Source organism: Zeugodacus cucurbitae, chromosome 5, assembly GCF_028554725.1.
Source record: "Zeugodacus cucurbitae isolate PBARC_wt_2022May chromosome 5, idZeuCucr1.2, whole genome shotgun sequence".
Taxonomy (NCBI): domain Eukaryota; kingdom Metazoa; phylum Arthropoda; class Insecta; order Diptera; family Tephritidae; genus Zeugodacus; species Zeugodacus cucurbitae.
The window spans coordinates 13966264-14105322 of record NC_071670.1 but is presented as its reverse complement, the minus strand read 5'-3'; the positions used below and the strand labels follow the sequence as shown (position 1 = coordinate 14105322).

The 139059-nt window shown below is 31.9% G+C and overlaps 5 protein-coding genes across 14 annotated transcripts; 4 read left to right on the top strand and 1 right to left on the bottom strand.

Moving 5' to 3' along the window:
• Positions 1 to 17067: 17067 nt before the first annotated feature.
• On the top strand, positions 17068 to 18284 carry LOC105219493 (protein transport protein Sec61 gamma-2 subunit). Of its 2 annotated transcripts, none has more exons than XR_008471216.1 (2): positions 17068 to 17337; positions 17742 to 18120. XR_008471216.1 is itself a non-coding variant. In XM_029045099.2 (2 exons), exon 2 carries the CDS (start codon positions 17787 to 17789, stop codon positions 17991 to 17993), a length of 207 nt encoding a protein of 68 aa, XP_028900932.1. In that variant the 5' UTR covers positions 17403 to 17537; positions 17742 to 17786; the 3' UTR covers positions 17994 to 18284. The 2 variants fall into 2 exon arrangements, 1 of the variants encoding a protein (XP_028900932.1); XM_029045099.2 differs by lacking the exon at positions 17068 to 17337 and adding an exon at positions 17403 to 17537 and having other exon boundaries at positions 17742 to 18284.
• Positions 18285 to 18580: 296 nt separating this feature from the next.
• LOC105219494 (zinc finger matrin-type protein CG9776) lies at positions 18581 to 28302 on the top strand. 2 transcript variants are annotated; one of them, XM_011195667.3, is made up of 11 exons: positions 18581 to 18990; positions 19059 to 19700; positions 19814 to 19990; positions 20541 to 20731; positions 22339 to 22760; positions 23084 to 23258; positions 25078 to 25245; positions 25320 to 25504; positions 25619 to 26491; positions 26560 to 27353; positions 27424 to 28302. In XM_011195667.3, exons 1-11 carry the CDS (start codon positions 18885 to 18887, stop codon positions 28062 to 28064), a joined length of 4374 nt encoding a protein of 1457 aa, XP_011193969.2. In that variant the 5' UTR covers positions 18581 to 18884; the 3' UTR covers positions 28065 to 28302. The 2 variants fall into 2 exon arrangements, with proteins under 2 accessions (XP_011193969.2, XP_011193968.2); XM_011195666.3 differs by having other exon boundaries at positions 20538 to 20731.
• A 7594-nt stretch (positions 28303 to 35896) lies between these two features.
• LOC105219495 (protein suppressor of sable) lies at positions 35897 to 56134 on the bottom strand. 6 transcript variants are annotated; one of them, XM_011195671.3, is made up of 8 exons: positions 55965 to 56134; positions 42478 to 43084; positions 42170 to 42384; positions 41684 to 42043; positions 40768 to 41609; positions 39973 to 40145; positions 39133 to 39242; positions 35897 to 39038 (listed from the first exon to the last, which is right to left on the bottom strand). In XM_011195671.3, exons 2-8 carry the CDS (start codon positions 42887 to 42889, stop codon positions 37371 to 37373), a joined length of 3780 nt encoding a protein of 1259 aa, XP_011193973.2. In that variant the 5' UTR covers positions 42890 to 43084; positions 55965 to 56134; the 3' UTR covers positions 35897 to 37370. The 6 variants fall into 6 exon arrangements, with proteins under 6 accessions (XP_011193973.2, XP_011193970.2, XP_028900933.2 ...); XM_011195668.3 differs by having other exon boundaries at positions 39973 to 40184; positions 55965 to 56133; XM_029045100.2 differs by lacking the exon at positions 55965 to 56134 and adding an exon at positions 54117 to 54388 and having other exon boundaries at positions 39973 to 40184.
• LOC105219498 (uncharacterized) lies at positions 43740 to 47108 on the top strand. Of its 2 annotated transcripts, none has more exons than XM_054232229.1 (2): positions 43740 to 44599; positions 44996 to 47108. In XM_054232229.1, the coding sequence occupies exon 2, from the start codon at positions 45007 to 45009 to the stop codon at positions 47008 to 47010; it is 2004 nt and encodes a 667-aa protein (XP_054088204.1). In that variant the 5' UTR covers positions 43740 to 44599; positions 44996 to 45006; the 3' UTR covers positions 47011 to 47108. The 2 variants fall into 2 exon arrangements, with proteins under 2 accessions (XP_054088204.1, XP_011193975.2); XM_011195673.3 differs by lacking the exon at positions 43740 to 44599 and adding an exon at positions 44606 to 44735 and having other exon boundaries at positions 44996 to 47106.
• A 398-nt stretch (positions 56135 to 56532) lies between the features above and the next one.
• Positions 56533 to 136754, top strand: LOC105219497 (serine/threonine-protein phosphatase beta isoform). 2 transcript variants are annotated; one of them, XM_029045102.2, is made up of 6 exons: positions 56533 to 57751; positions 77536 to 77817; positions 133857 to 134204; positions 134290 to 134633; positions 135489 to 135623; positions 135697 to 136754. In XM_029045102.2, the coding sequence occupies exons 1-6, from the start codon at positions 57700 to 57702 to the stop codon at positions 135811 to 135813; spliced, it is 1278 nt and encodes a 425-aa protein (XP_028900935.1). In that variant the 5' UTR covers positions 56533 to 57699; the 3' UTR covers positions 135814 to 136754. The 2 variants fall into 2 exon arrangements, with proteins under 2 accessions (XP_028900935.1, XP_011193974.1); XM_011195672.3 differs by lacking the exon at positions 77536 to 77817 and having other exon boundaries at positions 56541 to 57751.
• The last annotated feature ends 2305 nt before the right edge of the window (positions 136755 to 139059 follow it).

The window sequence follows — 139059 nt, the reverse complement described above, 5'->3', positions numbered from 1 at the left end:
ACTGGTATAAGTATTATGTACTGGTATAATACGATTGAAACAAAAAAAAAACCGCTCGACTTTTTAAAACTAGTAGAATGATGAATCGAATAACTAACTAATATAAATCGCATAGATTGGCATAATTAAATTGAAACGAAACTTGGTTCGTAAGTGGTATAGATTATATAGACATGTTCTTCTTCTTCTTGACTGGCGTTGACACCGCTTACGCGGTTATAGCCGAGTCCAAAACAGCGCGCCACGTATCCCTCCTTCTGGCAGTTTGGCGCCAATTGGTTATACCAAGCGAAGACAGGTCCCTCTCCACCTGGTCCTTCCATCGGAGTGGAGGTCTCCCTCTTCCTCGGCTTCCATCAGCGGGTACTACATCGAATACTTTCAGAGCTGGAGCACTTTCATCCATTCGAACAACATGACCTAGCCAGCGTAGCCGCTGTTTTTTAATTCGCTGGACTATGTCTTTGTCGTCGAATCATACATACAGCTCATCGTTCCATCGTCTGGGGTATTCGCCGTTGCCAATGTTTAAGGGACCATACATCTTCCGCAATACCTTTCTCTCGAAAACTCCTAGTGCCGTCTCATCGGATGTTGACATCGTCCACGCTTCTGCACCGTAAAGTAGGACGGGAATGATGAGAGACTTGTAGAGTTTGGTTTTTATTCGTCGAGAGAGGACTTTACTTTTCAATTGCCTACTTAGTCCATAGTAGCACCTGTGGCAAGAGTGATTCTGCGTTGGATAAATGCTGGTTCCCAGGTAGACGAAATTATCTACAACTTCAAAGTTATGACTGTCAACAGTGACGTGGGAGCCGAGACGCGAATGCGCTGACTGTTTGTTTGACGACAGGAGTTATTTCGTCTTGTCCTCGTATATATAGACATGTAGGTGGTATAAATTATTTAGACTAGCATTATCAAATAAAAACATAGCCTATCTTCAACTGGTCAAACGAATAAACAACTGGAATAAATTACACATCCCGTCATTAGAAATCGAAATAGACTCTGTCTCTGGCTTACCAAAACTAGAAACATGTTGAATCGAATAAATAAGTGGTATAAATCGCATAAAGTGGTCGAATACTTTCAAAATTAATTCGGTTTTCGGTTTACCAAAACTTGGAGAGTGTTTAATCGAGTCTAATCAAACAGAGATACAATGACAAACGAGCATACCACTAAAGGTATGTGGTATACGTATACCTCGATAACTTTTTTGTGCCTTAACAAATGAATTTACTACTGGGTATAATATTATGTACAATACATAGTATTTATGTATACTTTGTTAGTTATTATTTATGTCCACTCAATTGGATCAGTTAAATGAATATTTCAATTTACGTGGGCGCATGTTCCATTTCTCATGTGTACTATTGACATTAGCTAAAGCCTGTCTTACCTAGCATATGCTGAGTGTTCTTTAATTTAATAAAGCGTGATATTTTCTTTGTAAACAGCCAAAACAGCAGATGGGTAACTAAGACTGTCGTCTGTGACTGCTGTTTTCTACTTACATTGCATAATACAGTGCAAGTGTAAGCAGGCGGTTTCTTTGTTTAATTTTCTTCAATGCATTTTTTATTGTTTTTTTTTTTACAGACTGTGCACGGGGCGTATAAAACAACTGTTCTATACTTCTGCTTGTTCACAGATTCTCGAAAATGATAGTAATCCTAAATTGCAATCGATCTGTTATCAGCACATTGCATTATCTAACGGTACTTCAAAAATTTGACTGAGCTATACTCTGTAGTAAACTTTGCTATTATCATTAGACACAAATTTTTTCCCAGATTGTCACGATTTTTTTGTTAGATCCGTTAGTCTTTTGAAATCAAAAACACGATTTCAAGCTCGTGAGTTTTGAAATAAAAACTTAATTGCAGTGACTCAGGGTTCCTATAAAACTAGCTGTTGCATGACACAAACTCTGGCTAGTTAATCTTCGGAAAACTATTGGAACACCTGCCTAGCGTCGATGTATGCCATATACCAGTTCCACCTTCCTTGCGAAGGGGTAATAAGAAGAACATTTCTTTTGTCAAACGAAACTACTCCAGGTCTAAAGCAATAATTGTAAACAAATGATACAACTCATATTGTGTAGGTTTATATCTATAAAGGTTTGTATATTTATTTTAAAAATTAGTCATTCTGAAAGTGTATTTATAAAATAACAGTAGTTAAGCTTCGAATTTCACACCTGAACGTGAGCTTATAAAACTCATAAAATATATGTATATGTGTCTTTGTAGCAAAATACTTTTTATTTATATTGTATTATTTACAAAAAAAAGAGAGCTTTAGAAAGCATTTATTTATACTAGAGGCAGAAACTGCACATATACAGTACTTATACACGATTTATGAGGTATGTACAGAGCTACACGGAGTGAAATCCAACGCAGAATCACTCTTGCCAACAGGTGCTACTATGGACTAAGTAGGCAATTGAAAAGTAAAGTCCTCTCTCGACGAACAAAAACCAAACTCTACAAGTCCCTCATCATTCCCGTCCAACTTTACGGTGCTGGCTAGGTCATGTTGTTCGAATGGATGAAAGTGCTCCCGCTCTGAAAGTATTCGATGCAGTACCCGCTGGTGGAAGCCGAGGAAGAGGGAGACCTCCACTCCGATGGAAGGACCAGGTGGAGAGGGACCTCGCTTCGCTTGGTATAACCAATTGGCGCCAAACTGCCAGAAGGAGGGATACGTGGCGCGCTGTTTTGGACTCGGCTATAACCGCGTAAGCGGTGTCTACGCCAGTCAAGAAGAAGAAGAAGAAAGCTATTGAAATGTTTCTCGAAATTAGTTTATCAGTTCATGGTGAATTATAAATCCGAGTTCTTTCCGATAACGTAGTTCTGGCAGTCTGACGTGAGAACGGTAAAGACATAAGTTCTCTCAAATGATCACAGAATCCTTAGTTTTAACTGCAACAGCATCGTTCGTCTACAATATATTACATATCTACTCGAAAGTTGTCTCATACCTTGAATGCTCATAAAAGATCTGTAAGTCACATTTTTTAATGAGAAATTCTGGAAAGAATATAATAAGTTTTTATATTTTTTTTATTCTGTAAAATCCCTTGGTTCTTGGAAATATGAAAATCGAAATCCGTTCCTGTCAAGTATACCCGACTGTGTTGGGAACGGTCAATGGTCTTAATCGACGAATGCGGGTCAGATTAATTTAAATTTATAAGAAATAATATTAAAAGTCGCTTTATTTTCAGTAGAGCTTAGAGGCCTAAAAAGTTTATGAGAAAGATAAGAAAAGCTAAAAACAATGTACTCGTGCCATTCTGATCACTTCACTCTTTTCCGGGAATAATGGTTGGCTGGAACCATTTTGATGCGCGTAATGTTTCCGATTAAAAGGAAAGTAGCTATTCAATATCGTGGAGAACAGTATATAAAAGACTGAAATGATACGCTTCAACAGATGTTGAAGTGGATTCGATAGCCGGTTGCCAACAAATACAAACGCATGAATGTGCAAGTCTTATGTAATAGCTATTACATTTCTTTACCATGTATGTATATACTTAATTTGTCTCTTAACAGTACTTTCGAAAGTTAAATTTGTTTAACATTTCTTCTATAGCAAAATTATCACTAGATTTTAAATTCTAATTTTCTCGAATTCACTTTGTCTGTAGTAAATATGTACAAGGTAAAATCTCCCTTCCACCTTTTTGTCTTTTAAATTTCGCGGCTATGTATAAAGCGCAAGAGAGCTCGTATCTGGCAATACTATACATCTTTGAAAGGTCTTGACATAACCTACAAAACGACGCTATGCATGATTAGTTTGGATATTGCGTTCAACAGTTATAGACGTGTAAACATGGAGTTCACTAACGCCGAAATTCGCGCTATTTTAAAGTTTTCTTTCGTTAAAGCCAAATCCGCAAGAGAAACGTTCCGTGAGATTAATGGTGTTTTGGGGGATGGTACTCTATCACTTCTGCTGCTGAGGAATGGTTTCAACGATTCAGAGCGGGTAAAAACGACACCATGGATAAGCCAGTCGGCGGAAGACTTGTGACGATCAAATCATGGAAAACATCAAGTTAGACCAGCATGTGGCATCTCGTGTCATCGCCCAGGAGATGCAGATAACTTACAACTAAGTTCTCTAGAGATGGGAGTTAGTCACCAAACCATTTTAAACCATCTACAGAAGGATGGATACACAAAACAGTTTGATTTTTGGGTGCCTCCTGATTTGACGCAAAAAACCTTGTGGACCGAATCGACGCCTGCGATATGCTGCTGAAACGGAACGAACTCGACCCATTTTTTATGCAGCTGATAACTGACAACGAAAAATGGATCACATACGACAATATCGAGTGAAAACGGTCGTGGTTGAAGGCCGGTGAATCGTCCAAAACAGTGTCCAAGCCGGAATTGACGGCCAGGAGGGTTTTGCTGTGTGTTTGGTGGGATTGGAAGGGAATAATCCACTAAGAGCTGATACCATATGGCCAGACGCTTAAGTCTACCATCTACTGCGAACAACTGGACCGCTTGAAGCAGGCGATCGACCAGAAGCGTCCAGAATTGGCCAACAGGAAGGTGTAGTATTCCACCAGGCCAACGCCAGACCACACACTTCGTTGATGACTTGTCAGAAGCTACGGGGCACGGGTGGGAGGTTCTATCGCATCCATCATATAGCCCAGACATAGCGCCAAGTGATTAGCACCTGTTCCGATCCATGTCGAACGCCCTTGGTGGTATAAAGTTGAACTCCAAAAAGCCTTGTGAAAAGTGGCTTTCCGAGTTCTTCGCAAATAAGGAGGGGGTCTTCTACGAGGGGGTATTATGAAGTTGCCGTCTATATGGAAACATATTATCGAACGAAACGGCACTTATTTGAACTAAATCCGATCACTGTAACACTTTTTATAAAGCATTGAATAAAGAGCAAAAAAATCGGATATTTGACAATCTAATATAAATGGATTATGTATACATTGGTATTATGTTTCTTATCAATAAGTCATATTTTTTTTGCAAATAGTTCGGCTTATAAATATATACATATGTATGTAAATTTTCTTTTTTAATTGTCTGAAAACAACTACATATTTTTTATTAAATAAATGTAGAAAAAATGGCTTTTTGCGTGAATAAAACGATTTTTAACACATTTTTGGTGTTGTCTGCTCGTAAAATTATTAAATTATATGTATGTATGTATGTATGTGCCGCACTCACTCATACAAATCAAGAGTGCTGATTGTGACATTATTATCGCAACAGTCCAGATTTTTGACAATACTCACTTGTACGGGATGCATACATACATACATGCAAACATACATACATACATACCCCCATACATACACCCATACATATGTATATACTTGCTTACAATTGTTAATTGGAAAAACATGCACGAGGATGTGTTCATTGAAGCAGTTTCCTTGAATGAATCACCATCAACCATCCATTCATGTACATTTAATAAATATACATATACGCTTATGTACGTGTAAATACATATCTTAAACCATACTCGTATATTAGATTAATGTAATGTAATGTAAAAGAAGTGCGCGATGCACTGCACGTGAATGCCATTGAATTTAATTTACTTCCACACTTATAACAATGGCAAATTAAGTTCAAAAAAATATAAATGTGTAAATTAATATATACAATATGTGTACTTACGTTTGTATGTCTATTGTGTTTGATACCAAAGGAAGGTGTCTTAGTAGTATTTTATTTAATAGCTGCTAAATCGTATACTCTTTCATATTGAATATTATCCAAATACATATCACTCGTCATGTTACATAAGTACATATATAAAATTTATATTATAAATACATACATATGTATATGTACGTTATTCCGAGAATACATCTGGCAGGAAATGCAAGAGTATATTTTCTTCTTCTTGACCGACGCAGACACCGTGGAACAGAGAACTTACAACATAGAGAAGGTGCAGGTTCGACAGCGAAATAAATTCAAGTCTGAAAACTTTCAACGGGGGAATTTACCACACTAGCGGGGAATTCACCTTCTGAAAAGTTAACAGCAATTTCAGTTTTAGCAGCAGGGAATCTGTAAAACGAGAAATTGCTGGCACATGAAATAATCATGTGATATTTTTCAATTTTAATTAAATTTTTATTTCTTTTTATTTTTAATTTTTTTATACTACTTTCCAAATTAATATATTTACTAATTAAAATTTTATTTTTACCCAATAATTAATAAAATTAATAAAAATAGTCTTTATGATGAGCGTCGAACCTGTTGCCATTTCTCAACTAGGGAATTCGATGGCTAGGCAAAATAGGAAAATATGTGTGAATAAAATATGCGAGAATTTATCAATTGATGGTAAACAATTCTGAAAGTCATGTTTTACTAAATTTATATATTCAATAATATTTTTATTTCATTTAATTTTCTATCTTTTTTTCATTTAATTTTTATTAGATATTTTTTATTTATTTTAAGTTAATTTTTATTTATATCTGATTAAAAAGTTCGTCTTATTCTTTAATTATTTAAATAAATTATATAATAATCAATAATATCATTAAGAACTCGAACAATCATTGATTTGCCGTCGGCAAATTTCATAATAATGTGAATGTTATACGTTCTCTGCATACGCGTGCAGAAATATATATATACATATATACATATAAATGTGAACATACAAATCTACATTCCTCACATTTGTTACAACAACATTTTTCTTCATAAGCGCAAGCGTCGCGCACATCTCCGCGCATGCCTTGCCCAAAAGCGGTTTGTCTGGAATTCAAATTCAAACAATTTCTGATATTTCCTTCAAAAGAGAAAACTGGCAGTGGCCGAGAATCATATTCATATTTCTATTAGAACTAGCATCTTGTCCTATGGATTATGAAATATCAATTAAGCTAATTGACTATCAATAGCTATGATGGTGCTGGTGGTACGCACGCACCCGCTTTTTAGACGGTGCTCGGGTTCAAATCCTGGCCAAAGTCTTATTTTTCGCATATTTTTTATATTTCTGCCACAATTGATGGCAAATATGAAAATTTATTCTTTTATGAATTTTGTCAAGCCGATTGGCACTGTTGCCAATTTTCGCTTTGACTTCAGCATCAACATCGAAATATGATTTCTAATTTTTGTCATCGTCGCGAGGAAGCAGTTTGTAGACACCGACAGCTGCAGGGGGGAAAAGGGTTGACATATTATTGTTTCTGCTTCTTGATGTTCAGAGTTTTTTGTAGTTTGTATTTGCGTTGGTTTTTTTTTTTGACGGTCATTCACATATTCTAATTGGTGCGTTTGCTTTTGCGCATATGAAGGAAGGTTGTTGTTGTTCCTATGACTCTTTGCAATTCGTAATATTCTACATACATATGTACGTACACTTGTAAGTTTGTTAGTCATTCGCGCATATTTGTGCGTTTGTTATTGTGCATATGAAGGGATTCCCTGGTTATGCTTACATACAAATATACTTATGTATGTAAGAATGTAAGAACTATTTTGCGCATATGATACAAGAGATAGTTTTATTGATGTGGTCAAACACATATATGAATGCAGACACATATGACATGAAATGATGTTCTTTTGTTTTTTCCAATTATGTACCTTATGCAGAGAACTTACAACATAGAGAAGGTGCATCAGAGAATGTAAAATATAGAGAAGGTCCAATTGCGGACCAGCGTGTGAATTGTCAAAAACTAACAAAATCCTATAAGCGAGTTTCACCACTGCTGGCTCGGAAGGAGAAATATTAACAGTGCCTCGTAACAGAGCTGAGTATTAACTGAAAAATATGCTCAGAGGTTTACATTTCTATTATAGACGCATGTTAGGCTCTTTGTTTATATGTTGATGCATTTATATGCTTACTATATACAACTGATATGAAATTCTTTTTGCGGATATTTATGAATGCATCCACAATTGAAAATATTTCAAATAAATTATGCGATTTCAGAGGTATATTTGTAAAAAAAAATTCAAACGGACGCACATATTTATGTAATGTTCTATAATAATATACATATGTATGTACATACTTTCATAAAAATATGTTTATATTTTTATACTAAATACATTTCCTATAACACTATAATGAACTACATATTTCGTAACTTAAACTTGCATAAACTGAAACTTACGTATGTACATATATATGTACATATACAGGTACATATGTCTTCAAAAATTCGAATTGTCTCATTATCACTTATCAGTGAAGGACATTTCAAATGTGCGCGCATTGCTCTGTATGCATATACATACATATGTTTGTATGTACTGAACAAACACACAAACTTACAATTGCATATGCGTGCACGTAAATCTGCCAACCATCACAAAAAATCAAAAGCATTGTTCTACAAAAACAACAAGCGCCTCAAACGCATAAGCAGCATCACAAGTCAATATGGCAGCCAATCGACGTAGCCAAATATTGTAGTAAACACAACAAAAACATTTTCATTCATGAACGCAGGCGCACATTCACTTAGCAAAGTTGCTTCGTTCATAAAAGCAGAGCCATACACATCTCCCCGCGCATGCCATGCCAACAAACGCCTTTTCGCGACGATGACAAAAATCATAAATTGAAGATTTTTCTAATGTTTCTTCCAGAAGGAAAAGTTGCAACGCCGCAAAAACATAGGGTTGAGTCGATTTAAAATATTTTTCAGCAAAAATTCTGTGGCTCACAAAAATTTATGTCGATATGTTTGCTTGCTCATACATATGCATACATATTTACGACAAGCCGATTTTCTACCAACAACACAATGATGCGTTGCTTTGGCATTGCGCAGGCGGCCATCAATTTTTCGACACATCGAGCTTTACAGGGCCGTTTCAAGTGACCCCGCCGTAATAATATTTGCGCTTCATATGTATTGTCAAATATTGAAGTATTAATTGGTTATCTATATAATTAAATGAATTTTAATATCTACCAACATATTAAGGTACATAATTGGAAAAAACAAAAGAACATCATTTCATGTCATATGTGTCTGCATTCATATATGTGTTTGACCACATCAATAAAACTATCTCTTGTATCATATGCGCAAAATAGTTCTTACATTCTTACATACATAAGTATATTTGTATGTAAGCATAACCAGGGAATCCCTTCATATGCACAATAACAAACGCACAAATATGCGCGAATGACTAACAAACTTACAAGTGTACGTACATATGTATGTAGAATATTACGAATTGCAAAGAGTCATAGGAACAACAACAACCTTCCTTCATATGCGCAAAAGCAAACGCACCAATTAGAATATGTGAATGACCGTCAAAAAAAAAAACCAACGCAAATACAAACTACAAAAAACTCTGAACATCAAGAAGCAGAAACAATAATATGTCAACCCTTTTCCCCCCTGCAGCTGTCGGTGTCTACAAACTGCTTCCTCGCGACGATGACAAAAATTAGAAATCATATTTCGATGTTGATGCTGAAGTCAAAGCGAAAATTGGCAACAGTGCCAATCGGCTTGACAAAATTCATAAAAGAATAAATTTTCATATTTGCCATCAATTGTGGCAGAAATATAAAAAATATGCGAAAAATAAGACTTTGGCCAGGATTTGAACCCGAGCACCGTCTAAAAAGCGGGTGCGTGCGTACCACCAGCACCATCATAGCTATTGATAGTCAATTAGCTTAATTGATATTTCATAATCCATAGGACAAGATGCTAGTTCTAATAGAAATATGAATATGATTCTCGGCCACTGCCAGTTTTCTCTTTTGAAGGAAATATCAGAAATTGTTTGAATTTGAATTCCAGACAAACCGCTTTTGGGCAAGGCATGCGCGGAGATGTGCGCGACGCTTGCGCTTATGAAGAAAAATGTTGTTGTAACAAATGTGAGGAATGTAGATTTGTATGTTCACATTTATATGTATATATGTATATATATATTTCTGCACGCGTATGCAGAGAACGTATAACATTCACATTATTATGAAATTTGCCGACGGCAAATCAATGATTGTTCGAGTTCTTAATGATATTATTGATTATTATATAATTTATTTAAATAATTAAAGAATAAGACGAACTTTTTAATCAGATATAAATAAAAATTAACTTAAAATAAATAAAAAATATCTAATAAAAATTAAATGAAAAAAAGATAGAAAATTAAATGAAATAAAAATATTATTGAATATATAAATTTAGTAAAACATGACTTTCAGAATTGTTTACCATCAATTGATAAATTCTCGCATATTTTATTCACACATATTTTCCTATTTTGCCTAGCCATCGAATTCCCTAGTTGAGAAATGGCAACAGGTTCGACGCTCATCATAAAGACTATTTTTATTAATTTTATTAATTATTGGGTAAAAATAAAATTTTAATTAGTAAATATATTAATTTGGAAAGTAGTATAAAAAAATTAAAAATAAAAAGAAATAAAAATTTAATTAAATTTGAAAAATATCACATGATTATTTCATGTGCCAGCAATTTCTCGTTTTACAGATTCCCTGCTGCTAAAACTGAAATTGCTGTTAACTTTTCAGAAGGTGAATTCCCCGCTAGTGTGGTAAATTCCCCCGTTGAAAGTTTTCAGACTTGAATTTATTTCGCTGTCGAACCTGCACCTTCTCTATCAGAGAACTTACAACATAGAGAAGGTGCATTTTGATTTTTGTATGATGCTCGATTGGCTCGTGTACAGAGCTGAAAACCGACGAGTAGGGAATTCACCAATTGCTGTTATACTCGTTATTATTTTACAGAATTGCCTGTCGGGGGAATGAAAATATGTGACGATTGGCCTTTTGATGTGATATGCCCATGCTTTGAAATGATATACATTTTTGACTTCTTATGGCTTTTTATTAATTGTATATAATTAATATGATTTTTTAACTCATAAATAGGATTTTAAAGAATTTTTAGATAATATAAAAAAAAAATTATTTATAAAATATTGCAAATGTGGAGAAGTGAACCCGAAAAATGTAAAAAGTTGTAAATAATCAAAAATTAAATAATGATTTTGATTAAATATTAGGAAAAATTTAATCGAAAAAACTGAAATGAAAAAAGAAAAAAATTATTAAAATAAAATAAAAAATATTTCTGAATAAAATATATATTTAATAATACACGATTTTAAGAATTCCCTTCCAACATATGGCAAATTCTCGCACAACCTAATCATTGAAGAGAAGGTCTTTTTTCTTTTTTACCAGTTTTATAAAATTCGATTTAACATAATTAAATCTAACTTTATAAAAACTTGGCTCGTGTTTTCTAATCAAAAACTACAAACTATAACTATACTAATATACTGCAAACTAAAACTAAGACTAAAATTTACATCTAAATATATTCAATTCATAAAATTCTTGTAATTTTGGCGCAATTATCACCTCATATCATAATTGAGACTTGCCCAGAGAACTTACAACATAGAGAAGGTGCAGGTTCGACAGCGAAATAAATTCAAGTCTGAAAACTTTCAACGGGGGAATTTACCACACTAGCGGGGAATTCACCTTCTGAAAAGTTAACAGCAATTTCAGTTTTAGCAGCAGGGAATCTGTAAAACGAGAAATTGCTGGCACATGAAATAATCATGTGATATTTTTCAATTTTAATTAAATTTTTATTTCTTTTTATTTTTAATTTTTTTATACTACTTTCCAAATTAATATATTTACTAATTAAAATTTTATTTTTACCCAATAATTAATAAAATTAATAAAAATAGTCTTTATGATGAGCGTCGAACCTGTTGCCATTTCTCAACTAGGGAATTCGATGGCTAGGCAAAATAGGAAAATATGTGTGAATAAAATATGCGAGAATTTATCAATTGATGGTAAACAATTCTGAAAGTCATGTTTTACTAAATTTATATATTCAATAATATTTTTATTTCATTTAATTTTCTATCTTTTTTTCATTTAATTTTTATTAGATATTTTTTATTTATTTTAAGTTAATTTTTATTTATATCTGATTAAAAAGTTCGTCTTATTCTTTAATTATTTAAATAAATTATATAATAATCAATAATATCATTAAGAACTCGAACAATCATTGATTTGCCGTCGGCAAATTTCATAATAATGTGAATGTTATACGTTCTCTGCATACGCGTGCAGAAATATATATATACATATATACATATAAATGTGAACATACAAATCTACATTCCTCACATTTGTTACAACAACATTTTTCTTCATAAGCGCAAGCGTCGCGCACATCTCCGCGCATGCCTTGCCCAAAAGCGGTTTGTCTGGAATTCAAATTCAAACAATTTCTGATATTTCCTTCAAAAGAGAAAACTGGCAGTGGCCGAGAATCATATTCATATTTCTATTAGAACTAGCATCTTGTCCTATGGATTATGAAATATCAATTAAGCTAATTGACTATCAATAGCTATGATGGTGCTGGTGGTACGCACGCACCCGCTTTTTAGACGGTGCTCGGGTTCAAATCCTGGCCAAAGTCTTATTTTTCGCATATTTTTTATATTTCTGCCACAATTGATGGCAAATATGAAAATTTATTCTTTTATGAATTTTGTCAAGCCGATTGGCACTGTTGCCAATTTTCGCTTTGACTTCAGCATCAACATCGAAATATGATTTCTAATTTTTGTCATCGTCGCGAGGAAGCAGTTTGTAGACACCGACAGCTGCAGGGGGGAAAAGGGTTGACATATTATTGTTTCTGCTTCTTGATGTTCAGAGTTTTTTGTAGTTTGTATTTGCGTTGGTTTTTTTTTTTGACGGTCATTCACATATTCTAATTGGTGCGTTTGCTTTTGCGCATATGAAGGAAGGTTGTTGTTGTTCCTATGACTCTTTGCAATTCGTAATATTCTACATACATATGTACGTACACTTGTAAGTTTGTTAGTCATTCGCGCATATTTGTGCGTTTGTTATTGTGCATATGAAGGGATTCCCTGGTTATGCTTACATACAAATATACTTATGTATGTAAGAATGTAAGAACTATTTTGCGCATATGATACAAGAGATAGTTTTATTGATGTGGTCAAACACATATATGAATGCAGACACATATGACATGAAATGATGTTCTTTTGTTTTTTCCAATTATGTACCTTATGCAGAGAACTTACAACATAGAGAAGGTGCATCAGAGAATGTAAAATATAGAGAAGGTCCAATTGCGGACCAGCGTGTGAATTGTCAAAAACTAACAAAATCCTATAAGCGAGTTTCACCACTGCTGGCTCGGAAGGAGAAATATTAACAGTGCCTCGTAACAGAGCTGAGTATTAACTGAAAAATATGCTCAGAGGTTTACATTTCTATTATAGACGCATGTTAGGCTCTTTGTTTATATGTTGATGCATTTATATGCTTACTATATACAACTGATATGAAATTCTTTTTGCGGATATTTATGAATGCATCCACAATTGAAAATATTTCAAATAAATTATGCGATTTCAGAGGTATATTTGTAAAAAAAAATTCAAACGGACGCACATATTTATGTAATGTTCTATAATAATATACATATGTATGTACATACTTTCATAAAAATATGTTTATATTTTTATACTAAATACATTTCCTATAACACTATAATGAACTACATATTTCGTAACTTAAACTTGCATAAACTGAAACTTACGTATGTACATATATATGTACATATACAGGTACATATGTCTTCAAAAATTCGAATTGTCTCATTATCACTTATCAGTGAAGGACATTTCAAATGTGCGCGCATTGCTCTGTATGCATATACATACATATGTTTGTATGTACTGAACAAACACACAAACTTACAATTGCATATGCGTGCACGTAAATCTGCCAACCATCACAAAAAATCAAAAGCATTGTTCTACAAAAACAACAAGCGCCTCAAACGCATAAGCAGCATCACAAGTCAATATGGCAGCCAATCGACGTAGCCAAATATTGTAGTAAACACAACAAAAACATTTTCATTCATGAACGCAGGCGCACATTCACTTGGCAAAGTTGCTTCGTTCATAAAAGCAGAGCCATACACATCTCCCCGCGCATGCCATGCCAACAAACGCCTTTTCGCGACGATGACAAAAATCATAAATTGAAGATTTTTCTAATGTTTCTTCCAGAAGGAAAAGTTGCAACGCCGCAAAAACATAGGGTTGAGTCGATTTAAAATATTTTTCAGCAAAAATTCTGTGGCTCACAAAAATTTATGTCGATATGTTTGCTTGCTCATACATATGCATACATATTTACGACAAGCCGATTTTCTACCAACAACACAATGATGCGTTGCTTTGGTATTGCGCAGGCGGCCATCAATTTTTCGACACATCGAGCTTTACAGGGCCGTTTCAAGTGACCCCGCCGTAATAATATTTGCGCTTCATATGTATTGTCAAATATTGAAGTATTAATTGGTTATCTATATAATTAAATGAATTTTAATATCTACCAACATATTAAGGTACATAATTGGAAAAAACAAAAGAACATCATTTCATGTCATATGTGTCTGCATTCATATATGTGTTTGACCACATCAATAAAACTATCTCTTGTATCATATGCGCAAAATAGTTCTTACATTCTTACATACATAAGTATATTTGTATGTAAGCATAACCAGGGAATCCCTTCATATGCACAATAACAAACGCACAAATATGCGCGAATGACTAACAAACTTACAAGTGTACGTACATATGTATGTAGAATATTACGAATTGCAAAGAGTCATAGGAACAACAACAACCTTCCTTCATATGCGCAAAAGCAAACGCACCAATTAGAATATGTGAATGACCGTCAAAAAAAAAAACCAACGCAAATACAAACTACAAAAAACTCTGAACATCAAGAAGCAGAAACAATAATATGTCAACCCTTTTCCCCCCTGCAGCTGTCGGTGTCTACAAACTGCTTCCTCGCGACGATGACAAAAATTAGAAATCATATTTCGATGTTGATGCTGAAGTCAAAGCGAAAATTGGCAACAGTGCCAATCGGCTTGACAAAATTCATAAAAGAATAAATTTTCATATTTGCCATCAATTGTGGCAGAAATATAAAAAATATGCGAAAAATAAGACTTTGGCCAGGATTTGAACCCGAGCACCGTCTAAAAAGCGGGTGCGTGCGTACCACCAGCACCATCATAGCTATTGATAGTCAATTAGCTTAATTGATATTTCATAATCCATAGGACAAGATGCTAGTTCTAATAGAAATATGAATATGATTCTCGGCCACTGCCAGTTTTCTCTTTTGAAGGAAATATCAGAAATTGTTTGAATTTGAATTCCAGACAAACCGCTTTTGGGCAAGGCATGCGCGGAGATGTGCGCGACGCTTGCGCTTATGAAGAAAAATGTTGTTGTAACAAATGTGAGGAATGTAGATTTGTATGTTCACATTTATATGTATATATGTATATATATATTTCTGCACGCGTATGCAGAGAACGTATAACATTCACATTATTATGAAATTTGCCGACGGCAAATCAATGATTGTTCGAGTTCTTAATGATATTATTGATTATTATATAATTTATTTAAATAATTAAAGAATAAGACGAACTTTTTAATCAGATATAAATAAAAATTAACTTAAAATAAATAAAAAATATCTAATAAAAATTAAATGAAAAAAAGATAGAAAATTAAATGAAATAAAAATATTATTGAATATATAAATTTAGTAAAACATGACTTTCAGAATTGTTTACCATCAATTGATAAATTCTCGCATATTTTATTCACACATATTTTCCTATTTTGCCTAGCCATCGAATTCCCTAGTTGAGAAATGGCAACAGGTTCGACGCTCATCATAAAGACTATTTTTATTAATTTTATTAATTATTGGGTAAAAATAAAATTTTAATTAGTAAATATATTAATTTGGAAAGTAGTATAAAAAAATTAAAAATAAAAAGAAATAAAAATTTAATTAAAATTGAAAAATATCACATGATTATTTCATGTGCCAGCAATTTCTCGTTTTACAGATTCCCTGCTGCTAAAACTGAAATTGCTGTTAACTTTTCAGAAGGTGAATTCCCCGCTAGTGTGGTAAATTCCCCCGTTGAAAGTTTTCAGACTTGAATTTATTTCGCTGTCGAACCTGCACCTTCTCTATGTTGTAAGTTCTCTGCTTATGATGGCAAGTCTCAATTATGATATGAGGTGATAATTGCGCCAAAATTACAAGAATTTTATGAATTGAATATATTTAGATGTAAATTTTAGTCTTAGTTTTAGTTTGCAGTATATTAGTATAGTTATAGTTTGTAGTTTTTGATTAGAAAACACGAGCCAAGTTTTTATAAAGTTAGATTTAATTATGTTAAATCGAATTTTATAAAACTGGTAAAAAAGAAAAAAGACCTTCTCTTCAATGATTAGGTTGTGCGAGAATTTGCCATATGTTGGAAGGGAATTCTTAAAATCGTGTATTATTAAATATATATTTTATTCAGAAATATTTTTTATTTTATTTTAATAATTTTTTTCTTTTTTCATTTCAGTTTTTTCGATTAAATTTTTCCTAATATTTAATCAAAATCATTATTTAATTTTTGATTATTTACAACTTTTTACATTTTTCGGGTTCACTTCTCCACATTTGCAATATTTTATAAATAATTTTTTTTTTATATTATCTAAAAATTCTTTAAAATCCTATTTATGAGTTAAAAAATCATATTAATTATATACAATTAATAAAAAGCCATAAGAAGTCAAAAATGTATATCATTTCAAAGCATGGGCATATCACATCAAAAGGCCAATCGTCACATATTTTCATTCCCCCGACAGGCAATTCTGTAAAATAATAACGAGTATAACAGCAATTGGTGAATTCCCTACTCGTCGGTTTTCAGCTCTGTACACGAGCCAATCGAGCATCATACAAAAATCAAAATGCACCTTCTCTATGTTGTAAGTTCTCTGGTGGAAGTCTTGCTCTTCCTCAGCTTCCACCGGCGGATAGTGCGTCGAACACTTTCAGAGCAAGAGTACATACGTCACTTTATTTTAGACTCCACTGTTGTAGTATTATTAAATCGACAATGCAGTTCTTAACTTTTGACAAAAATGGCACCGCCTTATCGACTTTGAAATGTCAACGCCTGTGCGTTTTGACACCGGATTGACACGTCGAATTCGGCATGCAGCTTCGTGCCACACGATGAACAGTTGGTAGCATTGTTCGAATAGCAAAACTGAATTATCAACTTATTCGTGTCAAACTTTCTACAGCGATTGAAGCAATACGGTGCGTTAAACTTATTGTTTAGAAATTTATACATTATTCCAATAAGAAAAATCATACAAGTTAATTAAAATTAATTTTCTAAGCGACAATATAAATTGAAAGTTATTTAAATGATTTTAGTTAATGTTTAAAATAAATTTTGTGGATAAATAACCCAGTTTTTGGTGACATTTGCCACGTCGAGTTTGTGCAGCATAAATGCAAGTGAAAGGAGAAAGCTGAAGTTTATTAAAATTACACTTTTATTGGTGTAAATGTTTAACTTAGCATAGTCTTCTTTGTATAAATATTGGAATTTAATATAAAAGAATTCGTCATTTAAAAATTGCTCCTTTGTCTGCATTATTTGCTTGCAAGAAGATTTGATGTTATTTTTGCTATAACCATGTTTTCTTTCATTTCAGTAATTCGTAACCCGCCTTAAAAAAAAAAACAATTTATTGGTTATCATGGATAAAGTAGTTAAATTTTGTGAACCCGGCCGTGCCTTCGCCAAGGACTCAATTCGTTTAGTGAAACGTTGCACAAAGCCTGATCGCAAGGAATTCCAGAAGATTGCCATTGCCACCGCTATTGGATTCTGTATTATGGGCTTTATTGGTTTCTTCGTGAAACTAATCCATATTCCCATCAACAATATCATTGTGGGCTCATAAATTGTGCAGCGGCTGCATCAGCTGTATTATTTCATACATTCATATTTACCTAACGATAGTTAATTTACACGTACTCAAATTTTGTTTGTATAAAACATTGAATTGAGTTAATTTTTTCATTTAGAAATAAGAGATTAAATATTTGCTTATGCAGAGATTATTAGAAATGTTACATTCAATAACTGAAATCTATCAAAATCTGTAATTTATCACAAATGAGGAATCAACAGTTTATTAATGTCTGGAAGAACATGGATTTCATTCAACAATTTTAATAAAATATAAAAAGTATGTTTGGAGTTTTCTTGTCATTTGGATCATTTAACTCAACTCTATATCTCTGTTGTATTAGAATTGAGAATATGCCTTGTTCCAATTATTAATACATAAAAACAAACTGAAAATATTTGTTTTAATAAAATAATAAATAAATGTTTGTGCAATTAAATAACTAAATTTGATTATTTTTTTATTGTTTAAGCTTGGTGGGTTTTTGAATTGTAATACTAAACTGAACATACCCTAAAAATGATTGAACGTTTAGTGATACCACAAAAAGCTGGTGCTTCTTAAAACTATTCTTATGAATGATTGTCAATTTTGCGGAAAAATCTTACACGCTTCACTTGCATAAATTTAATTCCTATCAAAAGTTGTTCCAGTGTGGTAATTAAAGTTGAGGACTTAACCATTAAGTGTTTTAAACTCTTTTAGAATTGATTTAGATCAGTGAACAATAATTTTGTGCTTGTATATTTTCTTAAAAGTTGTTTTAAACTGTGTCTATCCGCCACGCTCAAGGCCGAATTTTACGAATATCATTATCGTATTCCACTAACACTTTGTGTGTACATGCAAATTGTTTGACATTCTGTATAGTGGGTGTGCGAAATGGATGAAGAATTGATATTACAACAGCCGGCAGACCGTCGACTGGGCACTGGAAATACCTTACCGCCTGGCCCACCAGGTGCAGAAAACGATGTTGTAGACTATGGTGAGTGCTTTGTTAATAACAAAAATTTGTTACTAGCTATAAAATATAAATTTTAAATTTAATTGCAGAAACTAATAAACCAAAAATTGAAAAAGAATCAAATAGAAGTTCAACGAGCCGTTCAAGTCGTCGTCGTTCGCCGTCTGGCAGTCCACCGCGGTCGAGACGTAAATCTCCTTCCCGTGGTAGACGATCACCATCACCTTTAGATGGTGGTAGCCGTCGACGACGACGTTCACCATCGCCACCACCACGTCGAAATCGTTTTCGTGACTATTCGCCAGATCGACGCCGTTTTGATGGTGGTGGACGTAATATACGCCGCTCGCCTGATAGGCGACGCGGTGGTGGTCGTGACTTTCGCTATCGAGGTCGTAGTAATAGCCGTTCGCGTAGTCGTAGTGTATCGCCACGTAGGGGTGGAGGTAGCCGTTGGTCACCCAAAAAGAAGCCAAGTTCGCCCTTACCAATTAATGCGCCCCCACCACCACAAGTATCCCAACCACAAACCCAATATAACGCTATGCCCCCTCAATTATATGCAAACGATACATATGCACCAACAGCATATAATCAATATGCAGTACCGCCACCACAACAAGCAGGTGGTTTCCCACCACAAACAGCTGCTGATGCTTATGGTATGCAAGCACCGGCACCGCCCGTATTTAACACAGCTTATCCACCACCACCAGTTTGGACAGCAAATGGTAAGTAGTAAGATCAATATGCAATATATGTTAATATTTTGATTAATTTATTTATAAATACAATTATTATTTGAATAAAATACGCATACAATTTTTTTTATTCTTTTAAACAGACGCTTATGCACAACAGCCTTGGATACCAACACCAGATCCCAGTCAACTACCACAAATCGCTCAACAGCCACCACCAGTAGCTGCACCGACTACTATACCACCTCCACAAATTGTGCAACAACCAACAGTAATCGAAACTGCACCAGTTGCAATTGAATCAAGTTCAAAACACGATGGTATGTATCCAATACGTTATTTCATATTTCTATACTAAATTTTATAATATTTCGTGTTATGTATTTTCTCAAAACTCGTATACTTAAAATTTACGAATTGATGTCAATTCATTACTTTTACAAAATATCAAATGGCACACTCGGCTAGTAATATTAAGTGTATCACATAAGTACCAGCACAGGCTCATTATATCCCACACTAAAACACATACACTAGCCCTGCTGTAAAGATTATATAAAAATATGTTTTAAAAAACAAGATTCTAAATAATCGATGGAAAACTATGACCACTAGCAGTACGACGTATGTAATGCAACACATTTTCGTCGTGCGCACTGAGCTCGGAATCAGGAGGGATGCAACGATCGAAACAAACTGCCGTTTCATTTATGCATTGTGACTACACGAGCGATCAATGCTTTGCATTGTCCAAAGCGTAAATAAAAAGAAAATGCATAGTATGCATTTGAAAATAAACTTTTAAATATGCTTTTGTGGAATTAAAGCGACTAATTCCATTTTATTTTTATTTTCATATGCTTATAGCAGCTGTAGCACAAGAAGCGGAAAATCAACGTGACGAATTAAAACGTCAACGAAGCAGTTATCTTAAAAAGACATCATTGCTGCGCAAAGAATTGAAAATGCTGAAAGATCAACGCAAGGATCTACATAGTGGTGGGGCTGCACCACCATCGCCAACAACAAAGGGATTCATCGATGAAAACGAAAAGCTGCAGGTATGTCAAACTACAAAAAATGCATTATGTTATTACTTTTTTTTATTTTAATATTATTTTTGGTGAGTAAATGCTGTGTAACGAATGCTGGAACGAATATGCACTTGTAGTTACGTCGGTTGTAAAAATTATTTCAACAAAAGTGTTAAAAGCTGTAGAAAATATGTAAAAATTGTGGTGTGGTGAAGTGTAATTTCGATTTGTCGCAGATCAGTCAAGTGTCAAGTTTGTGTTTATACAAAATAACAAAACGTCTCTTTGTTGCTTAGTAATAATAGTAAAGTACTTAGAAAAATCTACTAACCGGTAAAAATTGTTAGAAAAAAGAATTTAAAACTATTGTATATGTGCCTGAATTATATATGTAGGGCAAAAGTAATACATTAAAATCGATTGTAATGAAAATAACCAAAGTTTTAGTGATACAATCTAATATAATGCATTAATAAAAGTTTACTCAAATAAAATAAAATTATAAACAACAAGCCCCTCTGCCCGTGGTTTAGCAATGATGGAAGTGTTAGTTTATCGGAGCACAATAACCGTTTTAGAGCTGTTATTAGTAAAGATTTTCCATTTCACTATATAAAATCGCTTTCGGCAATCAGCAACGCATACAATTCATGCACTACTTGTGTCTTAATTAACCGCGCTCTGCGTTAGAATGCTGCTCGCCACAAACTTAATGTGCTGCATTCTAATCAAACAAATTGTGACAAGTGGTATGCAAGTGTAACGTTAAATTCTATTTAATATAGTAAAAAAAATCAAATTTATTTTAAATTTAGTGAATATATTTAGTATGTGTGTTTCATTTCCTATAAAAGTGCATATTCGTTCGTTGCATTTTTGTACACAGCATTGAGTATGTGAATGCAATGTAATAAATTTTTAAATACCGTTAGTGTGTAAGCAAAGTATTTAGTCGATTATGCGAGTAAATGACAAATTTTTCACAGCTTATGTACCTGTTGATTTGTATATGCATATACGCGTGTGTATATGCAAACGTAGTTGTGCAGCAATTACTTTCGTACAATTTAGATGTGTGTGCAAACAGTCGTTTCTTTCTCGTTCATCATTGGTTGAAAAGCGCAAATTTTGCAGGAAAAACATGGAATATGGATTTTAATAAGTTAGTGTTAATATAAATATGTATTTAATTGCTGTGCACACATTTTTTCAGAAAATATTAATAATTTTAAGCGAATATGTATAGGTGTTATGTTTTCTAAAAACTGTAGTTTATTGCTAAAACTATTGTATATGCAGCAACTTTGTAATTATACGAAAATATTATATTGTATTATGCACATTGTGATATGAAAGTAAAGCACAAATATTGTAAAACATAACCAAAACAATGGATATGCCGTGAGGCGCAAGCCACTGTGGACTGACTACCTCTGAGAGCGAATTTTGGACTGCTGTCACTGGAAATATTTATGACATCTGTTGCCGCCTAATTGCTGACGTTTTCAACTTTGTACCCTAGTTAACAATTGCGAAACGAAAAAAATAAGAGAAATGCATTATATTTTAAATTTATTTTTAAAACTGAATTAGTATATGCTAATTTATTTATTTCTTCTTTCCCCACCTTTTAGAATCAAATACAAAAGAAACTCAACACCATTGAAAATGTCATTGATATGCTGACGGGCATTATTGGCGAGGAGAATTTGGAAAGAGACGACGAACTATACGGCAGTGATAAAAGCGAAAAGGAGGAACCAGCAGCTAAGAAACACGCGAAAGAACCAACATTGTCGCTGCAGCCAGCTAGTGTTGGTGCTAACAACGAACGCAGTCGCAAGAAGAAACGTAAAAATTCGAGTACTTCATCGACCAGTAGCACGGGTAGCTCCAGCAGCAGTACCAGCACTTCGTCCAGTTCATCTTCATCCGAAAACGAAGTGGAGGAGGAGGACGACGATAGTTCGCCTGAGCGTTTAAAGAACAAAGCAATGGAGTCAATGAAAGCAAAAGCAAAGGAGGGTGTGAAACGCGAACTGAAGGAAGAGAAATTGTAAGTACACAGACGTGTAGTTATAAAAATGAAATTCAATTATATACGTATGTATAAAATGCAAAGAAAATAACATTTTAGCTTAGTTCCTCGATGATGGTCAGTAATAATGAGACGTTTTATTAGAAAAAAGTTAAATATTGCACTAAAGGAAATAGAAATTCATATTTCCCAAAAGAAAAACACATAAAAGCTATAAAAACACGAAGCTGCCCGCGCATGCGTAATGCGATATTTGTGCAACTGTTGTCAGAGGATTTGTTAATTAAATATTAAATTCCTTTCGCGTTTGCAAAATAATTTAAACACACTTTTCATTACAGATTCGATGAGAAGAAACGTTTCAATTATGTCTTTTATGATCCGGAAATGCATTGGTGTCAGACATGTGATGTTTTCCCAAAAACGGCTAAGGATTACTTAAACCACTTGCACTCGAAAGAGCATATGGATCGTGAATGCATCGAAACACCATGGCATACTGATGCAGCAACTGATGTAAGTGTTCAATTGAAAAAAAGAGTAAAATATACATACATACAGTAATGGACAGTGATATCCGAACAACCGGTGGGTTTATATGAATAGCTTCACAGTTCAGTTCACGTTTTATGTCAACTATAAGTTTCTTCTCAAGAGTTTCATAGTTTATTTTGAGTTCGTACTTCGTAAAAGCTTAAATATGCCGAATTAAAAAAATATAATTCTGAAATGCAAATAAGTAATATCTTGATTCTACGAAAAGCAAATCTGTTCACTCTAAAAATTAGTGATAGAGTTGGGTTGCTGAACCCTACATCGAAAAATTTCTAAAAGATACGATAGTACCAGGTCTCTTAAGAAAAAAACTGGCTCTGAAGCAAAGAAAAAGACAATTTAATGGGAAGATGGGGTGATAGACCATGTCAGCTTGTGAGACCGCAACATAACAGCTGAGGACATTAAAGTGGAGTTATCTGAAGATGTCGATACCGAATTTTGCACAAGAACCCTTCGTCGAAGTCTTCATGACATTGTTTTGAACAATCGTCGGGCCGCCAAAAATCAACTTTTAATCACAAAAATCCGTCAAAACCGTTTATGATGGTATGATGGTAAAGCGCACCACCACCACCATAGCACTTAGTGCCATAAACAGTCAGATAACTCATGGTCTGAATAAAAACCATCACTGCAGGACGACGGCTCTAGTAGAGCTGGACTTGTCAAAAGCTTTTAACACAGTCAATCACCAGGGTTGAATAGGTGGAACCTAAATTATCTGAGCGGTCGTCAATCATGTGTAATGTTTTGAGCTCAATCATCCAAACAAAGAAGAGTTAAACAAGGGGCTTTACATGGTGGGGTCATATCCCGTCTATTATTTAATTTATTTATTTCGAAGCTCACTAACCAGGAGAAGTCTCAGTCACATGTTACGCCGATGATTGTACGATAATGACATTGAGCAATTGAATTGATGACATGTGTTCGAAAATAAACGGCTGCCTCCTCGACCTTTCTCGCTTCTTCACTGCTAGGAGCCCAACACTCTCCCCTACCAAAACCACAGCGCTCTTATTCAATAATTGGTTGAAAGAGTACAGTCTAGACCTGTACATTGCTTTTGGGATGCTTTCGTAGTCACCTCTGGAAGCCAAACCGCCTCCCAGAGCCATCAAGAGTACTTTCCTGAAATACGTCGACAACATACAGGACTTTACCGACCGGACTTCGGATGCGACAGACTTTCGACAAGCACTGAACTCCATTCACAGAAGAGTCATTAACACCTTCACCGACTCTCTTCTCGGGAATGGCGGTCTTGGAGATAAAGCACCACTCATCGCAGACACACGACTCGAGTTGCTCTCAAAACTAGAGTGACCCTTATGCAACTTCGTTCTGCTATTGTAGCAGGTTAAATTGCTACTTATCCAGACTAGACCCTGACATACTCAGCATATGTCCTGCATGCAAAGAGTCCCCGCATAACACTAACCACCACTTTGCATGTGCCCCGAACCTCGCTCATCAAACACCCCTTTCCCTCTGGTCCGACCCTTTCGAAACAGCTCGTTTCCTGGGCCTCCCGTTAGATGACTTCGATAACATTTAACCTCGGCTTGCCGGTTCAGGCAGGTTCGGGTAACCGTTACAACAGCAACAACAACAATTAAGTATCTGGAGATGCTTGAGACAAATTTTATACGCTCTAAAATAATAAAAAAAAAAACAATTTTTTTGTTGTCCGTATTTCATTGTATATATTTTACATTACTGTTTTACAAAAACAATAATTTGTTGCATTTATAATTTTCCTCTCTTCACTTAATAGCAATTTCCAAATTATGAAAATGCGCCAACGAAACGCACGCCGATTCGTGGCCTCACGTTCTTTGTACCAGCTTCGGCATGGTTTTGTAAATTGTGCAACAATTGGATGGGCGATTTGCATTGCGCCTCAACACATTTGAAATCACAAATACACGCTAGCAAATACAATGTAAGTTTTCTCTTTTATATTTGATAATTTTACACATTTTTTGAGTTGTTTTTTCATTCGAACCACACTTATAGGCCTTTTTGGAGAAAAATCCACATTTTGAAGTCAATTGGTTGGCAGATCGTCAACGTGTGCTGAATGAACGTAAAACATTGCCACCACCACAGCAAATAACGTCGGTCTCGACGACCGCGGCAGAGAGCACACCCAATAAGAAATCGAAGAAGGAGGAGAAAGTCAAGAAACGAAAGAAGAAGGGGTGAGTTTTCGTCAAAATTATGCCTGCTAATATTAATAGATAATCATTAGTATCTAGGCTACTGAACTCAACACATTTTTTACTCACATATATATATGTCATAATTGCTTTCAGATCGGATAAAAAGGATAAGAAGAAAAAGCGTAAGCGCTCCAAGAAGCGCAAGAAGAATGCAGCGACCACATCGACTTCCAGTGACTCATCGTCTTCGGACAGTGAGAAACCCAACAAAACCAAGAGTAAATCACCAATAGTCATACAAGGCTTGGATAATCCAAATCCTGCACTCTCAATACGTGTAGCCATGCGTAAACAAGATTTGGGTAAGGCAGAAGATGATACACCACCACCACCAGCGCCACGTTTGCGCATCGACACTGCACCACATCCAGTGCCACCGCCCACAGTTACCGTAGCGAATAGCAGCACTGCCGATAAGGTCGATCCAGCAGCCCTATTGGCCAACAGCGGGCGGTTGAGTAAATGGACTGAGGCGCAAGATAACAGCGCTAAAGTAGCCGCCGGTGCACCACAACGCACGGGTGCACAGGATGACAAAAATGATGACACAATCTTGCAGCAATGGAATAATGTGCAGCCGGTTATAAGCGAGAGTGAAAAGAAGCTACTGGAGCAGTTGAAGGGCAAATTAAAAAATAAACCACACGAGAGTGCAACAACACCGGCCGGCGCGTCGATACGCAGCAACAATGATGGCAACTCGGATCGACGCGTACGTGACCGCGACCGCGATCGTGAACGTGAGCGTGATCGTGAACGCGACCGTGATCGTGATCGTGACCGCGATCGCAATGACAGAGATCGTAGTGATCGTAGACGGCGTTCGCGCAGTCCTGTCTTTGGCGGTGGCGGTGGACGTGGGCGCATGCGTCGCACACGTAGTCGCACGCGCAGTCGCAGTCGCGGACGCGCCGCTTCGCCATATGGACGCAGAAGGCGCACACGTTCACGTTCGCGTGGACGCAGGTAAATATCAGATTGGCCTCCAATACGTAAGCGTTCAATTACATTTAATATTTCATTTATTTTTGTAGAAGCCGTTCCTTCGAGCGCCGACGCCGCTACAGCCGTTCACGTACTCGTTCGCGCACACGTTCCAGCAGTCGCAGTCGCATTGAGAAGCCAATTGTACGGCATCCCGAATTTAGACCACGTGTGCCCGAAAAGGACAAGGAGCGGGAGAAGCGTTCAACTACCGAGATGAAGGACAAAAAGAATGCCGACAAGAAGAGCAAAAGCATCAGCACTTCGTCGACTGCAACGAGCGGCAAGAAATTACCGTTCATCGGTAAAATGCCTGTATTCAAAAAACAAACGGCCGGTCAAGCAGATGGCAATGGCGCCGAAAACACTATGACTTACGCCGGCGACAATAGTCAGCATGCTAATCCGACCGCATACGTGCCGCAACGTCCACCTGCGCCTACCGCAGCACAAATACAAATGGCCATGATGGAGGACGTGTACGGCAATGCGCCGCCATTCCATCCGGATGCCGGCATGATGATGGACTACGAGGAGTTGATGCCCGATCCCATACAGTTTGTGAATTTGATGGGCCAAGCGCCGCCGCCGCCACCACCACCAGCTGCCGATGGTGGTGCAAAATCCACAAATGCCACGGACGATGAAGCCGAGGATATACTGCCACCAGGTATCGATGTGGCCGAGAGTGATGACTGTGTGCCCCGACCGATTTCCGACGGACCATTGCCGCGTAAAGGACCGCTGCCGAAGGATCTCGAAGAGGCGCTGAATATAATATTCCCGGGCGAAAAGAAGTCGGACGATGAGGATGCCGATGACGTTAAGAAAGCCAAATCCACAGGTAAATGCGTAAAGAAAGCAATTAAATGTTAATTATTAATAAATTGTACAATCTCTTACCAAACTTCCAGGCGAAACACAAATAATTACCGAAGAACCGATTATGCAACCGGAGGATCTGGTTAAGGAAGGCATACATATGGTTACTATTGAGGAAACATCAATGGTCGGCATGGATGAGGCTTCACAGATGAGCATGAACGAACCTTTAGTGTTCAATAAGCCCGCAAGTTCGATGCCAACTGAAGTGGTCACAACGAACGCCAACAATATTACGACAAATGTACCGCAAATAGTTGACATTACGTCACAAGATGCGGCGGACATTGATTTGAACGCCATACAACCGCCGCCCCCACCAACCACAACCGCTGCCACAGCAGCAGCGGATGTGCCAGCTGGCAGTGAGTTACCAGCATCTACAGCTGCTGCATTCAATGGCGTTGCTAACACGCCAGCAGTTGAGGAGTCCAGCAGCGATAGCAAGAATTCCACTGAAGAGCCGGATTTGGCGCCCGTACCCGATGACATACCGATGCCGACATCGAAGACATCCATCGAAGACGTTGCCAATATCGTTTACGACTTAGATGATATACCACAGCCGCCGCCGTCGCCCACAGAGAGCGAGAAGAATCGCCGACAGGAGGAGCTCAATGATTTGGCTATGTTGGGCATTGACGCGGACGACATGGCAGCCCAGTGCATATAAGCACTGATGGCGTTTAGCTTATATTTTATTTTAAAAGTAATCAAAACATTTCATTCTACAACTAGAGAGTTGTAACCGTCTGTATTTAATCCGTTACAAAATAGTTTGTAGTAGAAATGACGATGTGTAATCAAGTGGAAGGACAAAAATGCTTAAATATATTTTTAAAAGAGCCGCGTGAAGCTGTCGGCGACATGAAAATAAAAAATGCAAATTGCTGAGAATAATAATATGTGAATACCATGTAGTTATTGTAAAGTTTTGATGGTAATAAGGGTGTCAGCGCTTACGAAAGATGAAGTTCTGCTATTGATCACTTTCAAGGTGTTCTGAAAACTATTTATAAGCTAGGCTTTTGCTCTTATTGTTGATGTTGTGCAAATCATTATGAAGAATTCTACCTATTTGACAGTCCTGGACCTAAAAAAATCGGGTATTTGACAGTCCTGGACCTAAAAAAATCGGGTTCCTTTCCGGTTACGTAGAACCGATGCGTTAACGGGAACTATATAACTTATGCTATATCGATATGACTACCGAGCATGAGTAGAATGCAGATAAAGCAGCTGCGCTTGAAACAGACCTGTATACCAGAAACTTTTGTTCTTATTTCTCTTAAAATAAACTACCAATAGGCCTATATACTTATATCTAGCTCTGGGTAGTGTTTTGTCTCCATTTACGGCATTCACGGGGAGGAATTTGATGCAGCTGTTAATGACTCTTCTGTGAATGGAGTTCAGGGTTTTGTCGAAAGTCTCTCGCATCCGGAGTTCGGTCGGTATAGTATTGTTTTCTACGAAAACAATTCCAACAGAAACTGTTTCAGGACCATTTCGTTATGCTCCTTCACAGGCAGCATAGAGATCACATTATGTAGGTGCTCTACTGGAGACAGCAAGAGGCAACTTGTGAGCGGTATTCTGACAAGTCTGAAGCTTCTCCAGCTGCGTCCTAATGCATCCAGGTGACCATATAGGGGCTGCGTAGTTTATGACCGGCCGGCCGATAGCTTGGTAAGTTGTTAACAACGTTTCTTTGTCTTCACTCCTTTTGCTATCGGCTAGAAACTTGAGGATTTTGTTGTGACCCGTCGTAACAATCGCGGTCGTATGGATAATGAAAGAGTACACGCCATACAGAGTAACACCAAAAATTATGGGGTTTCATCCAGTTGGTGAATATGGTCCATGTAGAATTATAGGGAAGAGTATTAGGCGCCTAGCAGTGAAAAAGCGAGAAAGGTGAGTGTTCACTTTCGAACACATCGATTCCATTGCCGGACGTCATTGTAGTACAACAATACATATGAGTAAGAGGTGACTAAAATATTGTATTAATTCTCTCGCTGTAGTTTCTGCGGTTTATAGTTTAAATTCGCTCACTTCTAGAGCATTGAAGTCTAAAAAAAAAAATTTAGAGACCGTTTCATGAAGACGGAACCCAAAGTGTATTCAACAAAGTGAACCAGGTATATGACATATCACAATTTTTTACCCGAATGTGACATGTTTGTTGCCATTGATTTAACCCATACATTTATTCAAAAATTCAAATTTTGAAATTCAAAAGTAAACAAATTTCAAACCAAAAAAAAAAAATATTTTTTAAATGAATAAAAGAAAATGCCGAATACTTTCTGCTTAGGCAAAACAACTCATGGAAACAATTTACTAAGGTTTTGTGCTCCAACTGACAAATTGCAAACAATTTTATCAATATATATTATATTGTTAAAGTTAAAAAAGACGGGTTAATGTAAACAAATACATGAATTGTTTACTATTTTATTGTCAAAAGCGGGTATGTCAAATACTTAGTTCACTTTGTTGAATACACTTTGACGGAACCTACAAGATGACAGGAAAGGTAATGACAATAGATTCGAAATCCGTTGTCTTGGATGAAAGGTTTGTGTCGGCTAAATTACCGAAACACATCTGTTAACACTATATACAATTTTCGGAAACATTGAAATCCGGGGTCCCCTCACTTTAACCCGTTAAAAATTGTATCACCACAAACGCGATCTGGATCTGGAAATGCTAAGGCCTGAATAGGCAATTGAAAAGTAAAGTCGTCTCTTCGTCTTTCAAAAACGAAACTCTACAAGTCCTTCATCATCCCCGTACTGCTTTACATCCGATGAGACGTCAGTAGGAGTATTCGAGAGAATCGTTTTACCGCATATTTATGGTCCTTTGAACATTGGCAACGATGAATATGGCAGATGATGGAACGATGAGCTATATGAGTTATGCGACGACATTGACATAGTTTCAGAGAACAAATAGACAGCGGCTACACTGGCTAGGACATGTTATCCGAATGGACGAAAGCACTCCAGATTTGAAAGTGTTCGATGCAGTACCCGCTGATGGAAGCAGAGGAAAAGGAAGACCACCACTCCGTCGGAAATATCAGGTGGCGAAATATCAGCGACATGGTTTCGCTTGGAATCACCAATTAGCGCCAAACAGAGAATTGGAAGAAACGGAGCGCTGTCGTTAACACGGCTATAATCAAGTAAGCAGTGTTAACGCCAGTAAAGAAGAAGAAGGACATATAGGTGCGTAAGTCCTTATGGCGGTTTTGACGGACAAGTACAATGTACCTTTGTTCATTATAGCCAAAATAACTTTTGCCACTACCTAATCTCAAATTGTTTTATAAATTTTGGTGTGTATTAAGGGGTTAGGTGAGTTTCAGAGGCTAAAAACAAGTTTTGGCTTTTATTTCATATCATATAGTTATTTCATTAAAACAAGTAGCATATCATATTTAAATAATATTTTGTGAAAGTTGTATACAAAAATTCCAAAAACTTAGTTGGCAGTTCAAATCAAAAAACTCAACTTTATGGTCAAATTTTACTAAAGTGATATCCCCACTGACTTAAGTTATGTGACAGCGACATTTGCGGATGACACAGCACAGTTAGCAGCAGGAGAGTCGACCTCAGTATCTACCCTTAGAGTGCAGACAGCAGTCAATGCAATTACTAAATGGGCTTCCAAGTGGCGCATTGAATTAAACGATTCCAAATCAATGCACGTAGACTTGGTTGGTTGGTTGGTTGGTTGAAAAGGGAGGAGAAGAGAGCCTGACCGCAAGCGGCCGCACATAGGCCATTATTAGGCCCATTGTGCTCCCCGAAGGTACCGTGATAAGCGTCACCTGAACAACTCGGTCAATTTAACGAAGTTTCTGAGTTTATTCCATCCCTGCTGCCCAATTTCTCTTAGATTAGAGTAATGGGAGCCTTGGAAGGTATCTCTTCTTAAACGACAGAAGGTCGGGCATTCGCAGAGATAATGCTCTAGTGTCTCATCATCTTCCGCACACGCCCTGCATTTCGCCGATTCTACTATGCCAAGTCTCCGCAGGTGGCCTCTTTGAGGCAGGTGCCCCGTGATGACCCCTGTGATACAGCTTAGTTCTCTTTTGCTTAAAGCAAGAAGTTTTTTGGTCTGTCCAGTGTCAACACTACCCCGTAGTAGCTTTGTGGTGCGACTCGTGTTGCACATGTTCCAGGACCTGAGCTGTTCCCCGAATTGTAGTCGTTTAGCTTTAAGCTTCTTTCTGTGTGTGGGTATTTACAGAAGAAGCCTGCTCCCGTTCTTGTTTCACCTTTTGATCCGTCGGTGAATATATAGATTTCACCGTTGGTACTATCTATGATTGTTTCATTGGTCCAATCTTCTCTGCTGGGAAAGGAGAATGTTGCTTTAATTTCCTCAACAGTCTCGGTTTCCCGGTCACAGGACCAATCCAAACCGAGTTCAGTGACAAGATTTGTTATGATCCCATGTCCCCATTGGTGCAATGTTTGGGTCCAGTGGCCTTAGATCTTTAGCCTACACGCTGTAAGCGCTGCAACATACTTCACTTGGATATGTATTGGCCGGATATCAAGGATAACCTCCAAGGACTTTGTTGAAGTTGTTTTCATAGCACCGGTTATCCCTATCAAGCAAGTCCTTTGAACCTGTTCCAATGGTTTAATCCGGAACTTTTTCGTTAGCGCTTTCCACCAAACTAACGCACCATATGTTAGCGTCGGTCGAATCACACTTGTATACGGCCAATATACCCCACTTCGAGGCAATGGCTCTTCTGCAGGATTTCCATATACGGAGAGCTTTGGAAGCCCTACACTCAATGTGTTCTCTCCAGCTTAATTTTTTATCTAGGATGACCCCAATATATTTGACGGAGCTACTGATTTTAATGCTTTTACCCCTTATAGATGGGGGATTGAATTGTGGAATTTTCGTCCTTCTTGTAAAAAGACAGATTTCTGTTTTTTCCGGATTTACCGAGAGCCCATATCTCTCCGCACAAATAGAGGAGGTTTCCAGGGCTTTCTCTAACAGACGACATTAAAATTCTCCCCGTCAAGTAGGAGTATCAGTTTGTTGATCAAAGTGACCCACAGCAAGGGGCACGTAGACTTACTTAAAAAAAAACATCATACCATCCCATTTATATGAATGGTACTCCTATACCACATCACAATAATGCTAAGTACTTAGGAATCACCCTGTAACTTGGTGTTAAATCACCCACTAAACTCAGAGAAAAATATATGTTTGTTGATATGGGTTTGGAATGAGGTTATTGATAAAAAAAAATCACATCAAATTATAAGCAATTATAATAAGTTACAAGATTTTTGTTGTTATTCATATAATTCGAACTTTCTCTACATTTATACAAGCAGTATCACTGAAGCTCAGTGATTAATTGAGGATTACACGGGATCTCACATTCCATGTTATATTTTCCTTGGTTTTTGAAAGAATTCTTCTAGTATTTCATCAACTGACAGATCAATATCCCTATGAATACTCATTGATGCTAGACCATTAAGCCTATCTTGACCTGTCCTATTTCGTAAATATGTTTTTATTCTCTTTAAACTTGAAAAACTTCTTTCCGGTGATGCTAATGAAACAGGCAATAATGCCAATATGCGTAAAATCTTGAAAACATTTCCAAAAGACTTTTTTATCACTGCTTCTAAAGCTTCGAGAGCATTCCGTAAATGCTTGCCTGAAGTTCGCTGTTTCCACATTTTCAATTTTTCACTCCGCAAGAGTGTTCTGTTCTGAAAACAGTTCCTAAAACCCCCACCAAAAAATTTTTCTGGATTCGCCTCTGCTGTAAATGTATTGCTTGTATTCAGCGTTTCCAAAATAAACTACTAAGAAGTATAGTTAATGCTCCTTGGTATGTTAGATCTGCTGACCTTGGTGTGAATTCAGTTGTAAACGAAATAACCAAACTTGCAGAGACTCACGAAATGAGGCTTATACAGCATTTAAATGAAGAGGCATTCAGACACATCGAGTAAATCGACTGAAACGTAAGAGGCAACTGTAGCAGCAAATGAATTTCGCTAACATTTAGCTTTTAATTATTTTTTTAACTTATAAGAATTGAATTGTTGTTAGTATTTAATCATTGTAAACTAGGTACAATTGTAAAAAAAATGACAAATTTTTGGCATATATTTGCTCGAAAAAACGTTATAATACAAATTTAAATAAATTTAAATTTCCTTCTACTAGATAATGTTATTCGTAAATTTTCAAGAAATTGTATACACCGAGTTGAAAAACTGAGTTTTGAGATAAACGCGTTTAAAGTTTAACATTCATACGGATGTGGCCTGATGGGCAGAACTTCCAAAGGGTATATCTTTTAGAATGTTACTCGAATTCGTTAGATATTTCGTTAGATATTTTTTTATAACATTTTGAACATATTGCACTATTTAATCTAATATATAAAATTCTCGTGTCACGGTGTACGTTATTGAACTCCTCTGAAACCGCTCGACCGATTTTCGTGAATCTTAGCGTGCATATCGGCTAGGGTGGAGAATCGGACAACATCAATTTTTCATCCTCCTAAATGTTAAGGGTGGTCCACCCCTAAATTGCCGAACAAATTAAACATTTTCTAAAATCGGGAAGTTATTGGTTGTTGAAGTTCAAACCGATCTGGCTAATTTTAGTCTTGAAATATTCGTGGAAGGCCAGAAAAAGATTAGAAAGTGAGTAAATATGAAAAAATTGCGAGGAAGATATCAATAAGAGAATTTTATTCGAGTTGACAAGAAAAATATAAAAAGAGAAAACAAAAAAATAATATTTTGAAGGTTGTCATTGTTGCTTTGTTAAAATATTTTTGTTATTGTTCAATTGTATAAGGTTGTGTCGATGGACCAAAACAATTTGTAAAAAATAAGGAAAGGCTAAGTTCACGTCCAACCGAATATTTTAAACTCTCGCAATTTATTGATGTAATTTTTTTAAGATAACACACAATTTGACCTATATATTCGGCATAAAGTCCAATGAAAATCATCATATATAGTATATGAGGGCTGATGTAAATCCAGAACCAATTTCACTCATTTTCACCACCAAGGTTAACGGGAATAGGGGCAACTTGGCACCTGTTAGTAGGCAAACAAACGGCACATTCGGCCTTGAAATTACTCCTATATTGCAAATGAACGAAACACCAGTTGGCAAAATCGCCAAAAATACCGCTATAACGAAGATTTTCCAAATAGTCAAGAAGTCGCTGGAGGTACTGCACAGGACTTTAAAAGATCTTGATTGTCGATGAACGTTTTTGGTGGAGCCAGGATTCTGTTAGCAGGTGATTTACGCCAGACTCTTCCAATTACTCCTGGATCAACTGTTACTGACGGGCTAATCGCATGCCTAAAATCATTTAATTTGTGGCGACACATAAAGAATCGCCAATTAACAACTAACATATGAGTATTTTTTCAACAATATCATACTGCGATTGTAGAAATAGTTGAAAATGGTAGCGACGCAGTCGACACCTCGATGGATTAATAACATTTTTAACGGGTTTCTGTCCCTTCATGGCCTCGAAAGAGGAGCTTATTCATCGTGTTTTCCCTGACATGAAACCATAATATAATAAACATAAATGGCTGATTGAATGACCTATATTGGTGGTAAAAAACAAGGATGATCTTAATGCGACAATTTAGAATTTCGTTAAAGGAGAGTTGACACAGCTACAAACCAGGATGACGTATTCAATTATCCCACAGACTATTTTAAATTGCTGGACTATCCCCACTCACTTGCAATTAAAAGTAGTGTGAGTTGTCATCATGCTGCGTAACATAAATCAACATCAAACTTTGCAAAAGAACAAGACTGGCTGTGAAGAAGGTAATCAATATCGTCACCAAAGCCAAGATAAAGCCAACTATGAAATTTGGTCATTTGTTTGGTCAAAAATAACCTAAATCGTGGTGTTTTCATAAGAAATAATAATGGTTACTTGAAATAAATTGCTACATTTATTGTTTTATGATATTACAACGTATTTGATATTATTATTTATTTAAACTATTTCAAGTTGTTTAAATAACTATGATTTTTTAATTTTATGATAAATATGTATGTATGATATTTACATATAAACGATGTCACTGGTAATATACATATGTAAATGTATACTCGTATATGTACTTATGTAGGTCTGTAGTATAATTCATGTGATTTGTTTTTTAACAAAATGTTTAGCTTAACTTACACATAATATGTATATGTCTACATACATACATAAGCATACTGTTATGTGAATTACATACAAAAATCTTAAGTGTAGTTAATTAAAAATAAATAATAGCATGTCGTTATTCATTACACCCACACGCAACGCCGTTAGACATTTTCAAAAATCAATGCTAAACCTTAATTAAAATATGTATATATATAATATATTCGCTGTAAATACTGAAAAATTTTAAATTCTGCGCACGCACAGTGTCGCAAGTTAACTCACGAAAAAAATTAAATATTTGAAATTAATACAAAACATATTCTTTCACATTTTATTTTTTACAAAATAATTTATGCATGTATTTACATTAAAAACATAAATTTTTGTTATGTTTAATTATTTTACAACTAATCGAAATAATTTTCAAATAAATTTTTTTAAATTTTATAAAAAAAATAATAATACTAATTTTATAACATAGCTTCCAGGGACTGTAGTCTTGTCGAGAGAGTATTTAAGTTATTTTTATTTCTATTTCTTTATTTTTTTGCACACAAAGTTAAAAAAAAAAATCTTTTCTTTGCGTTTTATATTTTTTTTTATAATTTTATATTTTTTGTTATTCTTTATTTTTTTTTTTTAATTGTTGTTAAATTTTGTAAACTCAATAAACATGAAAAATTGTTTTAAACAATTCAATAATTAGAATTTGAAATATTTAAAAAAATAGCTTTCGTTTTTCTTAAACTCGCTTGTTCGAATTTTTTTTTATTTTTTGTTTTCTATTAATTTTTTTTTTAATTTTTCGAAAAAATATAGTTTAGTTTTATATATTCATAAATGTTGAAAAGAGAAACAAAACGAAATTAAAAAAATAATTTTTCAAAATAGTTCTTATAAAAATTTTAGCGTTACCAGACAGTAAAAATTGTAATGCGAAAAAAACATCAAATAATATTTTGATTACTAGTTCTTAAGTAAAATTGGCTTGCAAAATTTATGTAAATAAATAATTTTGTGTTTGAATTTTAAATAATTTTCTTATTTCTACTGGTAAGAGAAAATATTGTGAAACAACTTTTTAGGTTATCTGCGCTTTTGTTTAATATTTTTTTATTTTTCTATTAATTTATTGTTTATTTTATTTTTAAATTTTTTTTTTTTGTATATTAATTTATTTTTAATTTATTTATATATTGTTTATTTTACTTTTATAATTGTTTTATTAATTAAATTATTTATTATAATTTGTTTATTTTATTTTTATGATGTTTTATTATTTTGTATTTAATTTATTTTTTTTGTATGAACTTTAAAAAACAATGGAAGTCTGCATATAAATTTATGTGGCAACACTAAACTAGCTTTTTAATTTAAATTTGTAATTTTTTTATTAATTTTGAAATCCACGGCCTGCTTTTATTTATTTTTCTTTTCAATTTAAGTTTGTGGAACACTGCTCTCAGCAAAACAAACAAATGTACACATAATTTTTGTTTTTATATACGCATTTATGTACTAATACTTGTACTTATTTATTTATAAAAAATATTTATTTATTAAAAAATAATAAAATGTTAATTGCTAGCTACACAAATCCATTTTTTATGAAAAATTCTTATGTAATTATTGTTTGCTTATCATTAAAATCATATATATATATATATGTATATATATTTAGATTTATATAATATATCAACTAAGTTAATTATTTAAGTCTTGCATTAAGTTGCATTGTTGTTAAATAAAATTGCGACGATTGTGCGGATTTCGGCGATTATGTCCGCCGCCCATATTGAAATTACCGGGACCGTTACCGCCGCCCATTTGTTGTTGTTGCTGGAAGTTTAAGAAACCAAATGGCAATTGTGGTGGTCCACCCGCTTGGAAATTTCCCCCATTCGAGACGAACGGATTGAATGGCCTCGGTGGAGGTCCCAGTAAACTACTACTAACCAGGAGTGGTGATATGCCCGAAGCGCTAGCGCTAATTGGCATCTGTGGCATCACCAGATTACCGGGATAATTCGGCGGTGGCTCGCGAAAATCATTGAGGAAGCCAAATCCGGCATTCGGGAAATTCCGCTGTGGATGTGCGTAGTCCAATTGTTGCATAAAATCGACACGTGCCTCGGCATTCGCACTCATGTCAGCTTCTTCCTGTTTATCGGATTCGATTTTATTTACCTCGCCATTTTCATCTATGAAAATGCCCAACTGTATTAGTATGTCGTCGATGATCTTCTTATTGCAATTGATGAAATTAAAGTTTTTGTCGGGCGATGTGTCTTGATGGAAGCGCCGCAATTCGGTGATAAGACGCGCCAATTCTTGATTATACTGTATCTTCATGTTCGAGTTCAATTTGCGATACCAATCGGAACTTTGCATTTTCTCACGCATTTCCTTACCCAAGCCCGCAATTTCCGCATTTATGCCATCGCCCGCGGCATTGCCGATGCCACCGGCAGCACTGCTACCAACAGACTTCTCTGCTTCATTCGCTTTGGCAGCAGCCGCCGTTGACGCTGAATTCGCCGCACATCTGGGATCTAAACGCGGATCCGTACGTGATGTCGCTGTTGTTGTTGTCGGCGCTGACTTGCTAACGCTGATGCGCTCTTTCGTATGCCGTTCACTGTTCGTCGGTGTGACGGTGAGTGAGCTGGGCGGTGTATAGTATTTGGGCGACTCGTCAGCTTCGGGTGAGGCGATGGTGTTGCTGAGTTTGCGTCCGGAACGCTTCAACGCCACTGTGGTGGCAAGCGTTTCGGGTAAGCCGAGTATGCGGCGTACTCGCGGATCTGCCGTATGTGTGGTGGCGCGCAAACTGCGCCGTAAATCCGCATAATTTGCTGGTGGCAAGGCGAACTCAAATACCTTATATGTACGCGGCAGATGTGACGAGATGGAGCCGTCGATTTCGGTGGCCGGTGTGTAATTCATCACACCATCGAGTGGTAATATACTACCACTGCCGCTCAAATAACGCATATCCTTATCATTTTTCATGCTGCGCTCCGACAGCTGACGCTCATCCTCTTCGGCTTGTACTGCACTGAAGTCGTACATGGTTTTGCGCTCGTAAACTGGTTCTTTGCTTTTGCTTGGTCCATCATCATTGTCAGCCGAGTCGGAGGCTTCGGGTGTGGTGGATTGTGTGCGTGTTGGTGTTTGCGAGCGGGAACGTGAGCGCGAACGTGACCGCGAACGCGAACGCGTGCGACGACGTGCACGTGACGTTGCGTTTGTGTGTTCGTTAGGCTGATAACCAATATAAGCGCTCGTGCTGTTCGAATGTGGTTTATCGTCGTTCTTTTTGAAATCGAGCGGATTCGTTCGGAAGGGATTGTAGGGATTCAAATTGATGCCCAACCGATATGCCAGATCGCTGCTAGTCTTCGGCGGCTGTAATAAAGATAAAAGGAAATCACGTATGAGTATGCATGTAAAACTGTTAAGAGAAATAAGAAAAGTCAAGACAAATTAGTTTCAAACGTACCTCATCGTGCATATTGTCACTTTCATTAATTGATGTTGTTCGCGCATTCTCTTCATTATCGAGATTGCCGTCATCGATGACCAATTGCTCTTCATCACGTTCATCCTCAACTAAAAGAGAAAAAAATTGTGAATTTGTTAAATGTGGTGCAGTTGAGAATTGAGGTTAGGTTAGATTGTAAGCATCAGCGCAGCGCTTAAAAATCGTCATAAATAGTTTTATACTTTCGTAACAAAGTAGTAATAGTTTTTTTCACATAACGGTTGTTCGTAAGTCATACAACTAGACGAGTTAGATATAAGGTTATATATATCAAAATGATCAGGATGGCGAGACGAGTTGAAAACCGGAACCCACATAACTTAATATTGAATCCCATCTGATTCCTTCATTTTATAAAATATACATTAGGATCCAATGAAGACAGTGGAATAAAACTTTACACAAATACTGTATTTGAGCTGTGGCACCACTTGTGGAAAAATTGTCGAAATTGGACTATAACTTGTCAATGCCCCAGATATCGTACATTGAAGATAACTCGGCGCCTAAGGAAGATAACTCGACGCCTAATTTTCATCAAAAATGTTGGTAAATCTGTCAGATATTTCAATTTAATTCAGAAGGAATATTTTTCTTTTAATAGTGTGTCTCAGTCCCAAAAATGGTCCAAATTGGGTCATAACTTCCCCTTGCATCAAATTATCAAACTTCCGGTGGGCTTTATACCGCATATATCGGTTAATATGTGAGATATCGGAGCAAAATTTAGTGAAGTGGTGACACCCAAAAACGCCAAAGTTCATACATAACCTAGAATATTATTTTGATTATACTTACATGCATCATTGCGATCGTAAGCTAAATTCGAATCCTTTAAATATTGTGAATATTCGAAACGCTTTACGCCGCCGCTGTTGTTACTATTCGAGTCCAAATCCATATTAAGATTCATACGTGTTGAAGCAGGGCCTGCTGATAAAGTTTCCATGGCTGCTGTAGTTGTTGTAGCACTAGGAATAGAACGCATATCAACATCGCGTGTTGTAGGACTATATGTAGTGGATGGCATAATACAATTACGTTGAATGAAAAGAATTAAAAATAAAAACAATCAAATCAATACAAATACATACACAAATTATTCAAGTAAAATGGGTTGGGTAAAATATACAAATAACGGTTAATAATGCAAATGTAAAGTAATTAAAGCGCAATTAGAGACATAAGGCAGTATTTTGAAAAAAAAAAATGTTAAGTCGTATACTAAGAGCTTTATATTATTTAACGCTGTACATGCAAATTTAATCAAAATTGATATAAACCAAGAAAACTAGCAACAATTAGGCACATATGCCTGTTTTGCATTTTTTTTTGAGGTTATGGTGTATGGGATCAGGAATTTATAATTTCTAATTGACACGAAAATTATTCATAAAGCAAAACAAAAAAAGTAATGAAACTAATGTTATGCGGTTAATTATGTGTAGATAAGGCATACAATTTAAATAAATATTTCTTTAGAAATAAAATAACACGAATAATTAAAAAAAAAAAAACGAAAAAGAAAATATATTACTACAACTAACATATAAGGACATACATGTGCGCTATTTATAATACTTGATTACTTACGCTGTGTCCTCATCCTCCTTGGCTGCATTGTTTTCCATTTTACTTTGCACTTTCTTCTGTACTTCACTGATTTCTACGAAGTCAATGCCGATCTCTTGCAGTTGACCGAATGTGAACCGATTGATCTCCTGCAAATTGGTTATACCCAATTGTGTTAGCTTTTGTATGTGTTCCGTTTTCATGATGCCGTCGAGATTTTTCAAATCCAAATAGCTGGGCAACTGTGCGCTGTTGGCGTTATGCTCTGGCGCTGGCGCTGGCGGTGGCGGTGATGCTTCACGTGTACTTGAATCTGTCCAACGTGATTTACGATGTTTGTCCACACTTAGCAGTGACACTGGCGGCTTCACAACAATATCAAATAGTGAGGGTATATTACTGTGTGATTGTTGTTGCTGATGTTGTTGTTGGCTTTGATGTTGATGATGATCATTCGTTGAATTACTACCACCACCACCTTGATTGCCACGCCTATTATTACCCGTTGATATATTAACTATGGTTGACCAAGTATTCTCCACTTTGTATTCTTTGCATAATTCCTCATTGCGTTTCGTCATCATTGCGATGGCATTATCACGTGATATTCTTTTGAAATTGCCAAGTATCTCTTTGGGCGCGGTTTCTAAATGCTTTAGCAATATATTGCGCAGTTGCTCGGACAACGGTGCTTCGTGCATGAACTTACACGTTTCACGATTGGGACATTCCATACCAAGATAATAGTATTTGCATGGGAAATCCGAATGCATGTAGGAACATTTATCTTTTTTGGCACAACACTCCATCAAATAGAATTTGCACAACTCCATTTTGCGGGGCTCCTGTCTATGTTTGTCATCCTACATGGAAGCGAAATATTTTATTAACATTATTAACTCTAATTTATATAAACAAAAAAACAAATTACACATACATTTGAGTCGCGTCGTGAGCGTTTCTCTGGTATGCCACTACGTCCGTTATCGTCCCGACTGCGCGCACGTCGATCGCGTCCACGTTTGCGATCCTTTTTGTTGCGCCTACGTCGACGTTTATTATCGCCACCACCACCGCCGCCACCTCTATCACCAGCCCCATCCAGTGAGTCGCTGTCGTACGATGTGTACGATTCGTCAGCCGAGTCGTAAACGGGATAGGCGGATGGTGCATATTTGGGCGCGGGTGTGCTGGAAGGACTGCCACCGACCACATTCAACATTTCGAAGTCGTCCTCATCATCTTCTGGTGGCGCGGCGCCATTAAAGGACTCCGGCGACATATAACGTGATTTATCCTGCAGGAAAGTATGAAGTAAATTATGTTTTAAATGGAAAATATTTAAATATGTTTTTTAAAACTTCATTCATAAAACTAGTTTATTGTTCTACTTCATTTGCTAATTCTAATGCATTTCAATTACCTTATCCTTGCGATCCTTTTCCTTCTCCCTATCTTCGCGTTGTTTTTTACGCTTTCTGCGCCTGCTACTTCTACTCTGGCCATGACCGGGCGCAGACGAATCATTGTCCTTCGTGTCCTGTTGACGTGCCTCCAAGCACTTGGGTAATTGTGGCTTAACGCCAGCTTTATTTAAAATGTTTGACAGCGATTTCTCCACCTCCTCCATGTAATCATCTATGCAAAATAAATGTCAAAAATCAACAAAAATTACTATATAACAGTACAACATATGGCGAGTTTATTTCAAAATTGTATTACGACCCCTACCTGCTGGCGGTTGACCCTTTTTGTTTCTGCGCGACTTGGCGGCAGCATCCGACTTGCTGTTGCTGCCACCTGTCACCGCAGCTGTGGGCGATGGCGTATGATCATGTGACAAGTCGATTATCGGTATTTTCGCCACCGCATCCGTTATTTTTTGTGGTGTGCCACCATTATCATTGACAGTCGAAGTGGCGCTCGCATTATTTGCACTACTCGTTATTGTATTTGTAATAACAACATCATCATCATCCTCATCATCATCGATTTCACCATCTTCTAAGTCCTCCATATCAAGAGGCTCAGCATTTGCAGCGACCTGCTGTGTGGCAGCTGTTGTGGTCGCCTTTGTGGCGGACACTATTGTCGGCTCACTTGTGGTGGCATCACAACTCACTGTATTGCTTTCCTCGGACATGCTGACATTAGTCTCATGTGTTATCGTGCAAATTTAATATGCTTTGCTATTTGTTTTATGCTTGTTAATGATTCAAGCGCTCGTTTGTTTGTAGTAACTCGTTATAAAACGTGTATTAACAGTACAGCTAATGGTTTATTGAAAGTTTTCCTTATTTAATTAAGAACTTAAGAGATCTTATATAGTTGTAGAAATCTGCAAATACAAAATAATAGTAGAGAATGGGTTCATTGTAGTTTCTTTCACTGCAGCTGCAATAGTACAATATATTTTTTTGAGATACTTATAAAATTAAATTGAAAATCGATTTGACATTTATGCAAGAGAAATGTGTTTTTTTTTTTTGGTTTAATTCAGTATTGTTTTTCGCAAAGTAGTGACATAGTAGATGTGTATAGTAAGTAGAGTACCAAAAAAATTAAGCGACAGCTGTGAAGTTTATATAAGAATTTTTTTTGTATTAAAAATAAAATTATTATCCTATTAGTTAAAAAAATATTTCCATATAACCAAAAATCGTTAAATTTAAAAATATAGCAAATATACATTTAGAGATACCAAAATTCATGGTCTTTTTTTTGGTCTTATCGGTCGTTTGGTTTTTGATCGATTCAAGTAAAATTCTAATCGATATTCACTTTAGAAGTTCCGAACAGTTCAGTTTCAATTTAAAACTTTAAACGCGTTTAATCCAAAACTCAATTTTTTGAGTCGTTGGACAGGATTTCTCCAAAAGTTATGAAGCGAAACGACATTATTTATCGAGCCAATATATGGCGAAAATTTTACAAAAACTAATTAATTGTTTATTGTCAAATTCTGTCGAAAATACAAATTTTAATATTTTTTCCATCGTTCAATAACTAGGTTTATCCATGTACTATTGAAACATTTTTGTTTTATGGAGTTTAGATGAAGCAATGAGTAATGCTGTTCACGGCAAGCGACAAATACTGTTTACAAAATACTGTTTAAGTTGCTATACCAGTGTGACACTTTCAAAAAAAAAACGATTTTTATTGCTTATTCGATAGATTATACTTTCAAAAATATCCTGCAAGTCGGCAAGGTCGTATCTTGAGTAGTTTTTGAATGGCAGCGTTTAAAGAGTGACCGCTTACAAGTATAAACCGCTATAGTTGAAGCTTCAAACGCGTTTTCCTCGAAACGACATTTTTCAAAATTGCTGACATCATAACTCAACGAGAAATTGAACGATCGACTTCAAATTGAAACTGATATTTACTATACAATGATATTTTGTTTGGTTGAAAATTGTCAATTTGGCTTTAAAGAAACGACCATTTTTTACCTAAAATAACGACATTTTTTCCAGAACTACGACAACTACAAAAAATCATAAAATATTGCTGAAAATATAGCTTATTATATCCAAAAAAAACTTCGAAACATTCGATCGAGTACTTTCTTAAAACAAATATTCACGAAAATCGCCTAATTTTTCAGGGGTTAAGTTTTCGGTATGTTTCAATTTAAATTTTACAAAATACAGTTTAAATATGTATGTATGTATATTTGATATGCTGAATTGCTTAAAAGAAAATGTATATGATTGTATATCGCTCATCTACACGAATAGTGTCACAACTAAAAAAATCCGATTGCTGAGTATGCAGAAATATATGTATGTGCGCAGTTTCATTGTCCATATTTTGTAAAAATTGCAAACTGAAAAACTTGAATGTGTGTGTAAGTATGTGACGTTATTCAGCTTGTTATGTCGTATTATTTTTTAACCACAACAACGACACATCTCAGTTGTGTCAGAATTGTCATGACGTGAAGTTTGTTTTTGTTTTTCAGAACGAACGATATTAGTGAAAAGGTAATTGCAAAAATCATTTTTCATGCTGCTAAATTTCTTGTAAACCGTAGAATTTTGTTTGGAGACAATATTTTTGAAAAAATTATAAACGCCGAATGAAGTATTTGGTTTTATGGCGTTGCATTTGATAAATGTATTAAATTATTATGTGTCACTATATTAAAATGTAAATGTGTCACTATTTAAGATAATTGTACCCTTAATAACACAAAATTATACGCTCTTGTTGATAATGTAATCATGAAATTGTAATTTTTTAGGTTAGTGCAAAATGTCAGCAACTGTGTCACCACGTTCATCATCGTCATGGGAAGACTGTGGCGTTTCCATAGTTGACATGACAAATGCGTCCAGTAACAGTGTCGACAGCAATAACGAGGCACGAATGAGTTCAGCCGCCGCTGTAGTTAACCAAAGTGATGATATATTTTTTGTAGAAGATTCTTCTAGTACAATATCTTTGACGCCACCACTTCGAAAGGTTTCTTCTGATGTACGACTACCAACATCAACTGCGAACACAGAAAATGCTGCTATCAATAAATTTAACCCAGCAAAGACAGGCAGAAAAAGAAGGAAGCAACCAGAAAAATGGAAAATAAACATTATTAAGAAAAAGCGTAACAGTGGAGAGCAATATGTAAGTTTGAAGAAAATTATGCGAGATAAAAGAGAAATAAAACCTGCTTGTAAAAATTGCCGTTATGAATGTACAAAACATTTTAACGAGGATAACCGAAAAGAAATATTTTCGACATATTGGGCACTTGCTGATATTGAGAAACAAAGGCAATTTATTGCTAATTGTATGCAAATCGTGGAGCCCAGACACCGCTCCGTGTGCGTGGGCGAAAATAAAAGAACTCCTCGTCAAAATAATATGGCGTATTTTTTGCAAAATGGCGATGTTGCTATACGTGTTTGCAAATTATTTTTTAAAAACACACTTGATATCAATGATCGGCCAATACGTACCGTTATGGCAAAACTTGAAAAACCAGCTAAAGCTAACGAAGTATTGGAACCTGATCAGCGAGGCAAACATGGTAAACATAAAAAAGTCGATACTCACATAGCAGCTGGAGTTAGGGAGTTTATTGAAAATATTCCCAAAATCGAAAGCCATTACACGGCGGCAAATACAACTAAAATATACATTGAGGGCGGTAAAACAATATCAAGTATCTATCGAGACTATGTTGATCTGTGCAAAGAAAAGAAGCAAGCATTTGCTACGTACATTTATTTTTATACAACATTTACGGAAGACTTCAATATCTCATTTTTCGCGCCAAAAAAGGATTTGTGCGCACAATGCGAGGCCTACACTGATATGACAGCAGCAGAAAAATTGAGCTACAAAGCCATACATGAAAACCACTTGCAGGAGTCAAATTTTGCGCAAGAAGCTAAAAGAAAAGACATCGAAAATGAAAATGCAGTCGTAGCAGTCTATAATTGGCAAGCCATCATGCAATTACCGAAAGGCGAAGCCTCCACATACTACTACAAATCTAAAATAAATGTGTTTAATTTCACTGTATACAATATGAAAACAAATAATTGTCAATGCTACGTTTGGGATGAAGCCAATGGCAAGCGTGGCGTTAATGAATTAGGCACATGCGTTTTGGAATATATAAAAAGTTTGGCGCAAAATAATCACGATGAAATCATATTTTATTCCGATAATTGTGCTGGACAACAGGAAAATAAGTTCATCATTGTTATGTATTTATATGCCGTACGATATTTGGGCATAAAATCCATCACACACAAGTTCCTTATCAAAGGCCATAACCAAAACGAAGTTGATTCAGCACATACTCTAATAGAGCGCGTAACTAAACGTATGCTCAAAAGTGGTCCAATTTACACCACTGAATCATTAATTACAATAATTAGATCAGCAAAGAAAACTGGTCAACCATTACTTGTGAAAGAAATGTGCTATGAAGACTTTTTTGAGCTGAAAATATTACTGAATGACATGGGTCCTTTCAATATGCGACAAATTAAACTTTCTGAACTTAAAGTACTAAAAGTACAACGCGCGTCACCCAACACTGTTTTTTTCAAAACATCTTACGCTGAGGCACAATACAGCGAAGCAAATATAATCAGTTCCAAGAAGCAGCAAAATACAAGAATTGACTTAACCAAAGCTTACAAGTGTAAAATTGGGATTCCAAATAATAAAAGAGAAGATATTAATGAATTAATTGAAAAGAACATTATTCCGCGGTTCTATCATGAGTTTTATAATGCATTGTAACTAAATAATTGTGTTTTGTTTTATTGCAATGAATTCAGTTCAATAAAACGTTTTCCAACGATCTACATTAAAATCGACTTTTTTGAGTTGTGACACTATTCAAGTAAATGAGCGATATGAAAGTGATTCATTGAAACCATTAGCGAATATGATTCATATAAGTTTCAAAAATTTAAAAAATTTTGTGAAAATGGCAAGTACAGTCTCGAAATAATGACACATACATTGCATATACATTTCGGATTGTTCAAAAATTTTATAATCTCTAATTGCTACATATTTGCCTCATGAAATACATGACTTTTGAATAATGTCACATTTTGTGCTTTTCCTTTCAATATCAAGTGCAATTGATAAATAACAAAATAATTGAAACCGTTCTGCAATTTGTTTTTAAATACTCAAGTACTTAATGGTGTCATTACAAATAATGGTGCAATGTACTTAGTCGTTGTCACGTTTTCGAAACAAAGCACATTACAAATGATTTCAAAATCAACAATTTACAATTGATTTAGTTTTTACATTTACAAAAAGTTTAATATATACGGGTAGACCTTTTCAGCTGAGATTTTTAATATCAACTTATATTAGTAGTAGTAGTCATACCTATTCTTCACGTAAGTATTATGTTTTTTAGCGCAATGCTTTAGCACAGACTGATACTGTTATAAATGAATGATATTTCATACGAAGAGCTTATTTATATGTTTTTTAAATGACAGTGTTGTGAAGTACATGAATTTCTCTCATGGAGAGTACTATCGCTCGCTCTCACAATCTGACGTTGCTCACAATTGCTGATAGTTTCTGTGCTCTAAACTTTCACTCTGAAGAAACTAAGAATTTTGATATTTTTTAGGGATTAGGGGTAGTAGGATTTTCAAAAAATCATTTTTTTTTTTTAATTTTCGTTAAGTGTAATATTTTAAAAATATACTCTGAAAATTTTAAGTTTATCCGATAATTGCTTTTAGAGTTATTCTACAAATAACAACGAGCGCTCCGGCACTCGCAACACGCTAGTGTGAAACTTTAAAAGATTTTTTCTCAAAACTATGTTTTTTGAACTAGTGACAACTGAAATGAAATTTCTACAGCTTTTAGAATGCATAATAAACTCAGGCCTGAACCAAAGATTTTTTTTTTCAAAAATTTCGATATTTTAAGACCAATTAACTGTTGATTTTTCCCGAAAATCTAGAAAAAAATTTCCTGAGGCCGCCATTTTGTTAATTTTTGCAAAAAAAGTTTAGTTCAGGCCCGGGATTATGTATTTATGAAACAAATTTCTTTTATCCGATTGATTTTAGATAAATCTCCAAGGATGCTATTTACATTTGTAAAATAACATGATTTAATAGCAAAAAAAAATTACTGAAAATTTTCATTTTTTCGTGTCTCTGACTACCCCTAACCTTAAGTTTAATGTTTTAAGACATTGGACAACATTATTCTTGATGAGAACTTTGAAGTATTTACAATTGAGAGCTTTGAGCTCTCATACATGTATGTATTCATTTGCATTTCTGAGTAAACTAATGATTTCAGTGTAAAGAAAAATATATTACACAATGTATTATATTTCATTATATTGCTTATAAACTGCGTAGGTCTTTCGCGTAATTTCTGTTGATTGTGGTTTTATAAATGCAATCACTCCAATGTGGCAATCTTGAGCGTAAGTCGACACTTGAGTCGTTATTTTGAGTACCTACTTATTATGTAGTATGTATAATTTAAATTTAATAATGCTGTTTATAAAACATATAGTACAGTATACTCTCGAATAGTAAATTCTCAGAAAGTAAATAATCGCGGAAAAGTTAATCACCTTTAAGATTACACATGCACCTCGAAAAAGTAAATTTTTTAATTTACTTTTCAGAGAGTGTGATAAAAAATTCGAAACGAAGCAAGCAGCGTTTTTTACGATGTTGCAAAAACACTTACTCTCTTGTTTATCGCATCTTTTTAGTAAATAAACTCTCCTACTTGATCCACTGGTTTAAAAATGAAAACGATGCAAATCAGGTGTCAGACTTTTTGAATTGTCGTACAAAAATGGTCAGAAAATATATTCCAAAAGAAAAAAAAAAAACAAAAGAATATTCAAGATTTTTTCTCTCCATAGTAAATACATATGTATGTATGTAAATGTAAATATGTTTTCCATGTAAATCCATATGTTTTATTGAAGCAAATAAATGAATGAATTTTTTAAGTTTAAAAATGCATTTAATATTATAAAAACAGATAATTTATGTATATATTTGGAAAAGTAAATTATTCGAAAAAGTAAAGTACCCAAAATACCAATCGATTTACTTTTCGAGAGTATACCGTAGTATGTTTCAGCAAAATTTTTTTTGAAACCACATACAAAGCTTATCATTATTTTTTTTTTTTTGCATTTTTAATCACTATTTGGTTTATGTGACTAACCGGAAACACTCGACCAAACGGACGTGCATATGTACATATTTATTGTAGTTATGTATAGCTGGTATTTCGCTGTTAAGTAAATGATTCACTGTGAATTTGTTAAAATTGTGAAAATTTGAACAAGCTAGTTTTCAAATATTTATCTGTACATTCATGTAAACTGGTTTCACAATTGCCAGCACATTTAAAACATCTGCAGTTACATATAGAAATTAGCAGCCACAAAAGAGCGCAATAATTTCAACACTTCCACACTCAAGTATACAAATCTAAACATGTACACGAGTAGCGGTTTTTTATAATTGCAATAAGCACGATTTGATATTTTACAACAAAACAAAGCAACAATTTGTACATTACTACGAAAAAAAAACATTTCACACTTGTAGCGCGAAACAGCTGTTGTATTAATATAAGCGCGAATGTGAGGGAAAAGGAAATGCCATACATAAACATCATCATTTGCTAAGCATAGACGCAAACCATGCCACCACCAAGAAGTGGGTAAAAATCGATTAAATGCTTGCATTACCGCTGTTTACACTGGATTAGAGCGGGAATTACTTGCAATAGTTCAAAAATTATGACTGCAGCTGCTTTTACATATAGCAACAACAAGAACAACAGTGCATTGTGGTATATTACTACAGCTGTTTTGCTTTCCACAATGTACGGGTATACTTCAATGCAGCGTTGAGATTTTTTGTGCATGCAATGAAGGATTGTTATTTCAACAGCTTAAAAAATATATGTAACATGTTATAACAACAACACACATACATATACAATGCACAAACTTTTTATGTATGCAGCTGTCAAATATTTGACACATCACATACATGCCTTCAGATGCACAAAAATCAGATTTGTTTGCCATGAAGTAGTTAGTATTAGAGATATGTTTCATTCATTTCAACAAATAAATTAGTTGTTTCTGCAAATATTTGACAGTAAAAAATATAATAATTACAAATAAAATATAATTATACATATAAATAGAGAATGCCTTATATTACAAGTAGTTACCTACAGATTTCATTTAAAATTAAATACATCTAGTTTCTATCACTTTTCGTTCATCACTAGCGCACACATATAGTAAGCTGAAATTGAAAACTGGTACTGTGGCTTAGATTCAGACTGGCATTATCGTTGCATTATGGAGATTTCTCAAACAAACAATACAAAAACAATCAATCATAGGTGCGCCAGGTAGACAAATGGTAAGGGAAATAAATGAGAAGTATGCAGGTTGTATCTACAGACATACATAAATATAAATATATACTTATATAGGGTCACATACACACACATATGTACAAGCAAAGGTTAAATGATAATATTGAGTGCATGTAGCAGAAACTTGTTTATTTATAAACACATTTGCCATGAACTATATCTTTCAAAGCCTTCACTTGTATTATATATGTATACAAATTAAATCTCTTGAGCTAGTAAAATTTACAGTTAACTCTTATTTTTGCTTGTAAGCAGATAAATTAACTTATTTTTAGGTTATGTTTACTGTTTGGCTAACTTTGGGCTAAAATCAACTTAGTTATTTACAACAATTTAATAAGGAAATATATATTGAACAACAACAAATTGATAATTCTATTGAGTACTCCATTATTAATGCATGTGTAAGGCATACCAGTTATGTGGTAAATAACTGCACTGTTAAAAGTAACGGAAGTAATTAAAATATATTTAAAACAAAGCTTAAACGTTGTATATTGAAATTTACACAAACCATTGAGAAAAACCAAAAAAAATGTTAAACATTTAAATTTGAAAATTTAAACAAAAAATAGTAAAAGAATTGAGTATCAAAATTGCATAAAATAATTGCGCGGGAGCATTCTAATTATCGATTAATTGCAAGTTAGAATTTTAGAAATAACACTGGAGCTTAATTCAAAAGTTATCGATTTATATTAATAATATACATATGTATTAGGTAATTTTAATAATTTTGTGTTGTTTATAATTTTATTATAAAATAATATAGTAATTTAATTTAAAAAATATCAAAATTTAATAAATTAATTATACCGGAGCAAATTTATAATTTTGTAAATTACACTGTGATAGTCAAAAAAAATACAAGACCAAATTCGACGGTTTCCTCCTATTTCGGGTCCTACGAATCGAAATTACTTTTTTGAGTTACAATCATGGTGTCATACAAAAATTTTTGTTGAAGTTTTTCATCAAAGTTGCCCATTGTAAGAGAAAGGCACATTTTTCTTGGGTCTCTAACTTTTTTAATGTTGACTTTTTTGGTAAACTTTCTTTGGCAAAGCTTCTTAGAATAAGTCCGTCTATAAGTTCTTAGATGACTGTAAACCCCAAAATCAATGTTTTTTGTGTCCTTATAGCCAATATGTCGAAAAAACTGAAATTTAATCCATTTTTTTTTTAATGTAGAATTTGGTCTTGTCTTTTTTTTTTGAAAAAAAAACTATCACAGTGTTATAAACTAATAATGAAATTTAATTAAATTTAATATAAATTTCTAATTAACAAATTACACTGGAGCTTTCGAATTAATGAGAATTTTACTTATGTTTTTACAGCGATATGACATACGTATGTATGTATGTATAAACCAAAAATAATTGTAAAAACTACTAGGAAGAAATACAAAAAAAAATTAAATAATCATTTCTGAAAACGGGATTTTAATGATATTAAATGAATGGTTAAGTCGAAATGAATAATTAAAAAAGTAAACACTTAAATCACAAACGTTTGTCAACAATCGTCATTTACAATCGATTTTTTGACAGTTCAACTGCCTTCTCCAATTTTTGTGTATGTATATATAGGAGAGACAATTGCTCGCTCTTGTTTTACTGTTCTCAATTATCTAAAGCCGTTCCCAATGCCAACAAATCAACTGTAAACAATACGGACAACAACAAAGGGCTGTTGAGTGTTAATTTAACAACAAAAAGAAGGGGAAAGAGGCACAGTGGCGAAAATTAATATACATACGTAGCGATAAATGCACTTTGTTTTATGAAGTTATTACTTCTATGAACAATTTTGTTTATTGTAATTTAACGCTTAGTATTGTATTGGTTTATGGCGCTGTTATTGGATGAATAAGCCTTGTAGATAAGATATAATCAGTTGACAGCGTTATATTACAAAGGAAATAATTAATATTAAAAAAAATCGCATTAAGCAACACTTATTTAATAAAAATAATTATAAATTAATACGGAATGTGTTGAAAATATATGATAAAACCACATGTATTTAAATATACTGTTATTAATTTATGCCAGCACGCAAATCTCACGCTTAATTAACTCTTTCAATGTTTGCAATTATGCCTTTTTTCTTATATACTATTCATATATGTATGTATGTATGTATGTATGTGTGCATGCTAATAATTTTAAGCTTTTTCATTTTTTTACATAATTTAGGTTCGTAGCAAGGAGTTTTCACTGTAGCTTTAAAAAATTAAACAAATCGATAATAAAATAGAGAAACTGACAACTCGACATATAAACAAGCATATCACTTAATAGGAAAACAACACAATATTATTTCAAAAAATGTGACCAAGTAAAGATAAAAAATATTAATTGCTCATATTTTCATCGCTATACATACGACATGCATATGTATACACTTATATATCACAAGAGTGCGAGTGTGTGTCGGCATACAATTGCTTGAAAGTGCGCGTCTGTCTCTCTTGCTGAATTGAGCAACCGTCTCTCTTCGCTTTTGTTATTGTTGTCATGTTTTGTGCCTACTGTACATGTAAATATGTATGTATGAATGTAATAATTTATAATTTTGACGTTGCAGTTTGTATGTTAATATGGTGCACTGTAAATACACAAAAGAGAAAGCTCCCAAACAAAAAGTATGAAATGAACCATAAATTATCGCCGATTTTAGTAATAAATGTGATATTGCAACACTGATATGATGATATGTACTGTGTAAATGATGTTTAATTTCTCGCACAATTTGCCAATAAAATATTGACATACAAATTACAAAAAAAACTGTAACGTACGTACTAATTAAATAAGCATATGCATTCTTTGTGCTCTCTGATCAGTGCTGTTGGAAATCAGCACACGTACGTACATATGGATGTGTGTCAAAGTCTGTTCGCGAAAATGGTGAAATCTTTATTTCCTGCTGTACATACATACAAACCGCAGTATTTTTTTTAATGATAATACGCATTTCGTGGGTAATAACCGATTCAAAAAACACTAATGGGAATGACAATACCCGAGAGAGTGGACATTTTACGTCAATATGTGAGAGCACAACGTTATCTACGCTACTCTCATATTTTCGCCTTCGCGCTCTCTCTCATTTTCTTTGACCGATTTCACACAGGCAATTTTTGTTGCGGCAATTCTTAGTTTTATAGGAGAGGGGGCGACCAAGGGAAGCGAAAGAGAGAGAAATTCTCCTCTCTTCGTCGCCCCCTCTCCTATAAAGTTAAGAATTGCCGCAACAAAAATTGCCTGTGTGAAATCGGTCTTTGTTGGCAGCCTTCAAATTAGGTATATAAACATATACATACATACATATTTACATATATATATTTATATATAGTTTATGCTCCTTTCGAGTAGGAGGAGCTAATTTTAATATACTTTACGTATTAATCATACATTTTATATTACTTTTTTTTAGATTTTACGCTTTTTTTCCAGTACGTTGTTTATATTTGTATTATATAATTAGGTAGTAGTATTTGTAGGTAGATAGTAGTGCCTTATATATTACTTAGATAAGACATTTTATTATTTTATGTGTTTCGCTTAAACTGACATGAAATATCTGTAATGAACAATTCAACAATTTCAACTTGAATGAGGCATAAAATCACCATTCATTTCTCAGTTCATGTCTGATGAATACACAACTCAGAAAGTGTTGCATTTCATCTAACGGGCAAAAACAAGGCCTTTTTGTATTAGCACATTAGTGTATTATTAGAGTAGGTTCCATTTCAAAAACTTGTCTGAACATTCATAAAAACAATTACTAATTTGCACAAAATGGTAATATTTGCTCAGACATCACAGTAGCGCCGTTCTGACGTAGGCTATATGTCGCGACCACACTTTTCATTGCTTGCATTAACATTTTATAAATCGAAAATTAATCTTTAACAGCCGGTTTCATGAAATTTTTTAATTGAAAATTAAGTTCCATTTAATTTTAATTTTTATTTAACTTAAGTGTTCCTGCGTTTCACCATTAATGACATTTGGCATCCAAAAAAATAAAAGGAAGGGATGTTAGTAAGAATAACAGCTGATTTATGTAAACAAATAAATTGTATTTCTTTGTCAAAATGGTAAACAAATGGGAAACGGCTGTAAATGTTTTTCACGAAATAAAAAATATAATTCTATTTTTTGTATAAGGCTTAAGTGCAATATTGCATATTTTGTTTCAAAAATGTTGGCCGATCATGAAATGAAAATTTTATGATTCCGGATTATATATCATTAAAAAATATATATGTACCTTATAAAAAATATAATACACGTCATTATTGATTTTAAGATATAGAGTATTTAAAAAGTTTGTATGTTAATCTTTATGAAAATAAGTAGATATAAATTTAAACGACTTAACAGGAATTCGTTTGTTTACACTTTTGATATTGATTTTTATATATAATACGTGTTAATATGCAAGCAATTAGCAAAATTTTTATTTATATGATATTTTATATATATAACTTACTGCTTATATGTTAATATACACTTTTCTCAACGTATATATAATAAATTGGATACTAGCACAGATTTTACATGTTTTATACAAAAAATAGTTAAAATATTCTACATAATTTTATGTTTTTTCTCGCTTACCAGTATATTTCAGTTACTTTTATTTTTATTTTTAAAAACATTAACGCTTTTAGAAAACAAAAATAATTACTTCGTAGGCCTGAATTTGTATATGGTCTCACCAAGTATCATAATTAGTTCAGAATTCCCACAAATCTCCAAACAAATAAACTTCGACAGCTGTCATTTAAGTTAATTTTTGCCCGCATATTAAATATGCGTTAGCAACACTGATTGAACGTGTACACACACACACACATACATATAAAAATGAAAAATATGTATGTATGCATCTTTCTTTGTACCACGTATATATGTATGTGCAATATATATATACATACATATATATATGCATACATATATTTAACCAAATATCGATTTGCGAATATAGCTACGTGCTTTTACTTTAAATTTCATTATTTTTTAAACAATATATTCGACGAAATATTGGTATGGCAAGTTATCACATGACATCTGATCCATTCGTGCAGTTCTCATGGCTCCGTTTCATTTCGAAACGAAGCACCAAGTACCCACGATGGAGGCGACAAAGCAATTGCCAAACGTAGCAAAAAAGACTCGGAACACATTTTACAAATTACATAAACCTAGGAATTAGGCTATTATTTATAACTAAAATTCTTTGTATATTACCCAAGGAACATTCACAATTATTGTTTAAACAAATTTCTTCTTTACAATCTCTCCATACAAAATTGCAGCAAATTCTTTCGTAGATAATCTTCCAACAATTATGTACCAACAGCCATTTTTCTCTGATTTCGGAATATCATACGAAGCGGTTTGGCCTGAACTCGATTTGTAGCAATTGTAGTAGCTATGATAATTGTGTGTAAATTGCTGAGTGTGAGAGAGCGCATACGTTTGAGCAAAGAGAGTGGAAGTGAATGTGAACATGACGTCATAATCAGGTATATACTTATATACATGTGAGGCTGCTGCTGCTTTAAATCAAAGTAAATACAGTAAATTATATTCCAATTTGTATTAAAATGTAAACGCGAAATGTAGAATGTGTAGTTTAAAGACAATAATAATATTTCAAAAACTAATAGTTTAGCTTAAAGTTAGTTGCAAGGCAAAGTATACATGGTTACGTTTAAACTTTTTGAGCACATGCAAAAGAAATTTAGTGAAACACAATACAACGCTGCGCTTAGGAAAGCAACTCTACATAAAACTAACGAGTTTTCACTTTACTCGATACTTTTCATTCATCGCAGGCACTAATCGCCCGTGTATGGCTGAAATCCAATTGCAGTGAGCGTAGAGAATCCAATAGGAAAATATCAAAATATTTTCGCGAAAGCACGGACTATTAGCAGTGAAATGCAGTGAATTAATGAAATAAAAATTACATATTTAACTGATGAAACGCAAACGATTGTTCGCGCTTTTGTGAAAAAGTAAAATTCATTTATGCAAGCATAAAGTTCAGAGTGTATAGCGATTAGAAAATACCATATTTGGTCAGGGGAAGAAAATTCACAAATCGTGAAAATACCTATGCGGCTGGAAAATACCAATACACCAAATTTATTACTGTGCTCTACAAATAATAAACCGGTCAAAAATATGAGCAGTGTTTGAAGTTTGCAAACAATATTTGGAAGCAAAACAAAAATCGTAAAAGTGCTAGTGTGTTTGAAATCGAAATAACTATTTGATATAGATATTTTTGCGAATTGTGTGTTTTTATTTTGACGTGTATTGTACGTGCATTGTTTGTGTGTGAGTCAATTACTCAAAAATTGAAACATCTTTTTCATTTTGGCAGCGTGTCGTCGGCGCCATAATTGTGTTTGAAACCAAATTTCCGTACAAATTTAACTTCCAAATTTCGTGTATGATAAATGGAACTTTGCGATTTCCTAACACATAAATATACATATTTATTTGCATTTGTAGGAAATTTATCATTAGCCTAGCAATTGAACGCGCTTTTCCGACCGAGTTGGAAACGTTCACAATTAATATAGCTAGCTGCTTGTACAACTGTTTGAACTGTGTCCGCATTTTGGTTTATACAAATTCCTTCATTCATTCCGGCAATCGGTATTAACGCCATCACAGCAAACAACTATAAACGTACGTGTATTTAGTTTCCGTGATCGTGTCGTGATTGCTCTATTTGTAGCGATTTGCTATAGCGTACACCGTTTGCATATCGCCAGCAAAACAGTGACTAATTGACATTTAATCACATTGCAGTTTTGTTTTGTGCAAATAATTGCTGCATTTCTATTAGCCCAACCAAAGGCTTGTATTATCAACGCAATACGCATATATTTGGTATTTATATAGTTCCTGCAGTGTTTTTATTGTTATCACACACGTTGTACCCGTCGTCAACGTCACATTCACAATAATGGCTGACTTTGATCTAAATGTGGATAGTTTGATACAGCGGCTACTTGAGCGTGAGTAATAATTTACATTTTTTAAACATACATCTTATTTTTCAATTGTATATGTACATATATGATATATTTTGATATTACTTTGCCAATCTAAATTTTCTGCCCCATTTCCCCCCGAACTATTCCCTTTATGTTGTAACGTTTTTATTTTGTTTATTTACTTTTCAAGTTTTGCTAAAATGCGCGCGTGTGTGTGTGAGTCGGCATTTTCATATGTTGTTTTTGTTGTGTGAGTGTCAAATTACTGCTTTCTCTTTGCTCTACTCTCTACTTGCCCTTGATTTTTACTACTACTACTCCTATTCGGTAGCCTATTCACAATTGTTTGTTTGTGTGTGATGAGCACCGGCTAATGACACATTAGTCGATTGATTTACAATTGTTTCAGTTGAAAGTGTTTATAACGAACTTACTGCGGGTTAAATTTATTAGGAATTAAAATAAAAATATATGCGACTTTTTTTTAATAAATTATAAAAGTTATAGTTGTCTGAAATAAATAGATCGCTATAAATATCGCAAATGATTAACAAGACGTGAACATGTACAGATATGAATCCCAATAAAGAGTTCTTAAGAGTTTGAGTTTATTAATGTTTTACGTTGCGACTACATATATATGACGTTATGATTTTAATTAGCTGCTACAGTATTTTACAAATTTTTATACATTTTTAGGAAATACTTAAAAAATGATGTATGTATATAGTGCACAATTACATAAATATGAATACTGTTGAACTTCCCTAACTCCGATCACCATAATCCGAAAAAACTTCGAGTTATGGAAGTAAATTTGTATGTATTTTGACTTCTATTGCCAATTCAATAGTTCGTGTATGAGGAACTTCGAGTTATAGATGTTATCTAGTTGAATTCGTGCAGGAGAGTTCGCGGATACCTCATTAAAAATTCTTTCGCCGCATGCTGAGTGCTGCCAAAGTTTGTTTTATTCACAATGGTAAAAATGACTCAAAGGACAAATTTTTGCAAAAATGACAATAAAAATACAAATATATTTCTGTTGTTTTTACTTTAAAATACATTTTAGTTGATTAAATAAAACGTAAGGCATAGACGCAGCTCGATACAAAGTGATAAAAAAGTATTTTGCGCAGATTTAAGTATTTTTCCACCTAACCCGGACGTTACACGGGAAAGAAATTGTTTCAAGTTGCCACATACTCACACTTTTTTACCACCACACTCTCACTTTCCGAACTTGATCTTGCATTCAATTTTTGCGAGCAAGAAGTGTTTCAAGTTGATGATCAAGAAATGATCAGCTGAGTGCAGAGTTCTCAAATTTTCAAATTACAAGTATTAAAATTTTAAAATAAATGACGAATAAAGTTGAAATAAGTGAATTATTCCCTTTTACGAAATTGTACGCAAACAATGCATTTTATGGAACATGAATCATCCATTTTGGCGATAAATGGAAGCAGTTTCCTTGACGACGTCATCAGCCTACGTCATGGCTTTCAATTTATGTAAATTTTGATAATTAGTCCGTGTGATCAACTTGGAAGCAATTTCTTTCTCGTGTAACGGTAATGTAAGAAAATGGTGCAACACTATTGCGCATGATTAAGAGGACATTTTAGCGAAGGCTTGCACCATAACTGCTGCTTGTCTGTTTGAATTACGAGTTAGTGCGTTCTATTGGCTTCTCTATAACACTTCGCCAAACGATTTTCAAAACCAGCTACCGCAGTAGTCAGTGTAATCAGTTATATGACTCACCACTTATCATATTTCAAAATTCTAATAATAATATGAATATAAACTTTTAACAAGAAGTATACGAATATTTACATACATACATATGTACGTACATACATAGGTAATCTTGATCTTCAGTTGAAGTTTATATCAATTAAAGCACAATTTCAATTAAATACAGAATTAATATAAAAAAAATCGATTTTAATTGAAGTAAATTGTATTTAAACAGATGCATGATATGTATATTTCTATTCTAAAATGTGGGTGTTTGTAGAAGTGCTTTAACAACGTACTTACATATATGTACATCTATATACATATATATACCAATTTCTTAATAGAATATAGATGACAAAAGGTGCTTTTGAAAAAAAATCTCATCTAATAACCAAAACCACGCTTTTATTTTATTTTAGTCAGACATTTCTGATAAAAAAAGAATAATTTGCAAAGCAATTTAAAATTCTTTATAAAACAAAATTCTCGTTTTGCTCGTGCAAAAAAAAAAAAAAATGAAGCATATCAAAAACAGCTGTACCGGGTTAGGCAGTGTCATTGACGTTACGCTGACGAAGGTGGGTGGCACACGAGAAAGCAGCTGCCAACGTTGTCGCTAGTCAAGTAGAACGCGGATCTGTGCCCATTTCATGGGATATTAGAGAAGCTCATTTAGCGGTGAAAGGTTGTTGTTTTTTTGTTTGGAAAAAGAGAAGCAGTAATAAAGCGTAACACATAGGAATAAATTCATATACGCAGACGTTCTTGAGCTAATATTTGCGTGGGTGTCTGCTTAGAACACATAACTAGCAAATCACTCTGTGGGGAAAAAATTAAAATTTCACAAAATCACAAAACGTAATCAGGAAATAATATTTGAATGCTCTCACCTTGCTGCGTGGCGATAATTTCGTTGTTTAGCTTTTTTCTTTGCTTACAATGCGTTATTGATTAACAAATTTTGTGTATTTAAAAAATAAAGCTTTAAATGTATACATACATATATACTTATGTGGTTGTTCATACGTATGTATATATTTATTAAGTTCATTAATTTTAGAATATAAATGCAAAACAATGTTATTGTGCATAAAAATAATTGTGTAAAACATGTTTTGATATCATTTATTTTAACAAAAGTGTATTTTAAAGAATTATGCGGAAGTTTTTTCTTACACAATATAAAATCATGTATCTACTTAAATATGCACATAAACCTTTTTGTAAACAATTTTTTAATAAAAATATTTAGTCTAAATAATTAACAAAATATTTTTTGGCGTTTATTATTATTATTATTTAATTACATATTTGCTGGGAAATCAATTTTATTGTTTTTACAATTCAATCGTAACAATCGATGTGTTCAGTAAATTTATCGATTACAAGCACATCTCTTAAACGTCAAAAATAATTAAATATGAAAAGTAGTTGCACAGCAAGAAAATTATACTTTTTGTTTACGGAAAATGCAAGTAATATGCATTTAAAAAAACAGTTAATACAGTATAATATTGTGCAACTTAGAAATTTAGGAATATAGTGCCAATACTTCGGTTAACATATGCAATGCCAATTGAGAAATATTACTCACAAAAAGCGTTGCATAAAATGTAATAAAAAACTTGCTTATTTATTAAACGCTTTAAGATATTTATTATATTCATTAGGTGTTGAAATAGTTTTCGACTAATTTAAATAACAATTGCATTTGTTGAGCACCCTCTCAGCTCAAACATAAAATATATCAAAAGTAATGATTAATTGACTAATAATAAGTGATAATTTTACATTTGTGGTCACGTTCAAACCAACACAATGTTAAAAAAGTATTTAAAAATAAAATAATATAAAATGTGCTTAACATCAGTAAAATGTGTATTATTTGTACGCCAAATAAATGTTTATGTTTGCAGCAGTTATATAAATTTGTGTTTACAATTTTCGCCATAAATTTGCAAATTAAATGTGTGAATAATTTATTTATTTTTATATGTTTCTTTGCTCGCTGGAAAGTGAATTTAGCATTTATGGCTTGCACTTTCATAAATTAAATTTGTCTACATACACTGGCGTTTTATGCGATTTTATGACCATTTTTAAATTAACCAAATGCGTTTTGTATACTAACTGCAGCTAATTTATTGTCTGCCTGCCAAAGAACAACAACAACAAGCATGTGCCACTAATGCCAGCAGAATTTTCATTTATCCGCATTGAGTGGTGATTCTTTGGCGGTTTGCCTGCTTGGCCTTTGGCGTTGCCCTTGACTGTGCCATTGATTTTGGAGCACATTCTTTTGCGGGTCAACAGATTTTGCCTAAAGTGAAATTTGGTTTTTAAGTGAAAATTCGCAAACAGTTAGAATTTTAAAATTTTTAGTTTTAGATGTGGTGTTATTTGGTTGTGTAGTAAAGAATTTAGAGTGCTCTTGTGTGTTGGTGATCATGACTGATTTTCAATTTATAAACTTTTGTTATCAAATGTTTATAATTTTTTTTATCGTTTTTTTGTAACTTTGAATTTGCAAATGTTTTGTTATCTTTTTTAACTTTTGACTTGATTGTACATACCATTAAATACATTTTGAAATAATGTGTTTTCATTCATTCGTTTAACATTGTTTTCCTGTTTTATACACAAATTCTTTCTGCGTTTGCTTTGATTTACTTAGTTCTCATCTAAAAATAGCCAAAAAATGATTGCCTCAGTTTAAATGGCATAAGGTACAGCACAACAACGATACGAGCCATTGGCAGTATACACATACATACATAGTATATATGTATATACTAATTCTTCTACGAAATCGTGCGCTAGTGATAATTTTTTGAGTCATCTGCGGCAACTGATATACATACATGCATACATACACACCAAGAAACATTTCACCAATAAAGCTTTGCTGGAGCGCTTTCAGCCCATCCACGCATACAATGTCAAATTATTTTCTTATTGTTTGCCATTTAATACAAATTGTTGCTATTTTTTGTGCCGTTTGCCCACTAAGCTGTCTGTTCATTTGCTCATTCTGAAAATGTTCTTATTTAATTAACTGTTGTTGTTGCTTACGCTTAAATCGTGTTCGATTTGTAATTTTATGTCTTTATTCTCTAAATAGTTTTAATTTCTGCGAATTGTAGCAATTAGCGTGAATTTAGAAATTTCGAAAGAGAAGGAGCTTGGGGGCTAGCAACTCGTTTTTGTGAGCATTTAAAACGTCTGTGTTATCTATTATTTTTTATATATTGCCTACTATATATTCGATCGTCTATTATTTTAATTATTATCTGTTTCTTTATCTAATATAATTTAAATTTTTTGTTGCATCTTATATCTGTTCAACCTTTGAGCACCTCTTCCATGATGACCTTTTGAAGGGTGGTCCGCATTTCGGCCTCTATGGCTTCCACTGGGTAGTTTTTTGGAAGTATCGCTATCCTGGTGCCTTTTAGAGAGTCGGAATAGCGGCCTCCATCTGCGGCTTGCGCGCCACTGGTCTGTAACTGTTCAATCCTAGCTCTGATGCTCTGATGTGGATGCGCCATGTGTCGTTTGTTGTTCGGCCTAATCGGCGTAATATGTGCGCTTCTCCGTTTTTCAAGGGGAGCGGGGACTGTGTACTTGAGTACTGACTGGCTTGCTTCCCACTGCGGCTTTACGAGACGTCTTTATCCCGCTCCAGAATGAGAGCCCTTACTCAGATGCCTGAGGTACCACTTTATGCTGGCCCCACTCATTCCAGCTCTCATGGGATCTCCCTGGGGAACCATCCCCCGGGATTTGTAGCTCTCCTCCGATTTCTAGATCTGTTCCGGGTTTTGCTCGCAGATGACACGTCTACTGGCTTTTTTCTTGTATAGGAAGAAACTGCCGCCTTTTGATACTAGTCGCTCCTGGTGTTCGGATGGTTTGCCCCTGAGATACCTCCTTATACGCTACTACTGGGTTGGCTGGTTTACAGTCTTGTTCGTTCCCATTACCATTTCCGTCGCCTCTGGAGGTATTTCCGTTGTTGTTTGTATTTGTTAGTTTTTTGTTGTTTTGTTCATCTTGAAGGGTTCGTTATCCTTACCGGCTGCAAATCGTTCAATCGACACCCACTAGTTTCTGAGTAGTCAAAAGAGGCAGCTTCGTTATAAAGCGAGGCATAATAAATAATATTTTTAACAGTTAGTAGAGCTAGCATCGGTATAGTACCATGGTCAGAGAAGACCTACAATTTAAATTGTAGAGAGCTTTTTAGATCAGTTTCCTTATTTCAATATTGTTACCTATGGCGACTGTTATCTTAGCTTGACAAATATTGCTCTCTCGTCAAAGGATCGACTGAGATTTGGAAGAACTTTTGTCTCCAAAGCGTATCATTTTGCTTTTTGGACTGGATCAACTTTTATGGAACAGTATGAATGGATTTTGAGTTCAATCTCGATGAATATACAGCTTTCTGCGTGTATACCAGCACGATCTACCAAATTATTGCGTAGAAGTTTACAATATAATTTCTTAAATTCTTATTTAGTTCATTGCTCACTTCAAACGCCAGAAAAGAACACACTCAAGTGTAATGTACTGATGCACGTGTGTAATTTTAATTACGAAAACACCGTTATCATTAATCTTGGTCATAAACAGCAAGCAGTCAACCTGCGTGCATGCGCCCATCGAACTCTGCTGATGGGGTTTTGAAAATTTTCTTTTCAATGCCATAAATCACAATAATAAGAGTATGTATCACATATAAACAATAACATAACAACAACAACAACAACTATACATTAATACAATTCACAAATCAGCGAAGCGTTCGCAATTGAATTGTGCTGCGCTCCAAAAACAGCTCGACACTCTTTTGGTGTTCCAATGAAGTGCTAGTTTGGTAGCCGAGGGTTTCATAATCGCATTTACTACGTGTACGTATACGTAAATATATACCCTTTAAGTTGTTACACATTTTCCTGCACGTTTATACATAAAAGTGTGGTTATGTTTCTTTTTTTTCTTGTTTTTTTTTTTTTTTTTTTTAATTCGTGTTAGCAATGAAAATTGTAAAAAACGGTATTTAATGTAGACGCAAGTGAGTTGTTAGTGTTGTTGTATGCACTACATATATTTATCTTTTATTTACATTTAATTTTTGTTTTTGTTTTCAGCCGCTTAGTGTTAGTGCTTTATGAGTTTGTTCGCTTTTTCCGTATTTTTTCTTACTTTTTTCTGCTTATTTTGCTTGTATTCGATAAGTAGAGGCAACGCAACAATAACCATCAAATGAGTTGAATGTTTTAATTAAATTTAATTAAAACTGTATTCACCACAATCAAGCAAGCCATCAGCCTGGCAGTCGACTCATTCACCGCACAACGTCAAATGCAGCGCCGACGTCACACTCATTGGCGTTGCATTGGCGCTTACGGTTAATTTCATTGTTTTTTTTTTGTAACAAAAGTTGGTCCAAAAAAATATAGATTAGTATATATATAAATGTATGTATGTATATAAAAATCAATTAGTTGACGATAACTTATTTATAATCAACATTTTATTCGTGGATATTAAAACAGCTTAAGTCGACTTTAGTTGACACTGATAAATTGTGTTAATTTGATGAGTTCATGCGAGACTTGACTCTTTATTGCTTCTCAAATGATAATTCAAAAGCTTTAGTAAAAAGTACCAGAAAATGGCGCTAAAGAATCGGCACACATTTTTACTATGACTACAAAAATCTTTCAAAGCTTAAGTCGATTTATATTATTTTAATATATTTTCAAAAATGTAAATATTCTTCTCGCCTACAGTGTATCAATAAGATCTTCCCTGAACTTTAGAAGTTTGTAACCAGAAAAGTTCAGATTCCTATTTTATTCGTAGATTCTTTAGAAACTTAACTTTCATGATTCTTTGTAACTGCTGGTTAGGTTAGGATAGATCTCCGCAGCTGCAGACAGTCTCACTTAGTCAGATTCGATAGGGCTTTCTAACACCCAGAAAACTCCTGACGCATCACTAAGATCCTTATGATACGTCAAAGCGCTTGAACTCTATAATAAAGTTCTTATGTCGACTAATGTCGATTCACAGTCACTTCACTGTGCCTACCGAGGTGCTATAAACTGAGTCTGGCGAATGCTGCACATTGAAGGAGGAAGTGCTTGGATGATTCCACTTCGCCTTCTTCCAAACAGTTTTGGCAACAAGCCTCTGAGCATCAAAGCTTCACCGCGTTTGTGCCTATTAGTCAATGACCAGTAAGCACACCAATGATTGTGTAGAGCACCTTACTAAGCGCCAGCAGCTGGAAGGACCGTTTTCGATGCACTGCTAGCCAGAAAGACCTCGCTACTGCGCAAGGTGCTGGTTGTTCTCCAGCGTTTGGCGTGCGCACTCGAAGTCAGAGTGTCCAGCGCTCTAGCGCAAGTTGACCACGGACTGTCTACTCGTTTCCACTCCGGCGTCAATGTTGCCGTGTAGGGTAACCACTCTTGCAAGCCGTTTCGCTTTGCAGTTTACAGCGATCCGCGGTGATCGGGTACACACACAAGTCGGATTATAAAGTGGTTTGAAGCTACAGATCTCGATGTTAGACACTTACTAGTTTAGAGTGTACTGTCATCGAATCCAAGGACAATATTGCCGCTCTGCTATCGGAGTGAATACATCCCTCTCTGAAGGATGCCGCACTTCGAAGCAATTCATCTACTGCTACTTTAACAGCTATAGCTGCCGGAGTTAATTGAAAGCTTCCGACAATGTTTGGCTTCCACGAGAGCTTCTTGTCTAGTGCCCCAGGTATTTCACCTTGTCCACGGGTTGCAGACTGGGGCCTCACAATGAGGGGGAGTGGTGTATAGAATTTTATACCTCCTTGGAAAGCAACACAGCAATAGCAATTAGCTATAGCTGCTAATAGTTGAGATATTTGACACTTGGCACTACTGGAACCAGTTTCTCAAAGTATTTAATTGAGTTTCTTTGAGAGTATTTTAGTGAAATTACTGTGCTTTTCTCTCATCTACACCTGCATCCTAAACTAGAAAACGTGGTTCTATGGTTGTCATGTCGTGAATTTATGCTCTTTGGCTGGAACTGCTAATAGCTGAGACACTTGGTACTCGTGGAACCGGTCCCTCGAAATATTTAATTGAGTTTCTTTAAGAGTATTTTTATTACTACCTGCATCCAAGACCATAACTATCGTTCCATGGTTGTCTAGTTGCAAATTCAAGATCTTTAACTGGAGCTACTAATAGTACAAACCTTTGACACTTGGTATTGGAACTTGTTCTTTGATATACTTAACCGTTTTTTACATGGTAAGGTTCCAAGTATTATAAAATTAACTGTGATTTGGTGGATTTGAGAGTATTGCTGACAGTTTTCCTCCCATCAACTATCCGAGGCTGAGATTAGAATCGTCGTAAGATCGTCTCAGGTTGGGAACTAATGCTCTTATACTGGAACTGCTCATAGTTAAGACATTGTAAAGGGTTGATATTCTTGTGACCGGTTCTCAGAAGCATTATCTTCCGTAACTCGCTGTAAATTAATACTCGTTCATAGTAATTGGTCACAGTAAAGACTTGGTTGATGATTGCGAATCCTGAAACCCATACTTTAATGAATTTTTTACATGCTGAGTTGCTGATTACTGTAAAAAGTACTCGAATTAACAGGTTTTGAGAGTTTTTCTATTTTGAAAATGTTTATTTTTTTGCATGCGCTTGTAAACGTTCATAACAAAATTGCAAATTGCTTAAATCCACTCACAATGTGACACATTGAAACAGTAATACGACAAATTAGATTAAAAGTTTGCTTTGCGCTTCAGTTATCAAAATCGATTTTCCTCGCTTTGCTGTGTGAGACGATTAAATGCGTTCGGCACACAGTGTGCAGCGAGCAACGTGATCGATTTTCTTCTAACCGACAAACATGAGTTTCAACAGCGGAAAATGAAATTTTTACTGCCAATGCGGCTGCTGTGGGCAATTTTCCCATGGCATTAAGCCACAAAAGGAAATTGCAAAAAAAAAAAAAAACAACGGAAAATAGAAAAAAAGAAAAGGCACGAAAGTGAAAATAAAAGTTACAAAAAAAACTTTTTCTCAAATTCTCCGCACTGACCGCGCAAAAATTCGGTGGGGTGTGTAAGAAAAAAAAAAATATTTGCGAAAATCGAAAAATCTACAAACGCTCGTCAATGTCAGTGCATGAAAATGCAATTTCCTGCACTTTCGACTGTCATAAACGTCGCACATAAGTGTTAACTCGTTTGCACGCTCGCAGCCCGCTTGCTGCCTCGAAGGCGACTTCATCGTGGTCTTCGTCTTCTTCTTCGCAATTTTCATCTTTATCTCCGTTTTCTTCGTCGTCGCTTTCGTTGTCGACTGACCGCAGCGTATGCACGGAAGTTGCGAAATTTTCTTAGCACCTTAAACCGCACCCATCAAATCAACAGTTCGCTGCATTTTCATCCCTACCGTGGGCGGCGAGGGCACAGCGGCAAGCTGCTTGACGCCCCACAAACAGACGTTTGTTGCCAATTGAAATTAGCGCTCATAACAAGCGCAAGTGTGTGCGTGGGTGGGTATACACTATATATACATATATATAATATTACTATAGTTGTTGTTGTATGCGTAACTGTGTATGTGTGTGCATCATTGGTAAGCGGCTTAACTTTGTTGAAACGCTCAAAGCAACTTGGCATTTCATTGGCAACGAATTTTCGCAAAGTGTGGTTTTTATTGTTGTAGACAATTTGCACTACATACCTAAGCTCTAACGGTGACAGTCGTAGCAGCTGACAGGTGGAATAACCTAACAGTGTTCGCCTTAACGGTTTTAGCATACGTCATATACAAATCTATGTGTGTATGTAAGTCTATCTAGCTGGCTAATCCATTTTAAATATTTCAAATTGTAATTTGTTATCCCTTTAGGCGAAATGTATAGAGAGTTCTTAAAGCTTACATACCCATACTCGCATATATACAAACATCTACAGTTGTGATCCCATAGTAACCTCTGCTGCCTCTTTGTGGTTAAAGCCGCTTCCCACCCAGCTGAAGATTGCTTTATAATTACATCAAATAGCATCTTTAACGGCAAGAATTTATAATGCCACTGTCGCCATATAAATAATCTTCTTGCTATAGCTAATAAGTTGAAATTGTATTTAGTGTAGTTTGAATTCCTCAGAACTGCTGCAATTGAATCTAAAGGAATATTTTCAAGTGAAATCGGAAAATGTGCAACTATCTGCTGTATTTTCCAAAATGTGCAGCACAATATATTGTTTTTTTGTTGCGTTATGACGAAGACAAACACAAAAGTTATCGATATAAATATTTACTGATTATTCTATCGATATACATATCTATAGATTATTTTATCGATAAAAATATCTAATTTTTATCATATTTTTAACTATAAAAATTCGATATTTTTATCATATTTTTATCGATAAAAAGTATCGGATTTTTATCGATATTAAAATGTATAGATTATTTTATCGGTTTTAATATTTGCCGTAAATCGATAATAATTAATTTAATATTTATTGATTATTTGATCAAAATTATTATTTATCGATAATTTTTGTCGATGAATTTCTTTATTAATAAATTTATTGATCGATAAAATTTTGCATAGCTGAGTTCTTTTCATGTTTTTCGATGAATTTTGGGCTCGCTAAATTTAATTATCTTTATTTAATTTCAATTAATTTCAATTTAGTCAATTGTTTTTAAATAAATTATTAATCGCTTTATTTTAGTATAAAAATAAATCGATTATTATTAATACTTGTTAAATTCAATATTGATTACCTTCTGTACTTTTTCATTTTAATATTGATTATTTACAGTATCGATTAGTAAAATAAATCGATAAATTTAATTACCAATTAATTTCGGCATCGATTTAATTAAGTCCTTGATTAATTACAGTGCCCGTTCTTAGTCTAATAATAGACTAGTAAGATTTTAACTATAATAAATCAATAGCAATAAACGAACTGCTTGTTATTAATCGGATTTGTATCGATTATAATGATAAGTGGTGCACAATTAATTTTCACTTCAAATCATCAAATATTTTATTATCGTTCCTTGTGTTATCGATTATTTTTATAGCTAAGTTAGAGGCAAAAATTTCGTTCATTGACTATTACGGCACTTTTCTCAATTATCGATAACTTTTTACATTTGAAATATTTTTTATTACACAAGTTTTCCGATTTTTCATTATCGATTTTTTTATCGAAAAATTTTATAATTCATTATTGCTTGTTCTCATTATAGAACACTTCATATATATGTATGTATTTTTATATTTGTTAAAAAATCATATATTATAAATAATTTTTTTATGGAAATGCTAATTGTTTTTATTTATCGATAATTGTTTGATTTATGATTATTGTATCGATTATTTCGATATTTGTTTGGTAATTTCTTTCTTAAATGATGTTTGCCCATATTTTCATATACCTTTGAAATGTTATCGAATATGTGGAAATTTATCGATAACAAATTTGTTTACGGTTTGCTTTATTATCGATTACTGATGCATTTGATCGACAATTTACTGTTATCGGTTATATATTTAACACTTATAGAAAATAATCGATGACAAATCATCGATAATGTTGAAAGGGGTTTGTACACATTAACTTACATAACGGTATTTGAGTTAATATGAACAAATATTAGTGTATATTGTAAACTATATTGTAGACTGAACTAAAGTCTATTCAATAAATGAAAATTCTTCGCTCTAGCACAATTAATCAAAGGCCGTGACACATGTATAGATATGTATGTATTACTCAATAGAACTAAAGCAATCGTAATTCACTATATATGTACATAAATATATTTGCTACATATGCACATCAGACTCTGTCATTACATCGAACAAATGAAGTATTCAGTCGACAAAAGCTCAGCGAAAATCTGTATGAAATTGAGTGAAATTTCAGTTTCAGTTTTTTGTGATTGTTCGCAATTTGATGTGTGCATATGTGTGTTGTGTGTCTTCCATGACACCCCCAATTGACCCCGAATTCCGAATTCAGTGTATGCGAAGATAAAAAGCCACATAACCTACATAACATGAAATTTTCGTGTGCGGCACAACGACAGACGCAGCGCATAAAAAAGCGAAACGAACAACAAAAAAGATAAAAACTACTTAGAACTAAAACGTAGCTATGAAAACCTCAACTAACTTGGTTAAAGCAACAACAATTATGTACGCAGCGCTCAAAAACACATAGACACACACACGTAACAACAAAAAAAAAAAAAAAAAAAACAAAAAACAATGAAAATAACCCAAAAAGCTGAATATTGTGTCGACACTGTCATTTATCAATGCTCAGACCATTTGTCATCGTTGCCACTCAAACTAACAACAACAATAGCACAGTAACACGGACAATAACAGCAACAATAACAATAGTAATAAGCCACAAAAGTGTTAGTGGAGGGTTGTGTCAAGCGAGAGAGAAAAAGGCAACTCAGGCGCTATGCTGTTGAGGGCTCCACTTGAGCAGCGCCTCTCACTTTACTTTCCCTTGTGCACTTGTGCGTCGTTTATGTACGTTGCAACATGCAACGCTTTACAGACATGGTCATTCAATATGGTACACCGTTGTCGGTGCTGTTTCGATGATTCGGCAAAGTGTGTGGCACTCAAGTGTCGCAACGTCTCACTTTTCACCGCATATTGGTTTCCTTACTTTCTTATTTCCTTTTGGTGTATTTCCGTTTGTAAGCAATAGCGGAAAAGTTGCTTACGCTTTTCAAATATTTATTCAACTCTTTTTGCCTAAAACCTATATATTAATCCAAAAATTTCAGTACAAAAAAATATTTGTTTTTGTTTTTTTTTCTTAAAAAAAAAAATGTTTTTATATATCGATAAATTTTTGTATCGATTGTAAAATTTATCGATGCCTTTTTACTGTCGATAATCTTGAAATTTTCTGGGTAGAAACTTATCGCTTTTCAAATATTTATTCAAGTCCGAATTTTTTTTTTTGCCTAAAACCTATATATTAATCCAAAAATTTCAGCACAAAAAATATTTGTTTTTGTTTTTTTTTTCTTAAAAAAATTGTTTGTATATATCGATACATTTTTGTATCGATTGTAAAATTTATCGATGCCTTTTTACTATCGATAATCTTGAAAATCATATGTATGTATGTGTAAATTTTGAAGTATCTGTAGGTAAGCCATTGCAGCGCAAGCAATTTGTAATTACCTCAAAACAACAACAACAAAAACAAATAAAACTACCGTTACGACTCTGCTGCTTTAAACGCTCATTTTGTCATTTCGCTGTCATTCCATGCGGTGATGTTTACTGCATTTTCCTTCCAACTATCATTAAAACTGAATTCGAATAATTTTCCCTACTCTCCGTCGCTACTCTCCTGACCAGCGCTACTGATTTCCATAGTAATTGAATTCAATTGGAATGGAATTGAACGCAGCCATTTGCAGTGCCTGCTCATCGGCGGCGTGCACACCTGCGGCTGCAAATCGTACATGTGTATATGTCGTGTCTGCGTTATATAAATTTGAATTTAATTTTTCTGTACTCTTTTCCCCAACATTTCGTTGCTGCTGTAAAATCAAATCACTCAATTCCTTCATTGCTCCTATGATTTGCACGCTGTGATTGCATTTCTATTAAATTTTCTAGTGGATGCACTGCGTTCGGTTTTTTTAGCGTAAATGTTTGACAGTCTTTCTCTTTTTAGACATCAAAGGGAAGAGAAAAAAAAATATGAAGTGTAATATTTATAGTAAAGTGCAAAAGAATGTTATTAATTTACTACGTAAACTGATGTTTGCCATTTTGAAATTATTAGATTAATTTGTATTTTCTCATTTTATTTTTATTTTGAAGAAAATATTATTTCAGTTAATTTTTTTATTTTAATTTAAAAACATTGTTTTTTTTTTTATTTAAAAATTAGAAGATATTATTCTCATATTTATATTTAATTTTTCAAGTTATTTGTTTTTATACTCTCGCTACAAAGTGGCTAAAGAGAGTATAATAGTTTTGTTCTCCTGCGGTTGGTTGTAAGTCCTAAAACTAAAAGAGTCAGATTAGGGTTATATATACCAGAGTGAATGGTCTGACGAGTAGAGTTGAAACACGTTGAAATCCGGATGCCTCTCTGTCCGTCCGTTCATGTGCATGCGATAACTTGAGCAAAAATTTAGATATATTGATAACTAGGTACACGTAACTTGGACCACTGCCACACCCACAAAATGGCGATAACCGAAAACCTATAAAGATCTATAACTTTATCTATAAAGCTTACTAACTAACTTTATTTATAAAGCTATTAAAGTAAAAAGTGACAATGGATCGCTCTAGGAAGAAGCATATTTGGTGAATTTTTTTGGAAAGTGGGCGTGGTCCCGCCCCTACTAAGATTTTTGTACATGTCTTGTAAACTGCTAAAGCTATATTAACCAAACTTTCTTGAGTCGTTTCCGTTAGGCTCTTCCTTATACAGTCCAAAAATGAAGGAAATGGGATTATAATCACGCCCACCTCCCATACAAAGGTTATGTTCCTTACTTGTTTTATTTTATTTTTTAAGTTATTAGTTTTTTAATTTTATATTTATTCGTATATTCTTATTCTTATTCGTTACTTATTTATTGAAATATTTTTTTATAATTTTTTATTTCCTTACTTTGTTAAAATTACTTATTATTTTTTATTAAGCAGAATGTTTGCTTCTAAAAACTCTTGTTACTTTTAAAATAATATTAATCAAGTTACTTAAGATGAGGACAAGACGATAAGACAAGTTGTAGATAATTTCGTATACCTAAGCACCAGCATCAACGCCAATAATAATGTCAGCCTTGAAATCCAACGCAGAATCACTCTTGCCAAAAGGTGCTATTTTGGACTGAGTAGGCAATTGAAAAGTAAAGTCCTCTCTCGACGAACCGAAATCAAACTCTACAAGTCGCTTATCATTCCCGTCCTGCTTTATGGTGCAGAAGCGTGGATTATGGCAACATTCGATGAGACGGTATTAGACGGTTTTCGAGAAAAAAATGTTTTGCATTTTTGCAGGGTAGACTGATAAATATCACCTGAACAACTCGATCGATTTAACGAAGCTTCTGAGTTTTTTCCACCCCAGCTGCCCAATTTCTCTCAGATTACAGTAATGGGAGCCATGGAAGGTATCTCTTCTTAACCGACAGAAGGCTGGGCATTCGCAGAGATAATGCTCTAATGTCTCGTCATCTTCCTCGCACGCCCTACATCCTGCCGATTCTACTATACCAAGTCTCTGCAGGTGGCCTCTTAGAGTTAGGTGCCCCGTGATGACCCCTGTGGTACAGCTTAGTTCTCTTTTGCTTAAAGTAAGAAGTTGTTTGGTCTGTCCAGTGTCAACACTACTCCATAGTAGTTTTGTGGTACGACCCGTGTGGCACATGTTTCAGCACCTGAGATGTTCCCCTAGCATCCATTGCTTTAGGTAGCGCTTGAGAGAACTGAAAGGTTTGGGATAGTTTAAGGGAACTGCGTTCCCAGCTGCCCCTGAGCGAGCCAACTCATCTGCCTTTTCGTTTCCTTCTATACCTATATGACCGGGTACCCAGATAATTACAACTGAGTTTCCTCCCGCTAGTCTATTGAGACTTCGTGTTGGACTTACTAATTTTGAAAGCTTTAAAAATAATAAGCAAAATTAACTAATTAGTTATTTGGGTTTGGTGAATGCAGTTACATTCTAGCATTTAGACTAGTCAATGATATAACTGCCAAAGAGTCTTTAGCAAAGACTTAAGCAAAAAGTTCAGGTAGATTCATATGTAAACGTAATGTGGAAGCTTGTAGAAGAATTAATAGAATCGATAACGATTATTTTTCAAACTTTCTTTCTAAAATTTTTCATATATTTTTAGTCCCCATTTATTATTATATGTTTTTTAATTATTTCTACAATTAAAAATTTTTAAGTGTTTTTCTTCAGTTATTGTTATTGTTATTGTTTTTAGTTTAATTATTATATAATTTTAAAGTATTTAATTGTTGCTATTGTCAGTTTACTTACAATTTTCATATATTAAATTGTTGTTTATAGTTTTCAATACGCAGTGGAATGCTTTAAGTTTTTGTTTTTGTTGTTGTTGTTTTTTATTAAATATTTTCACTTTGCAATTTCCACATTTACTCTGCGTGCTTCTTCTTCCCCCTCGACTTGACAGTCATTTCTGTTTCATAACCGTACGCTACTAAAACGAAAGCAATAACAACAACCACAAACAATGCAGTAAATAAAAATTAAGTGAAATATGCGCAAAATTAAATTCGTTGCAACTTTCATGGGGAACATTTGTTTTTTAGACGTTCTTTCTTACAGATAAAAGCGTATAAATGGGGGAAAATTGTAAAATTTTTAAAGCAAAATAGACAGAAAAATTGACATGTTGACAGCAACAAAAAGTGAGCGCTTGCAAATTGCCAGTGCAGTCTGTGGCGCAAATACGTGACTTTGTTGGTAATCAGTGGCTTGCGGTGCGCCTCTTTTATGTAACTACTTTGCATACATGCATACATACATACATACAAATGCATATGTATAGATTTGGCTGTGTGCGCAATTACATATCAATTATGTCGACCCGCACACTCATCAATACAGCAATGTACGCTTTTTGTTATATATGTATGTATGTATGTATATAAAGTACGTGCACCACATTACGAATAGCTGTAAATAAGTCACACATTGCATAATTGTTGTTGGCGTCAAAAGTTGTTATTGATAAATTAACTGTGTTTGGCGTGAAAATTATTTATTGTATTTATTACAACACATGTGTTGATAAAAATAAATGCCTACGGCAAGTTTCGTAATAAAATATTATTTTTTACTGCGAGAACTTAGAATGGGTTAGGGTCTATGTTTAAATTATTATTTAAAGTTGTCTTTAACCCTACAGTAGGTACTCTCTCCTTCACACATTTTTCTCTCTCTCTCTCTCTTTAAAAATAATACACTGCGGCGTATCAATTCATTTAATTAAAATGGAAAAATATTAATTTTTCTAATGAGCAGAATAAATCACAACAAAACAAAAAAAAAATAATAATAAAAATAAAAATAAATAATAAAAAACAGAATTAATAAAAAATAGTATTAATAAAAAAAAAATTCAAAAATAGATAACTACAGAAAAAAGTATTAAATTTATGTGTATAAAATAAAAGAAATATAAAATTTATATACCACAAGCAAGAAAAAGTTAAGTTCGAGTGATCCCGAACTTTTCATACTCTCACAATTAATTGATATAGTTTTATTAATATAACAGACAATTTGACCCATATATTCGACATAAAGTCCAATAGAATAACGAAAATCATCATATATTGTATATGTGGGCTGAGGTAATTCCTGAACGGATTATACTCATTTTCATCACCAAGATACACTATCTCCAAGACTCACATATTAACCGATATATGCTTTATAAAGCCCACCGGATGTTTGATAATCCGAATATACGGTATATGGGAGATAGGGATGATATTAACCAATTTTGGTATAGACACACTATTAGAAGAAAAATATTCCCACTGAATTAAATTAAAATATCTGATAGATTTTACGATATTTTCGGTGAAAAATTACTCTTAGGCACTGAGTTTTTCATGTTCGATACCCGGGGCCTTGAAAAGTTTTGGTCCGATTTCGACAATTTTCTCACAAGTGAAGCCACAGATGGTATACAGTATTTGTGTACAGTTTTATTCCGCTATCTTCATTGGTTCCTAAACAAATGGAACTCAAAATTGAGTCTAATAGGAAGTAGGCGTGGTTGTGAACCGTTTTAACCCATTTTTCAACCCTGATAATATTGTACACCGATATTGTATATCGAATTTCACTGAATATGGTTTTTGACCTATAAGTTGGCATCGCCACGCCCATTTTCAATTTTTTAAAGAAGTCTAAGTTCAGGTTCCTTCTACCGTTTCTTGTGTAAAGTTTAGTGTTTCTGATGTTTTCCGTTAATGAGTTAACGCATTTTAGTAATTTTCAACAGAAACTTTGTATGGGAGGTGGGCATGGTTAGTATCCGATTCCAACTGTTTTCACGATTTTCACGATGGCGTACGTAAGGGAAACGACTGCAGAAAGTTTGGTATATATAGCTTTATTGGCTTGCGAGATATATACAAAAAAACATATTTGGGGCGGGACCACTCCCACTTTCCCAAAAAATACATTTAAAAAAATAAAAATTAATAAACTTAAATTAAATATAATTCTTTAAAATTTAATGAAAAAAAAATTAAATTAAAATTAATAAAGAAAATAACAAAAAATAAAAGAATAAAATTAAATAAATAATAAAAAAATAAAAGAAAAAAATTAAATAAATAACAAAAAAAAAATAAAAGAATAAAATTAAATAAATAATAAAAAATAAAAGTTTAAAATTAAATAAAAAATAAAAATAGCATTAGATAATTAAAAAAATATATATATACTTAATTAAAAATAAAGTTACAAATTAAAAAGAGTTTTTTTGTTTTTAAATATTCTCCACAAAAAATGTATTTTCTCACTATCATTTTTAGTTGAATCAAAAGCTTTTCTTATCTGCATTGAAAGCTTCTGGAAACTGCGTGCATGCGTGGCTTTTTACTTTTCATTTATTTATTTCTGATTTACTTACCACCTCTAGTAGTCTATGCTATCTAACCACTTACCAAAATTAACAATTTATTTTTTCCATTCCTCTAAATTTTCCGACACCTTTTTGCTTTTTTCAGTAGTTCTGTTACTAAATATTATAAATAATTTTTAAACTCTAGCAGCAAAAGAAAACTTTATTTAACATTTTTTAAATTTTTTCTACGCCTAATTAACGTAACACAACTAAAACGAAACTAACATACAAACTAAAAAACAAAAAAATACAAAAACAAATCCACGAAATCCCATACCAACTTGGGCCCAAACAAATGCTAACCACTGCATGCAGCATTTAAAAAGCAAAAAGAGGCTGAAGAGCAAGCGCAAAAAATGCTCGTCGCACAGCATATGCTGCAACTGCAAAAGGAACAACAAAAAACTGATGCACAATCACCCAGCGAAGCGGAGGATCTGCAGGAGCAGGAGCGTCGGCTGCTCGAACAGTTCGCTTTGTCGCCGCCAAGTGAGACGCTCATCTCGGAGGAGGGCGATCAAATAACGGTACATCATCCGCGTGAGGAACCGAAGAAGTCGAAATTGAAATTGCGTGATTTTTTCGTGGCCGAATTTGGTATTTACAAGCTTTATTTTGTAAACTTACCACACTACACTGAAAAGAAACTATATAGTAAATTTCGAACACTTTAAAGTATTTCTGTGTCACAACCAAAACCTACTTGCTATACATATACAAGTAACTGTTGTTGTTGTTGTAGCTAATTTGCACACAATTTCCGTATATAAATTTGAAAAACAAAAAATCTACATTTAAGTGTCCTTCTAAAGCGCTTAGTTCCATATCTACGTATACTATTTGCAGTAACTGTGCTAGCCTCTGTCGCTATCTCTTAACCACTACCCAAAAATATTATTAAATTTAGTTTGTGTTTATATATTGTTGTTGTGTCATTGTGAAAAATTTGTGTATTACAAATAATTTTGATCGTTGTGCGAGCATCTCTTTTGGAAGTGCTTGGTGTAACTGTTTATAAGAAGACATACATTTCCCTATAAACACTCAATAATAAATTGTTCACGTTCATACTGGCCTTTAGGGAACTACAAATTCAGAGATGTGCTGATTGTTATTGAAAACCTTTTATTTTGAATATCCAGTGAAAGCTCTAAGATGTCAGCTTTTAAATGCTTTTCAAAATTTATTTCCTTAATCTTCGCCACTAGAAATATATTCTGTTCTGAAACAAGGTGAGCTCCAGATCTTGTTTTCTAATTCTTCAAATAAAGTTAAATACTTGGTTGTATTATCTTCTATCTGAATTTCGTGTTAAACTATGTTTTTTATTGAGGTCTGCGTCTGTTTATTTTAGTATATAGCATTTGGGTAATTTTATATTGGTCTCCGCTGAGATTCCTTTCCAGTTCATATATGATCTCGTGTTCTACACTTTCATTTAGTTTGGTTCACAGTTTTTTAAATACATTTTTCTTGTTTTAACGAGTTATTCTTTGGTACGACTGTGCTTTGACTAAGTATGTATTGTTTTGGACTTGTAAGATTTAGTTTGGAATTAGCGTTCATATATGGAATAAGTTCGATCCATAATATTGAGCACGTTTTCATTCGAAACGCATTCAGCTAATGATTTCGTCCTTTTTTGTTAGATCGGTTTTATTTTTGTTCTGCTTAAAGGTGTTTGTGATTAGTTCGGCTTAAACTTCGTATATTATTTTTCCATATGCGACGCCTTAAGTTTTGTTTCTCACTTAAAGAACTGACTTTCTTTCTAATTCGATTTCGGTGATGGTTTCTAAACTCGGAAATTTTACTATTTGATTATGTTAAAGATTGCTTTTTGTCTAGTTTAATTTGTACTTGGTTGGTTTTTTATTTAGTTCTACTAAAGATTGGTTCCAGAAGAGTTTGATTTATATGTTGTTTTGGACTAGATAGCTTTAGTTTGCAGTTGGAATCGGTTTGGATAAGTACGATCCATAGTTATTGAATTGATTTTCATTTGAAACGCATTTAGCTAATGGTTTTAGACTTTTGTTTGGACAAATTTTTTTATTAGATCGACATTCTATTTTGTTCTGTTTAAAGGTGTTTTATGACTAGATCGGCTTATTCTTTGTGTATTTTTGGCATAGGCGTCGCCTTAAGGTTTGTTTCAAATTATTTGGGACTTTGTTTATAAGAACTACAAAGCTGTGGTTTTTAAATAGTTTGGTTTGGAGGACTGGTTTTCTTTCTAATTCGATTTAGTATTTGTTTTAAGCTAGTTTGGTTTCTAGACTAGAAAATTGTACTATTTCTTTATGTTTAGGATTGCTTTTTCGACTAGTTTCATTTGTACTTACTTTCATATTTGGTTCTGCTAAAGATTGGTTTCAGAAGAGTTTGATTTATATTTAATAAAATTAATTTATTTTTTGTATGTTTTATGGCTGATTTCTCATTAGCTCAGTCAAAACTCAGTAAATCGTTTTTGTTTTGGTTCGTCTTAAATTTTGTAATTTTGTTCAGATAGATTACTTTTTGCTTAACTGCGTTAATGGTTTGATTGACTTGTGCTTATATTCTTCCAAGTTGGAACACATCAAGTTTTTTGACTACTTTCAGGTCTGGTTTTGACTCTTAGGGGTTGTTGTTACATTATTTTGTTGATTTTTACAGCAATAAGTTCCGATAAGTACTTCAAGTTCTTTGTAACCTTCAACTTTGCAAATCGTATCTTTCAAGTCCTGACAGAACTCCACTCAGCCTTCAAAATATAAGAATAGCGTTAATTCTCCATTTAATCGTTTCTCTGCGTTTAATTGTTCAACAGCCAAATCAATTTTATTCTGTTAATTTAATCCTTTCTCCAACTACTAACTACACACAGTGACCTCTATTGTAATCCGTTAGCGCTGTAGTCGCAGCCTTTGCTGCGCACAGTCAAAAGCATTAGAATAATAGCCAAATGACCTCATTATTCAAAAGTATCCGACGTGTATGACCTTTGGAAATAACCAACTGCTGTAGCGATTCATATCTAGCTGAGTACTTTTGCAGGTAAGAAATTCAAGCTGATATGAAAAAAAATATACGAAATCTACGCCGCAACCTTCAGTGGACTGTGGCAGGGGAACGAAAGAAGGCTAACACGCAATCTCGGTAACAGGATTTGCAGTGAAATCACTCCCAAAGCGCGCTCAGCGCCAAATTACTAGGTACATTAGCTATTTCCTGTACAAATACACACACCTACAGACATACAAACGCACTCATTGTCGTATAATTATATATAATATTAAAACTTTATATAATGTACTCGTAATTGAATGTTACGTATACGCAGCGTCGAACCGTCGCACCGTCGCTTGACATTAAATTATAATATGATAAATCAACAAAGTCATTGCCTCATTGTGACTTACTTGCATGTGTAACAAATCAAATTTTATTAGCTTTTGATGAAGTCTGCGTAGGAAGCGGTGCTTAAGTGCAAGGATTTCTTTTGTTTTGCTATAATGTAGTTGTTATTACACTGTTTATTATTGTTATTGGCAAACTATTTATTATTATGCGATTTTTTGCTCTCACTGAAATCACGACATTCACCTTCGGCAAATTCAATGTAAATGTAATGCGAAGAACGCAAGTGTTTGCTGAATTTAAGGCAGGCACGCAATGTTGGAGATTTTTTGGATGGAAAAAAAGTTAATAAACTCTATAAAAAACGAATGGCAAATAAAATCAAAGAAATAAAATAATAATATTAATAATACTAAAATAATAAAGTTCTCTTTTGAGTTAGTTTCTCTTATTTGCGTCCTCTCAATATTATATTAGAATTTCTTATCCTTTGCACTACCTCTAACCCTTTTTCTATCGTCTATTATTGGCACTACGCTCAGAGTTGTCAAAGGTGGCGTGCTCTCTAGAGTCCTCTATTCTATATATATCGCTTCTGTAACTTCTAGTTTATGCTGAAAATGTATTTATTTTGCCTTACTGTCGGTTAATTTGTGATAATGTGTGGGTATTATTTGATTTGTAATGAGTCTTTGGTGCATCTTTCATTGACGGTTACGTTCTCACAGGCATATTTTTTGAAGAAATATGGGTCCATGATTCCACAAACCACACCAAACCCTTGTTTTATCTGAATGAAACGACAGCTCTTGAATCTCTTCAGGTTTCTCTTCGTCCCAAATGCGGCAATTTTTCTTGTCTAATACCCATTGAGGCAGAAATGGGCCTCATCACTAAACAGAAATTGTTTCGAAATCGTCGGATCTTCTTGAAACTTTTCAAGATCCCATAGAGCCAATTGATGTCGCTTGGAACGGCCGTGCGGTTACAGTTTTTACACAAGCTGTATTTTGTACCCTTTCAGTTTAAGATCTCGACGTAAAATACGCCACGTCGTTCCATACGTTAGTCCGAGTTGCTGCGGACAGTCGATTCGGTGACGTTCGCAGCGTGATATGTCAAGTAAGGCTATTGCAAAAAGTATCTCTACTTGGATGACCCGATATATATAGATGATATATCTATCTAGTTCTATCCCAATCTTCATTCAATAAGGTCTTCTATAAATTAGCGTGTCTGAAGTATTATTTTATAACAGTTCAACTTTCTTTTATAATATACAAAGATCACTTTAATTAAAACTTTCTTTACAGAACCCCTTTCTGTGCACATACATATATATGTTAACAGCTACCATAAACTTCGATGAACTTTCCGAAGTTGTCTTTAAGCACTAGTACTCCATACTGTTTTTTAGCAGTATCTTACTTCATTGTAAGTGTGAATATTTACACATTGTGCGTTATGAGCTATATGTTCTGGAAAAATCGCTGCTCGAAAATCATCTCTCTTGGAACAACTGCTCAAATTAACGTATTAAATGAGAAATAACTTATTTAACTTAAATCATGTGTCTAATCATTCAATTTACTTCGTGCAAATATTAAAATCAAGACAATAGTAACATTCTTTTTCTTTGTTTTATTTTATTATACTTGCTTGCCTTCACCTTTCAATCATTTAAATATTATAGCAGTACATGAAATTATGACACGCGACAATAAACTATGAACAATATCTTTTTTTTTTTCTTGTGAGACTTTGGTATTTACTTTATTAATAACAAAAACACTTGGCTGCAGTCGGCGGGGCGGGCGCGTGGGGTGACAAATTGACACGCCAAACAAAAGTAAAGTTGAACTTTATGAAATAATACCGTTAAATAGTTTAGGGCAACACAATGCTAATGAGCTGTTCACACGATATGCTAGCTGCAGTCTGTTTTTAGTATAGCATATAACTTATAGAGATATCCGTACAATTTTATATTTTATATTTTTTGTTTTTAAATAATTTTATTGAATTTCATGCTTATATTCATGCCTAACAAACAGCTGGCACTGCAACGTGTGAAAGTGGGGCGTGTGTATGTGGGCGTTCCATCACTAATTCGTGACAATTTCTGTATTAGGTAGGGAAAAAACGTGCAAATAAAATATATATTTATATTAATTGAGCACTCACGTGTTTGCCTGCGCTTACCACCCACGTTTGGGTAATTTATAATAGGCCGCCACCATATAGTGCTGATAGTTTCCATTTTGGCGAGGGTGTTGATGCTTTGCTGCGACGGTGTGCATGACGTGGTGTTACAAAATTTAGAGTTGCCAACTAGGAACAAAAATTAAAGTACTAAAAATTTTAAAATAATTAAATCAAATTTATTTGTTTCAAAAAATTATATAAAAAATTAAATTATAAAAAATATTAAAGAAAATAAATAAATAAAAAGAATTAAAAAATAAATAAGAAACAATTATTAAAACTAATAAAAAATATATTAAAAATCATACAAAAAAATTATTAAAAACAAAAATAATAAAAAAAGTAAATAAATAAAAATTAATTTACAAAAAAATATAAATAACATATTATAATATAAAAATATTAAATCCTTATTTCTAAATAAAAAATAATAATAAAGTAGACTATTTATAAAAGTAATAAATTGAAAAAAAAAATATTATTAATAAATAATTGGAATTAAAAATTTTAAAAGAAAAAATAAATTTACAAATTTACAAATAACAAATTATAAAAGTATGAAATTGTTTTTTCTACATTACAAAAATAAAAAATTAAATTAGACTATTTATAAAAGTAATAAATTGAGAAAAAAAATTATTAATAATTAATTGGAATTAAAAATTTTTAAAACAACAAAACAATTATTAAATATTAGAATATTAGAATTAATTTAATATTAAATATTAGAATTAATTAAAACTGTAAATAATAGAATTTAAATAAAAACAGTTGAAATTAAATAGGTTAGGTTAGGTTAGGTTATACTGGTAGGCCAATACGTCACACATAGACCATTTTGGTCCTTTGCGATAAAAGTACCAAAATAAATTATCTTAAAAATAAATATAAATAATAAAAAAATTGAAATAAAAATATTAAAAAAAATTGAAATTGTTAATAGATAATAAGAAATAATAATAAAAAAAATTTATTAAAATAATTCAAATAGTGTTATATAACAATTTAATTAATTTATAATAATAATAAAAGTTATACTATAATTTAGAATAAAATTATACTATAATTTAGAATAAAATTATAAATACATTATAAAATGAGTTATTCAACTTAATTGAACAAAAAGTAAAAAAAAAATATAAGAAAAATGTATTTTTAAAGTTTTTTGTCTTTATAAAAGTAAATTGAAAATATTTAAATTGTAAAATAAACAAAATTGCAATTTTTTTTCGTCAAACAATTTTGTTAAATAAATGAAATATTAATAATATTAAATATTTAAAATATATTTTTACTGCAAATAACTTCCGCACTTTGGCTCACTGGGTGATGTTCATCACGTCCGTGTATAACTAACCGAAAATGCATACAAATCGTAAGCTAACGAGTGTCAAGGTCACCAATCAGCGCTAACTTGCATATGTATGCTACATATTACATAAATACATACTTACATTTATGCAGAGTCAGTCACCTGCTGTCATCCAATCATCATCTACTCGCAACTGTTATACACAGCCAATCATTATTGCGCTTAGAAACCTTCAAAATATCTGCTTTTATTGTGGCATTATTTGCAAGTGTCTTTCTCTCACTATATGATATGAGGTATGTATGTTTGTATGTATGTATGTATGTATGTATGTATGTATGTATGTATGTATGTATGTATGTATGTGTGTATGTATGTATGTATGTATGTATGTATGTATATTTATGTATGAGCGTGTACTTCATCAATTTAATGCATTTGTAATAAGCAAATAATGACACAGTAATCGCTGTTATTTACTAGTAATCAGTAGAGGAGTTGTTTAACATTTCTATTGGGGATGAAATTACTTATAATTTAGCGACACAAGTGTCTAACGTGATTCTGTAGTTAGTCGGATTATTGAAAGTGGAAACAAAACAATTTGTAACAAGTAGGGAAAAGCAACCAAACATTTTATACTCTCGCAATTTATTGATGTGATTTTATTACACACAATTTGAAATGAAGTCCAATAGAAAACGAAAATCCTCTTATATAGTATATAAGGGCTGATGTAATTCCTGAACCTTGGCACCTGTTAGTAGGCAGACAAACGGTACTTTCGGCCTTGAAATTACTACTAAATTGCAAATCAACAAACACCAGTCTGCAAACTCGCCAAAAAGAGCTACAAAGGAGATTTTCCAGATATTTAAGTCGCTGGACTTTAAAAGATTTACGCGACAACGAAAATATTTTTGGTGAAGCCATGATTCTGGCAGGTGATTTTCGCCAGACTATTCCAGTTATTCCTGGATCAACTGTTGCTGACGAACTTATCACATGCCTAAAATCATCTACTTTGTGGTCAATCGTCAATGAACAAATAACATACGAGTGTTTTTCCAATAATATCATACAGCGATTGTAGAAATAGTTGAAAATGGTAGCGACGCAGTTGACACCTCAATGTATTAATAACATTTTTAACGGGCTTCTGCCACTTCATGGTCTCGAAAGAGGAGCTTATTCATCGTGTTTTTCCTGACATGAAACCACAATATAATAACTATAAATGGGTGATTGAATGGCCTATATTGGTGGTAAAAAACAAAGATGTCGATGATCTTAATGCGACAATTTAGGATTTCGTTCCAGGAGAGTTGACACAGCTACAAACCCGGGTGACGTAGTTAATTATCCCACAGAATATTTAATATTGCATTGACTATCACCTCTCACTTTGCAATTAAAATTAGTGTAAGCTGTCATGGCTATGAAAACGGTAATCATAAATAAGTCACCGAAACAATCTTGGCTTGGCCAACTTGCAAATTTGCTAATTGGTAATTATGATGATTTACGCTTAGTACAGATCTACCATAATGTATATCAACCGGCTATAATGTTTTCGTCTTTGCGCGTACGAATTTTTTGAAATATATATATATTGAAAAAAATTCTAAATTAATGTATACCTTAGCCACAAAAACGTGTGGTCGGGTCTGCTAGTAATATTAATAAAAATTGAGTTAAAAAATAGAAAAGTTTAAAAAAAATATTTAAAAAATTGTAAATACTAATATTATCTTGAAGAGATTACAAAATAATTTGAATAAGTAAAAAAATAACAACAAAAAAATGTCACTTAAAAACATTTAAATAAAATGAAAGAAATAATAATAAAACCAAATAAAAAAAATAAAATTGAAAGAAAATTGAATTTTTTTTTAATTTACAAAAAAAAAAAGAAAAAGTCTAAAAAAAATAATTAAAATAAAAAAATAATTTTAAAAAATATATAAAAAATTAGAATAAAAAAAATAATAAAACCAAATAAAAAAAATAAAATTGAAAGAAAATTGAATTTTTTTTTAATTTACAAAAAAAAAGAAGTCTAAAAAAAATAATTAAAATAAAAAAATAATTTTAAAAAATATATAAAAAATTAGAATAAAAAATAATAAAAAAGTAATAAAAAAATTACAAAAAATATTTAAAAAATTAAAAAAAAATATCAGAAAACTAATAATTTCATTAACAAATGGAACTACAATAATTTTATTTCTTTTACATATAAAAACAAAATCGTGAAATAATTAAATATATAATAAGAAAAACATATATAAAAATAAATAAATATAACAAAATTCTTCAAACAGTGTTAATAAATAAGAAAATAAACATTAAAAATGAAAACAAAAAAGTAAAATTTAAATTCTAGATTTTATATAAATATAAACAACTAAAATAAATAAATAAAATTAAAAAATTTAAAATACAATAAAATGTATATAAAATTAAATGTAATAATAATAATAAAAAAATAATTATTTGAAAAATAATTAAATAATAACAAGCAGTAAAATTGTAATAATTTTAATAAAAAAATAATAAAAAATTATAAGAAAAAATTTCAAATTACAAAACAATTTTCAAAACAAACAAATTTGAAAAATTATAAAATATATTAACAACTCTACAACAAATAAAAGAATATATTAATAATGAGAATATAAAAATAAATTATTAACTGTAAAATCATGAAAAATAATAATCAATAAATAAGTCTAAAGAATTGAACATAAAAAATCCCAAAAATAAATAAATGTGAAAGGAATGTAGAAATCATAAGCATTGTGGCTTCTTAAATGAGAATTTATATGCAAATAATCTATATTTTCTCATTATCAATGCTTATTGTCTATCATTATCAACTAAATATATATGTATACCTAATAGTAATAACAGCGTATTGCCTAAAAGTATGCAATAATACACACTTGCTTCATTAGATTACTATATACGTATGCTGATAACCAACAATTGCGCCTTGAATATAAAGAAAAAATGGTCAAAACGCCTCAAATTATGCTATCATTTTATTCGTATTAACATACGAATGTATAATCGTTAAATGCACGTTTGGCCCAATTTTTTTTAGAAAATTTATTTCTATATGTGAACAAAATTATTTTGAAAGCGTAACCAGAAGTCCATACATGTATTTCTATTATGCCTTCATTTCTTATTTCCCTTTTCCTCATTAAAAGGAAATACGTAAAGAAAACCCCAGTGTTTTTACGAAGGAAGAGCCACCGTCTCATGCAAATGAAAAGTGTATGATAAAAATGTTAGCATAGGCAGTAGACGTTTTGTGCTCGAATATCCTACGCCTTCGTTTGCTACATTGAGTCATATGCTCTTATGAATTTAAAAAGCAGACATCGCCCTTTTTTCTCTGATACATATGTATGCACATAAAAACATAGCTAGGTTTGTACATCAGCAAGTAAACTTATGTAACACTGCTACCTTCACTTTAGGGGGGTGCTGACCTTGAGAGCATATCTTTTTTTGTGTTACTTTCTATTTCTTTTGTCTTTCTTTCAACGTCTGTAGCGGAGAGGCAAATATAGATAGCGCAAGGTTTGCAGTTCTTTTCTTGGTTTTTCATTTTGTGCATTGTACTTTCCTTTTCCTGTCATTAATTGCTGGCTAGTTAAAAAGAGGTTTGGCTGAAAATAATATGGTTGAAGCCTTGCTCAGTGAAATTTCGTTGGTTGGTCTCTTATTTACTTCGTAGATAATGATAGGGTGTGTACTTGACTTTTTTCGTATAATATTTGCTCTATACGTATTATTAGCTTTGCGTGCGCCTAAAGGTATACTTTAAATTCGTTGAATACTTATTTCACAAGACGCTTTGATCTGACCATAACTTTAGGTGAACTAGAAACGCTACATTTTTGCAAATAGCACATTTGCAAACTGAAATAGCTGTCATACATTATTAGATTTAGATTTTGTTGCCTAAATGTATGCTACCAACTGCTGAAATGTAGTTTTTCAATGCTTTTGGAAGTTCTTTTATTTCAGAAGTGTCCAGTTAAGTAAATAATATTAAAAACTAAATTTTCAGTGCGCCTAAAAGTGTGCCACGTTGTGTAAGTAATGTCACTGGAATGTTTTTTAATCATATTTTGATATGTGATATAAATAAATAATGTTTCAATTTGTTTTCAAATGCCTCGAAAGTGAAAAATTGCATTATTGAAGAATATAATTTTAATATGCCTGAATGTATGCAACGTAGTTTGCTCAATTCAACTACAATAGTGGTACTCAGTTGTAATATAACTTCAGTCTTTTATAGCGCCTATATTTATGCTACAATAAATTATGAAATACCACAAATAAACCAAATACTAATTAGAAATGTGGGTAAAAATGTTAGTGTGGTTTAAAATATTTAGAGAAATTTCAATAGATATTTTTATTCATTCACGATAAGCTTTTCAAACTACTACTTCTGTTGAAATATTTATACTAGCACTGCAATGTATGCTAAATAAATGTTAAAATTCTTTGAAGCTACTGACAAGTATTAAATTTAGCAGCTTTTTTATAAAAAAATATTGTAGTAACGCCTAAAATTATGCTTTGTATTCTGCCTATAAATAATAAATGGCAATAATGATTTGTTTTATTCAAAGAAATATTAAATTAAATTTATTAAAATTGTTGTATTAAAGTACGAAAATTATGTAATTGCGCCTAAAAGTATACAACGTATTTTTTATTATTTTATTATATTACAAAATAACACTTTTCACTATTCTTCATTTGTTCCAAGTATGTGTATATTGATTAAATGCCTCAACTTTTCAATATCACTCCGAACGCCTTAAAGTATGCCATACATTTTTAATATGGATATTTAATTTTTTTAATTTATTTTCCAAATTGTAATACATACATTTTTTGCTGCCATAATATAATTGAACGCTCAAGAAAATCATTATATAAGTTCAGAACATGCAAAACGTAGTGAGTAAGGTAAGGGAAAACACCGTTGTTGCCAAGAAAAACGAGCACTCGCAACAACATAATATTTTCCAATTATTTGCCAGCACATATGGCTTGCTACATTATTTTTTTACTTTCTACAGCAGCCAGCGAAGACTCGCATACTTGCTTACACTCATAACAAACAGCACGCAGACACATAAAGTATGTGCGCTACTTTATGCACAACGATTTTTCTTATGAAAAAATAATAATGTTGAGCGTGTTTGCAAACTTTCATATTTATACTTATACCTGGGTGCGTTCGTACTACACGCACGCACTGGCATACTGTGTCTATTATCAGTGCGTGACACGCATACGCAGCTTGAATATAACGCTACACGGCTGACTGGTTAACGGGACACGAGGATGCGTAAGTTAAAAAAAAAACTTCACCACTAACAAAGCCAATGATTTACACGCACACATACAAACATAAATAAATAAAAGAGCACACCTGGAAAATATATATACATATATATATATGTGTTTGTGTGTGGCTGGGTGAAACGTGTTTGTCACATGACATGACAGCGTACACAACATTTTATTTTCATTTGGCTGCGCAGTTTTTTTTTGTGTTTTTGCCACAAGAAGTGACATTTGTATGGGTTTAGTAAACAGCTTCTTTCATATTTTATATAATGAACACATATGTACAAACACACACCAGTATATGTTTGTGTTTTTCGTGCCAACATGTGTTGCGCTGCATACACTCGTCGCATGTATGCGTAATATAGACCGCAATCTGACAGCGTTTGCATAGCTCACGTGACAAAATATCTCCCTTTTTTCAGGCCAACTTTTGTCGCGGCCCTTTTTTCCGCTGGCAAATATGTTGTATGCGGCTTGCGAGCAACCAGTTGGCCCAGCCGGGCGTGTTGGCAACGTGTGCGACCAACTAACTGACTGACATTGACACACATACCGCTGCATGCTGGCCGCAAAAAGGCTTACTGACACATGCCCTCACACAACCTCAAGCAAAAAGACACAGGAACAAATATACAAGTTGCTATCTGTGCGCGAACGTGACTCTAGTTTCTTATATGGAAAAAAATACTTCGGCAATTTTGCGGATATAAATAATGTTTGAACTAATTTAAATATTTTTTTTTATACAAATATGTGTTGAAGGTTACTAACAGTAAAATTTAATAAATTACATTTTTGAAAAGACAATAAATACAAAAATAATTAAAATTAACAATAAAAAATTTTAGTTGAAATATTGACTAATAAAAATATATTAGAAATTAATAAACAATATTTAAAAATATTAAATAGTTAAATTACTATAAAAAAACACTAAATAAAACTCAAATTAAAAACAAATCAAAATAAAGAAAAAAAATATAAGAAATTAATAAATTAAAATTTAAGTAAATCGTAAAAAATAAATTATATATATATACATAATTAATAAAAGTTAAAACAAGTAAGGAAGGGCTAAGTTCGGGTGTAACCGAACATTTTATACTCTCGCAATTTATTTATTTAACTTTGTATTATATAATACACAATTTGACCCACATATTCGTCATATATATTGTATAAAGTGCATTGAAAGTTCGAAACCATAATATTAGGTTAGAAGCACCAAGGTCCCCGTGTTCGACATATGGGGCCTTAAAAACCTATAAACATAGTATTTGTGCAAAGTTCTGCACCGATATCTTCACTAGTGCTTACTTTATATATTGTAAAGTAAACGATTCAGATCGTCTTCAAAGTTCTGGTATATAGGAAGCAGGCGTGGTTGTGAAGCGATTTGGCCTATTTTCACAACATATCATTGGAATGTAAGGAAACTATTACAAACTAAGTTTCATTGAAATCGGTCGAGTAGTTCCTGAGATATGGTTTTTGACCCATAAGTGGGCGATGCCACGCCCATTTTCCATTTTGTAAAAAAATCTGCAGCTTCCATCTGCCATTTCTTATGTCAAATTTAGTGTTTCTGACGTTTTTCGTTAGTGAGTTAACCCACTTTTAGTAATTTTCAATCTAACCTTTGTATGGGAGGTGGGCGTGGTTATTATCCGATTTCTTTAATTTTGGGACTGTATAAGGAAACGGCTAAAAGAAACGACTCCAAAAAGTTTGGTTAATATAGCTTTATTGGTTTGCAAAGCATATACAAAAAACCTATTTGGGGGCGGGGTCACGCCCACTTTTCCAAAAAAATTACATTCAAATGTGCCCCTCCCTAATGCGATCCTATGTTCCAAATTTTATTTTCATAACTTTATTTATGGCTTAGTTATAGCTCTTTATGTATTTTTGGTTATCGCCATTTTGTGGGCGTGGCAGTGGTCCGATTCCGCCCATCTTCGAACTTAACCTTCTCATGGTGCCAAGGAACACGTGTTCCAAGTTTCATTAAGATATCTAAATTTTTACTCAAGTTACAGCTTGCACGGACGGACAGACGGACGGACGGACGGACAGACATTCATCCGAATTTGAACTCCACTCTTCACCCTGCTCACTTTGGTATATATAACCCTATATCTAACTCGTTTAGATTTAGGACTTACAAACAACCGTTATGTGGACAAGACTATAATACTCTCTTTAGCAACTTTTGTTGCGAGAGTATAAAAACGGTATATTAAACAATTTAAACACGTACTAAAACCTAATAAGTAAAAAACGAGTTGCAAAAGGAAAGTTGGAATAAATAAAATAATAAAAGTAAAAAAAAAATTACAAAATTGATACAAATAAAGTAAATTGAATATAAATATAAATTAATTGAGTAAAAATAAATATTTATGAAAAAACTCAAAATAATATTTAAATAAATAGTTTAAGAATAAGAACAAGTCTAAATAAAAAATAAATAAAAAAATAGTAAAACAAAAAATTAAATATATTAAAATAAAATAAATTAATATTTACAATAAGTATATTTAATTAAAATATGCGAAAAGTTATTAAAGTGGAAGTTTGAAATACATCTTCAACTATTAATTAATTATATTATATAATTAACTTAAAAATTATATAAAAAAGTATTAAAATAAATAAATATTAAAATTAACAAATATAAAAAAATTAACAAAAATATATAAGTTGAAAAAACAAATACAAAATAATTATTGAAACAAGATGAAACATTAAAAAACGAAAATATACAAAGAAAATAATAATTAATAAAAAAAAAATAATTGAAATAAAATATAAAATTCGTTTTTTTTATAAAAATAAAAAATTAAAAAAAAATTGGAAAAATATAAAAAACAATTAATAATATAAACTAAAACATTAAAAATAGAACGAAAAATAATTTAATACAATACAATTTATTATTTTTTATGTTTTCATAATTAATTTTTAATAATTTAAAATACTATTATCGTTTATCAAATCCAAAAAGGATGGAACGTTAAGGCTGGTAATAGTATATGATATTTCTTTCTCTTTCTTTTCCATAAATACGCAAAATATGAAATTTTAATTTTGAATTGCAGTCTACTTCAAGGCGTGCGGCTTTAAGGCATGCTCAATTAAGGAGCCATTAAGACGAAAAAAAAAATAATTTGCGTTTTGCTTGCCGACACAAAATTAGCCCGTTCATACTTTCATTAGCTATTATACGCACTCGCTATTTGTTTTTTTTTTTTTTTGCATTTCTACTCTACAGAACTCATTTGCTCAGAGAGCAGTAGTTGGGGTTGCCATTCCATTGCTTACACAGCTGCATTCAATTTAAAAATATCACAAAGCATAACCCACGGCTATTTGTGTGTGTGAAACACGGTTGTGGGGAATGGCAAAAAAGAGATGGAAGGGGACGAAAAAAATGCAAAAAATAGAATAGAAGAAACGATGACAGCAAAAATAAACTCTTTGCAGCAAGTACGCTTGAAAGCACAACAAATTAACTATCTTTCACGTTTGTCAATTCAAAATGTGAAATGTGTGCGGGTGTATGTATAATCTTCTCTACTTTTTTACCAGCATTTATCTATATATAAATATAAATGTAGATGTGTATGTGCGCAAATTGGCATGTTGACCTTGACTTCTAGCGCACTTTGAATTATTTATAAATTTTGTTGTTGCACAGTTGACAATACTGCGTTTTGCTGTCATTTATTTATGTTATTTGTACTTGACTTCGTGCATATGTACGCTGTTCGCGCAGCGGTATGTATTTGTATGCATGCTTTTCACATATGTATGACTAACGTGCATTAATAAATAAATAAACAAATTATTGAATTTGCAATTATCCAAGTGGAGAAAAACAAATTTATTTGCGTTATTTATTTTCTACTGTATGCTATTGTGTGCTGAATGCATTCTATTGCGTGGCATTACGCCGTGTTTTAGCTGAATTGTAACTGTATTTAATTTATAAAAATATTTATAAGCATACAAATTAACAGTCATATATGTATTAATAAAATATTTATTTGCATAAAAATTTAAGCGTTATTAGCAAAACTGCATATTTTCTAGCAATTTTTCGAAAAAAATATAGTATACCTTTGGGCGCAGAATGAAATAATTAAAAATAAGTATTATATTTGCATAAATTCAGGCGTCATATAACCTAGTTTAAAAATTTAGTTGATTCATGTCAGGCATTAACTTATAGAAGTCATATAAATGTACTCCTTGCAGCTCCTTTGTGCTATTAAACTGTCTATTCTCTTTAGTGTCTATATATTTTCTATAAAAGAATTACGAATTATTAGCTAAACTGCCTATTTTCTAGCAATTTTTCGAAAAATTATAGTCTACCTTTAGGCGCCGAACCGACATAATTATAATTAGCATTAATTGTCATATTTTATATTGAAACTATTTCAATGATTGAAATCTACTTTTGCATTCTGTATGCTATTAAATGATCGATTCTCTTTATTTTTTATTACAAAAATTGAATCATTATTAGCTCAACTGCATATTTTCAAGCAATTTTTGGAATAAGGTGCAGAATCGATTAAATATAGTATACATTTAGGGCCAGAATCGAAATAATTGAAAAAACATATTTTTTATGCATACTTTTAGGCGTCATATACTCTTTTTTAACTATCTCGTTGATTCTTGTCAGACATTCACTTATGAAACTCATAGAAATATACTTTTTGCATATACTGTACGTACTTTTTCAATAAATTATAGTATATTTTAAGGTGCAAAATAAAATGTATAAATTATATGAATTAATTGTGCATACTTTAAGCGTAATATATTCTATTTTAAATATTTCATTGATTCAAACCACACACTCACTTCTGGAACTCTTAGAAGTATAATTTTTGCTCCTACTGTACGCCGGTAAACTCTCTCTTGTTCACTCTTTACTGTCCTTACTTTTTCTAAAATAATTTCTAGTACCCAGTTTGAGCCTGAAGAAACTACAGTTGACTTCAAAAATCTTCACTTTCTTCTTCATAGACAATAATGTAGCGAAGTCAGCTTTAGGTTTCAATAAAGGCTTTCCAGCTCAACTTTTTATATATTGTAGTTGAACCGTTCCTTATTTTTACAGAAACAATATTTTGGGTTAAGATCTGAAGGGTACTTAGTCCCCACTAATTTGTCTGGTCCATTACTGATAAAATAGTTATTTCTATCTACCTCCTGACGCCTTTACATACAGTTTACCATTAGGTCCTTTCTTCATTATATATGTATACCCATTATTATATCCCGTTCTCCTTTTTCTAGTTAGAAATAAATACCTCGATAAAAAGATTCTTACCTCGTACACGAAGATGAGTTTGTAGTATTCCACTAGTTGAATTATTGAGTCAACGCTCAGCTACATTTTCACACTGCTATCTTTTGACTTCATTGATGTTAAAAAATATTAAAAAAAAAATTAAAGCATACATTTGTGCGCGCATTATTATTATACTTTATTTTCCTTTGCCAGCGTTTAAACTGTAGAGCAATATTTACGAATTGTCTGTCGTTGATAGCGCCTGAGAGTATACGCGCACAACAGCTGCTCGTAAATAATGTAAAAGTGACTAAAGCAATGAACCTGCAAGCAACTGCCACTTGCAGTCGCATGCATTATAAAGCCGCTTAAAGCAACAATTTAATAGTTTGCTGCGCCCTGATTTATGCTTTATTGGCTGACCTTAACCATTGCACACGATAAATTCTTGTTTTTTAATTATTCATACTTTTTGCTGTGCACTTCCAGCAAATAAGTGGATAATTCGAAATGGCATACGCAGAGCAGCGTTGCCAGTGCTATATATTAGTCTACATGTGTAGCTGCCTCGATATGCGCCGGCAAGTATGCAACATAAATAATCAAGTATACATTAGTTGCATTTCGACAAACGAAAAACCGAAATTCAATATAAAATGGCATTTGTTTACGAGTCAACGGTTTGCTTCAAATAAGTGCATACTTTTAGGGTTGCGGGTCAGCGCGCATTTGCTGTTGTGAAAAGTAGCACTCTTTGTCGTGTGTGTGTGTGTGAGTGGGAAACCACTTTAGCGTTGCACTTTCTGCGCAGTTCAACTTCAACTGCTCGCGTTTGGTGCACTGGTCACATAAAAAAATGCTGTCAATAAAATTATATGGTTGCTATGGTTTTGTTTGTATGGTATGTTGGTAGCTTAAAAGTGTTGAGATTCCATTTAAAATTCAAAAAAGCTTCAATTGCAGCCGTTTGACCGTTCGTTTGGCGCGTTTAGCGCGAAGTTTGCCAAAAAAGTTTGCCGCATTTTAGGCGCTTCACTGCAGTTGAAAGCATTACGCCAAAATACGCTTTAGCGTTGAATATAATGCATACTTTAGGGATTTATTGGCATGGTAATTATATGTATAGCGCTTTTAGAAAGTTAGCTTTGCACGCAACTGAGCAAGTGATCAATTTAATGTTCAGAGTTCGAGTTCTACGTAAGCAGCATGACTTCGAATACGAAGATTATACTAAACAGTTATACTTTTAGGCGTTCACATCCGTTTTTTGGTAAGATCATTAATTTTATCAACTCATTGACTTAAATGCGCTTGCAATTTCCAGTTGAAATATTTTTAATATATACCTTTAGGTGTTTGACATAGTTGTTAAATATTTAATTTTTGTAAATAGTAATCTATAACTGTATACAAATACTTTAATAAGTTGTATAAAAATTTAGCAATCGTATAATCTATCAAGATTTTTGGGATGAATTTTCAAAAATTATAGTATACATTTAGTTGCTGATACTATTTTTTAATAAATTCTGAGTGAGGACGTCTTCAAATTGTGGCAAAATAAAAAAATATCGCATTCGCAACTTCCCAAAATACATTCGGACAAATGCTGGATACTTTTAGGCAAAACATAAATATAAAATCTTAAGCTATAATTTTTCACAAGTTCTGAATCTATCACTCTTTAAACAATTTCAGATAACTTTGTATTTGAAAGACTGTAACTAGTGGATACACATTTTCTTCAATATTTGAAAAATAGTAGCATACTTTTAGCTGTTGGTTTGGATTATATTGCCTAAAGGACATATGTGTCTGATAATATAACATTAGAGAACTAACTAATTCTAAGCCTACAAAGAGTTTAAGAAAGTTTTGATATTAAAAGTCTAAAGATGCTCTGATTGCACAGGGTCTCATTTGTGGAATGAATTGTTTGCACCTAGTAAACCTAATTTTATTTCGATTTTAAACTTTGTAATTGATCTATGGGAATATTTTATTTACTAATAGAAAGTTACCCCGACGCACCATAGCTAATATTGAAGTTATACAATATTAAAGTATACTTTTAGGCTGCGCTAATAATAATAATAATTTATTTTCTAACATTAAAAGTATTGCAAATACATGAAATCTTCTCCATTCATCAGCAAATATTGCAAAAATTTATGTGCTGTAGAAAAGCCGAAAGCCAAATGCCGAGCACTCTACCGGACTCCAGGTTGAACAAGTCAAGCTGTGCTTTCACGTATCATGCACTTTTATCATGCAACATGTGCGCATATTGCAAACACTTGCCGCACACACAAGTATACAGTTAGGCGTGAGTGCACACAACAAAACGAGGACAATGCCTAAAGAGAGGAGATCGGAGAAGAAAGTGAAACTGTAAAAAAAAAAAATCGGAAAAAAGTAAAAAAAAACTTGAATGCAAAAAGTCAGCGGATACCGTTGTCTGTGCCGTCATTCCGCCTGAAAGTAGACCAAACTTGCAGGTAGCAGTTTTGTGCGTACTTAGTAGTAGGTAAGTGGGCACATAATAAAAAGTGAGTCGAGTCAAAAAGTCGTCAGGGGAGAGTAAACTTAAAAAAAAAGTGTGCTTAACTGGAAATTACTGTTTACTTGCCTTGATTTGTTTGCCCTCCCTTTTACCCAGCGTTGCTGCTTTAGCGCCACTGTGCATACTTTCCATTTCATGCTCACTTTTCCGCTATGACGTCTGCGGTCCATTCAGGGCGTATGTGGAGCAAGCGCATAAATTTTGCAAAGAAGCGACAGCAGTATTCTGCACTCGCCATTGTCTATGAGCCCAAAAGTATGCACAATAAAGTGGTTGTCAAGCAAAGTTACCAACGTGTGTCTTCTCACTGCACTGGCATGGCATTTCTTTGTGCGCATGTAGACAGGCAATAAGCCTACTTTCGTTTGCGTTTTTTGGGGGGGGGGATTTAAATTTCATTTTACTTTTCTCCCTTTCACGCTCTTCCGCGCACCTCTTCGCGTACAGATCACTGCTGTCTGCTACACTCACATTGAAGTGTATGTAATTGAGAAAGTTTTGGCCTATTGAGTGTTTAAGCAGCATAAGATTAAGCGCTTAAAAGTTGAAAGTATACATTTAGGCGGGGTGGTTAAACTTTTATTAATTGGCATTGGGCGTAAAATGAGATTTTAGAGTGGGCATAAGTTTACCGCACAGCTAAAGACCTAATGCGCTCTATTTTGAGGGAACTGTGCGCTGGCATAGATTACCGCGTATTAGCATTTGGATAGGCGCCAAAAATTATGCAATGTCAATAGTAGGTAAGCGAAATGATGGATAGAGTCAGGCGTGAGCGTAATTAATTAATTTTGTTGACGTAAACGCAAAATAAATTAGCGAACGAAAACAATTATGGCGCCTAAAAGTAGACAATGGAAAAATTATTCGCTTAGAGAAAGACATGGTTAAGTGAATGATGTCTGAAGATAGCGGTTACCATTTCTAAATATTAAAATTAGTTTTTTCTAAAGTGTTGGTTTTATTTTTAAAGCGCCTAAAAGTAGGCATGTTTTTGTAATTTAATTATGAGTGTGTAAAATGCCTCATATACAGTTACACACAGGTTTAGTTTTTATTTTAAGAAGTGAATTTGATACCTAATATATAGTGCTCCCAAAAGTATGCAAATATTTCTATTAAATTTACTTTATTATTATTTGCGTTTAATTTTTGGGAATTTAAATTATTTTTAAAAGCAAGAAATACTGTAATGCCACTTAAACAATAGTTACATATTTTCTACAAAGTATTTGCTACATTTCGCCCCAAAGTATGCACATATTTCATTCAAAACCACAAACTTAAACTGTTACCACAATTCTTCGCATTTCCAACGCACAAATATGTTTACCTAGTCTTGCAAATATTCTAATGTGTCGAATAGTATAATTGAGCGCATAAAAGTATGCAATGTATAACATTTTATAAACGTTTTGTGGTTGCAAAGCACTTCGAAGCAATTTATTATTGAGCATAAATACTGATTTAAATGTAATTTTATTGTTTTATTTAAAAAAAGTTTTAGCGCGCATAAAAGTATGCCACAATAATTGTAGTATTTATGCAAAACAAATGTTTTAGCTGTGCTTTAGTTGAAAATTGAATTATATTTTTATTATGTAATACATTGTAGTGGCTTTTGGAACCTCACTAAACTTAACTGCCGAAAAGTATGCTACAAAAAAAAATATTTTTTTTTAATAAACAATTTTACGCTTGCATTTTGCAGCTCTAGCATCACCTGCAATATACTACTTCAACGCCTTGACGTATGCATTGAAATTTGAATTAAAACTAAATCTCCTATAAATTAATTGTAGCAAAACTAATGCACAGCCGCATGCATTGCGTGTTAACAGCGCATTACGTAAGCGCATAAAACAAAACGAATTTATTTCGCGCAAAAATAATCTAACGGTAAAAATAAGTTTCAAGATTATTCACACTTACCCCCCAAAAAAATTAACAAAACAAAAAAAAGCATTCGCGTGCGCCATACAAAGCCACAAAGCGAACCAACTGTTACAAACGACGCATGGTGCCAGTGCCAGTATAACAAATGTAACAACAAAAACAATGACAAATAAATATTGTGAAAAGCATTTAACGCTGCGCACAAATGTAGGCAGCAGTTGGTGAATTCACTGCTTAGTGGGTGTTTTGTATGCATGTCTTGTGTTGTTGTTGTTGTTTCCACGCCACACCCATTGCCAAAGCCACCTTCTTCTACATTTAATTCTTCTGCCTTCAACTTTTGCGCACTTCATTCCTACATATATACTTGTAGTTATTCCATGTAAAGGCGCTTGTTTCACATTGTTGTTGTTATTTTTGTTGTAGTTATTCTTGTTGCACTTGCTGTACTTGTCGCTGCATATTTCTTTGTTGTTTTTCTAGCTGTTCTTGCTATTCTTCTTCGTGTTGTTTGTGCTCTTGTAGCTGTGCATTCTTGCAGTTGCCTTGCAGTGCCTGTCTAATACACACACAAACACACACACACAAACACAATTTTCGCTACATATTTGCCATACTTGTTGTAGTATTGATTTTTTTTACCCGCTACTTCGCTGCGTTGCATTTTCTGCTCAGTTTTCAAGAACTGACAGCCATGTCAGCATGTGAGTGCTTGAGTTTGTATGTGTGTGTGTCTGTTTAAGCTTGTGCGAAATCTTGCTGCGTTTGCAATATTTTTTTTTTAATATTTTTTTTCTTTCGCTCTGCCTCTCAAGTTGTTTCTTATCTTTTCGTGCAACTTGTAATATTCATTTTATAAATATTGAAAAAAAAAAAAATCGGAAAAAAACTTTTGAATTTTTTGATAAATATTTTTGTTTAAAAATTTCGCAGCAACTTTTCAGCAACATAGCAGGGGTTGCCAACCGCTTGCAGGTGTGCGCCGCTGCGCTCATCATTAATCATTTGGTTTTAAGTGAAATTTGCATACTCTTATTTAAATATGGCATATATACATACATGCATACACACACACTAGCACATATATGTCTCGTGAAATTTTATTTAAAATTCTCACACATTTCTTCTCTTCCACTCTATCTCGCTTACATGCGCGTGTAAAATGTATATCCAAACAAAAGTTATTGCAAATCAACTTTTGTAAACAAATTGCGCTCAGCGCAAAAACAAAACTGTATGCATAAACTTAAAAGTAGCAAGTGTGTTCTAAAAATAACATTACGTAAATACATATGCGTATTTTTTGTTCGCGCAAAGCAAAAATTTTGCAAAAACAAAAATTTCCGTAAAGCATATAATGAACATTTTATCCGGAAAATCTCATTTCCCACCTTGTAAATTGCGGAAATTAGATTTTTAATTTTGTGTGGCGTTCGCACAGATACCAGATAACTAAAAAGCACAAAAAGAAAATCTGAAAAAAAATAAAAATATAGAAAAAAAATTAAAAATATAGTGAAATAAAAATGCAAAAAATATATAGAGAAAATATAGAAAAAAAAATATTAAAAAATAAAAAATATAAAAAAAGTCTAAGAAGAAAAGAAAGATATAGTTTTATTAAGATAACACACAATTTGACCGATATATTCGTCATAAAGTCCACTATAATAACGAAAAGCATCATAAATGGTATATGAGGACTGAGGAAATTTCTAAGGCACCGAACCAATTTTTTTTTTAAATTTTTAGAAGTTTCTTTTCTTTATGAACTAAAAAAAAAACCGAAGAAGTTATAAAATTCCAAATTTTTTTGAAGTTTAAAAAAAAATTCCCTTTTTTTTGGAAAAAAATTTACTATAAGTTGCAAAACAAGTAGTTTAAATAATACTTTTGTCCAAATAGAAGATAATTTAATACTGAAGCTAGATCACTTTGGTATTTTTCGATCGGACATATATTCTTTTTGCTATCGCCGGCACCGTTTTCTAACACTTGTGAAAATGAAAACTCGAGAAAACGAGCTTTACAGTCTGCCTGAGCATTCGCACCTGCTCGGGCACTGCTCTAGCTTCGAAAATATGTCGAATTGGGCTCTGGAATTTTAAAGACATATTCTTGGATAGTTTTGGAAGAGATTTAAAACAAAACAAAAAAAATCGTTTTTTTTAAGCCTGTAAAGCAGACTTCTGCCTTAAAAGTGATTTTATTCAATGAAATAAACGCGACTTAAATTACATAAACTATCTGAGAATTACATGCGTCACAACTTTAAGTTGTCATTTTCAAACTGTATCACTATTTCTAATAAATTAGTACTAATTATTGGGAAATAGAATTTATATGTAATCCAAAGAAACATAATTCATAAATCTATTGAGAATTTCTACAATTTCAAAATTAATGAATAATGACTGACTGATGACTGCCAAAGCGAGTGAAAAATTAAGAAAGAGACCATCCCCACTATTGCGAGTGTCGACTGGCCGTAGAATAGACTCCAGTTGATTGAGTCGATTATATTTTATTTTGCTATTGTGTAGCTTGATCGACAAAATTCAAAGATTTCTAACGTTGAAGAAATATTGTCGGCAAATGAGCGATTGAAAAGCATTCACAGTAGTTGATTGAGCGACTGATCGACACTGACAATAGCACTCGAAATCGACAATCGCTCAGTAGTTATCCACTGGCAGTCCACACTCGCAAGAGGGGTGCATATTTGGATTATGGTAAAAACAGTGTTTCTATATTAATGCGGTTTCTTGAACTTATAACTTGCAAGCCAGTTCAATCGATAGTCAGCGAATTTGGTTAGATTTCCAGTATTAATAACTCACGCTTGCAGATTTGTCGCTTTTACGCTCTTTTCTTAGTATTTTCTTTTCTTCTAACTTGTGTTTGTTTCTGCTCTCTACTTTTCTCACTAATATATCATTAATATCATTTGTTTGGTAGAACTGCCTAGTCCAATACTTGTATTCTATATGAAATCTGACAAATTTTATGTCAGTTTGTCAAATAACGTATCAGTAGTGCTCTATCTATTTATCTAGTAGTGCTATAGAAGTCTAGCAATGGTCGATTATGAGTTTAATTTACAATATGCATCTGTTCAGTATTCTTCGGTCACGATGATCAGTTTGTCATTATTTTTTCATTACTTTGTTACTAGTTTGATACTAGTTCAAGACTAGTCTATTAATATCCAGTTAATAATTTTGATAATAAGTTTAATCAGTTATTAAAAATACAGTTACTAGTCTCTCATATCAAAAGCCATTACTTTGTCACTAGTGAGTAACTAGTTGGTCATTAATGCATCAGATATACTACGTATATGCAAATTCTGAAATTTAAAAAAAAAAATTTTCGTTTTTTTACAAAAACAATATTTACAACAATCACTTAAAATTCGCAACAACATTTCCATACACTTCTAAATGCCGAAAAATTCAAATGAGCCACACAGCGTGTCATCATCATGTTTGCTTTATCTTATCAGCGTGCGTTGAAAAACAAGTTGTAGGTCTTGGAACAAACTATGTAGTGTACACACACACATACATATGTACATACTTGCAAATATTTGCGTACATCTGTATATGCATGTACCTAGAACAGTTAACAAATATGCAATTTTAGCATGTGTTGACGTCAATAACTGTGCTTTCGCGGTAAATAGGCGCAAACAACAACCGAATCAATGTATATATGTATGTACAACAACAATGCCATAGCAAACGGCGCACAAACTGTGTATTTGCTAAGCAAAATCAGTATTTGCCATGCAACAGCAGCCAATAATTGCTTAATGGCAATTTGTTGTTTACACGTGACACATACAAACACACACACGGACCACCACAACACATGTTTTTCAACATCCGCCCATAAATAGCGGTATTTTTCACTTTGACTTTATCAATTAACGTATTTATTTAGTTAACAATTTAATTGATAATGGCGGCTCTCAGAGCGCTTTTGCGTTTGCGTGTGTGTTCTACATAGAAACGCTTTCTTGCTGCTTGCCATTCTGCTACATCTTCTTCTGCACTTTTTCGCGCTGTATGCAAAGGTGTAAATTGCTTTTGTGGAAAGTAATTCTACAATGCAAGCACTTAACTAACGCTGTTTATCTTATCGCTGTGCTTCGCTTATGGCTCAGCGAAAGTGGTAAATGTTGAAAAATCAAAAATATTAATTTCAAATAAGCAAAGCGGGTGCGTAAACAACATTAACGCAATGCAATGTTGTTGTCAAACAAGCGTTGTTGGCACGCGATAAGTGGAAGGCTGCGAAATTGTCAGTGTATGCGCGTGTAGATTGGTAGATATTAAAGGTCGTACGTATGCAAATTATCTAAATTAAAAACTTAGTGACCTCATTAAACGGGAAATGTTTCTGAAAGAAATTGAAAAATGTGTGCAATTAAGCATAATTGGGTAATTATAGCATAGTTATAATGGAGGTTTGCAGAAATTTCTTGTCTAAAATCAAATATTAGTTACTTATTTCAATTTAGAAATGATTCTGATATTTCTTTTACTGTTAGTGGTTTAATTTAAAATGATATGAATTTAATATATGGGCATACAAATTATTAATATTAATGGGTTTCGCTATTTTTTATATTAAATGTATATTTTTCATTTTTATATTTCCATATTATTTAAAATAATTATTAATTATTATATATATTTTTTTTAGTTTTCTATTCAATAACGTTTTTTTTGTTTAAACTTTTTATGCAAATTTAATTGAAATATTTTTCAATATTTTACTTATTTTTTTCTATGTAGTGACTTAACTATTTTTGATTTTTTTACTTGAAATTAGTTTTTAGTTTTATTTTTAATAATATTTTATTTGGATTTTTTTAGTCACCTCATTTAAAAAAATATTTATTTTCCTTTAGTTTATATTTAGTCTTTATATATAATAGTTTATTTTTAGTATACATAAAATATATGTGCATAAGAATTATTAATATTAATGGATTTAGTTATGTTTTCATATTTAATTTTTTATTGTTATATTTCCATATTATTTAAAATAATAATTAATTATTATATATAATTTTTTTTTAGTTTTCTATTCAATAACTGCAAAATTTAATTAACCATACTATTTCTTTTTTTATTAAATTTTTTTAATCGGGTTTTATCGTACTGTTATACTCTTATAATTAAAAAATGTTATATAATTTGTTTACAATTTTATTTATACAAAAATTATTGTCTGTATAAATATACAAACACTTTTTTTGTTTTAACTGTTTATGCAAATTTAAGTTAAAGATTTTTATATATTTTATTTATTTTTTTATTTCTAGTGACTTAACTATTTTTAATTTTTTGTAGTTTAAATTATTTTTATTTTCCATTTTTAATAATATTTTATTTTGATTTTTTATTATTGTTAATTTAATTTATTGTTAATTTAACACTTCGTAATTTTTCATATTTAAATATTATGCAATTGGTTTTTCATTATCTTTTATTTATTTTTATATTATGTTATATTATATAATTTTTTATTTATTTTTTTTTTTTAATTTTTTAAGTATAAAAATTTTGTTTGGAAAATTATTTATAGAACTTTTTTAATTGTTAGTATTTTTTATTTAATTCCCTTTACAAATCAATTATTCGATTTTAATTTTTTTTTTTCACAAATTTAGTTTTTTCTTTCAATTGATATTTTGGTGAACGTTTCTGTAATGATTCCATTCTAGATTTTTTCATTGTAATTCAATTTTTGTTTGTTAGTTTTATTTAATTTAATTTAATTTTTATTTTATTTTATTTTATTTTATTTTATTTTATTTTATTTTATTTAATTTAATTTAATTTAATTTAATTTAATTTAATTTAATTTTTATTTAATTTAATTTAATTTAATTTAATTTTATTTTATTTTGTTTCATTATTTCAGCTCATATATTTTTTAGTTTAAGCTGCAATTTCAACTATATAATTTCAGCACGAAACTTCCAATTTTTCAATATGCATATTTTTGCAAAAACATTTCCACCGCTCGCAGTGATATTTTTGCCTGCATGCATGCACACACCTAAAAGTAGGCTAAGGTTAAGTTTAAAAGCATTAAAAAATATGTATGCATGCACTTGCACTAATGTGTCTGCTGCAGTAGAAAAATTGCAATTACAAATCAAAGTGATGGACAAAGCCAACAGAAAAGCAAGTGAGCAAGAAGCGCGAAAGCGCTGATGACATCCATCAGATTTTTAAATGCAACAGAACGTATGTTTGTGGCAGTATTTATCTAAGTCGTTATGTAATTAACTATGCTAAGTATTGATTTTGTGCCTATCGCGCTTGTGGCTGACTGGAATTGGCATTGTTGCAGCATTGAAAATATTTACCGGCGTAGAATTTCTTACAGGGGTATTTTGTAAATTTTTCACCAGTTACATAGCAGTTACTCAAGCTTGTTGAAAATATATGTTTGTTCAAATTAAAAAAAAAAGAAATATTGGAGTGTAAAACTTCCTACAGGGTCACTATGATCATTTTTTAAACATTTTCAAAATAGTTTCACTCATACTCGTTTTTGTCTAGATGTATATTTGTTAAATTGTAGAAATTTTTATAATTTCCACAAAATTTCCTACAGGGTCACTATGGTGATTTTTAAAATTCTTCCAAAGCAGTTACTGTTGCTTTTTGCTAATTGTTATATAATTTCTTAACTTAAAAATCAATCTTTGCGCCACCAAATTTCCTACTGTGTCACTTTGGTAATCTTTCAAAAAGTTTTACAGCAGTCACTCATGCTTTTTCCTGCCTCTAAATGGCTTCTAAGTGCTTGGCAGTGGCAATGCTGGTCGCCGTTTAGACTATTTGTAACAATCACATTCACACATGCAATCACATACACATTCATACAAAAGTATAAAACCAAAAATATACTTTTTTCAACATTTTTCTTTGGCATTTGAGGCTTTTAGTGGCCCGCGACCACACACGCCACTACTCTTGCTGACAACAACAAAAACACCGACACTTGCCACACAGCTTGCTCTGCTGCAGAAATAGAAAGTATGTCTATATTAAAAGAAAAAAAACTACTACAAAATATATATTTTACATATCTGCTTACAAGTCAAATAGAAATGCTTGCAAAAAAACCAAAAAAAAAAAAAATAGACGAAGCTGTAGAAACAAAGGCGCGGCTGAAATTACAATACTCATGCCTACTGCATATTATGCTTGTTATTGTTGTTGTTGTAAAGAAATGCGCGGCTCTGTGTACGTGTGTGTCGAGCACTTGCAGAAAGTGGTCGAGCTATATTTTCTCAAAGGTCAAGCAACACATTCCGCCCAAGCAACTGTGTCACCATTTTTGCCTAACTGCGGCGCGTATTTCTTTGTGTGCGTATGTGTGTGTGTGTGCCTCCTCTTCATGCACGTAAGTGCGCCGCTGCAGTGTATGCTAAGTGTTTCTGAATGCTGTCTTACTATTTTCGCTACTAAGTGCTGACCAAGTGAGTCCTTTGCTTATGAACTCACTTGGAAAATTGCTCCTCTACACAATTGTGATCTCTTGTGTGTTGTGGTGAGCCTATCAACTGGGAGCGGCAAACGCACGCCTCACTTTTTTTTTCAAAACAACGTCATTGCTAATGGCATTTGTATCATAGATACTGATAGGTTCTATGAAGCTTTGAGGAGAGAGTAGACATTCCATAACTCAAAAGCATGTCGAAAATTTTACACGCGGTTTGCTCTCTTATACTAATTTCAAAATGTTTTTGCTTATTTCCTTGTTTTTTTTGAGATATTTTTAAAACCAAAAATCGATGCTAAACTACTTTTGATGCACACAATAAAAAAAAAAACAATTTTCCGTCTGCTCTATTCTGTTTACTTGTTTGTGTATATTTGTTGTTATGTGGCGATTTTGTACTCGATTGAGGGAGCTATACATATATTTGTACAATATTGTGGTTAGAGAGAACCTACATATGTCTATTTATTTGTGGATATACATTTGCTCATAAATCTCTTATTTAAATTGGGTTTTGACTTTTCGGGCAACTAAAAATAAAAATTTACACGTGGCGGATAGCTAAATTGTGTAGATAATTGTATATACATATGTATGAATAAAATAAAATAAAATAAAATAAAATAAAATAAAATAAAATAAAATAAAATAAAATGGAAATGAAATGAAATGTAAAAATCGAATAAAGGGTAAAAAATTAAAAGTACATTTAATTGAAACAATAAATATTTAGAAAAACAAATACAATAATAAAAAAAATTTCAAAACCATTTTACAAACAAAAATTTGAAATACAAATATAAATAAAAAACGTTTCTAAAAGTTTAAACAACTAAAAAAATATATTTTAATCGAACGCAAAAATAGGGAAAAGAATCATTACAAGAACAATTTACTAAAAATGAAATTTACGAAAAATAATTAAAAATCAAATAATTGATTTGTAAAACGAATTGAAAAAAAAAAACAAATAATTAAAAAAAAAATAAATTAAATTAAATTAAATTAAATTATTTAATAAATAAATAAAACAGACTAAAAATTTATCAAAAACATACAAAATAATATACAAGAAAATTATAAGATTTTTAAAAGTATTCCGTTAAATACACACATAATTAACAAAAATATGTATATAATCCCTCTACTTAGCCTTCAATTGCCTGTAGTTTACATTCAGCCAATTCAATGACCTCTTTCTCTGGCAAAGTGGCCAACTCAAAATTTTTCTACACGTTGTTTACACACACATCATCTTTCACAATTTTTCGTTTTTCTTTATTTTTGCTTTGAATTGCGTAATTTTTAAACTGTAGAAATTGTTTGTCATTATGTGCATGTTTTTATGTGTATGTGCTTGTATGTGCTTTGTTTATTTGTTGTGCTTGGCTGCTGCTGAACTTCCAAGAAATCGTGTAATTGCTATTTGTGCGAAGCATTTCACAAATCTCTTAGCTTAGCAGACGTACATATAATTACATATATATTATGTAAGTACATATGTGTATATACATACCAAGATGGAATGCAGCAAAAATTTGTATGCAAATATGTTTGTTTATTCATATTTTTAGCACTAGTGTATGTATACTGTTTGCAAAATTTGATTTTGAAATTTTTTCATGAAATAATGAAATTTAAATTTTATTAATAAAGAAATTTATTTAACAATAGTTGCACATATTTACATTAAAGAAATATAGTTATATTAAATACAATTAAAAAGTTTAAGAAAAATGTACAAAGTATAAAATGTAGAAGGTTTTGGCTTCATACAAATAAATAAAAAATTAAACAAAAATAAAAATTTAACCAAATAAATACAAAAATTAAAAAAATAAAATAAAATTGATCATGAATAATTATTATAAATATAACATTATCTACAAACTTAAAAAATTAAAATAATAACGATTTTATGTTGTCCGCAAAACTTTTAGTGACCAAACAGAACATTACGAAAAAAAAACAACTATATTATAGTGAATAAAGAATCAAAATGTAATTAAAAATAATAATACAAAAACACATAGAAATTACAACAATAATTCATACTAAAATATAAAAAAATTAAATTTAACTTAAAAAACTTATTTAAATAAATTATACAATTTTAGTAGCTAATTCTCCGCAAAATTTTAATTGACTAAGAAAATTAATTTAAAAAAGCAACAATAATATTGTTACTAAAATGTCTGAAACAAATTTTACTTGAAATTGATTATGAAATTGCTATATTTAGTTAAATGAATATTTCAACTTCATTCAAAAACTAAATATATTAAATTATCAACAAAATTCCACTCATATCTAGTTTTAATATTAAATCGCCAGATAGTCACGTTTCGATTCCACTGTCGCATACTCAACACAATTAATTCTAATTAAATATTGCTCATACGCCCCGTCACACCATCAATGCAGTAAATACATACATATGCATACATATGTACGAAAGTCTATATACCAATGCACGTATGTCTCTCTATTAACGCTAAAATGTCCAATTTGTCGTGTCATTTTTATTGCATATTTGCTATAATTCCTTAAATTATGCACTAACACGAAACGATCGGTTATTCGCGTTTAGCTTTAATGGGCGCTGTTAATGTTACGTTGTTGTGTACGTGCTTGTGTATTTACTCAATAATATTATTTGTTTGTCGAATTGGCGTGAACGCTGCCATGTTTGTGCATACTCCTTTGCACAATACTGTTTTGATATGCAAGCGCGCGAGGCTGGCGCTAATTTGAAATTTGTTACGGTTCAAAGTTTTACGCAATTTTTGTTTTTCATTTATACATATTTATGTATGCCGTTATGTAAGCTGTCAACAATAAGTTCTAGTAGTTAGTTTCGTCTACAAGTATTTTTTGAGAAAACAATTTATTATATTATAAACCAATTCTTTATCATTTGTATTATATTTTGGTGAAGCGTTTTTTTGCATTTCTATTAATTATTTGTTCATACTTGTTTATTTAATTTAATTTAATGTAATATGATTTAATTTAATTTAATTTCATGTAATGAAACTTAATTTAATTTTATTTCAATTAATTTAATTTAATGTAATGTAACTTATTTAATTTAATTTAATTGAATTTAGTTTAATTTAATCTAATTTAATTTTATTTAATTTAGTTTAATTTAATTTAATTGAATTTAATTTAACTTAATTTAGTTTAATTTAATTTAATTTAATTTAATTTAGTTTAATTTAAAATGTAATTTAATTTAACTTGATTTAGTTGAATTTAATTTAATGTAAATTAATTTAATTTATTTTAATTTAAAATTTAATTTAATTGAATTGAATTTAACTTAATTTAGTTTAATTTAATTTAATTTAACTTAATTTAGTTTAATTTAATTTAATTTAATTTAGTTTAATTTAATTTAGTTTAGTTTAATTTAATTTAATTTAATTTAATTTAATTGAACTTAATTTAGTTTAATTTAATTTAATTTAATGTAATGTAACTTAATTTAATTTAAAATTTAATTTAATTAAATTTAGTTTAGTTTAATTTAATTTAATTTAATATAATGTAATGTAACTTAATTTAATTTAATTTAGTTTGGTTTAATTTAATTCAATAATATAATGTAACTTAATTTAATTTAATTTAGTTTGGTTTAATTTAATTCAATTTAATTTAATTTTAATTTATTTTATATGCTTATTATCACTAATTGCATATGTTGTTTTCTAAATTAAATTTAAATTTATTTTCCATTTTCTCATTTCGTCTTTCATTCTTTCATTATTTCCTGTTATGTTTTCATCTGCCAACTAGCTGTTAAGCCCCCCGTAAAGTCTCGTACGCTTAGACTCTTATGTGGCTTAAAGCATACGCATTAGCAGAATATAAAAGGCAAAAGGAAAAACAAAAAAGATAATGCAAATAAGTGGCATAATCCGTTCTAATGTGCTTAACCGCCATTGTCATTGTGACTGTCGTCGCCAAATGTTTCAGCGCCTTTCGTCGCACGCACGCACTGCACACTGTATTCACAAGTGCTGTTGCATATTTTTCTTGTTTTTCCTTCGCTATTGCGAAAGTTTATTCTTCATTTATCTGTGTGTGTGTGTGCTTGTGTTCAGTGTCACGCGCATTTCATTATGACACTTTGCAAGCAAATACGAAAAAGAAAAGTAAAAAAATTAAAAATAAAATGAAAGCTAAACTTAAATAATTTAGTATACCTTTGCTACTGGTAAACAGAAAAGTTCATCTCTAGCGAGATTAAATTTCCATGCAAACAGCTTAATTTTTTTCATTTACTATTTATTTTCCATTTGTACTGTCATTGTTTTCCCACACATTATCACGAACCACACTACGCCACACAACATTACCGGTACATGGCTAGTAATGCATGAATGGCATTTCATATAATACCATTGCATTGTACTTAAATCTATTAGACATTTACATGAGCACAAAATAGGCAGTAAAATTAACATTGTCTACTTTTAGGCTTAGTGGCTATGTGACACCTTTTCGCGTGTCTGTATTTATATTTTAATTAACTGCGCTGTTTAGAATACACAAAGCAACTAATACACGATAAAATTTTTTGTCACGCTTTAAAAAACTGCTTAGCATACTTTCAGGCACTATTAATTATTTAACATACTTCAAGCACTTATTTTCTATGCGTTTTTTTTCTCTTCTTTATAGCAGTTTTAGCAGAATTTCGTTAGTCATATACTTCTAGGTGCCTTTAACGCACTTTTCCTATTTCTATTTTCTTTTTATCTTTTATCTTTTTTATTGTGCTTTGTTTTTGTGTTCTCTCCCATTCTTTCTTGAATTTATCCGCACAATTAAATGTTTAAATGAAACGCAATGCAAAATCATAAAACAGGGAGCAGCCAAAGTCGGTACATTTGTCATTTGCCGACGCGTAAGTAAACATTTCAACATATTTGCATACTTTTAGGCGCTAACACGTGTTTAAGTGTGTGTACCTTCCATGTGTGCGTCCTGCTATAAATGTTGTCGTGCGCGGCGTATGTTGAATGTTGCGAAAAAAATTACGCCCCACACATAATGCTCTAGATTATTACAAAATATGGCATAGTTTTAGGCTTTTACGCAGCGTGACCACGCATTTTGTAAATATACACAGAAACCCATACAGCTGTGAATTTATATGCATAATACACTGTTGCTTCATTTAAAAGTGGGTTTGCCTACAAATAGGCGTGTGTAAATATGTACATATTTGTAAATACATAAATATGTAAATATGTATTTAAGTATAAATGTATATGTATGTAGCTAATGTCCCTGTGTGTGTGTTTGTAGTTTAATAGTGTCGCAAGTGTGTTGCGCTGACGTTTTCAGCAAATTTAAGCCATCGCGACGCTAATGGCAACATACGTGTGGCATACTTTTAGGCGTTGGTTGCTACGCATGCGTTTATGTTTTTATATTTTCATGCTGAAATTGCTTCATAAATTCGTAACAGTGCCAGAAGGGTAAGTGCACATTTTGCGAAGCGTGTTGTGTAAGGTAAGCAATGAGGCATATGGGTGTTGACTTCACGTGTGGGTATCGGAAATTCGTTTGCGTGCATTTGTGGTCAAAATTTAAATGTAGAAAAATATTTACAAAAATTATATTACTAATTATGATAAAATTAATTTATGATATATGAAATAGAAATTATATATTAAATAAATTTTATGAAATACAACAATGAAGAATAAAAAAAAATTAACAAAAAAAATTAAGTAAAATAATTATTAAATATAATAAATAAGAACATAAGTACATAAATAAAATATAAATAGAAAAATATCTAATAAATTCTGAAAATGAAAATAATAAGTGAATTATATGAAAATTAAAAATATTATAAATAAATTGAATAAATGAAAAAAAGAAATAAAAAATAAAAATTAAATACAATAACTAAGTTTTAATTAAATTAAAAAACTAAATTATATAAATAAATATAAAATAAATAATCTAACTAAAATAATTTATATAAAAATATTATGAAAAATAATAAAAAATATTAAAAAACAATAAATAAAATAAAAAATAGTTATAAAATAAAAATGATTAGAAAAAAAAAATTATTAAAATTATTTTTAATAACAAATACTAATGAATTGAAAATTAAAATAATATATTTACAAAAATATGAAATTAAGGTGCATTACTATAAAAACTTAAATAAATATGAAAACTATAAATATAAAAAACATATTAAAAACTAAGAACTTCAAATAATTTTTTGAACATATAAATATATTAATTTTATAATTATTAATAATGGGTCAGGAATAACTTATTTAAATGATTTAAAAATATAGTAAGTTTTAGAATTATTTTTCTGTATTAAATTATATTATTTTAGGTTTTATAAATTTTTTTTTAATGTTTTTTTTATATTATACTAATTATTAATTTATTATATTTTTTTTTCATAAAAACTTAGAAATAAATTAATAAATTAAATTATGAACAATGAAAATATTATGAAAAAAATTAGATGTTCAACGAGCAAAATTTTTTTTTGTTTTTTTTTTTTTTAATATTTTGTTTTAAATATTAATTGAAATGTAAAGAAGTTTTAATAATAAAAATACAATTACTTTAAAACAATATTATGAAAAAGTTTTTAAATAATTTCGTTAATCAAATTTGGTAAAAATATAATGTTATGTTTTTTTCCTTTTTTATTAATTTTAGGTTCTTTTTCTGCTTAGGATATGTTAATTTAATTTTTTTATTGCTAAAACATAAAAAATTAAATTAAACATGTATTATTCTTAAATTTTTGAATCTTTTTTGTAATTCTGAATCTTGATTCTAATTAAAAAAAAAAATTAAATTTCTCAAAAAAAAAAAAAAAAAATTAAAAAAAATGCATAAAACATTTGTTATAAAAAATTATACAAAATGTTTTTTTTCTTTATTTGTACCTATGTCTGTTTTCAATAATTTTTTCTTGTTTGTTGTTTACTAAACATTGTTGACTAAAATAATTAAAAACAGTAAACCTTTCACTGAGTTTTTGCTTATAATTTTTTCCATTTCCACATTATATTCTTATACATAGATTCATGCATACCAATAATTTTAATAAATTCCGAGCGTACAATTTGCCAGCGCGTGCCATTTATTATTATTACGCCTGCCAACACACACTGTTATTTTTTTCACATCACATTTTATGATTGAAAAAGTAATATTTGGCTATATTGCCGCTCCGGTCGTCCTATGGCTTGGCAGTCTGCTTCAGTGTATAGCCTAGTGGGCATCGCCAGTGGAAGCTTTAATAGCAAAACTAGCGGCAGCAATAGAAATTATGTTGCGTCATTTATTTGTGATTTTTGTTATTTTTGCTATAATATACATCTTTTTTCATGTGCTGAATATAAATTGTTTTGTAGTTTTATTTATTTGTTTATATTTTTCTAATATTCATTTCTATTTTTTTATATATTTACTCTATAAAAATAAATTTTTTAAATTAATTTTTATTGTTTTATATATATTTTCTTATTAAAAATCTTAAAGCTTCAATATTTAATAAAATATGTTGTTTTAATCATTTTTTTAAGATATTTTTATTAAGTATATTTTTTAGATATATTTTATAGTTTTTGTTAATTTAAAAAAATTTGAAATAATTATATTTTTTATTTTTATATTTTATTATTTCATTTCATAATTTTTTTTTTTGGTTAAAAATTTTATAAACATATGTATATATAGTATTTAAAATCATTTTCTTTTTTTCATTAAGGTTTTAATATCGGTTTGTCTAAATGTAGTTTTTATATACTTCTATTTTTTTTAAATAAAAAATAAAAATATTGTTTTGTTATTTCATTATTAAAAAAAAATTATTAATTTTTAGTTTGTAATTTTTTTTTTTATTAAAACAAACTTAGTTTTGCATTTATATTTATATATTTCTCAAATTTTCATCAGTTTTTCTATATTTTTTTACTTTAGTATTCTTCGTCTAAACACTTCTTTTGCAATTTTCATCACCTCCTGCTGTTCCCATTTACACAGCTGTCTTTTTTATTTTATTTTTTTTTATTTAAAAACACATTCGCTGCCTGCATGCGCATTCATTTCACTTTTGCTCTCCTCGTATTCGCATTACGCGAACGACAGGCTGTTGCGCCGCATTCAACTTTCATTTATGCCACACATCAGTGGTTGGTGCAAGAATCTTATATGTAACAGCTGACCTTTTTCCGCTTTTGTTGGCATTTATATACATTTTAAGCCGTTTTTCTTTTAGTTTTCCACCATACAACGCTTTCAATTCCCATTCGAAGCCGGTAGCCTTCCTTGTGCTTCTTTCATCAATAGCTTTCTTGTATGTGGTTCTTTTTTGGATTTTGCACTTCACTGCAAACGCCTTAGTATTTACGAAATACTTTTGCAAACAGACTGTCAGCAATTCCCAATCCCATTTATTTGCATATTTTCAGGCGCATTCATACATGACTGCATGCCATTGACTTTCATGTGCCTTCATTTCGTAGAAAGTGTGAAGCGTGATTTTTGTTGAAAACTTATATGGGTTTTTGTGTCAACCGAAAAGTGTTGAAAGCTGCCGCTATGCCTTACTTTCAATAGCATACATTCTGGGGGCTGCATGCTGTATTTGACCGGTTTTCGGCAGCTGTGTCGCAAGTTTGTGGCTGAAATTTATGTGCCAAACGTCAAGCGGTGTGTTTGAGGCGAATCTATGTGTAAGCCTAGATGTGGTTTATTTGATATTCATGATATCAGCATAGCATACATTTAGGCGTTCTGCATTTTGGTCGTACATATCTGGTTCGTGTTAACATTGAATTCATGCATATCTCGCTTGAAATGTGGGTGTAAACGTTTTGTGAATTTTATTTGTCATTTACAGAAAATTTTCATTTAAAACAGATTTCCTTGCCTACATACAGGCGTTCATTGTTTGCCAATGTATTTGCTGACACTTGGGGTTGAAGTTTATTTGTTTTTGGGAATTTCAAGGACAATATTTTAGCATATTATGGTAAATAAATGGCGTTCAGATGTTTTCAATCAAGGAAGAAATCTATGTTATTGTGGTAGTATAGATTTAGGCGTTGCATTTAAGTATGATCTACGCTTTTCAGAGATTTAGTATTTTTCACATATATATGTGATTTCAGCATGCCCTGTTCAAGCGCTCTCTACTGCTCTCATTTCCATTGTTTCTAAAACGAGTTCAAGTTGCAATGTCGATACATGTACCACAGCTTTGTCATTTGATTGTCTGCAAGACAAAGAGAATCTATTTATAAAGAAACTTATATGCTATGTTAAATATGTAGTTCGTAGAAATCTTCTTTAAGCTACAACAAAATTATTAAAAAAAAAATACAACAACCACTTCCACAACCGCTTCTATTATCCGCATTTATGCCTTAGTTTGGCCTTCGCTTTATTGTCTCTCTAAAATTAATAATTGCCCACTTGGAAGAAAAATAAATGTTATTATAGCAGCGCTTTCATGTGAAGAAAGGGGTCTATGGGTTCAATACCACAATGGAAATGCGGCATATGTGTTGTTGGTATTGGTTATTACGTGTGGGTTACTTTACTAAGCCTACAATAAGGCGCTCTCGAGTTCATGGCATTATGGGTTAAGCTTTTACGAAACATATACACATAAAGAGGCGGGGTAAAGACATAAGCATAAGAAAAAAATAACATTACAATATGTGATACAAGATAAATGTGCACTTCCCGAGTGCTGGGCCCGCTTTAAGCTGCTTATAGTGTTGGTATACAGGGTAACAGAGAAACATTTGGTGCTTTGGCGCTAAAAAGTATGCAAAAAAGATAGCTTACATGTATGAATGAGTAAGTTCGATTTTTTTCCCACTCCTTAATTCACAAACAACAAATGTTTAAAGTGGAATAAATTGAATAATATTAAATAAAATAAATTTAATTTAAATAAAATATATATATTTTCATTAAATTTAATTTAAATAAAATATATATATTTTCATTAAATTAAATTTATTATATTTTTTTAGAGTAAACTTTTTCAGTAAAAAAATTGTAATTGTTGCAAGTCAAAATTTAAAATAATATAAAAAATAAATATAAATTTGCTTAAAAAATTCTTTATTACAAATAAAATTATAAATTAAAAATGAGGTGAAACAAGAAAATTAAAAAAATAAATAAATAAAAAAAAATAAAACCAAATTTTTAAAATTATTAGAAATAATTATTAAAACTAAAAAAAGACAAGTAAGGAAGTGCTAAGCTCGGGTGTAACTGAACATTTGATACTCTCGCAATTTTTTTATTTAATTTTATTAATACTATAACACACTATTTGACTCACATATTCGTATAATACATATGTATATGGTATAAAGTCCATTGAAAGTTTAAAAACCCTAATGATAGGTATATGAGAGTAAGGGGAAGTTATGATCCGATTTCTCCCATTTTGCCACGGAGATTAGAATACATTAGAAGAAAACTATTCCCTCTGAATTACTGCAAAATATCTGAAAGACTTCCATATATTTTCGGTAAAAAAGATTAGAAGCACTGAAGTCCTCATATTCGATATATAGGGTCTTGAAAACTTATGGTGCGATTTCGCCGATTTTTACAAGGTCTATGCCATTCTATAAATGCAGTATTTGTGCAAAGTTCTGTTCCGATATCTTCACTAGTGCTTACTTTATGTATTGTAAAGTAAACGATTCAGATCGACTTCAATATATGGAAAGTAAGCGTGGTTGTGAAACGATTTGGCATATTTTCATAACATATCATTGAAATTAAAGGAAAATATTATAAACCGCATTTCATTGTAATTGGTCGAGTAGTTTCGGAGATATCGTTGTTGACCTATAAGTGAGCGGAGCTACACCCATTTAAAATTTTGTATACGAATTTGAGTGCAGCCCTTCTGTACCATCTTTATGATGAAATTTAAGGTTTCTGGTGTTTTTCTTTACAGAATTTAAGCATTTTTAATAGATTTCAACACAACCTTTGTATGAGATGTGGAAGTGGTTATAATACGATTTCTTCTATTTTGGGACTGTATCAGGTAGTACCTAAAGAACGACTCCGGAGAGTTTCTTGAAAAAATAAAATAAAATAAAGTGATCGAATATAAAAACTTTATATCGAAAAATACTGGAGCCCTATAACATCAGTCATATAAGCTTGACGAAAATTTTTTTATATTTTTATATGTATACCATTGAGTTAAGAAGAAAATTTAAATTATGTATATATTTTGAATTTTTTAGTAGATATGATATGATATCAATAATTTTATTAAATAGTAATTTTTTCGAACTTTGAATCCAAATATTTCGATTTTGGGGGCTAACTTCGAAAATCGTAGAGCACAATTTTTTTACTTATGATTCAACCTTCTGTAAAAAATTAGTTTGCTCCAATACGCAGCCAAGTGTTGTACAGTGTTATCGATGACAAAGTTAAACACTATCGATTTTTTTTCAATTAAATTTTTGATTTTTATAATATCAAAAATTTATTATTTTTATTTGGGAAATTTTTTATATTAAGCTATATACAGTTCCTTTTTGTACGTATATATATGTTAACATAATCAATTCTTAGTATTTCTTTTAAATCTTTCTTCTTAATTTTGCTTTAAATTTGTACCCATTCACCATTCTCCCCTATTTTATTCTCCAAACACATTACTTAGTCCCCACAACCATTACGTTTAATACAATGAATTATATCAGCGTTTATGACAATGCCACTCAAACATGCGGCTCCCTCTTGCGCTATCATGTTACCGAGCATGTTGCAATTTCTCAAACCCCACCGCGTCACACAATATGCCTGCATACGAACACACACTAGTACACATTGCCTGCTAATCGGGTTTATAGCATTGAACCGCCATCGTTGTGTGCCTTTGTAAGCACATTTCACTTTGATAATCAAGTGGCTGCCTAACGGGCGAGTGGAGAAAGGTGCTGTGCGGTATATGACTATGACTAGCTACTGCAGAGGCTTTGCTGCCTCTTATACTACACACTGTTACTTCTTCCAACATTTCTTTTTTTCTTCTTCTTAACGAAAGTAAACATTTCCTTCTGCTTTTCTTCGCTTCTTAGCAATACGTTTCTTCACATTTACGTCCACTTAAACATGCGTTCCTTGCTTGCACTTGTCTTGTACGTAGTTGCCTTTGGTCGGTGCACTTGCACTTTGCTTTCGTTGGCACCCCATTGGGCCCGTCCATTATAGCGCAGTTGTATAGAAATTTAGTGTGCTTAGTTTCTTCTTCTTCTACGACTTTTTTTATTGTTTGCTCGAAAGTTTTTCATTTTTCAAATTGCACACTTTCTGCACCGTTGGCTCCGCTCCGCTTGTGGACTCTGATTTCTTGTCACTGAAATCCGGCATATCTATTGTTCTCGTTTTCGATTTCGAGTGATTTCACCCACCACTTAGTAATTGATTTTCCTGCTTTTTGCTATTAAAAAGAATTCTATATTCTGTAACTGAGTGTGGGTAGGCGTTTGTGATTTGCTTTCTGCTGGCGCTCAACTTTCACTGAGGCGTCGCTTAATGGTGCGAAAAGGGGTAAATCATTGTGCGCAGACAGCACTCGGTATTATTTTTCAATATCTTTATGGTGCTTGCCACTTTGTATGTGTTTCTGTTATGCGATTTTCTGTGTAAGTAATGAAATGTTTGAGTTGTGTCTGGAATATGATTGCGTTGTAGTTTATTGGAAAGAGTCGCGTTACAAAATGCTCATGTTAAATGTTTTTGGATGAGTGATGGTTTCTTCGAGATCACTTTTTTTAAATCCTTTCCGTTTTGAATCACCTTTTATTAATTTTAATTTAATTTATTATTAATACTAGAAAATATCACATTTTCTGCAATACTCCAATAATTTTTTGCTCAAAATCTCTATATCTGCTGTACATTTATCAAGCTTCCATCTCCATATTCAAATGTATATTTGAACATAAAATATAATACATTTAGCTTGCTCAAGCCTTCTTTGCTTGAGATGTCACATTTCTTATAACGTCCCATCAAGACTGAGTAGTTTGTTGAGACTTTTGAACCTAAAGAAAGACATAAGTAATATTTGTTTAAACCTTCCGTAAGGATATTAAAAATTTACTATAACTCTCCATAACGATTTGTATTTTTATCATAAATAAAAACCAATTAGCTATGACTGTTTTGATCACACAAATTCGTAATTCTTTAGGCTCATATGTCTTACATCTAAGTTTGTTCAAAATTTCGTCTTATATGTACCGAAACCCCTTATATTTTGCGACAAGTGTTGGATCCCACAAGTTTCAATCAATTTACGAAGGACTGACGGTTTTTATGAGAAGCCTGATTCCTGAAATACACTTAGAGGTCTTTCTCCTAACCTCTATGGTAGGTCACAATGAATTATGTATTGGAAGCATCGAAACAATAAAGGACCTTAAACCGAAGCATTTATGCTTTAGACCGATCGATTTATGAACAATCGGTTTACTATCAAAACTCGGAAACAGTACAAGTCGCTTCAAACAAAAATTTTCATATTGAATGGATATGTGTGAACGATCCAACTATATATTAATCAGCATCACTCAAGCACACTTTCTGGAGACCACAACTATACTGAGGAAAACTATGCTCTAACTACAAAAAATTAGATTTTGAATTAGTTCTGAGATAAATTATTACTACTAACACTTTAATTGTTTTCTTTTATGAGTTCTCGGTATTCGCACGTAGATCTCGCTTCGAATCTACCGAATTTTTTTGTTGTTTTTTTTTTGCATATTACCTTCGGATATCAATTTAGATACCTATTTTTGACATGTACGTTTCATAAAAGCTGTGAAAGCTATTTTTTTAGAATATTCTGGTTTTTATTGAGTATAATTTGCGTATTGTTCGTTAGTCAATGACAACTTTGTTGTAATCCACAAATTTTCTTTTTCTCTTACAACCAAAAATTGTTCTCTAAATATCAGATTATGAGTTTATCTTCTTTTTGTCGCGGATTTGGATGTTTCAATGAGCTTCTTTTGGAAGTTATCAGAGAATCTTGCAACTGGATTACAACAACATTTTTTTTTTGTTTTTTCATAATTGACTAGAGAACTTTAGGCCTGTTGAGTCGCAGCGAATCTTTCAAAAGCAAGTTAGAGGAGACAACTTATTTATTGAAGTTCTTAGAAATTAACGATAACGTCTGCTAATGCTCATGTTTTCATGATTGTTAGTGTACCATCTCAGAGTTGCATTGCAAAAAATATTGTTGAAGCTTTGGAGTGTGCTCAAAATATGTGATTACCAGTGATTTTCCGGAATTCTCGGCTAATAAAAACCGTCTCGTGTCCTCTTTTAGCTTTCAATTAATTTAAAATTTTAATTTTTTTTTACACAAAATGTTTTCCGACAACACTTCACTTAATTTTTTCTCTCAACACTTCTTAACTGCAACTTTCGCAGCTCATTACGCACTTAAAAGCTTTATAAATCATTAGCTTTTATGCGCCTTCACTACATATACTACACACTTCATATTAACACTCATTACTTTGCAAAGCTTTACTTACCACTTCATTTAACATTTGCATAAATAAAGAAGCCTGTGAGTGTGTGTGTGTGTGTATATATTAGCCTGTACTGCCAGTGCACATCACTTCGGCGCGACGACAGTTAAAGCTTTTTTGTCTGCCGACAGTCATTGCTACCCAATACTTCCCACTTGCGTTTGCCATCTTCAAACATTTTCTTCAGCAAACAGCTGCTCCCCTTCCGTGCGCTCAGCTGGTACTCCTTTCAACATTTAAGCCTCATTTGCGCATCATTTAAACCACATATGCTTGAGCTCATCAACAGTTTTCCATTTTTCGTTATTTAGTTCATATGCATGTGTGAGTGGTGTAAGTGTACGCAGAATTGGGTCATAAACTGTTATTTCCATTAAGTTTTATCTTTGGTTTATTTTCCCGCTTGTTACAACTCATTTTTGCGTCTGCACAGTTTGTTTTGTTGGCAGAAGGCTGTTAAGTAGAGTAGATAAATATTTAAATGAAGTTCTGGGGGAAAAGTGAAATTTTCACTGATTTGTTTTTTCTTTAAAATCTATTTTTTGTTTCTTCATACATCCTGTAGCTGTGTAGCGGAAAGTAGGAAAATTAGAAGTTTAGAAAAAAATATGAAAATAGTTGAATGAAATAGAAAACTAAGTTTAAATATTAAAAATCTAAAATATGTTTTTAATGAAATTAAAAGTTAAACTTCGCTATACCCTTTTTAAGGAAAATAGTTTAATTTAAAAAAATATTTTTTTTATGTTATTGGTCTACAACTTTGCTTCCGCCGTTTTCCAATAGATGTCTCTAGGGTCAACCATTGTTCGGTTAAATCGTTTTATATCGATCTTGGACATTTGTGTCAACATTAACCCAACAAAATATTTGTAGAGATCTCTTTACATTCCAAACTTATTCTCAATTGAAAATGTCACTTTTTGAGCCGAATTCTCGACATTTACACGGAATACGCATGCAGCTACAAAGATGGTCAAAAGTAGTAGCTAGCGACGGCCAATATTTTGAATAACATAAAACTCCTAGTGCCGTCTCATCGGATGTTGACATCGTCCACGCTTCTGCACCGTAAAGTAGGACGGGTAGAGTTTGGTTTTTGTTCGTCGAGCGAGGACTTTACTTTTCAATTGCCTACTTAGTTCATAGTAGCACCTGTTGGCAAGGGTGATTCTGCGTTGGATTTCCAGGCTGACATTGTTATTGCTGTTAATGCTGGTTCCCAGGTAGACGAAATTATCTACAACTTCAAAGTTATGACTGTCAACAGTGACGTGGGAGCCAAGACGCGAATGCGCTGACTGTTTGTTTGATGCCAGCAGATATTTCGTCTTGTCCTCGTTCACCACCAGATCCATACGCTTCGCTTCCTTATCCAGTCTGGAGAAAGCAGAACTAACGGCGCGGGTGTTGTTTCCAATGATATCGATATCATCGGCGTACGCCAGTAGCTGTACACTCTTATAGAATATTGTACCTTCTCTATTTAGCTCTGCAGTTCGTATTATTTTCTCCAACATCAGGTTAAAGAAATCACACGAGAGTGAGTCACCTTGTCTGAAACCTCGTCTGGTATCGAACGGCTCGGAGAGGTCCTTCCCGATTCTGACGGAGCTTTTGGTGTTGCTCAACGTCAGCTTACACAGCCGTATTAGTTTTGCGGGGATACCAAATTCAGACATCGCGGCATAAAGGCAGCTCCTTTTCGTGTTGTCGAAAGCAGCTTTAAAGTCGACAAAGAGATGGTGTGAGTCGATCCTCTTTTCATGGGTCTTCTCCAAGATTTGGCGCATGGTGAATATCTGGTCAGTTGTTGATTTTAAAGGTCTAAAGCCACACTGATAAGGTGCAATCAGTTTGTTGACGGTGGGCTTTAGTCTTTCACACAATACGCTCGACAGAACCTTATACGCGATGTTGAGAAGGCTTATACCACGGTAATTGGCGCAAATTGTGGGGTCTCCCTTTTTATGTATTGGGCAGAGAGAGAGATTCCAATCGTCAGGCATGCTTTCTTCCGACCATATTCTGCAAAAAAGCTGATGCAAGCACCTTATCAGCTCTTCGCCGCCGTATTTGAATAGCTCGGCCGGTAATCCATCGGCACCCGCCGCCTTATTGTTCTTCAAGCGGGTAATTGCTATTCGAATTTCTTCACGGTCCGACAATGGAACATCTGCTCCATCGTCGTGGATTGGGGAATCGGGTTCGCCATCTCCTGGTGTTGTACTTTCACTGCCATTCAGCAGGTTGGAGAAGTGTTCCCTCCACAAACTCAGTATACTCTGGTCATCAATAACTAGATCACCTCTGAGGGTCTTGAAACCTTCAGTTAGTCGCCGGATCTTTTTCGAGCATTACCCCTGTCGGCCAGCTTGTCAAGCTCTTCATACTTACGCATTTCGGCCTCTTCCTTTTTTTGTCTCGAGTCGATGTTGGGACCACGAAGCGTACGCACATCAAGAACACTGGAGACATGTCGTTCATCTATCGCAACTTGATCGATCTGGTTGCGAGTGATTCGATCCAGGGACAGCCAAGTAGCTTGATGGATTCTCTTATGCTGGAATCTAGTACTACAGCCGACCATATTTCGGCCCTCGGCGAAGTCGATCAGCCTCAGACCGTTTGGTGATGTTTCGTCATGGAGGCTGAATTTTCCGACTGTTGTGCCAAAGACATCTTCTTTACCCACCCTAGCGTTGAAATCGCCAAGCACGATTTTGACATAGTGGCGGGGGCAGCGCTCATAGGTACGTTCTAGGCGCTCATAGAAGGTATCTTTGATCACATATATATATAGTATTGCCAGCTGTTTAATAGCCTTTTCAGAATTAATTGATCAATTAAAATTTTAATTGAGAAACCAGTTTTTGCTCTTCACACTGCCGGCTACCCCATAACCGATCAGCTGTTATATATTTTTGTTTTTGCTTTTCATAAGAAATTGGTAAGTTTCATCAGCTGATTGGTATTTTTAGCAGCGATAAAAAATACAGCCAATTGCATACAAAGAACGTATATATAATTACAAATATGGTATTTGTCGCAGAGTTGCATTTCATATTCAAGTCGATTAAAATTCAATCAAAAATTAATATAGCTTTTTATTTTTTATGGTAAATTGATCTTAATGTGCGTTTTAATGGAGCAGCGGCCAGTCGATTGATCAATTAGCTCCTGTGTGTTGGTTTGAAAATGGTACCAAAAATTTAAAAATTAAAAAAAAAAACTCGACGTCAATTGAAAGACAAACTTATAAATTAAAGGAAGCATTTTAATTTTTTGGTTTCGGATGATGCTGTAGGCTGGTCACCGCACAAAAACTTTTTTTCGAGGTGCCTGCAGAGATCGACGATAAATCCGTTATTCCTCGCTATTTTTCGATTTTTTTAAATTATCCTTCAAATGTTGTACTTTCATATAATAATAAATAAAATAAACCTACAGCAATAGTTTTTTCTAAAAAAATTAATGAAAAGAGGTCTTTTTTCAACGAAACAAAAAAAAAAAAATTAAATACAGTATTTAAAAAAAAATTGAAGTTCACTCTTTGGTGAGTGGTTGCCATATTACTCAAATTTAATTTGCTATTAGTTAAAAAGTTATGTACTATAAATATTACGGTTGGAATATTGCTTTTAAAGTTTGGTATACAAATGATTATTTTTTTTTTACATTATTGCCACCTCGCTCTAATATGTTTAACAATTTGACTGCATTTGGCAGTAAATTTCTTATGAAGTGTATTTAAACGTTTTGGAAAAATAATATGGCTTCGAAAAAGGTTGCCTTATATAAAGTAAAAAAACTTGCTAAATATTTTGGTTTCTTTAAAAAAAAGTTCATCAAACAAATATTAAATATTTATTTAAAAAAATGCGAATTGTTATATTGAGCAAATTAAATATGCATACTGGAACAGCGTTGCCATACCTTATATATTTTCTTTATGTTTTTTTTTTATATATTATAAATTTTCAACCCCATTTTTTAAGTATAAAATTTGTGCCTTCAAAAATATTTTTTTTATTTTATAGGATATACCTATACATTCTGTAATATGTTTTGTCTGTTTTAATACCGCTGTGTTCTTCTAATTAATGCACTTTTTTTTGCAAATTTCCAACTCCAGCCAGCTGCGTTTGAGACCACTACAAAGTTCAACAGCAAGTGTCATAAGTTTTATGAAATTCAACTACGCTAAAAAGTTGCCTGCCCAAACGTGAATGTGTATTCCCCTCAGACAACATAAACGCCTGTCTCGCTGCCTGTTTGCTTAACCCAGTTATGAATAATGCAAAATGCTACATAAAACCCCTTTTGTGTTTTGTTTTATTATACAGCAGTCACTAGAGCACTTTACCTGCTGTTGCATTTTGTAATGAAAAAAATACAATGCTGAAATTTTTTCTAATTAGAAGAAAAACAAAAAGTTGTACGTAGTGTGAAGAAAATGAAAAAAGTAACTTTATTTTACATAATAGCCTCACTGTCTCAAGTCTGCTTGAATGAACTCTATGCTACTTGCAGCTTCAATGCATTTAATACTGATTTGCAGTTGCTTTTACAACATTTTATTGTAATGTGTTGCATACTATCCGGCGCTATAGCATGCTAATGCTTGTTGCTGCTGTGCTGTGCTATGCTGTTTGTTTACCAAATTATATGCTGCGAAGACAATGATTGAGTCACGTCAACAAATGCGACTCACATTGTCTCTCTGTTTCTCTCTCTCTCCTTCATCCTTGCATTTTACCCACTCACACTCACGCATTAATTTGCTTTCGTCTGTACTGTTGTGGAAATTTCAATTGTCGTTGTTGCAAATGCAGCTGCTGGAAAGTAATTTACAGTCATAAATACATACATATATACTAATATGTATATATTATTGTCTGTATATATAGCTTACACACATAGATTTGTATATATATAAATATTATATATATGTATATATACATATATAGTGGCAGGAAGTATAGTTGATAGCGCACGTTTTGCATAAAAATGTACAGCACACACACATATATACATACACATGCAGGCATATATACATATCTACTAGTACATATACGTTCATCTTTGCATATATAACAGCACGCATTCGAATGCTCTTCACTTGTTCTATGCAGATTTACATGTGACAATGACGCTGACAGGCAGCTAAGAGATTGCTTGCACCCACACACACACTGTAAACTTTTGCACATCCTCAACAAGCCTTCTCCTGCATCTATGTACATATAGACAAGCATACATAAATTTATAATAAATTGCAAGCAAACATATAAGATAGAGTATGCATGTGCATGTGTTCAAAATGCTTGCTTGTCAAAGTTGCTGATTTGTTTGCAGTTGAAAAAAATGTGTGTTTCTGCTGCCGGAAGGGGAAAGTGTGGATTGACTTGACGACAATAGTGATTTTACTAAGCAATGACAATATATATTCTACATTGTGCTACTGAGAGGCAAATGCATGAGCTTATATGTTTGCTGTATCTATCTATGTATGTACATAACGCTTGGTTGAGTAAAGGCTGGCATACAGTGGTTTAGTTGAATGATTAAATCGCAAAACAGTGAAATTTCAAACTTCAAACTTTAAACTTTCAAACTGTAAAAATATAAATGATATTTGACATTCATTTAATAAGAAATATTTTGAATTTTAGTTAATTTTTTACTTAATAAAAAAATTTTAAGAATAAAAAATAATTAAATATATATACAATAATATTAAATTTTTAAAATATATAAAATTAAATTGAATTGAATATAAAATTCAATAATTATAATTATTAAGGTATAAAATTAAATATATTGAAAAAAATTTACAAAAATTATATATTTTATAAAAAACAATAATAAAAGTAATACTAAATGTGAAAAAAAAAATTTTAATGAACGAATATTTAAAAAATAAAATAAAAATTAAGTAATGTGCTATATAACAACAAAAACAAAAATAATTGGTAATAATATTTACAGAAAATAAAGAAATAGATTTCAAAAATCTATAAAAAGAAATAATAAAACAATAACAAAAAAATAAAAAAAAATTAATAAAACAATAACAAAAAAATAAAAAAAAAATAATTAGAAAAAAACCAATAATAATTGAAAATTAAAAAATAAATCATAATTGTAAATTATTTATTTAATTATTTAAATAAAAAAATATTTGTAAATATAGTTAATATTAATAACCAACAGGAAAAAATATGTTTAACATAAAATACTAAAAATATAGAATATTATAAAAGAAAATAAATAAAAAAAATGTAAAGAAATATAAAAAAAAAATATTATAAAATAACACAAAATCGCAAATACAAAAAGTCAACAAAATATTATTGAAAACAATAAATTACATACGAAAATAAAATTATGGCGATAATAGAAAAACAAGTAACAAAATAATAAGAACTAATGCGAATAATAAAAATTTTTGCAAATTAAAAAATAATATGTAAAATAATAAAAAACTAAAATTAAATAACAATTATAAGAAAAATAAAAATATGCAAAATAGCAATAATAAAAAAAATAAATAAATAAGTAAAAATTAATAATGGGAGTATTCAGATAAAAAACAAACTTAAAATAAAATAATAATTATAATTGAAGTATTAAAAATTTAAATCAATCAATATTAAAGAAATCTTAAAAACAATTTACTTAAAAATTTACAAAAATTCAAAAATAATGAATATAAAATTAAAAATAAAAAATAAATTAAATATATCAACATGAATTGTAAATTAGTATAATAATATAGCCGAATGATTACTAAAATTATTACGTTATATTGAAAGGATTATAAAGAAAATAAATAAAATATTTTCAAAGAACGAAATTAAAACTAATACATAAATAATAATAAAATTTGTAGTTATTATTGAAATTAAAAACAATTTATATTAAATGTCATTTTTAATAAAAAATATAAAAAGTAAAATTCATTCAATCAAAATCATATTTAATAAAATAATAAATAAATAATCGATATTAAATAATTATATACAGAATTTTATAACAAATGTTTTAAAAATATATTAAAACTTAAAATTTATATACAATTTAAAATATAAGTATTAAAAATCAATCAATTAAAAACATACTTAATAAAATAAATCAACAAAAATCATGATTAAAAATAAATAAAAAATAAATAAATAAAAAATGTCAAAAAATGTTTAAATTTTAAAAAAGATAATAAAATTGTTAATTAACAAAAACTAAAAATATTAATAACTAATTAGTAGTGTTAAAAAATTTATCAACACTTAAAAAAGTAAATAAAAAATACCTTAAAAAATAAAATAAAATAAAAAATAAAAATTATTCAATCAAAATCATATTTCATAAAATAAATTATTAAAAATCATTATGAAAAAATTTAAATGAAAACATAAATAAATGTCCAAAATAATATAAATTTTAAAACAAGAAACAAAAAAAAAATTATAAAAAAATAAAAATCATACTTTAAAGAAAATCATGAACAAACATGAAAATAATAAAATTGTCTCTTAGTTTTAAAGCCTACAAAAATTTAAATTAATTTAGTTTCGACAATATTTCCTTCGACAAAATATTTGATTATTTCAATTTATAAATTCGGCATGTTTTACACACTGTGAGCAGCAAAACTGTATAATCAGGATTTCGTGCAACATTGTTGCAGATAACCCAAAGAAAAGCGAAGAAATGACGAAAGAGAAAAAATGTAACAAAAGAATAACAAAAATAACTTTAAATAATGAATTTGCGTCAGAAGCGCAGCAATGTTAATTGAAAATTTTGCAAATAACGTTTCGTAAAAATACAAGTGAATTTTACAGTTCAACAGAATTGATTATACATTTGAGACATGAACCAGGCATATATGTTCACCTGGCTCTACTAAATTCTGCAATTCTGTGTGGAATTCAATACTCTCACCCATTTTTGTTGCGTTTAAATTTTTGCTGTATTGCAGTAGTTGCAACATTTCTGCGCACATTGTACGAGAACCATAACTCAGTTGAGAATTATAGACCCAAATCGCTTGTACATACAATAACTCAGTGTAATCAAAGCGTACATTTCCCCCTTACAACCGTCAGCAATTTGCATATACATATTCCCTGGCGTGCACGCAAATATGCCACAATTTAAATATTAATTTATGCGCATTTTTATTTTCGCACTTAACCAATAATTATTGCATACACATTGGCGTGATGGCTTTAGCGTATGTTGTAATTGCGCTTTATTTTTGTAGCATTTAAGTGGCTGAGATGCGTTGTGTTTGTGTAAAAATTATTAATAAATGCATATTTCTAGTCGAGCCATACCGACAGGCTCTGTGACCATTTAAAGTAATTGAAATTTTACATCATCCACATGAATTTAAATGTTTTTCACATCATTTTAAATACGCCGCAAACATAATTTTATGAATGAAATATGCATATTTGGTGATACTAAAAACAGAGTATACCTTTAGGCGCGTGCCATATTAGTTTAGTGCGCCAAAATGCAGTAGTTTCGCGTGTTAGATAATTGTACGACTTTATACAAAAAATGTATTCTTTTATTTAAAAAAATGAGAATTTATTGCTACAAATAATAATAAATTTTTCATAATTTAAATTTTTAACTTTAACTGTAATATTAATCAGAATATTTAGTGTATCTTATGCTCTTATACAACTTTGCTTTCAAGTTATTGCAAGCATACCTTTAGGCGCTTTTGAATTTAATAAACAGCTAAGCATGCATTTCTATTGCATTTTTTCTTGTATGAGTGCTTACGTAATAGTGGCAACTGATTTATTGGCATTGCAAAAGCAATTTATTTGTACATTATAAATTTAATTGCATATCTTTAGGCGTCGAATGCACTTAAGTTATTGATAACTGATAGCAATATATTTATAATATGTATCAATATAAATTCATTATCGTAGTTGTAACAGCATATCTTGTGCAGTCAGCAAATAATAGCATACTTCTAGGCGAATATTGTAATAATAAATAAGTTTGTGAATAACTTACTGTGTTCACCTATAATTCTCTGCTAACGCATAATTTATCTAAACTTATCTGCTAGTTTCAACTGCCAAGTCTTGTTTCCATAAAGTATGCTTTAAACAACTCACTTGCTCACTGAAATTGTCGCTCATGCAAAATAATTAATAATTAATTACTCAACTACTTGTCTACTAATTAATTAATATTTGATCAGAAATTTCAACTTTCGGCGCACGCTGACAACTTTTAGGCGCTCAATCAAGTCGTGAACATCAAGCACTTTCCTTTTCGCAATTCTTTATTTATTTCCGTCTTTATGAACAAGCGCGGACCTCACTTGACTTTCATAATGAATGACACTAAAGTAGCTTTGGAGCACGCTCGTGCTGTTTTGGCCTCTTTGTTCCTTCGCTCTCTACTGCCCTGCCATGGACTTTTGTGTTTTGTTTCGTTTCCTGTGCAAGGGGACACTCAGTTTCTATACAATTTTAAGACGCTTTGTGACATTATTTGTGCCTCATTGTGTTGTGCTGGTGCTTGGTGTTGGCTGTCGAATTTGTTGCTGCGGAAGACACAAGTAAACTTGACAGTTGCCTGGGAAATAACAGTAATGTGTTCAAAAACTAAAGAAAATTACAAATATTCGTGTGAGGAGCAACTGTAAATTTATTTTATTTGAATACGTTTTTTTAAGTTAATAGAGTATTTTTAAAGAAAATCACCAATAATTTATAGAATTATATATTATTTACTTGTAGTCTAAATATTTATTGGATTAATATTTTATATTTAAAATTTTTAAGCAATATATAATAGTTTTGTTTAAATTCCATATTTAATTTTTGCAGCTAAATATTACTGGTTAATTGAGTCGATTATGTAATTGATACTTAACTTTTACTTTAACTTTTTTCTTGCCAATTTGTGTTAAATTTTAATTTGTAATTCAATTAGCCTTAATTGACTCAATTAAACTTGTTAGCTTGTTAATTTACTCAATTAAGTGCCTGTCTGAAATACTTATTCATATGACTTCATCTAGTTACAATGCAATTAAAATACAATTTTCTATTTAGTTCAATGAATTTTATTTATATTCAATTGGAACTTTAGTTTCAGATTCGATTTATTTAATTAATTGATATAATTCTAATTTTCGGTTTAAATATTGCATATATAATATCAAATTTATGTACTTTTTTTATCTTAATTTGTAATTTATTTTTTCAGCTCATTAATTGAGTCAATTAGTTAATTAAGCTTTTTTCCTCAATTAATTGCTTAATTTAATCAATTAAAATTTTTTCCTTGCTAATGTACATATGTTAAATTCTAATTTGTAATTGATTTAGCCTTAAATGCGTCAATTAAACTTATTACCTTGCTAATTTACTTAACAAAGTGGCTGTCTGCAATACTTATTGAAATTACTTCATTTAATTAAAATGTAAAGAAAATAAAATCTTCTCTTTGGTTGATATTTTTTTATTTTATTTCACTTTATGCAATATTAATTATATTCAATTTAGACTTAAGATACACCTTCGATTTAATTTTGATGACATTTTTTTGCTGAATTAAATATTGAAAATTAAATTCTAGTTTCATTTAGTTTAATTAAGCTTAATTTAAAAGTAATTTAGTCCTCTCTTTAATTAAGTCAATTAGTCAATAAAACTTTTTTCATTGTAAATCTACGCCATTTTTTCTTATTTATTTACTTAGTATTATTTCGTAAATTTTTTAAATAATTATTTTCATGTTAATTTAACTGTAATTATCTAAACTGATTATATATTTTTATAGCTTAAAATAGCTTATATAATTTTATTTATTTTCTGTACATTCATATTCCTATTTTAATCATTTATTTTATTTACGTTTAATTTTATTTTATTTTCATCGATAAAATACTAAAAAAATGTACTAAACATTTGTTTGTAATATCTATGAGTATTTTGGTTGTTTTTTGTATTGAAAAACTGATTGTTTATATTCACGATACTAAGAATCTTAACAAAAAATTGTGTACTGCAGGCGGTCGGCAACAATGCGGATATTGCAAGACTGGCGCGCAAAGAAAGAACTGTGCACGCAGACTTTGAAAAGCAAAATCGAAAACAAAGAAACATTAAAAAAAAGAGTATTGAACTATCGACTAAATCTTCTGCTCTGTATTGTTTATAGACTCCGAAGAGCATAACCTCACTTTATTTACTCAAAAGCAATGCAATGCAAGCAGACAGTCACGGCGGTATAATTCCAGCTGTGAGTTTACACTTTTCACGATATTTTATGAGTTCTCTAGCTTGCATAGGTTGCAATGGAATTTTCTATTTTTTCTCTTAACTTATGCATATGTTTACATAACCTAAACTGAAATGAATAAAACAGAATAAGAAAACAATTGTTTGAAGTTTTTTCATCGTTAAAAATACTAAACAGCATTTTGCTGCTGTCTAAATATTTTTTATGTGTAAACAATGACTATGCCGAAATTCTGAGAACTAGTACTTAAATGCTATGGTGTATGTTGCTGTATTTGCTTTTACTTATACGACGGAGTTTCTTAAAATTTGGGCAATTATTAAAGTTAGTTACTAAATTTTAATTGCAAAAATTATTTTATATATTTTTTAGAAGCACTCTACTTTCTATTGAATTTTTGTAGCATTTTTTTATTTTTATACATCAATGGTGAAATCTCAAGTGCAGATCGGGCTAGTATGGTATAATATATGTAATTTTGTATGTAGCTATTGGTGTTCAACACTTAATTAAATGTGTTTTTGCGTTATATATAGCTTGAATTCATTTAATTTTTATTAATTTAATAAAATTTAATTTAGAATTTTTAATTTCGAAAATTTTCGAACTTAGTTTTTAAGTTTATTTAGGGACAAGCTCTTACTTTACTAAAAATAAATCGAAAAAATTTAAATTTCGAAAAAAAAATTAAATTTCGAAAATTTTCGAACTTAGTTTTTAAGTTTTTTAATATTTTTTTTAGTGAAATGCATTATTTAGTTACAATAATTACATACTTACCATCGAAAACATATTAATTTCGAAAAATATATAAATACGACGAATTTATTATTTCATTAAATAATATTTTAGACAAAAATATTTAATTTTAGTTTATTTATAATATAAATTAAGAAAACAATAGAAAAAAATACAAACGCCCGAAACTATGCTGCGATTTTTCATCTGTAAAGCTCTCATAAACATCCAACGTCAAATATATTCTCTAAATATCGAAAGCACACTTGTAATGTAACGCTGACTCTACCTCAATGTACTGCGCTCTTCTGTCTTCTTATCGCCTCTTAATATACATAACTATATAACAGTAATCTATATGTACATGCTCTAAAAAGTATGCTATATTTTTTATATATGTAAATAATAAATTTTTCTAATTTTGTTTACAACTTTCAGTGCGCAGCTGTCGTGCCGGCAAATCTGTACAGATGTCCGAAGCCGAAGTACGCGGCCTCTGCTTGAAATCACGTGAAATTTTTCTACAACAACCCATACTGCTGGAACTCGAAGCACCGTTAATCATATGCGGCGACATACACGGTCAATACACAGATTTATTGCGTCTCTTCGAATATGGTGGCTTTCCGCCAGCCGCTAATTATTTATTCCTTGGCGATTATGTAGATCGAGGCAAACAATCGTTGGAGACCATCTGCCTGCTGTTGGCGTATAAAATCAAATATCCCGAGAATTTCTTCTTGCTGCGCGGCAATCACGAATGCGCCAGTATTAATAGGATTTATGGTGAGTGTAACAAAAAAATAAATATTGATTCAATATTCATATCAGGCTCCAAATTTTAATATATTGCTCCTTTACTCTCTTTTAGGCTTCTACGACGAGTGCAAACGCCGCTACAATGTGAAATTGTGGAAGACCTTTACAGACTGCTTCAATTGCCTACCCGTTGCCGCTATTATTGATGAGAAAATCTTCTGTTGTCACGGTGGTCTGAGTCCCGATTTACAGGGCATGGAACAGATACGTCGCCTTATGCGTCCAACTGATGTACCCGATACCGGCCTTTTGTGCGATTTACTGTGGAGTGATCCGGACAAGGACGTGCAGGGTTGGGGTGAGAATGATCGTGGTGTGAGCTTCACATTCGGTGTGGATGTGGTGTCGAAGTTCTTGCATCGACACGAGTTGGATCTCATTTGTCGAGCGCATCAGGTTGGTGACTTACCGAATTTATTTTTTACGTGATTTCATTTTTGATTTCGAAAATATTAGAGAAATAAATTTCTATACATATTTTGGTTCTGCTCGTTTTTGGAAAGGTTTTAAGTTTATTTTATTATATTTTACATCTCGAAAAATTGCAAGGTTTCGAATTTCGATTTTGAAATTTCTTGAATAACAAAAAAAAAAAAACATAAAATGCAAATTCTTTTCGAAGAAAATGTAATATCGAAAATTTCGAAATTGTTTTCTAAGGACTACCTCGTATTAAATCTAAAATTTTACGGCAAGTATCTATAAGCTTTTTGACATTGTATACAAATTTTGACTTAATTAATGAAATAATAGTGTTTTTTAATTATTCGAAACAATGCCGAATTGTCATTATTTATACGTATTTTATTTATTTTATTATTTGCGTGAAACGTGAAGTATACCTTTCTCTGTATTAAATAAAATAAATCATACTAGTTGTTGCAATCTTTAACTAATTTCAAAGTCTTAATTTTAACTCAAAATCAAAATATTTCTAAGTTTATGTTTAACATTTGTTGAGTTATGATTTTGTAACATAATTAGAACGCTAAAAGACAAAATAATCGAAAAGTATTTTTAGTTTCGAAAATATTGTTAATTTCGAAAATTTTCGAAGTTCGGTTTTTTTTTGAGAAAAAAAATGTACACTCCTTTAGGTTTTTGAAGTTCTCTTGAGTTCTGCTATTGTAGCATAATTAAAATGCTAAAAGACATAATAATGTTTATTTTCGAAAGTTTTGTTAATTTCGAAAATTTTCGAGTTCGGTTTTTTTCAGTATTTCTAAAAAAATGATTTAAACTCTCTTCTAGGTTGTTGAAGATGGCTATGAATTCTTTGCGCGCCGCCAACTGGTCACGCTCTTCTCAGCGCCAAACTACTGTGGTGAATTCGATAATGCAGGCGGTATGATGACTGTGGATGATACGTTAATGTGCTCGTTTCAGGTAAACATAAATACAAAAATATTATCTATATGTATATATTAATTTCAAAATTTAATTTAATTTTTTTTTGCAGATTCTCAAGCCGTCGGAGAAGAAAGCGAAATACTTGTACAGCGGCATGAATTCATCGCGACCCAATACACCACAACGCAATGCACCATTAATAGCATCGAATAAAAAGGGCAAATAATATATCCATCCACTTCCATTTCCTTAAAAATTAATTAATTACTATATTAAATTAAAATTCGAGAATATTAATGAAAATGCAAATAAACAACAACAACAAAATAAACAATGTAATAGCAAAAACAATAAGAAGAAAAAGCAAACGAAGCGCGCTATCAGCAAGTAAGAGCGAAAATTGAAAATTAAAATTGAAAAAAATTAAAAAAAACAACAAAAATATACAAAAACTACAAAAAAAAATATAAAAAATGAAGGAGTTAAACCATGAGATATCAGCAATTACAGCAACAATAATGCAAAAACAATACACAGGTTACAAAGAAAATGTGCAACATAATTTAGATGAAAAAAATAACAACAAATACAAAAACAAAAATATAAAGCAACAACTTGCTAACGTTTACTCAGTAAGATTTTATTTAAAAGTATATTAATCATGCTTATCAAATGCCTATACACCGTAACACACAAGTGTACACGGTCAACACAAACGAAAATATCTATGTATGTATATGTAACAGCTCTGTATTTTTATTCATATTATATTTGTATGCTTTTAATGAAGCCTAAGTAGTTTAAACAATTCGAAAATCCAATTATACATTTAAAAAGATTAAAGTTCATGGCAAATTGTTATTGTTGCAGAAAATTCATTGTAATTTATGCCAAAGCAAAAAAGGTAAAGAAAAAAAAACGACATTCAAAATTCATAAGTACATGCATACAAATTTGTTATATATAAAAGTGTATAGTTGAATGTGTGAAAAGCTGCGAGAAATGTTCGAAGATAATGCGCTCTAAATCCTGTTAACTACTGCGAATTGTTTGTTGAAAAGTAGAAAGTATAATTAATTTGAGTGCACTGTCAAAGCTAAAAACAAAAAATTCGAAATAACTGTAGAAAATGCATTTGGAAAATAAAGTTTGTTGGTACAAAATGTTGATTCTTCTTTTCTGCTTTTTTATATATTGTATTTTACTAGTTTTGTGCTAATTTCGAAAATGCATATTTACTACGAAACCAACGATCGTCAGCATTTCTGCGCATTTAAGCAACTGCTCTAAAATATCAGCTTGGACTGTGTAAATTTTTGAAAACTTTCAAAAGCGTAAAGAATATGCCGTTACTATTTAATAAAACCATTAATGCTTCGAAAAATGTGCAACAAAAGCGTTCTTTTGAAAATATATATACGTATTTTCGTTGTTAAGGTACACAAAAATAATTACACAATTTTTTTTTATGAGACCACAAACAAAATATTTTATTGTTTTTGTTTTTTCCAAGTCTGCTGTTAGGAAGAGTGCTTAATCTGTTATAAAACCAAAACCGTTTATATCAGTTGTGTATCAGTTAGCTACGCAAAGCATGGGTTTTGGAGTTTGTAAATTCGAAAACATACTTTTATGCATTTTGAAATGAATACAGTTTGGAAACTTTTATTTTATATTTTTTAAATCAGAAAAAGTCGAAAACAAATAAAAATTAAAAAATTAAATTTTTCTAAGTAACAAAAAATTTAAAATTAAATTTTCGAAAATGAAACATTGCCTACGAAATGTTACTTTTTAATGGAAAAAGTTCGTTTCATCAAATAAACGCTATTAGGTATTCGAAGAAGAAGTTGTTTTCGAAAATTGCAAAAAATTTTCGTGTAAATTTTAAACAAAGTAAATTTTAAATAAAAAGCAAAGCCAAAAAAAAAATATTTTTTTTTATTTCGATATTAAAAATTTCGAAAAAAATTGTTTCGAAAATTAAGTTTACTTGCGAGAAATAAAATTGAATGATAGAAACGTTTTGTAAACTCTAGACAACTTATGCGATGTTAATTGATATAAATGAATTTTTTTTTTCGAATATGCGAAATTTCAAACACCAATTTAATTAAAATGCATTTATACATTGCAGTTTAAAGAAATATTTACTTTGTATACATTAAATATGTTTTCGAAAATCAAATAAAACATATGAGTTGTGATTGTGTATAAAAATGTGTTTTCGAAAATTGTAGACAACCAATATGGTAGTCATTTAAATGCATTTACACTATAATTTTGCATTTTAGTATTTGCCACGAAGATGTAAAAAATGTTGAATTGAAAGCAAAACAGTTTTTGTATGCATTTTTTTGTAACTTTAATTTTTCGTAAATAAAATTTTTTCATCAATTAAATTTTTCATAAATTAAATTTTTTCATATATTCAATTTTTTTAAATATTAAATTTTTTCAAAAATTAAATTTTTTATATATTAAAATTTTCCGTAAATTCAATTTTTTCATAAATTAAATTTTTTTATAAATTAAAATTTTTCGTAAATTAAATTTGTTTAAAAATTAAATTTTTTTATAAATTAAAATTTTTCGTAAATTCAATTTTTTCATAAATTAAATTTTTTTATGAATTAAATTTTTTTATAAATTAAAATTTGTCGTAAATTCAATTTTTTCATAAATGAAATTTTTTTATAAATTAAAATTTTTCGTAAATTAAATTTGTTTAAAAATTAAATTTTTTTATAAATTAAAATTTTTCGTAAATTTAATTTTTTCATAAATAAAATTTTTTTATAAATTAAAATTTTTCGTAAATTAAATTTGTTTAAAAATTAAATTTTTTTATAAATTAAAATTTTTCGTAAATTCAATTTTTTCATAAATGAAATTTTTTTATAAATTAAAATTTTTCGTAAATTCAATTTTTTCATAAATGAAATTTTTTTATAAATACATTTCAAAATTTTACAAATATTCAATTTTTCATAAATTATTTTTTTAATAAATTAAGATTTTTCAAAAATTTAATTTTTCATAAATTTAATTTTTTTATAAATTAAATTTTTTCGGAAATTAATTTTTTTCATAAATTCAAGTTTTTTTATAAATTAAAATTTTTAGTAAATTCAATTTTTTCATAAATTACAAATTTTTTAAAAATTCAATGTTTGGATCTATTTTTTTCAATATTTTTTTTAATATTTTATTTCTATTTTTTTTATTAAATTGTTTTATATTTTTTTTTAATTATATTTTTTTTAAATTATATTTTTTTTTACTAATTGTTTTCATATTTATTTTGAACATCATTTTGGTTTTTAATAAATTTTCGAACTTTCCAGCTACAAGCGCTAAGTCTCTTCGAATGCGTTATATCCAAAAAAATATATATGAATACAAACAATAACAACATACACTTTAAGTCAATTCAATTATTTACCAATTTAAAGTGTAATTTTTCCAAAGT

Bases quoted from the DNA above. Each gene is read 5' to 3' on its own strand.
- LOC105219493 (XM_029045099.2), top strand. From the start codon at position 17,787: ATGGATAAAGTAGTTAAATTTTGTGAACCCGGCCGTGCCTTCGCCAAG.
- LOC105219495 (XM_011195668.3), bottom strand. From the start codon at position 42,889: ATGTCCGAGGAAAGCAATACAGTGAGTTGTGATGCCACCACAAGTGAG. The intron at 42,044-42,169 runs GTAATTGAAATG...ACTTTCCTGCAG, and splicing joins AAAAGGATCGCAAGGATAAG to GATAAATCACGTTATATGTC. The intron at 39,243-39,972 runs GTAAGTATAATC...TTTCTCTTTTAG, and splicing joins TTACGATCGCAATGATGCAT to TTGAGGATGAACGTGATGAA.
- LOC105219494 (XM_011195666.3), top strand. From the start codon at position 18,885: ATGGATGAAGAATTGATATTACAACAGCCGGCAGACCGTCGACTGGGC. The intron at 25,246-25,319 runs GTAAGTTTTCTC...CCACACTTATAG, and splicing joins TACACGCTAGCAAATACAAT to GCCTTTTTGGAGAAAAATCC. The intron at 25,505-25,618 runs GTGAGTTTTCGT...AATTGCTTTCAG, and splicing joins AAGAAACGAAAGAAGAAGGG to ATCGGATAAAAAGGATAAGA.
- LOC105219498 (XM_054232229.1), top strand. From the start codon at position 45,007: ATGTCAGCAACTGTGTCACCACGTTCATCATCGTCATGGGAAGACTGT.
- LOC105219497 (XM_029045102.2), top strand. From the start codon at position 57,700: ATGGCTGACTTTGATCTAAATGTGGATAGTTTGATACAGCGGCTACTT. The intron at 57,752-77,535 runs GTGAGTAATAAT...CACTGCATGCAG, and splicing joins GATACAGCGGCTACTTGAGC to CATTTAAAAAGCAAAAAGAG. The intron at 134,205-134,289 runs GTGAGTGTAACA...ACTCTCTTTTAG, and splicing joins CAGTATTAATAGGATTTATG to GCTTCTACGACGAGTGCAAA.